Source organism: Lepidochelys olivacea (genome assembly GCF_965140295.1).
Source record: "Lepidochelys olivacea isolate rLepOli2 genome assembly, chromosome: 20".
Taxonomy (NCBI): domain Eukaryota; kingdom Metazoa; phylum Chordata; order Testudines; family Cheloniidae; genus Lepidochelys; species Lepidochelys olivacea.
Window position 1 is genome coordinate 8,775,150 of NC_140430.1, and position 138,831 is coordinate 8,913,980.

Genomic DNA, 138,831 nt, shown 5'->3' on the forward strand with positions numbered 1-138,831 from the left:
ATCACCGGATGACTATGAGCAGTCAATATGATGCAGCTGTGAAAAAGCTGCAGTCCTAGGATGCATCAGGCAAGGTATTTCCAGCAGAGACAGGGACATGTTGGTACCATTATACAAGGCATTGGTGAGGCCTCGTCTGGAGTATTGTGTGCAATTCTGGTCTCCCATGTTTAAGAAAGATGAATTCAAACTGGAACAGGTGCAGAGAAGGGCAACTAGGATGATCCAAGGAATGGAAAACCTACCTTATGAAAGGTTTCAGAGTAGCAGCCGTGTTAGTCTGTATTCGCAAAAAGGAAAGGAGAACTAGTGGCATCTTAGAGACTAACCAATTTATTTGAGCATAAGCTTTCATGAGCTACAGCTCACTTCATCGGATGCATTCAGTGGAAAATACAGTGAGGAGGATTTATATACACACAGAACATGAAAAAACGGGTGTTATCATACACACTGTAAGGAGAGTGATCACTTAAGATGAGCTATTACCAGCAGGAGAGCGGGGGGGAGAAAACCTTTTGTAGTGCCCCTCCACCCCCACGAACATGATACAGTTCTGTGGTGACCTGGAATCCTATTTTCGACGTCTCCGACTCAAGGAATATTTCCAACACACCTCTGAACAACATACTAATCCACAGAGACCTTCCTACCAACACTACAAAAAGGATTCTGGGTGGACTCCTCCTGAAGGTCGAAACCACAGACTGGACTTCTACATAGAGTGCTTCCGCCAACGTGCACGGGCTGAAATTGTGGAAAAGCAGCATCACTTGCCCCATAACCTCAGCCGTGCAGAACACAATGCCAGTCACAGCCTCAGAAACAACTCTGATATCATAATCAAAAAGGCTGACAAAGGAAGTGCTGTCATTGTCATGAATAGGTCGGAATATGAACAAGAGGCTGCTAGACAGCTCTCCAACACCACTTTCTACAAGCCATTACCCTCTGATTCCACTGAGGGTTACCAAAAGAAACTGCAGCATTTGCTCAAGAAACTCCCTGAAAAAGCACAAGAACAAATCTGCACAGACACACCCCTGGAACCCCAACCTGGGGCATTCTATCTGCTACCCAAGATCCATAAACCTGGAAATCCGGGACGCCCCATCATCTCAGGCATCTACACCCTGACAGCAGGATTGTTTGGCTATTTAGACTCCCTCCTCAGGCCCTACGCTACCAGCACTCGCAGCTATCTTCAAGACACCACTGACTTCCTGAGGAAACTACAATCCATTGGTGATCTTCCTGAAAACACCAGCCTGGCCACTATGGATGTAGAAGCCCTCTACACCAACATTCCACACAAAGATTGACTACAAGCCATCAGGAACAGTATCCCCGATAATGTCACGGCAAATCTGTTGGCTGAACTTTGTGACTTTGTCCTTACCCATAACTATTTCACATTTGGGGACAATATATACCTTCAAATCAGCGGCACTGCTATGGGTACCCGCATGGCCCCACACTATGTCAACATTTTTATGGCTGACTTAGAACAACGCTTCCTCAGCTCTCGTCCCCTAATGCCCCTACTCTACTTACGCTACATTGACGACATCTTCATCATCTGGACCCATGGAAAAGAAGCCCTTGAGGAATTCCACCATGATTTCAACAATTTCCATCCCACCATCAACCTCAGTCTGGACCAGTCCACACAAGAGATCCACTTCCTAGACACTACAGTGCTAATAAGCGATGGTCACATAAACACCACCCTATACTGGAAACCTACTGACCGCTATTCCTATCTACATGCCTCCAGCTTTCATCCAGACCACACCACACGATCCATCGTCTACAGCCAAGCTCTACGATACAACTGCATTTGCTCCAACCCCTCAGACAGAGACAAACACCTACAAGATCTCTATCAAGCATTCTTACAACTACAATACCCACCTGCTGAAGTGAAGAAACAAATTGACAGAGCCAGAAGAGTACCCAGAAGTCACCTACTACAGGACAGGCCCGACAAAGATAATAACAGAACGCCACTAGCCGTCACCTTCAGCCCCCAACTAAAACCTCTCCAACGCATCATCAAGGATCTACAACCTATCCTGAAGGACGACCCATCTCTCTCACAAATCTTGGGAGACAGGCCAGTCCTTGCCTACAGACAGCCCCCCAACCTGAAGCAAATACTCACCAGCAACCACACACCACACAACAGAACCACTAACCCAGGAACCTATCCTTGCAACAAAGCTCGTAGCCAACTGTGTTCACATATTTATTCAGGGGACACCATCACAGGGCCTAATCACATCAGCCACACTATCAGAGGCTCGTTCACCTGCACATCTACCAATGTGATATATGCCATTATGTGCCAGCAATGCCCCTCTGCCATGTACATTGGTCAAACTGGACAGTCTCTACGAAAAGAATAAATGGACACAAATCAGACGTCAAGAATTATAACATTCATAAACCAGTCGGAGAACACTTCAGTCTCTCTGGTCGCTCGATTTCAGACCTAAAGGTCGCAATATTAGAATAAAAAGACTTCAAAAACAGACTCCAATGAGAGACTGCTGAATTGGAATTAATTTGCAAACTGGATACAATTAATTTAGGCTTGAATAGAGACTGGGAGTGGATGGGTCATTACACAAAGTAAAACTATTTCCCCACATTTATTTTCCCCACTCCCCACTGTTCCTCGGACGTTCCTGTTAACTGCTGGAAATGGCCCACCTTGATTATCACTACAAAAGGTTTTCTCTCCCCCGCCCCCCCCCCCACAGCTCTCCCACTGGTAATAGCTCATCTTAAGTGATCACTTTCCTTACAGTGTGTATGGTAACACCCATTTTTTCATGTTCTGTGTGTATATAAATCTCCTCACTGTATTTTCCACTGAATGCATCCGATGAAGTGAGCTGTAGCTCACGAAAGCTTGTGCTCAAATAAATTAGTTAGTCTCTAAGGTGCCACTAGTACTCCTTTTCTTTTTACCTTATGAGAGGAGACTCAAAGAACTTGGCTTGTTCGGCCTAACCACACGAAGGCTGAGGGGAGATCCGATTGCTCTCTATAAATACATCAGAGGGATAAATACTGGGGAGGGGGAGGAGTTATTTAAGTTAAACGCCAATGTGGACCCAAGAACAAATGGCTATAAACTGCCCATCAACAAGTATAGGCTGGAAATTAGATGGTTTCTAACCATCAGAGGAGTGAATTTCTGGGACAGTCTCTCAAGTGGGGGCAAAAAAAGTGACTTCAAGACTGAGCTGGATAAATTTATGGAGGGGATGGTATGATGAGATGGCCTACAATGGCATGGAGCTGATCTGGGACTGCTAGCAGCAAATATCCCCCACAGCAGGTGATGGGGCACTGAGTGGGGAGGGCTCTGAGTTACTACAGAGAATTCCTTCCCGGTGTCTGGCTGGTGGGGCTTGCCCACATGCTCAGAGTCTAACTGATTGCCAGATTTGGGACTGGGAAGGAATTTTCCCCCGGGTCAGATTGGCTGAGGCCCTGGGAGGTTTTTAGCCTTCCTCTACCACATGGGGCCCTGGTCACTTGCAGGTTTAAACTAGTGTAAATGGTGAATTCTCTGTAACTTGAAGTCTTTAAACCAGGATTTGAGGACTTCAGTAACTCAGCCAGAGGTTAAGGGTCTATTCCAGGAGTGTGAGGTGAGGTTCTGTGGCCTGCAATGTGCAAGAGGTCAAACTAGATGGTTATGGTGGTCCCTTCTGACCTTAAAGTCTATGAATCTATGAGAGAAAGGTCTGACACCATTCAATGGCTGGAATTTGAAGCTAGACAAATTCAAACTGGAAATAATGTGTAAATTTTTGACAGTAACGGTAGTTAACCATTGGAACAATTTACCGAGGGTTGTGGTGGATTCTCCATCACTTACCATTTTAAAATCAAGATTGGAGGTTTTTCTAAAAGCTCTGCTCTAGGAATTATCTTGGGGCAGGTCTCTGGCCTGTATTATACAGGAGGTGAGACTAGTTGACCAAAATTGCCCCTTCTGGTCTCAGAATCGCTGAGTGTGTGTTTGTGTGTGCACGGATGTGCTGCAAATGTGCATGTGTGTGTGGATGGGGCTTGTGTGCTGTAGGTTCTCAGCTCCTTTCCCAACGGGACTGTCAGGGTTCCCTCCCCACTCTGAACTCTAGGGTACAGATGTGGGGACCCACATGAAAGACGCCCTAAGCTTATTTCTACCAGCCTAGGTTAAAAACTCCCTAGGCACAAATTCTCCCTTGTACCTTGGGTTTAAGTAACGCTGCCACCACCAAGTGATTTAACAAAGAACCAGGGAAAAGCATCACTTGGAGTTCCTCTTCCCCCAGCAATCCCCCCAAGCCCTTATACCCCCTTTTCTGGGGAGGCTTGAGAAAAATATCCCAACCAATTGGTTACAAAGTGATCAAAAACCCAAACCCCTGGGTCTTGGAACAATGGAAAAATCAGTCAGGTTCTTAAAAGAAGGATTTTATTTAAAGTAAAGGTAAAAGAATCACCTCTGTAAAATCAGGATGGTAAATAGTTTACAGGGTAATCAGATTCAAAACACAGAGGATTCCCATCTAGGTAAAACTTTAAAGTTACAAAAAAAAACAGGATAAACCTCCCTCTTAGCACAGGGAAAATTCAAGTTACAGAAAACAGGAATAAACCTCCCTCTTAGCACAGGGAAACATTCAAGCAAAACAAAAGAGAGTGCCCCAAGGGTCGGTCCTGGGGCTGGTTTTATTCAATATCTTCATAAATGATCTGGAGGATGGTGTGGATTGCACTCTCAGCAAATTTGTGGATGATACTAAACTGGGAGGAGTGGTAGATACGCTAGAGGGGAGGGATAGGATACAGAAGGACCTAGACCAATTGGAAGATTGGGCCAAAAGGAATCTGATGAGGTTCAATAAGGATAAGTGCAGGGTCCTGCACTTAGGACGGAAGAACCCAATGCACAGCTACAGACTAGGGACCGAATGGCTAGGCAGCAGTTCTGCGGAAAAGGACCTAGGGGTGACAGTGGACGAGAAGCTGGATATGAGTCAGCAGTGTGCCCTTGTTGCCAAGAAGGCCAATGGCATTTTGGGATGTATAAGTAGGGGCATAGCGAGCAGATCGAGGGACGTGATCGTTCCCCTCTATTCGACATTGGTGAGGCCTCATCTGGAGTACTGTGTCCAGTTTTGGGCCCCACACTTCAAGAAGGATGTGGATAAATTGGAGAGAGTCCAGCGAAGGGCAACAAAAATGATTAGGGGACTGGAACACATGAGTTATGAGGAGAGGCTGAGGGAGCTGGGATTGTTTAGCCTGCAGAAGAGAAGAATGAGGGGGGATTTGATAGCTGCTTTCAACTACCTGAAAGGGGGTTCCAAAGAGGATGGCTCTAGACTGTTCTCAATGGTAGCAGATGACAGAACGAGGAGTAATGGTCTCAAGTTGCAGTGGGGGAGGTTTAGATTGGATATTAGGAAAAACTTTTTCACTAAGAGGGTGGTGAAACACTGGAATGCGTTACTTAGGGAGGTGGTAGAATCTCCTTCGTTAGAGGTTTTTAAGGTCAGGCTTGACAAAGCCCTGGCTGGGATGATTTAACTGGGAATTGGTCCTGCTTCGAGCAGGGGGTTGGACTAGATGACCTTCTGGGGTCCCTTCCAACCCTGATATTCTATGATTCTATGATTCTATGATTCTATAAACTAATCCGCCTTGCCTGGCTTACCTATACTGGTTGCAATATTGGAGACTTGAATTAGGATGGGTTGGAGAAGATGGATTTCTGTCTGGCCCCTCTCAGTCCCAAGAGAGAACACACACAAACAAAGAGCACAAAAAAAAACCTCCCAGCAAGATTTGAAAGTATCTTCTTTCCCCATTGGTCCTGTTGGTCAGGTGCTAACCGGGTTATCTGAGCTTCTTAACCCCTTACAGGTAAGGAGGAATTCTAGGCTACCCTAAGCTGTATGTTTATGACAGGGACCATTGTCCTGTCTCAGAGCAGTCCTGTGCATGCACCCGCCACCTCTAGGGAGCTTGCAGGGGCAGATGTGGTCAGTGCTTGGGTAGGACCCTTCCCGAGTAAATGCAGCAGTGGGTGAGTGGGATGGCTGAGTCTGTAGGGGGTGCTGTGCTCCAGGGAGTGGGGCAGAGTTGCAGAGTTCCTCCAATGCATCTGTATTCGCAAAAAGAAAAGGAGGACTTGTGGCACCTTAGAGACTAATCAATTTATTTGAGCATAAGCCTTCGTGAGCTACAGCTCACTTCATCGATGAAGTGAGCTGTAGCTCATGAAAGCTCATGCTCAAATAAATTGGTTAGTCTCTAAGGTGCCACAAGTACTCCTTCTCTTTTTCCAATGCATCTGTTAGTCTATAAGGTGCCACAGGACTCTTTGCCTCCTCACAGGCTTCCCCTTGGCCTGCAGAGACTGAGAGGCATTGCCGAGAAGCTGCTGCTGTCTCTTGGGCCAGAGGTGCCTGCCTGTCATTGCTGGGTGCAGCCTGTCGGGGTGAACGAGGCCACGCAGGCTTGTAAATGTTCCCCACCCTGCTGTGACTCAGCCTTGCCACTCATGCTGGGCTGCGTATAATTAGCTGTTTGCAAAGAAGTGGGGGGTCATTTTACCAATGGGGAAACCGAGGCAGGAAGAGGGGAAGAGACTCACCCAAGGTCACCCAGTGAGTCAGCAGCAGAGCCAGAGCCAGAATCCAGGAATCCTACCTCCTTGGGCTAGAGCTCAGAGCCAGCTGCTCCCAAAGGCCAGGACCCTGGAGCTTAGAGAATCTCCCTTAACAGTGGAGGGGGTATGATCTACAGCTGAGCTGTTCCAATCTGCTGCCCCCACAGTGAGCAGTGGTCTCTCTCTCTCTCTCTCACACAGAGAGAGAGACAGAGAGAGAGCTAGCTCACTGCAGTCTGGACAAGCCCCTTAAGGGAAAGGGGGCAGGGACTGGCTGGCAGAGCTGGTGCGGGGCAGCGTCCAGGCCCCATTTCCCACCTCGAGAGGCAGATATGCCCCCGCCCCCCTCACACACTGTTCCCTTTGGTCCTGCCACCCTCGGGAGGTGTCTGGTCCCTGCACTGCAGGCAGAGGGTTAATAGGACGCGTCTGGGCCCATTAATCTTCTTACCCTCTTGGGCAGGGAGGCCACGATGGGGGAAGTGGGGCGGTGGGGGGTATGTGGCTGGTACTGAGCCTCTGTGGAATGCTAAACCCAGTGCCTGGGGATTAACCCTTTGCTGCAGGGCCTGGGAGGTGAGGAAGTGGCAGGGGCTGCTGGCCACGAGGAGGCCTCATCTCAGGCCAAGCAGCTGCCCCCTCCCTGGCTCCGGCCAGGGCCTGGCAGATGGGGTAGGAGCCTGGACGGGGCTGGGGCAGGTTGGGAGAGGGCATGGAGGTATTGTGGGTGACTTGTAAGGGGCTTCTCTGGACCCTGCTATGCTGGGGGACTCACCATGCCCAGCCCTCCCCCCACCCCCGAAACTCACTGATCAGCCCCATCCCTAAAACTCACCACCATGGCACCCCTCACCTGCCCCACAGCCACCCCCAAACTGACTCCCCACCCCCTCCACTAAAACTCACTCCCCACTCCTAAGCTTCCCCCAGCCTAACTTCCCCCCTCAGCCCCTACCTCCCCTTCCTTCCCTTGCATTGCCCCCCCCTCCCTGCCCCCACTGGCCTGTGGGTCCCTTGGGCACTGGTCCAGCCCCGACAGCCCTGTGGGTTGAGGGGTGTGAAGGGCACAGCCCTGCCGGGAAGGCTCCCTGCCCAAAACCCACATGCCGTGCACCCCTCGGTGTCCTGATGGGCTAGGGCTCCATTCCCGTGTACCCCAAGTGCATCCATTTCCCAGAGTCACACAGGGAGAGAGGGGCAGAGCTGGGATAGAACCCACAAGTCCTGACTTCCAGCCCCCCCAACCCCTGCTCTAATCACTAGACCCCACTCCCATCCCAGGAGTCCTGTGCCCTGACCCTAAACCTGTGCTCCTTTGTGATATCCCCTAGGGCCACCAGGTGTTGTCTCCACCCACATCCCAGGCCTCGACCTGTCCTCCTCCAGAGGTTGCCAGAGAGCAGGGGTGACAGCTCCCCCACAGCCAGGGGTAGGTGGGCCTGGCGTCCCCCCTGGGAGGGCACCAGCACGGGGTAAAGAGATGGGGAAGGAGTAGAGCCCAGCAGCCTCCTCTTGTGGGAGGGATAAGGAGGCCATGGTGGGACAGGCAGGGCTCGGCCCTCTGGCTGGGCAGGGGGCAGGCCGGGATAGCTGTAATCCCTTTGGTCAGGAGTCGGAGGCAGGGGGAATCTCATTCTGGATTTGCTGCTGAGGCCCTGTGGTAGGCCTGAGCCTATTCCCAACCGGGCACAGTTCGGCATGTGTTTGCCCCATCTCCTGTAGGGGGAAGATAAGGGAGAGGTCTCCCACCCCTCTGCAGACATTGGATGCCAGTGTCCTCTGCTTAGTGTCTCTAGGGAAGGATGGCACCTCCCAATTTCAATTCGTGTGCTGGCCTAGCCCTGGAGCAGCACCCCCTGTCCGCACACAGCTCCCAGCTGTGGAAGAACGGGTGGGAAGCAGCCTAGGTGGACTAAACATTGATCCGGCTGAGGTAGCGGGCTTTGACTCAGCATGCTCCTGCAGAGAGACTGCCAGTGCTCCAGGATTCAGAGGCCAGCCGGACTGTGGCTGCAACTGACCCCCAGCCACCCAATGCCAGAGATGGGGAAGAGACCCCACCTGGGCCTGGCTCCCTGGGCATTCCTTAGCTCAGGTCCAGCTGACCAGGCCCCAGAACCATCCCCTGATGCCAACTGTCATATTGGGGAGTTATCCAAAAGCCTCTTCTCCATGCACCGGGGCTGGGCACTATGGGCAGGCACTGCAGGGCTCCCAGAATGCACCAGGGCTGGGCACTATGGGCAGGCACCGCAGGGCTCCCAGAATGCACTGGCTTGGGGCACAATGGGGGGCTGCCTCAGGGCTCCCAGAATGCACTGGATCTGGGCACTATGGGAAAGCACTGCAAGGCTCCCAAATATACTGCTGCTGCCATGGCTGCGGTTTGTGGCTGCCCCAGAATGGCTCTGATGAAATGGAGCCCCCAGGGATGAGCCAGGGTCCCTGACATGGCCTGACCCTCTGCTGTGCTCCAGCACAAAGATGGGGCTGGCTTCCCTAAGCCAGGCCCTGCCTGTCTGCCTCAGCCACTTGGGGCAAGGTCTGGGCTGGGGAGTGGGGAGCAGAGGGGGACGCCCCATCCAGAAGCAAAACAAGGGAGTGATGTTGTGTGGGGAGGGGTGGGCGTTGGCTGCCTGGGCTCGCCTGCAAGGCGGCGGAATGCGGTCCATGTGCCGGGGGGCGGGCACACCGGCATGTGCTGCCAAACATGCCGACTGGGAAACATCATTGTCCCCGATTCTCCCAGCCCCACCCACCCTCTCCCCCGACCGGCCGTGCTCGCTCTGCCAGTGACATGCAGCCCCCTCTGGGGCAGGATGTGCCAGCAGCCTGGCCCGATGGGGGATGGGTTTGGGGGTGGCTGCTAATTACCTGACCTGGAACCTGGCCAGGGCTCCGGGAGTAATACCTCTCCCCTTGCAAAGGGGCCATGGCTGCAGTAACCCTTTGTTCCCTGGAGAATGTGCCCTTCCTGAAGCCAGCTCTATCTGGCCCCCTTTCTGGGGGTCACCCTGATCCCCCCAACCCCCAGACTCACCTGCTACCTCTCCCACACCCCTGGCTCCCACACTCCTTGAATCCAAAGACTTCTGCTATGCCCCATCCCTCTCTAGCCTTTCCTGCTATCCCTACCCCTCACACCTCTCCAGTGCAAAGGCTCCTGCTAACCCTTCCCTCCACCTGTGCAGATCCCCCCCACAATCCAAGCTACCTGGGTAACCCTCCCCAGTACCTGTCTCCCTTTGGAGCCCCTTCCCCAGTCCCAGCAGCTCTGGGGTTTGTCAGGCGCTCACCCTCTCTGTTCCCCACACTCCTCCTGCCCAGGGAGCTCTGGCCCATGCTGATGCCCCTTAGCCAACGCTCTGGCTCTCGACCCCCAGGGTATAGCATCCCTGCCCCTGAGAGTATATGATCGAGGAGGAATAAATTCTGAAATTATATCTTGGAGGCTCCTTCAGGCTCCCTGCACTGTCCCCGTTGTGCTGCTCCTTTCAGCTGAGTGCTTCCCTTCTCCCAGGGCTCTCTGCACCGACCCCACTGTGCTGCTCCTATCAGCCAAGTGCATCCCACCCCCAGGGCTCCCTGCACCCCCTGCGCTGACCCCACTGAGCTGCTCTTGTCCGCTGAGTGCATCCCCCACCCCCAGGGCTCCATGCACCCCCGTGCCATCCCAGCTGTGCTGCTCCTGCTGGCCTAGGGGGGTGCAGGAAGCCATGGTGGGGGGGGGGGTTGTCCTGACCTTGCTTGGGGATAGGGAGTAGCAGGAGGTTTGGAATTCAAGAGGGGTGGTGGCCAGGTGTAGGAGGGGTAGCAGAAGAGTCTGGGGGCTGGGGAGGAGGTGGGGGGCAGCAGCATGACCCCAGACTGGGGGCTAGACAGAGCTAGCTTGAGAAAGGGCTCATTCCCCAGGGAGCAAAGGGTTAACGTGCCCATGGCCCCTTTGCAAGAGGGGCGTTACACCCAGAGCCTGGGCTCCAGGGGCCAGCCCAAGTGTCTACACTGCAATTTTATAGCCCCGCAACCCGAGTCAGCTGACCAGGCCAGCCATGGTCAGGCCGCGGGTCTGTTATTGCAGTGTAGACGCACCCTGTAACTCTGAAGTGCCTAGGGCCTGGGCTGCGGCTGCTCACCCTAGAAACGCAGCACCGCAGCTTGCTCCGGCATGACCGAACCAGCGCAAGCTGCAGCGGTGCCGCATCGATGCCAGCCACCGACTTTGGGGCTCTGGGCCTAGGCAGGCTGTGTCCTCCCACAAGCCTTGGCTCGGCTCCTGGCTCTTTGCACTCACCGACGTGGGATATTTGGCTCGTCCCTTTGCCAGCTTGAATGGCTCTGCCCTGCTGTGTGTCAGCGGCAGGGGCTATGCCCTCAGTCCCTGGGACAGGACAGAATGGACGGCTCCTGGGGCTGATCAGCAGCACCCCCGCCCCCACACCCCAACCGATGAATGGATGGAGTCCTCTGCCCCCTCCGCTCCTCTTGGCTGGGGCTCTGCCAGGGGTCAGTCAGTGGCTGGTTTGGGGGGGAAAAGAGGATGCCTGGGAGGGGGAGGAGCTGGAGTTTCCTGCTTTCCTCCATGTCTTGCCCCATTTCACAGTTTCCTCCTGAAGCTGCACCAAGGGTTCCCTTGGCTCCTTCTAGGAAGTGATCTGGGCCCAGGCAGCCCTCTAGGCCCCTCCACGTAGGCTCCCCCATGTAGCACATCCCTCCAAAAGAGATGGGGGTAGGGGTGCTGACAAATGGCTTCACTTGGCATTGGGCAGCCTTGCCTTAACTACCCATTCTGCTTTCTCTCTGATCCCAGACAGGGAAGGGGGGAAAAACACCTGCTGCTGAGCCCTGTCCCCCCAAGAAAGACAGTTGACTTGTTCAGCAGGCACATGGGGGGGAGTCCTCAACCACTGATATCGTCCTTTGTGCTTTTCAGGGAATTCCCAAGGGCCAAGCCAATTCAATCCTCCATAAAACCTGGTTTCAGAGTAACAGCAGTGTTAGTCTGTATTCGCAAAAGAAAAGGAGGACTTGTGGCACCTTGGAGACTAACCAATTTATTTGAGCATGAGCTTTCGTGAGCTACAGCTCACTTCATCGGATGCATAAAACCTGGGTTTCAGCTCTTTGTTTTCTGCATGCTCAGCCTGTGTGTGTGTGTGTGTGTGTGTGTCTCTCTCGTCACGGCCTGGACTCTTGGGGTCAGTTCAGGTCAGGACATTTTTGTGATAGCTGGAAAGGTTGACCGGGATGCAAAGCCCGCTGCCCGCCCAGCTCTCGCTGCAGGGAAGGCCTCAGGGCAGCGATGCTGAGCTCGATGGTAGAACACGTGGGAGTCCTGTGGCACTGGTGCCTCAGCCCTGCCAACTCTGTCCTCCAGGTTCTCAGGAACGAGAAGCAGCCACCGCACCCGGCATGCCAGCCCCTGGCGCGGAGCTCAGCAGTGCTCCAGCAACAGGCTTGGAGTCTGCTTGGCCTAGAGGTGGCTGCATTTCAGTGTCAGTGCAAAGCAAGACCTGTGAGAAGGCAGCACATGGCTTTGGGTGCTACTGGAAGGCAGGTTATTAGCCAGCCTGTTTGGTGGCCTTCTGCACGAGGCCAGTTTAGTGGGTCTCCTCTCAGGCGTCCACTTGCCCAAAAACCCACATTCACTAGCTGAGCCCCAGTAGAGAGGCCAAGGGCTGAATGGGCTGGGGAGCCCAACCTTCCATTGCCCACTTGGGGATAACAGAGACCTCAGAACTTGTCACATGACTGAACTATTGTGCAGAGGGGTTCAGCTTGTCCAGGAAGCACAGGCTGGGAAAAAGGGAGGAGTTGCATTGTACATAACACTTGCTCTTGTAAACCGCACAAAATTCTGTTACTCGCACACTCTAGGGGCACCCACCCTTACCCTGTTCCTAGGGCTCAAGCACAACTCTGTTAATTTAGGCACCACACTTACACTCTGGGGGTTTGTAGGGTCTTTTACCAGTGAAAGAGCCTTACACAGTAATATACTACTTAACCTCTATTTATTAACAATCACCAAAACAGAACACACATGCTATGCATACAATGCTCACCACTCTCAATAAGGCAGATGACCTGATCCTGACTCGCCAGCAGGGAAAAGTTTATCTGGGGGCTCCAGCTTCTGTACAATGTGATTGGCAGCGTGTGAGGTCTGGCAGCTCTGATCTTGGGGCTTTGTCCGGTAGTTGGTTCCAAAGAATTTCCTTTTGGACCCCAGTTTATATAATGAAACTTGAGCCTTGCTTAGCTCTACCTTAACCAATCATTTTACTAACCAATTCTAACATATTGTAACAAAATTCTCTAACAAATTATAACCCACCACCTTAATGGATTTACACTTAGCAAAATTATGTAACAGACAGAAACAATCAAAGAACTAGACAGAGATCATACCAAACATTAGAGAAGTGGGGACCATAAAGAAATGAGAATTTCTGCAACTGCAGTCAGAAAAGGAGTACCTTAGAGACTAACCAATTTATTTGAGCATAAGCTTTCGTGAGTACACACGAAGTACTCCTTTTCTTTTTGCAAATACAGACTAACAGAGCTGTTACTCTGACAACTGCAACCGTTGATAAGTGATTTCTTGCCAGACAGGATGCTGTCAAACTACGTTTTCTTTAACCACCTTAGGATCTGTTTCTTTATCTGGTGATGGTGGGCACTATTAGGACAGAATTGCCTTCTTAACAGCTCAATATTACATTGTTTTAATGTAATGTAGATGGAATGTGAGGATGTGACTTTTTGCTTCTTAGCTCATTGCTGCTGCTTTTTCCAAAGCTGTCACTACTATTCCAGGAGTCCAATACTCAGACCAGCTGAACTTGGGCTTACCTCCTGGGTATAATTAACAGGGGCCTTATTTGACTGTGCAGGCCAGCTTCAAACGGTACTCTTCACCCAGCAAGCCAAAGCTACTATGCTCATTAAGAAAGTCAATTGGATTCCAGTGATCATCACAACAAGGTGAACCATGATATTTAGTGTACCAGTTGCAGAAGGTGACCACCCTAATAGTGTTTCCCACCAGGAACGATATCCTGCATCTGCAACAGTTTTCAGTACATGAGTGATGTCTCTATTAGGTTGTATTTCAATACATGTTCTCTGTTTGTGCAGTATATATTGTAAATGCAAATGTAACATAGGATGGATTAACAATTTTCTTATCATGGTCCTAGTTATGCCTCAGGTTACAGGTGTTACACATGTGGTTAAAGTTTCAAGTAGTTTACAGTCCATACAGTTACATAGTATTTAAAATCACAACTTTTAATCTTTGTAATATTGCAAAAACTACTAAATAAGTCATAAAATACAATCCCTTATCGTCTACCACCACCATTGGACAATGACGTCCAACAGAAACACATCCCCTTCCTGCATATACAACAGCTGACTTTTGTTTAGTGAATACATTAAACATATCTTTGGGTTCCTTGGTCTTGAACATAGAAATATTCACCTCTTTCTTGTAAATTTTGATCCTCATACACATCCCACATTCTCATAGGCTACACACTGAAACATGTCAATGGTTTTCTTTATATACCCAGCAATATGATCAGTGGAATACATAAGCAAATTTGTTAACTGGATTCCCACAGGTACCACTGGATATACCAGTGGTCAGACTGGGGTGTACGGTTACTGCATATGCTTCTAGAACAATTTGATCTTTATTTAGGGTAAAATTTACCCATTTCCACCATGCCATTAATGGTCTCTCCCCTTCCGTAACGTTTTCCCAACAACTTTGTATACAAAGGCAAATTTCCTTGCATGCCTTCCCGGATTATTTGAATAGCCAATTGCTGATTTGTTCCCTGGGCCTGTGTACAGGCTAATGCTAAGGACACATTTTCTTATATTGATTCCATCGTCCCTACTGAAAGTAACAAACACTTTTCACCTTGCAGTTGCCATACTGGCAGTATTTTAGAAAATAATTTTTGTCTCATTCCTAATTTTGACAAGGATGCACTGACGGGCTTTCCCAATTTTTCTATTTCATCTGTAACATAATTTAGTTTGCCATTACCTCTGTTAGTAGCATCCAGTACTCCAACTCCTAATCCAATTTCACCCAGAGCAGTTTTCAATACACTCAAGAGCCTTTTTTAGGCTACCCACCCCTCCTGGCTCCCAGGCAAATCCAATAACCTTCAGTAGTTCACAATAAGATAGTGTTAGAGCAGCTCTACCCTCACTGGGCCTTTACTTTACTGCCCCTTATACTAATCAGGGAAGGTGTTGTATAAAATTAAATGTAAGAAAAGGAAGGCCATTACAACACCCAGGTGCACTCAGCTGGCCATACATACTGGAAGTTGATTAAGACTTGCCAATTATTAGAGATTTTTTTTTCAGTAACCAATGTTTTCACATACCCTTCTTTCCCTTAGTAATGTCACTTTGTGCTTCAAATTTGTTTGTGTACATCCTTCCATTCCCACCAACAGATAAACCTTGTGTCCCATGCATATTCTGCCTTTACCACCTGTGCATGTTTCCCTGTTAACAGACTGGCATTCCTTGACCTCCGCCCTTCTGCAACATTGTTTTCTGTAACTACAATTAAAATACTTAATCCTTTTCTGCCTAATGCAGAATCCTTTAAAAATACACAACAATGCTAGCAACAAGACAAACACAAACCATAAAACACAATCTTTGTCGCAACAGTAGATGGCATTCTGGGTTGCTCTTCAGCTGGTACCAGCTTGTCCTGAAGTTCTGAAAGGCAAAAAATATTTTTCTACCCCCTGTGTGTGTGTGTGTGTGTGTGTGTGTGTGTGTGTGAGTGAGAGAGAGAGACACACACACAGATTATTGCTTAACATACTCCCTCCTTTTACAAATTTCATTTCTGATTGCAGGCAAAGTGTGGGACCCTTACTGAATGGAGGAGGCAGCCTAGTGACAGATAATGTGGAAACAGCTGAAGTACTCAATGCTTTTTTTTTGGCCTTGGTCTTCAGACAAGGTCAGCTCCCAGACTGCTGGACAGGGCAACAAAGTATGGGGAAGAGGTGAGCAGCCCTCAGTGGTGAAAGAACAGGTTAAGGACTATTTAGAAAAGCTGGACATGCACAAGTCCATGGGTCTCGATCGATGCATCCAAGGATGCTGAGGGAGTTGGCTGATGTGATTGCAGAGCCATTGGCCATGATCTTTGAAAACTCGTGGTGATCGGGGGAGGTCCCAAACGATTGGAAAAAGGCAAATATGGTGCCCATCTTTAAAAAAGGGAAGAAGGAGAATCTGGGGAACTACAGACTTGTCAGCCTCACCTCAGTCCCTGGAAAAATCATGGAGCAGGTCCTCCAGGAATCCATTTTGAAGCACTTGGAGGAGAAGAAAGTGGTCAGAAACAGTCAACATGGATTCACCAAGAGCAAGTCATGCCTGACCAACCTGATTGCCTTCTATGAAGAGATAACTGGCTCTATGGATGTGGGAAAGCAGTTGACATAATATATCTTGACTTTAGCAAAGCTTTTGACACGGTCTCCCACAGTATTCTTGCCAGCAAGGTAAAGTAGTATGGGCTGGATGAATGGAATATAAGGTGGATAGAAAGCTGGCTAGATTGGGCTCAACAGCTCGATGTCTAGCTGGCAGCCGGTATCAAGCAGAGTGCCCCAGGGGTTGGTCCTGGGGCTGGTTTTGTTCAATATCTTCATTAATGATCTGGATGATGGGATGGATTGCATCCTAAGCAAGTTCACAGATGACACTAAACTGAGGGGAGAGGTAGATATGCTGGAGGGTAGGGATAGGGTCCAGAGTGACCTAGAGAAATCAGAGGATTGGGCCAAAAGAAATCTGATGAGGTTCAACAAGGACAAGTGCAGAGTCCTGCACTTAGGATGGAAGAATCCCACACACCGCTACAGACTAGCGACTGAATGGCTCGACAGCAGTTCTGCAGAAAAGGACCTGGGGATTACAGTGGATGAGAAGCTAGATATGAGTCAGCAGTGTGCCCTTGTTGCCAAGAAGGCTAGTGGCATATTGGACTGCATCAGTAAGAGCAGATCGAGGGAAGTGATTATTCCCCTCTATTCGGCACAGGTAAGGCCAAATTTGGAGTATTGTGTCCTATTTGGGGGGCCCCCACTACAGAAAGTGTGTGGGCAAATTGGAAAGAGTCCAGTGGAGAGCAACGAAAATTATTAGGAGGCTAGGGCATGTGACTGAGGGAACTGGGGTTATTTAGTCTGCAGAAGAGAAGAATGAGGGGGGATTTGATAGCAGCCTTCAACTGAAAGGGGGTTCCAAAGAAGATGGAGCTCGGCTGTTCTCAGTGATGGCAGATGACAGAACAAGGAGGAATGGTCTCAAATTGCAGTGGGGGAGGTCTAGGTTGGATATTAGGAAAAACTATTTCACTAGGAGGGTGGTGAAGCACTGGAATGGGTAACCTAGGGAGGTGGTGGAATCTCCATCCTTAAAGGTTTTTAAGGTGCGGCTTGACAAAGCCTTGGCTGGGATGATTTAGTTGGGGTTGGTCCTGCTTTGAGCAGGGGGTTGGACTAGATTACCTCCTGCAGTCTCTTCTAACCCTAATCTTTAGGATTCTATGAAAACAAAGGAATTACCCCCATACTTTCCTGTGTTTTTGTTCTATAGACAGGCCAGATTTCAATGGCGTCTACCTTTTAAGGGTTTAGGGTGAATTATGCCACTGTTTGGTTATTAAATTCATTAGGTGGTGTACCTCAGTTTCCCTTCTTATACAGCAGATCAGGTTTGCAATGTTTTTTCTGCTGTGCCAAGCTTTAAAGTTTATTCACAGATAATAACTGAGAAGCATTATTACCAGATGCCTTTAAAGTTTTTTTCCAAAAATCATACACGATGCATTGTTACAGGATTACTCATTAACATTCAATTTATCCCAATGTTTAATATTCTCAACAACATTAGCACCAAAATCTATTACAAGTGGGTGTTTATAAGTATCCTTTTGTTCCATGCCTTTTATTTAGACAAGTTTATTCTCAGGCTTGACTCCCCCCCCCCCCCCACTTTCCTTTCCTGGAGTGTCATAATCGGATTCTTCTTGCTTACAAGTAGCTTATTTGCTGACCAGGTATGTCCATTATCAGCAGCTCCTTTGTGCTGCCATTTATAGGCAGTTCTCTCCTTCCTCTAGCAGCTAGGTAATTTGCATCCACACAGAGGCTTTTTGCCTTTCTTTTGGATCCAAAGCTACTAGCAGCTCAGAGACAGTCTTAAAAGGGACACAATCCACTTCCAGAGTTCTGATTACTTTTCACTTTCAACTCCTGCTTCCAAAACACACAGCGATGGGAGAAAGAAAATACAACCTATTGTGGCTCCTTTTTGGAGCACGTGGAGGATGTTAATTAAGTAGCATGTTTTGTTTGCATTTTTTTACCCCTTCTCCAATATACACTGCGTATGTCATAGGAGGTGCATTCCTTCCGTAGTTTAACATTATATTAGCCATAGCAATTTTTACATAAGATGTAACTGTTTCTTTTGTAGTCAGTTTTCATGTACCCTTATCAAAGTGTCAGTCTGATTACTCAGAGCCACCTTAAGACTCAGTGTTCCTAACATTGCTTCTTTGTGCACCTCACCCCTGCTGTTGCTCTAGAGGAGCATTGTCTTTTTCATTTCTTATTCTTTTACTGCAGCTCTTATCTGCTATTTTGTCCTCCCCCCCCCCCCCCCAACAAAAGGATCCAGAATCTCCCCCCATTCTCCTGGTTCTGGCTGCCCCTTATTACTGCATGACTGATCTTTATTTAAAACATTAAAACTTTATAAATCATCGAGGTACCTTAAGGGTTAAATGCTAAATACCAAAGCCGAACAGCACTAGTTACCTGTATCTGGCAAAAAGGTGTCTGTCAGTTTTGCACTTTGAATTAAAGATTCAAATGGATTTTTAGTGGTATTATTTAAAAAAAAAATCCAACCAATTCATCTTGAACCTACAAAACAAGAGTTTTACAAACCAGGTGTGTTTTTGTTTTTTTTAACATATTTACACAGTATATTTACACGTACACCAAAAAACGCTAACTCAGGAACCTATCCTTGCAACAAAGCCTGTTGCCAACTGTGTCCATATATCTATTCAGGGGACACCATCATAGGGCCTAATCACATCAGCCACACTATCAGAGGCTCGTTCACCTGCCCATCTACCAATGTGATGTATGCCATCATGTGCCAGCAATGCCCCTCTGCCATGTACATTGGCCAAACTGGACAGTCTCTATGTAAAAAACTAAATGGACAAATCAGACGTCAAGAATTAAAACATTCAAAAACCAGTCGGAGAACACTTCAATCTCTTTGGTCACTTGATTACAGACCTAAAAGTGGCAATTCTTCAACAAAAAAAACTTCAAAAACAGATTCCATCAAGAGATTGCTGAATTGGAATTAATTTGCAAACTGGATACAATTAACTTAGGCTTGAATAAAGACTGGGAGTGGATGGGTCATAACACAAAGTAAAACTATTTCCCCATGTTTATTCCCCCCACCCCCCAACTGTTCCTCACATGTTCTTGTGAACTGCTGGAAATAGCCCACCTTGATTATCACTACAAAAAGGTGTCCCCCCCCGCCCCCCACGCTCTCCTGCTAGTAATAGCTCACCTTCATAGAATATCAGGGTTGGAAGGGACCTCAGGAGGTCATCTAGTCCAACCCCTCAAAGCAGGGCCAATCCCCAATTTTTGCCCCAGATCCCTAAATGGCTCCCTCAAGGATTGAACTCACAACCCTGGGTTTAGCAGGCCAAAGCTCAAACCACTGAGCTATCCCTGATCACTCTTGTTACAGTGTGTATGGTAACACCCATTGTTTCATATTCTTTGTGTACATAAAGTCTCCCCACTGTATTTTCCACTGCATGCATCTGATGAAGTGAGCTGTAGCTCACAAAAGCTTATGCTCAAATAAATTTTTTAGTCTCTAAGGTGCCACAAGTACTCCTTTTCTTTCTGCGGATACAGACTAACACGACTGCTACTCTGAAACCTGACACACTTTTTCTTAACATCCCTTGCATTGCTTTAATTATTTTACACAGCTGTACACAGATTGCATCCATATGCATAAAAGGGAATGTAGTTAAGTTCCAGTGGAAAACCCTTATGTTCTTTTAGTGATTTTGACTAAATTGTCCATCGTCAAATGATTTAAATCAGATTGTTTCTCTGCCTTCTGCAGTTATTATTTACAGACCATTCCTTTGGAAAAGGGCCCATTTTCCTTCAGAATGGCTGCAAAGAAACCAAGAATTCTCTTCCTAAAATAGTTTCCCTCTAACATTTTTTCATCTTTCAATGGTTCAATTCCCGCTAGCCTCTGCAGAGTTAACCTCTCAATCTTTCCTTAAATCACTTGTTTACCTCCCAAAATGACCCCTTTATCAGCTCAGATATTCCCAGTATTGTCCCAGGGCTCTGAATTCCCATGCCTGTGCTTACTGCTTCCCTTACTCCTGCCACTATGCTCCTCAGGCCGAATTTCAATACCTGGACAGATGCTGGAACAAATGATTAAACAATCAGTTTCTAAGCACCTAGAGGATAGTAGGGTTAAGGGATAGCCAGAATAGATTTGTCAAGAGCAAGTCATGGCAAACCAAACTAATTTCCTTCTCTGACAGGGTTACTGGCCTAGTGGTAGGGGAGAAAAGAGTAGACCTGATATATCTTGATTTTAGTGAGGCTTTTGACAGTCCCACATGACATTCTCATACGCAAACTGGGGAAGTATAGTCTAGATTAAATTACTGTAAAGTGCATGCACAACTGGTTGAAAGACTGTACTCAGAGTAGTTATCAATAGTTCGCTGTCAAAGTCAGAGGACATTGTGACGGATGGGGTCCCAGAAACCCCCTTTGGGAGTGCCACCTGATGTGCCCAGACAACCTCTGAGCCTGTTTTCCCTGCCAGCTTGGGACTTCAGTACCTTGCCTTGTTAGAGCCAGACACGCTTGCCTGCTGCAAACACAGACCAAGACTGAACCACATCCCCCACAAGCTGCAGGCTTAACTGAAAACAGTTTAAGAAGTGCTCCTGTTTCTGATACCCAGCTCCCAATGGGGGCCAAACCCCAACTAAATCCATTTTACCCTGTATAAAGCATATACTCATATGGGTAAACTCATAAATTGTTTGCCCTCTATAACACTGATAGAGAGATATGCAGAGCAGTTTGCCCCCCAGGTATTAATACATACTCTGGGTTAAAATAGAAAAAGTAGGATTTAAGTGGTTCCAAGTAATAACAGACAGAACAAAGTGAATTACCAAGCAAAATAAAATAAAACACACAAGTCTAAGCCTAATACAGTAAAAAACTAAATGCAGGTAAATCTCACCCTCAGAGATGTTCCAATAAACCTCTTTTACAGACTAGACTTACTCCTAGTCTGGGTCCAGCAATCACTCACACCCCTGTAGTTACCATCCACTGTTCCAGTTTCTTTCAGGTATCCTTTGGGGTGGAGAGGCTATCTCTTGAACCAGCTGAAGACAAAATGGAGGGGTTTACCCAGGGGCTTATATAGTCTCTCTCTTGTGGGCGGAAACCCCTTCCCCTCTCCTATGCAGAATCCAGCTGCAAGATGGAGTTTTGGAGTCACATGGGCAAGTCACATGTCCATACATGACTCAGTTCTTTACAGGCCAATTCCACATTCCCAGGACAGTTCAGATGTGGATTGACATCTCTCAAAGTTCATTGTCAGCTTAAGTGTTTCTTGATTGGGCACTTACAGAGAATAGTCTTTTCTCAAGAAGCTGACCAAATGCTTCACTGAGGCTACTTAAAATCAAACAAGTACATAGCCAATATTCATAACTTCGAATACAAAAATGATATATGCATACAAATAGGATGGATATATCCAGTAGATCATAACCTTTGCAGAGATATGTTACATGGCATATCTAGCATAAAATCTATTCCAGTTATGTCATATTTACACTCATAAGCATATTTCTATAAAGCATTATGGGGTGCAACGTCACAGACATGTCTAGTGGAGTCCCACAAGGGTCAGTCCTTGGTCTGGTACTAGTCAATATTTTCATTAATGACTTGGATAATGGAGTATGCTTAAAATGTGTGGATGACACCAAGCTGGGAGGGATTGCAAGCACTTTGGAAGAGGGGATTAGAATTCAAAACAACCTTGACAAATTAGATAATTGGTTTGAAATCAACAAGATGAAATTCAATAAAGGCACATGCACAGTACTACACTTAGGAAGGAAAATTCAAATGCGTTACTACAGTGTGGGGAAACCTGGCTAGGTACCTTTGCGACTGAAAAGGATCTGGGGGTTACAGTGGCTCACCAACTGAATATGAATCGACAGCGTGATGCAGGCTAATACCATTCTGGGGTATATTAACAAGAGTGTCCTATGTAAGACACAAGAGGAAACTGTCCCACTCTACTCAGCACTGGGGAGGCCCCAGCGGGAGTCCTGTGTCCAGTTCCAGGTGCCCCACTTTTTGAATGACGTGGACAAATTGGAGACAGTCCTGAGGCGAGAAACAAAAATGACTAAAGGTCTAGAACACCTGATGTATGAGGAAAAGTTACAAAAACTGGGCAGGTTTAGTCTTAAGAAAAGAAGGCTGAGGGGGAACCTGACAGCAGCCTTCAAATATGTGAAGGGCTGTTCTAAAGGGGACAGCGGTCAATTGTTCTCCATGTCCACTGCAGGTAGGACAGATGTCATGGGCTTAATCTGCAACAAGAAAAAATTAGGTTCGATATTAGGAAAAGCTTTCTAACAATAAGAGTAATTAAGCTCTGGAACAGGGTTCAAAGGGAGATTGGGAATCCCCGTCACTGGAGGTTTTTAAGAACAGGCTGGATAAAAAAATCCACCCCCCTAAGAAATATAGTTACATCAATCTAACCCTCTATGTAGACAGCTCTATGTCAGGAAAGCTTCTACCGCCTCTCGGGGAATTGGATTGACTACGCTACGGGAGAGCTCTCTTCTGGTGGCACGGAGAGTCCTCATCAGGGCCGGCTCCAGGCACCAGCTTTCCAAGCAGGTACTTGGGGCGGCAGCCAGAATGGGGTGACCATCCGTGTCCCGTGGCAGCAATTCGGCGGCAGCTCCGCTGCTCTAGCACCAGTTGGCAATTTGGCGGCGACTGCTTGGGGCGGCAAAATTGGTAGAGCCGCCCCTGGTCCTCATTAAAGTGGCACAGCTGCGCCGATGCAGCATTTTAAGTATAGACAGGCCCTTAGAGTGGCTTAGCTGAAGTTGATTCAGACGGCTAGGTCAATCTGGATTAAGCGTGTCCACACAGGTGCTGGTGTAAGTGCTCCTGAAAGCAGATCAGGCCTTTCCCTGTTGGAGGCTGCCGTATATATTGTGATACAGCTGGGAGGCAGTGGCTCTGGGAGGTGCTTCATGGATGCGGACTGAGCCCTGGCCTGGGGAGCTCTCTCATTCCCAGTCACTTATTCAGGGCCCTGAGGGCTGCCCCACCCCAGTTCACAGATTTCATTTTATTTTCCACAGGGGAGCAAAGGGAGCATGTGACAGACCCAATCCTGCCAATGCCCACAAATGACCCAGGTTGAGCTGCTTGCCCAATGCAGACAACAAGGCTGTTCCCAGGGGAGGTGTATTTGCTAGATCAGGCCCCATGCACTTTGATGATGGATCCTCCACAGAGAACTTGCTCAGGCTCCCATTTGTTCAGGAGTGCAGGATCAGGCCCCTGGAAGGGAGTATAACTACACATGATTGGGAGGGGAGTGCAGTCTAGTGGTTAGTGTATGGGAGCTCGGAATCAGGACTCCTAGGATCTAGTCCCAGCTCTGGGAAGGGAGTGGGGTCTGGCATGTTAGAATGGGGTTAATGAGAGCCAGAATTCCTAGCTTCTATTCCCAGCTCTGGGAGTGGGATCTAGTGCATAGAGCAGAGAGGGCTGGGCAGCAGGACTCCTAGGTTCTATCCCTGGCTCTGGGACGGGAGTGGGGTCTAGTGGCTAGAGCAGGGACTTGGGACTCCTGGGTTCTATCCCATCTTTGTAAGGGGAGAGGGTCCAGTAGTTAGAGCAGAGAGAGGGCATTGGGATGCTTGAGTTCCTCTTGACTGTTTTGTCATCAGCCAACTAGAGAGTTCATTTGTTTGAACCCATGTGTTTGCTCTGCAGTACAGTGCCCAGCCATCAATTCACAGCCTGGGCACAGGGTGAAGGAATAAACATCTGAAGACACAAATAAAATAAATGCTGGGTGTGGCAGGTGGGGAGCCAAGCCTGATACCCAATTTCAGGCAAATAATGCTTCCATCTGCAAGCCCCTCTCCCCTGCTGCAGAGAAGATGTGGCAAAGGTCTGGCCCGGACTGCTGGAGAGCCAGGCTCAGTCCCCTGCACAGCCCTTGCTATGTAACTTACTCCTCTGAGCACTGGGGAAATAGCCCTGTCCCACGGGGTGCAGGTTACTATGGTCCTGTCCCATGGGGTGCTGGTTACTACAGCTCTGTCCCATGGGGTGCTGGTTACTATGGCCCTGCCCCACAGGGTGCTGGGTTACTATGGCCCTGCCCCATGGGGCATTTAAAGACCGCGCAGTTTTTCTTCTTGCTGTAGAATGTGGCAGTCAGGGGAGGGGCCCTGGCACTGATTTTGACCCCTGGTCCTGCACCCCAGGTGTATGTGTCGGGGTGTGTGGAACAGAGCTGGCATACAGCTCCCTGCTGGGCAGCTCAGCTCAGCTATTTTGCATGGGGTGTGTTTCCACACCAAATTCAGCAAGGCCCCAGCCCTGCAGTCATTGTCTGGGTGCTTCATGTAACACACAGGCCCTTGGGCTGGGCTGAGTGTGCACTAGTGTGACACAACCCCCCCCATGCACAGTGATGGAGAGAGTGTAGGGGTGTCTCACGCAGACACACACAGGGGAGCCTGGTGGTGGGGCAGTCATTCATACATGAGGGGGGTTACACACACACACACATTGGGAGTATATTGGGGTCACACACATGGAGAGTTTAGGGGGTCTCTCTCTCACGCACACATTGGGCGTGTAGGGGGAATCACAGAAACACACACAAACGTGGGGGCATAGGGGGATCTCACAAACACTGCATATGGAAGTGCATGGGATCTCTCATTCTCAGATACAAGGGGGAATATGGGAGATCTCTCTCTCCCACACACACATGGGGGGAGCTTAGGGGGATCTCTCTCTCTCTCACACACAGACACGGGGGAACGGAGGGGGATCGCTCTCTCACACACACGGGGGGGAGGGGAGCGTAGGGGGATCTCTCTCTCACACACACTGTGGGGGGAGCATAGGGGGATCTCTCTCTCTCACACACACACACACACACACACACGGGGGAGCATAGGGGGATCTCTCACTCTCTCACACACATGCACACACAAGGTGGGGCAGCTTAGGGGGATCTCTGTCACACACACACACACATGGGGGGAACTTAGGGGGATCTCTCTCTCTCTCACACACACACATGGGGGGAGCTTAGGGGGATCTCTCTCTCTCACACACACAGACACGGAAAAACACACACGGGGGGGGGATCTCTCTCTCTCTCTCGCACACACACACAGAGACAAGGGGGGAGCGTAGGGGGATCGCTCTCTCGCACACACACACGGGGGGGATCTCTCTCTCTCACACACACACACACATGGGGGGAGCTTAGGGGGATCTCTCTCTCACACACACACAGACACGGAAAAACACACACGGAGGGGGGATCTCTCTCTCTCTCTCGCACACACACACCGGGGGGGGGGGGGAAGGGGATCTCTCTCACACACCCTGAGACTAGGGCCCAGCCCGAGGCCGCAGCGCCTTGGAGCTGTTCCCCGCCCGCAGCCCCTTTGTGTCTCTTCCCCGCAGAGCGATGTGGCTTTTTTCCTCCCAACATGCGCGGCCCAGACAGCAGCAATGGGGGGCGGGGGCATCCGTCTCCCTGTATGTGCGGGGGAGCTGGGTGGATGGGTCTGCAGAGCCCCCCATTGCCGGGCGGATGGGTCTGTAGAGCCCCATTGCTGGGCGGGGGGGGGGGGGAATGAGCCTGCAGAGCCCCATTGCTGGGGGGGGCAGATGGGTCTGCAGAGCCCCATTGCTGGGCGGGGGGGGGGAATGAGCCTGCAGAGCCCCATTGCTGGGGGGGGGCAGATGGGTCTGCAGAGCCCCATTGCTGGGGGGGGCAGATGGGTCTGCAGAGCCCCATTGCTGGGCGGGGGGGGGAATGAGCCTGCAGAGCCCCATTGCTGGGGGGGGCAGATGGGTCTGCAGAGCCCCATTGCTGGGGGGGGGCAGATGGGTCTGCAGAGCCCCATTGCTGGGGGGGGGGCAGATGGGTCTGCAGAGCCCCATTGCTGGGGGGGGGGCAGATGGGTCTGCAGAGCCCCATTGCGGTGGGGAGGAGCAGATGGGTCTGCAGAGCCCCATTGCTGGGCGGGGGGGGGAATGAGCCTGCAGAGCCCCATTGCTGGGGGGGCAGATGGGTCTGCAGAGCCCCATTGCTGGGGGGGAGGAGCAGATGGGTCTGCAGAGCCCCATTGCTGGGCGGGGGGGGGGAATGAGCCTGCAGAGCCCCATTGCTGGGGGGGAGGAGCAGATGGGTCTGCAGAGCCCCATTGCTGAGCGGGGGGGGGGGGGGATGAGGCTGCAGAGTCCCCCGGCTGGCTCCCAGCCTTTCGCCCCCGTGCGGGCAGATGCGGGCGGCAAGCGCGGGGCGGCTGCACGGGCGGGACGACGCTCCGCCGAGCGAGCCCCCCTCGCTGCTGCCCCCACCCCGCCCAGGGCAAGTACCTGGCCGCGAGCCCCGCCCCCTGCGCTGAGTGACGGCCGCCGCGATCACATGGGGGGCGGGCGCTGCGCTCGCCACCTGGGAGCCGCCGCGGCCGGGGCTGGGGGAGGAGGAGACGGAGACGGAGACGCGCTGGGGATGCGTTCGCCGCCGGCCGCTTGGGCAGCACCAGCCGCGGGCGGGGCGCCGGCCCCCTTCCCCATGGAGCGGGGCTGCTGAGCCGCCGGGCCGGGCCGGGCCATGGTGGCCGCCGCCCCCGCGGCCGCCGCGGCGATGAGGAAAAGCTTCCTGGTGCCCGAGATCAAGCCCCTGGATCAGTATGACTTCCCCCGGGCGCGCAGCGCCGCCAGCCTGGCCTGGGCGCTGGCCAAGGGCTACGGGGGCGCAGGTACCGCGGGCCGGCTGGGGGGCAGGGGAGACGGCAGGCGCCGCGAGGAGGCGGGGAGGGGCGTGGACAGGGGGATCGGGATTATACCGGGCGGGGGGGGGGGGAGGTGGAGCTAGAAGGGCCTGGGGATCTGGCTGGGGGGGGTACGTGCTGGGGGGCCGGAGTGTTGGAGAGGGAGGGCAGCTACATGGGGGGGGGGTGCACCTGGGAAGAAGAGGGGGATCTGGATTATACGGGGCTGGGGGGTAGACGGAGGCAGGGATCGGGGGGGGGGTGTTCCTGGATTATAGGGGTTGCGGGGGCAGGTACTGAGGAAGGTTTGGAAAACTCCAAAGGCCCGGGAGGGGGAAGCCCAGGATATAAGGGGTAGGGAGAGAAGAGAGGGTTGGATTATGTGGAGGTAGGTGTGGGCCAGGAGATCCCTGATCACAGGGTGGAAGGAGGAAGAGGGAGTCTGGGCAATCCGGATTATGGGGGGAGAGATGAGCTGTAGTCTGAAGGGGGGGGGGGGAAGGGACGAGGATCCAGAGTACATGGGGAGGAGACTTGGTTTGTGGGGAATTTCCTCTTCCTTGTCCCCTTGCCTGCTCTCTGTCAAATGTAGGTGGCTGGTTTGGGGGTCCCTGAGGGGAGGGGCCTGATTTTCTCCCTGGCAGGAGTGGGGTGGTGGTGACCACCCCTCTGCCTGGGTTTGGCTTTGGGGGGATTTTGGGCTCTGCTGGTCACACCCCCCTGCTGTTGACAAAGGCCTCTATGCTGCTCCCTGGGGATGGGTCCCTTGTGGGGTGGGGGAGATATCCAGTACCCCCATTCCACACCTTATTGCGGTGGGAGAGCACTTAGCTGCTGCAGTGGGGTTGATGGGGTCTCTTTTTTTCTGGAGGGAGGGGGAAGGGAGGGAGTCCCCCAGCTCCACTCACCTGCCTGCTCAGAGCTGGGGGCAAAGAGGGGTCCCTCCCCTGTGCCATAACCCTGACATGCCTCTTCCTAGCAGGGCCCTTGTTTCCGGGAGCTCCTGCTGTATGGCCTGGCATCTGGCTGGCTCTGTAAACGCCCAGCCCGAACAATAGGCTAGAGTTTTTGCCCTCCATCTCAGTGCCCAGAGGGGCTTTCTCTGGCCCTGGTGGGTTGTGCTGCACCAGGGATAGGGCTGCGTGGTGTGTGTGTGTGTGGGGGGGCAGTGGCAAGTGTGGGTCTGTCACCTGCAGTGCAGACCCTCCCTCCCAGCAGCTGCGACATATGAAAGGGCTGTCTGAATATTCAGGAAGATGGGGAGTGGGTGTGAGGGGGTTGTGTGTGCTGGTCTATCCCCCCCAGCCCTGTCTGCAATCTGTCCCCAGGCCTGCTCTGTGATTGGAGAGTGTGGAGTGGGGGGATACAGAAGGGCTGGGATTTAATCTCCATGTATTTTTCTCTCCCTGGCTGGCTTTCCCTGAGGCCCTGGGTGGGCAGGTGTCTCTCCTGGCGGTGGCAGGGCGGAAAGGACCTGGCCGGCAAAGGGTTTTGACTGAAGGCCGTGTTTGTTCCTCTATTTGTGTCTTATCTTGGATGGGCAGAGGGGGCTGCTGTGCCTGACACCCCCAGCGCCTTACTCTCCAGCCCTTGGGCTGCTCTGTATTGTCTCCCAGAGTGCCGAGGCCCTTTTGTTGCAGTAGCAGGCCCTGGGTGGTGGGAGCCGTGGTGACGTGTGCATGGCGCTGCTTTAACCCTCTGCTTGCTGCTGCTGCGTGCCCAGGGCCGTGGGCGGCTGGCTGGTGCTGTGCCCCGCCCTGCCAGGCTGTGATACTGGCTGTGTCCAGTGGCCTTGGCAGGTGTCACTGTCAAACCTTTATCTCTCTATGATGACGCTGGAGCTGGAAAAGCCCAACTGGGGGAGGGAATTGTCTGCACTGCTCTGGGGTGCTGCCTCCAGCAATGGGGCTTCTGCTGGCCTGCCCTAGCTACTGATGTGACCTCATGGGGAGACAGCTGGCTTGCCAGCCTTCCAGGGTGTGTCCCTGTGCCCAGGGCACCTGGCTAGTGCTGGCACCTGCCCTGGGAATGCAGCTCAAGAAGCCTGGCTGGCCAGACTCTCTGAGTGAGGAGTGACTGCAGACATTGCCTGGGGGCCCAGAGACTGAATCTGAGATGAGGAGGGGTCCCCTCTGGGTGGGAGCTTCACGTGGAGCCCAAATTGTCCCATCTCATCAGTGGGGTTAGGCCTCATGTGCTGGCTCCTAGATCCAGGGTGTGTGGGCTTCCACTGCCCTTACCCAACACCACCCCCTCCCCCTGGGCCCCTTTGGCAGGGCAGCATGGGACTGGGATCAGTTGGCCAATAGGGTCTTCCCCCCCTTCCCCCTGTCTCTGTGGGGTCCTGCACCAAGCTCCGTCTGACCTGATGTTCCAGGAGGCCCGGGGATCAACTTTGGGTGATGGTAGTGAGGGGCAAGCGAACCTTCCCATTCAGGGCTCTCTGTTCCTTCAGCCCCCCAGAACCGTGTCTTCTACCCCATTCCCCTGAACTCCTGACATCCCTGGCTCCCAGCCAGCTGTGGGGCTCTCCTGCCTCTGCCTGGCCTCTGATCTGCCCCAGATGTCTGGCTGGGAGCAGCTCTCTTTCACACAGGCTGGGGATGGGGTGGGCCCCCCCCCCCCAAACCTCCTCCACACGCTGGCTGGTGGGGAAATTCCTTTTCCCTTCTAGTGTTGTGTGGCTGGGAATGGGAGGGGTGGCAGAAGGAGCTGGGAGGGGGCAGTGCATCCCCATTGGGGTGGGTGCTAAGAGCCCTGTGTCGCAGGCACATGGTGATGAGAGAGGGAAGCCCCACTTACTAAGCAGCCAGCCTGGGGGGAGGGGGGACGTTAAGCTGATACTGCTGACCTGGAAGTAATGTGGGAGGGCTTGAAGGCAGAGCTGCAGCCCAGGCGAATGCTTCTGGACTAGGGGCTGGCACTCTGTCGGGGTGAGCGCTGCCAAGGCCATGGGAGAACAAAGAGCTAGCGGCCTGTGGCCTGCTCTGTGTGGGAGTTACTCACTGGCTGCTAGAATGCAGCTGGCTCTGGGGTGAGGCTTGGCACTTCAGAGGAAGTGAAGGCAGGTCCTGCCCAGCTGGGTGTTACAGGGTGTGGGACAGGATGGAGTTGATGACAGCAGGGTCAGGGCAGGGTGCAGAGTTCACCAGCCTGGTGCTGTATGTGGAGCAAGGGAGGGGGCCCAGCTGAGAACAGGTTCCCCCTGTCCCTGCCCTTCTGTGTCACACATAAACAGCCCAAGCAGGGAGGCTGCGTCATCTGCTTTGGACCCAGGCCAGGGTGGCCCTGGTGGGGCAGCGTCAGGTTCAGAGTCTAGGGCCCTGCTGGGAAAGCATACTTATCTTCAGCCCTGGCAATGCCGACACCTGCCGGCAACCCTGCCGACCTGAGCTGGAAACACAAATGTTTGCATTCCAGCGCTGAGGCCCGGTTGGGTTTTGGGCTGGCTGTGGACTGAGTCAGGTCCCATCAGCGCTACAGACCCAGTGGAGCTGGGTGGTGGGTACGCAAGGCCCTGGTAGCTGCTGTTGGTGTCTGACAGGAGTGCCTGCAGGTTCTGCCTTCGGGGGGTGGGGAGAGCTGTTGTGCTGGCTACTGCATGGGCTCCCCCAGCTGAGATTAAGGGGCTCCATTGGGCCCAGGACTGCATGGATCCCTAATAAGAGACAGTCTGTGCCCCAAAGAGCTCCCAGTAAGTAAAGTGTGGTGGGGAAACTGAGGCACAGAGTGCAGCTGCACAGCAGGTCAGTAGCAGAGCTGGGAATTGAACCCTGCAATCCTGACTCCCAGTGTGGAGCTGGAGCCACTACACCCCACTGTGCCCCGAAGGCCAAAATTGCTCACCACTCTTTCAATTAAGCTTGGCTCAATGGGCCAAGGCTCCAGCGGTAGCCCCTACAAGGGTTCCTGCCTTTTGGAACTACAGAGATTCTCATCAGCACCTGCAAACTCTCCCGCCGCAGCCAGGCGGCTGTTCAGAGGTGTCACAGGCATTGCAGGACCCTGTCTCCATCCCAGAACGACCCTGTTGGGGCAGGGGTGCGACCTGTGGTAGCCCAGCGAGGCCTGTGGGGACCGGGCCTGGAACGCCAGTTCGTTGGCACGTTGGTGTCAACACAGGCAGCGGCACGAGCACCAGACGAGTCCTGACAGGATCCTGGCCCAGCTGCTCCAACGCCATGTTCAAACCTGGTGATTCAGGCAGGGGCGGGGACTCCTGGCTGCTGAAGTGCTGCAGTGGGAAGGCTGGGAAGGGAAGCAAGCCGGTCTCAGCTATGATCTGGGCAGGCTGGGATTGCCAGGGCGAGGTGCCTGGGTATGTGCTCAGGTCCCACCCCAGAGCCAGTCCACCCCGATCGCACTGACCCCAGCTGCATCCCCTGATGCCTGTTGTACCCTCCCCCTCCCCCCGGCACTGTTTCTAGGGGCGTTCCCGCTGAGTCTCTCTAGAGAGCTGTGCTGGGGGAGGCTCTTGCATCTGCTGGAGGGAGGTGGGTGATGGGGGGTGGGGCGCAGGGAGACTGTGGCGTGAGCCCCCAATGGAGGTGGGTATCTCTGTAACCCACATCCCCTTCCCTCACATTGTTTGGCTCCTTTGGGGATGGGAACGGGCTTCTGAGTATCTTCTCAGTGCAAAGGGACAGAGGCCAGTGGGGGAAAGCTCCCACCGCCCCTGTGGCTATCCCAGCATGGCTGGGGTCTGCTGAGCCTTTGCTGTCTCTGCCTTTCCTAACCTGGAGAAGGGCTGTGGTGTGGGAGAGGTAGCCCCTGACTCCCTCACCCCGGGGCAGCTGCTCCTCCTCAATGAAGACCGGTCACTGATTCAGAGCCATCTGGATCGCTTGGTAAACTGGGCGCATGCAAACAATCTGCCTTTTAATCTGGTTAAATGTGAACGTAGGCATCTAGGGACAAAGAGCGTAGGCCAGACTTACAGGATGGGGGCTCTGTCCTGGGAAGCAGTGACTGGGGATCATGGTGGATCATCTGCTGAACATAAGCCCCCAGTGTGATGCTGTGGCCAAAAAGGCTAATGCGATCCTGAGATGCATAAACGGGAATCTCAAGTAGGAGCTGAGAGATTTTTACCTTTGTTTGGCACTGGTGTAACTGCTGCTGGAATCCTGTGTCCAGCTCTGGTGCCCCATACATCACAAAGGATGTCGGTAAATTGGAGAGGGGTCAGAGAAGAGCCATGAGAATGATTAAAGGATTAGAAAGCTGACTTAGACTGAGCTCTGAGTCTATCACTACATTCAGCTTAACAAAGAGAAGGTTAAGGGGTGATTTGGTGAGTCTACAAGTACGTACATGGGCAAAACTATTTAATACTGGGCTCTTCAGCCTAGCAGACAAAGGTCTAACCCTATCCAAAGAGTGGAAGGTGAAGCTAGACATGTTGAGAGTGGAGGTAAGGTGTACGTTTTTAATGGCGGGAGTTACTATCTGTTGGCACAGTTTACCGAGGGTTGTGGTGGATTCTCCTTCACTGACTATTTTTAGATGAAGATGAGGTTTTTCTAAAACCTCTGCTCTAGGAATTAGCTTGGGGCAGGTCTCTGGCCTGTGCTGTACAGGAGATCCCAATGGTCCTTCATTCCCTTGTGATGTCCCGGTGCCCTGGCAATGGCAGCAACAGTGCATTCTGGGATCCCGGATCTCCGGTGAGGAGCAGGGCTTCAGGGTACTTCCCCAATGGGAGGCGCTGCCCTTCTCTACCAGGTAGGCTGTGGGCCCATGTCCTTCCCCACCTCCTCCAGGGCAGTTGCAGGGTCTGGCACTCCCCACAGTGGCCCAGACTCTGAGAGCGGCTCTTGTTACTGCCCAGCTCTGGCTTCTGGCCTGGCCAACAATGGGACCTCCGGGGGGACGAGGAGAAGCAGGGGGTGGGGCTGCATGGCAATGGGGGGCAAAAACCCACCTCAGGCCCTCCACCCCACCAGGAAGAGACTGGTGCTGCCCCCGAGCATCAGGCAGGTGCAGAGCGACTCCACAGGGAATCCGGGACAAAGGCTGTACAAGAGTCATTTAGCCTGGGGCCAGGAGTTGGACTGTCTCGCCCCATTAGGGATGGGCGATCCCCATATTTGGAGCTGGCGTGGGACCCCACTGGGGGCAGATGTGCAGGCACTGCAGGGAGTGGCTTGTTGCAGCTTCTCCTTGCCTAGTGTAGACAGGCCCTGTCAGCCCTGCCCCAGGCTGCCAGCTCTCAGGAGTCGGGGTCTCGAGGGTAACAGGGTGCCGGCCCCTTGGCAGTGACCTCGCTGTGGGTGGGTAGGGGAAGGGAGAGCCAGTCTACCTATATTTTTCTCTAATCCTGGCTGGTCAGCTATGTGCCACCGCTCTCAACTAGTCCTGGCGCTGCCTTAACCCCTGGGCCTCCACAGCCACCGTGTCCTCTGCCTCCGGTTGCCCACACCTCCTATTTGCTGGAGCCATCTCCAGTTCTCGGTGCCCAGCTGCTGCCCCTACTCCTAGCACAGCATGCTAGTCCCTGCAGCCTGGGCTCCCAGCTCTGAGCAGGTCCTGCTGTGGGGTGGGGGCAGGGGGTGCCTTCTCCCCCAGACCCATGTCTGGACTGTGCGAGCCCATCCCAGCTTGGGAGATTTCCTTCCTGATCCCCTCACTAAGGCTCAGCTGATGCCCTGATGCACTGGATTCAGGAGGGATGTGCCCCATCTTACCCCAGCTAACATAATTCCAGACGCTCATGTGCTGCATGGACTACAGGCCCCAGCAGGCCCTGCTGCACCTGGCCCCGAACCATCAGGTGGCACGGCTTGTTGGGGCCTGTTGTCTCCGGGGGCCGTGCCCCTGCCTTGGAGCTGGGTTTCAAGCCTGGCTCCTGCCAAGCGACTGGGTGTCTCACATCATGTGCACCCGTGCAGGCCCCCAAAGTCTTGTGCCATGGCTCCCTGGGCACCTGCACCTGCCTCCTGAGTGCTGGGGGGCCGGAGGGAGTGCTAGAGAGGGAGGGCAGGTTACACCGGGGTGTGTGTGCGCGCCCCAACAAGCACGCACACCTGGGAAGAAGAGGGGGATCTGGATTATATGGGGCTGGGGGTGGGCAGGTGGAGGCAAAGGGATCGGGGGGGCTGTGTTCTGGATTATAGGGGTTGGGGGCGGGGCAGGTACTGAGACAGGTTAGGAAAGCTCCAGGGGCCTGGGCAGGGGAAGCCCAGGATATAGGAGGTAGGGAGAGCAGAGGGGGTTGGATTATGTGGAGTGGAGGTAAGTATGGGCCAGGAGAACCCCGATCACAAGGTGGAAGGAGGAAGAGGGATGCTGGGCAATCCGGATTATGTGGGGAGAAATGAGCTGTAGTCTGAAGTGTGTGGGGCGGGGAAGGGACGAGAATCCCGAGTACATGGGGGAGGAGACTTGGTTTATGGGGAATTTCCTCTCCCTTGTCCCCTTGCCTGCTCTCTGTCAAATGTAGGTGGCTGGTTTGGGGGTCCCTGAGGGGAGGGGCCTGATTTTCTCCCTGGCAGGAGTGGGGTGGTGGTGACCACCCCTCTGCCTGGGTTTGGCTTTGGGGGGATTTGGGCTCTGCTGGTCACACCCCCTGCTGTTGAGAAAGGCCTCCATGTTGCTCCCTGGGGATGGGTCCCTTGTGGGGTGGGGGAGATGTCCAATACCCCCATTCTCCACCCTATTGCGGTGGGAGAGCACTTTAGCTGCTGCAGTTCGGGTGATGGATCTCTTGTTGCTGGAGGGAGCGGGGAAGGGAACAGAGGAAGTCCCTGTGGGGTAGAGAAGCTGGCATCTCATGGGGAAGCTGTGCTGGGAGACGTTTTGGCTGGTATGGTGGGGGCAGGGCATCGCCTTGTGGGTTAGTTGGGGGCTGGGAGTTGGGCATGTATCTAAACACCCCCTCTGTGCTTGTCTCCCAGTCGGTTACCATTATCCCTATTTCCCCACCCGAGGACTGGCATGATGGGGTGGGGAAATAGGGGCCTCTTGGGTGCTGGGGGGAATGGAAGGGGCTTCTGGGGTCCTGTGGGAGGCTGCTGCTTTCCAGGCTGGGGCATGCCCATTCCACTAGATACCACGTTTTTAGCCACGCCTGTCTGTGCCTTGCCTGATTGGTCGGGAAAGTCACACAACAGCATTCCCATTGGCTGATTGGATGGGAGCACAAGCCTTCCCACCGTGAAGCTGGTGGCATGTCCTGGGTGCAGGTGCTGTGTGGGCCTCCCTGCCACTGGCATGCCCTATGAGTGACCAGGCCAGCAGCTGGGCATGGGATGCAGTACAGTCTGCACCCTTCCCTGGGGCCTGGCTGTGGAGATGGGGGCAGCATGTAGGTCAGGAAGACCCCTTCGCAGCGATGCTCACAGCCCCAGGATCAGGGCCTTTCTCTGGGCCTGGCTACATGCGAGGCATTGGCATCTCCGGAGCAGGAACACCGGGCTGCCATCTCCAGGACGTGGCCAGGGGCTGGCCCCGAGTTGCTGGGAGGGTGCGTGCAGGGGCCTTCGTGTCCTGTGCAGCTCCGCCTGGTGGCGTGCACGCCGTGGGCTCTTATTTGGTGATGTAGATATGCTGCAGTGGTGGCTGCAGGTCCCAGTGCTTTGGCAGCTAGGGGTGAGCCAGGTTGGGGGAAGAGAGGCCTGTGGGTGTCTGCTTGTGCCAGCGCTTCCTGCCCCATGTTAGGGGAGTCTCAGGGGGGTGCCCAGGGGTGGTAGACTAGGAGTTCAATCTAGTTAAACAACGAGAAGGTTAAGGGGTGACTTGATCCCAGTCTGAGTTCCTAAATGGGGAACAGCTATTGGCTGAGGGGCTCGTCCATCTAGCAGAAAAAGCCCCCCCCCCCCCCCCGAGCCAGGCTGAAGCGGGACAAGTTCAGCCTAGGAATAAGGTGCATGTTTTTACCAGGGAGGGACCAGATCCCCCAGAGCGTGGGGATTCTCTGTCGCTGGCCGGCTGTTACAGCAAGGATAGCACTTTCTCTTTCCGCCCTCAGGGGCATGAACCGGGTGGTCCTGGGGCCTGGGCTATCCGGGAGGTTGGACTGGATGATCACAGTGGTCCCTTCTGGCCTTGGAGCCTATCCGCCTCCTCCAGCTGTGGGAGCCCAGTGGGGGCTCTGCAGGGATCCCTGACATCCAGCCTCAGGGGCTGGGCCCAGCTCCGGGCATATGCTGGGGGCTGTGTCCCTGCCTCATGGTCTCCAGGAGGCTGGGTGGCACCGTGCCCTGGTCCCAGCCCCCACTGCAGCCTGGCCCAGCCTGGGGACTCTGCAGATGAGGCTAGTGTGCCCTGGGTTGGTGCTTGAGATGCTGGGGCCTTGGAGACTGTTCCCTTCACCTCCCCGCTCCCCTCCCCTGGGATTCCCTCTTGGTGCTCAGAGCAGTTCTGCCCACCCCCTGCTCTCACAGCAGAGAGCGGGTGTTTGGGGTGCTCTGTGTGGGGTGTGCCCCTGGCTCCCACCTCTGGGCAGCTGAATGTGCGTGGCTCCCATCTGCATGCCTGACAGGCTGGGGGAGGGGCTGTCTCCCAGCTGTGCTTATCCAAGATAAAGCCGGGCTCCCCCGGGGGGGGGGAGGTCTGGCCCCGACCCAGCGCTGCCCTGTTCTCCTCACAGCCTTGCCCAGATAAGCGGCTCAGGAGCTGGCAACGGGGCTGGATTAGCTTGCTGGCTTGCATCGCCGGGGCTGGTAGCACTAGCATGGAGCTCCCGGTGCAGGGAGGCAGCCACCTCTGAGGTGGAATGTGGCAGCTGCCCAGCTGTTTAGGGCAGAGAGTGGAGGAAGGTCCCGGGGGCAGGGCTCCCAGGAGTCCTGACTTACTGGGTTTGGGCCCTTGTTTCTCTGCTGCTGTTGGCAGCTCCACACTGATTCTTTGGGGGCTGTTATCGGAGCCCTGCAGCCAGTGGGTTCCCGCTGAGGTCGGCATAGGGAACCTCCAGCCAGTCATCCCAAAGGGCAGGAGTGGGGCTGTGCACTCTAGCCCCCCAGCTCTGTCACGCAGGCCCTTTGTGTCGATTCCTGCCGCTCGCTCTCCCTTTCCACCCAGCCTCAGCGGGGTCTCGGGGGCCCTGTGCCAGGGCGTGTTGCTGTGGCTGTCACAGGCCTGTTCTCCCTCCCCTGAGGCTGCCCTGCCCTTGGACCTTCCCCACTCTGCCCCTCTGAGCCGGGCTCTGCGAATCTCAAACATCAGGAGCTGCTTGGGAAGCAGTGTCTGAGCCCTGCAGCCCCCCGCTATCGCAACCAGGGCCCCTTAATCCCAGTCTGCTCCTTCCTCCCCTCACTCCTGCACACAGCTCCTTTAATCCAGAGCAGAGATCCCGCTGTGGGGCGTGATGTGTAGCGGGGCTGAGCCCCGTTGCGCTAAACTGGGATTACGTAACTATGCCTTGGGGGCTGGGGTGTCTGCACCCACACTCACCCCCACCCCGTCCTGGGATCTGGCTGTTCCCAGCGTCGGCCGCTGGAGGGGCAGGCAGGTGTGGTGGGCACGGTGCCACAGGGGGGCGTGGTGTCTCCATGCTGGAGCTGCAAGTCCCGTGTGCAGCAGGGACTCTGCCATCAGGTGATGCTGACTCAGCTGTGTGGGCTGCCCCACCTGTTCCCTGGGGGTGGGGGGCACTCTCCCTGCTCAAGAATGTCGTTGTCCCCTGGGTGCGCATGCTCGTGGTGGTGGGGGAGCTGGTGCACAAATCTCATGTTTTATGTCCTTTCTGCGTAGAAAACAGCATCAGGAGGGCCCGTCTCTTCCTGCCTCTTTGTGTGGGAGGGCGAGGGGACTGTAAGGGGTATGTGCACCCTGCCCCCCTTATGTCACCTTGGACATAAATGTCGGAGTCATTGTCAGTGAGTGGGGCAGAGCCAGAGGGAGAACCCAGGAGTCTGGGCTCCCAGCTCCCCTGCTGTAACCCATTAGATCCCGCTCCCCTCCCGGAGTTGGCAATGGAACCCAGGAGTCCTGGCTCCCAGGCTGGCCTATTGAGAACAACCTGCTGAAGCTGGTGGGAGCTGTGGCGCTATCTGGGTTATTGATCAGCCCCTTTCCCCCTAATATAGGCCTGGTGTCTCTGTGCCCAGTGATCCCCCTGCCCCAGCAGCCATCTGTGGCAAGGGGCTGGCACAGTGACCTCTGCACCCATGTCCCAGGTTCCATTAATCCCAATGCATCTGGGCTGGCTGAATTCCCTCCGCACCTTGGTGAGCCTGGGGTTAGTGAGTGAGTCCCCTTCCCTGCTGCTCTCCAGCCAGCAGCCCTCCCGCCCCCGAAGGGATACTGCCTCCCTGGGAACTGCACCCCCAGGGAAGTTCTCCAGGATCTGTCCTGCGAGTTCCCAGTGTGGGGCTGTGGGGTGACTCCAACAAGTCTTCTGAGGCTGGGCCCAGGGCCAGGAGCAGCCGGCCTGGCTGGTTTCCCTTCCCCCCCTTAATGGCTCCTGCCTGAGGATTACATTGCAGGAGGTGTGTGAGCAACCTGGCATCCCAGCTGGGGGGGGGGGGGGACTCATGGTGTGGGGGAGCCAGGCTGTGCCTGCACTGGGGGTGCCCATGGCAGAGTGGGCAGGGGTTCCAGGCAGGAGCACCTGGAATGCATGTGCCATCAGAGCAAAGACTAACCCCTGAGTGCTGCATTGGGTGGCGGGGGGGCATTGCACCAGTTCCATGGCCAGCAAGGGGGGCACTCCAAAGTGCCCCAGATCAGGCTGGTGCAAAGGGGTTGTTCCTAGCAGCTGTGGGGCCTCCTAGGAAGGTGACTGGCTGCTGCTTCTGCCTGCCCTCTGGGCACTATGCTAGGAGGGGCTAGGGGTGCTGGCTCAGCCCTGCTGTTGGGGATGGGGTGGCACAAGGACTCTGGAATTGGTCATCTGCAGTGGCTGGGAGCTCTTGGCTCTCTCATGGCCCGTCATAGTGAGATCCAAGATGACAGCACATGGAAGTGTCAGAGTTGAACTCATGTCTGAGGGGTAGCAGTACAGAGCACTGCCTGCTCCATGCCCCCAGGAGCAGGGTGGGAGGTTGGGCCAGTGAGTCTCAGCCCCCCCGGGAGAGCTTGCTGCCTGTCACTGGGTCCCAGGTAAGCCTGTCTCAGTCTTGGTGGAGCCCCCCTTGTGATGACTGGGACAGCCCAGTGGTGTCATGGCCACTGCACTGCTAGTGGGGACTCTCCCACAGTTGGGCTGGGGCCCACTCTGGCAGGGTGGGGAGTGGGTTCCACCTCAGCCAGTCTGCAGCCGTCTCTCCTGGCTGCTGTTTGAGGGGAAGCCAAAGAACCAGGTTGTCCTGGGGCTCCTTGCTGCTGGACGGGCTGACTGGGCTGTGGGTGTGCTCTGGGGGGCTGCAAGGGTTGGGATCATCCCCCTGTGCTCTGTCTCATGCTGGCTGCTATGCCCATTCTGTCCCTGGGAGTGACCCCCCCCCTCCAATGCACCTGCCCGCCCCTCCCCATGCCTGGGAACCCTGTCGGCTCCATCCGCCTCTGCCTGACGCCCTGGCAGCTCTGGGCGAGGGAGGCAGCGGGGCCATGGCCCATGGGAAGACATGTCGGCCCCTGCTTCTCATATCCTGAGACATGTCTGTACAGGTGCCACGTGGGGGGCAGATCCTGTCTGGGAGCTGGGAATCAGGGCGGGGGCCAGGCTTGCTGCTGTTGGGCCCCACAGGGGCTGGGGGTCCCCTTCTCCAGCACTGACGGTTGGGGAAAACCTTCTCCTTCTCCAGTGTCCCCTATAGGGGGGAATGTAACAAGGGAGGAATTTGGGGGCTTGGTGAGTGGGGCTGTGGAGGGAAAGGGGGCCATGGGAATTGGCCTATGGGAGGCCATGGGGATTCAGGGGGCTGTGAATGGGGTGGACCGTTTGGGGCATGGGGGAGCTGTGAGAGGCTGTTGGGGGATAGTGAGCGAGGTGTTCTGGGTGAATGGGAGCCATGGAAGATCTGTGGGGATTCTGGGTGAGTAAGGGGCCCCCCCCAGCAGCTCCTCACCCCCTTCTCCTTGCAGAGAACGTGCCGGAGGAGCTGCGCGATCCCTTCTACACGGACCAGTACGAGCAGGAGCACATCAAGCCGCCCGTGACGCGCCTGTTGCTCTCCTCAGACATTTACTGCCGGGCCTGCCGCCACGTGCTGCCCCCCGACGATGTGGCTGCACTTGCCCCCAAGGACAATGCTGCCCTGCTGGCGCTGCTGGGGCGCCGTGGCCTGGCCCCCACCTACCAGGATAAGGCTGTCAAGGAGGCCGACCTGCGCCAGAAACCCATCAAGATGGTAAGGGCCAGATGGGGGGACCTTCTGGTGACTGCTTCAGGGGTGCATGTTCCAGTGCCGTAATGGGGGGGGAGGGGGTGTCTGTCTAGGGTCCTCCAAACAGCCGGGGGAGGCAGCTTCCAGACTGCCCCGTGTCTCCCTGTGTGTGGGTATGTCCTGTTCAGGGACCTTCCTATGCATTGTGTGGAGAGAGAGTCCCTGCTGTGGGGTGCCCTGTGGTTCCGGGTGCCTGGACACCCAGGGCAGTGCATGGTTGTGGGAGGTGCCCAGTGGGGCCTTGGCTGGCTGAGGATAGGAGGGTGCTTGGAGCCCAGGCCATGTGCTGGAAGGGGCAGATGCTGCCAGGGCAGGGAGTGGGAGCTGTGGTGCCCCTGGAATAGGCTTCTTAGGGGGAAGGGTCTGAGCGCAGCCCCGGGGAGGGAGCAGGCACCCTGGATTGGGCAGGTCTGTCCCCACTCTCTGCCCATCCTGGCTGCCGCCTCCGCCTGCAGGCACTGGGCACAGGCCTGGGAAGTGCATTGGCGTTGGGTGGGGCCTTTACGAGCTGGGATCCCGGCTGGCACCTGAACCACCCTCAGGCCTCTCCCGTCCCCCTCCCCCTATCTGCAGGCTTGGTGCTGACCTGGGGGCCCTGGCTGTTGTGTGTGCTGGGGGGGACTTTCAAACCCAGAGAGGGGGCCCCCTCCCCTCTTCAGGCTGGGCCAGGTTGCAGGGTGTCCAGGTGTAAAAAGCAGAGGGGGCTGGTGCCCTGTGTGGGGTTAATGCTGTCTGGAGGGGGGGGGGGTGCTATTTGTAGGCAATCCCTGGTGTGTGAGACTGGGGCTGTGAGCGCAGGGCTCCTGACTGGGGGGCCCCAAGGTGGCACTAGCCAGAGGCTCTGGGAAGTCAGGTCAGCTCTGCCGGGAGCAGCTGCTGTCTGGGCTGGATAAGCCCCAGAGGCTGCGGGGGGAGGGTCTTGCCAGCCTGCTTAAATCCAGGGGTGATCTGGGGGGAGGGAGGTCTGCTCCTGTAGCCTGGAGACTATAAAACCTGCCAGTGTGGGCTGGTTGGGGGCCCAGCTGTTGGTGTGGCTCTGCCAGCAGGGGCCGGATGAGATTGTGGCGTGCCGAGCTGTGCTCGGATTGCTATTAATGCTGCCCTGGTGATCTGGCCGTAGGGCTCTGGCTCAGCCTGGGAGTGCGGGGTGTGTGTGTGTGTGTGTGTGTTTTGTGCACGCACACGCACACGCGTGCCATATATAGATGGCCTGTTCAGAGCCGGGGAGGGGAGACATTCGTGCCGGGCACGGTGAGAGCACAACCCAGTTCTCTGGGCCACACACTGCTCTGGGAGGAGGCGCGGGGGAATCACAGCCCTGTGGCAGGCTCTCCTGCGTGCCCCCAGCAGGGTGCCCTGGTAGCTGGGCTGCCCTGGGAGGGTGTGGGTGGCGCTCAATGGCAGCAACGAGTCCTGGACTCCCAGTGCCTGGTCTCGAGGCCTGATGCCCCAGGGAGCTGGCTCTGGGACCTGCTGCCCCTGCAGGTGGGGGTGGGCACCCTGGGAGAGCTGGGGTATGGGCAGGGGGGACACTGGGCCCTTTTTGGCTTCTCCCCTGTGCTGAGGGGGAGCAGGCAATGGGGATTAGAGGCTGCTCCACAGAGCTGGGGGGGTGGGGAGCAGCTGGCTTGCTGCCAATGGGAGCTGTCGTGGCACGGGGTCGATAGCCGGGCTGGGACGACTGCTGGGATGGGACAGGAGAGGGCAGCCCTGCTGGGAGGGAGTGATGGTGGAGGATGGGCTGGAGGAGTCTTCCTCAGCTCTGACTCCCAGGAGTGGGCAGCTGTGGGCAGGGCTCCCTTGCCCTTTGGGCTGGGCTTCCTGGACAGGGACTGGCCGGGGTGGGGGGGCTGCAGGTCCCAGCCCCAGCTGTCTAGCCCAGCCCCTAGGGGCGCTATCAGGGCACAAACTTGCTAGAAGTGTCCCAGTCCTGCCTGGTTTAGGCTCTGTCAAGGTTCCTTCCCCACTCTGAACTCTAGGGTACAGATGTGGGGACCTGCATGAAAACCCCCCTAAGCTTATTTTTACCAGCTTAGGTTAAAACTTCCCCAAGGTACCAACTATTTTACCTTTTGCCCTTGGACTTTATTGTTGCCACCACCAAGCGTCTAACAAAAATAACCGGGAAAGAGCCTGCTTGGAAACTTCTTTCCCTCCAAAATCCCCCCAAGCCCTACACCCCCTTTCCTGGGGAAGGCTTGATAAAAATCCTCACCAATTTGCATAGATGAACACAGACCCAAACCCTTGGATCTTAAGAACAATGAAAAATCAATCAGGTTCTTAAAAGTAGAATTTTAATTAAAGAGAAAGTAAAAGAATCACATCTGTAAAATCAAAGAATCATAGAATATCAGGGTTGGAAGGGACCCCTGAAGGTCATCTAGTCCAACCCCCTGCTCAAAGCAGGACCAATTCCCAGTTAAATCATCCCAGCCAGGGCTTTGTCAAGCCTGACCTTAAAAACCTCTAAGGAAGGAGATTCTACCACCTCCCTAGGTAACGCATTCCAGTGTTTCACCACCCTCACAGTGAAAAAGTTTTTCCTAATATCCAATCTAAACCTCCCCCACTGCAACTTGAGACCATTACTCCTCGTTCTGTCATCTGCTACCATTGAGAACAGTCTAGAGCCATCCTCTTTGGAACCCCCTTTCAGGTAGTTGAAAGCAGCTATCAAATCCCCCCTCATTCTTCTCTTCTGCAGGCTAAACAATCCCAGCTCCCTCAGCCTCTCCTCATAACTCATGTGTTCCAGACTCCTCATCATTTTTGTTGCCCTTCGCTGGACTCTCTCCAATTTATCCACATCCTTCTTGTAGTGTGGGGCCCAAAACTGGACACAGTACTCCAGATGAGGCCTCACCAATGTCGAATAGAGGGGAACGATCACGTCCCTCGATCCGCTCGCTATTCCCCTACTTATACAGCCCAAAATGCCATTGGCCTTCTTGGATGGCCAATCCAAATCAGGATGGTAAATACCTTACAGGGTAATCAGCTTCAAAACATAGAGAATCCCTCTCGGCAAAACCTTAAGTTACAAAAAGACACAAAGCCAGGAATATACATTCCATCCAGCCCAGCTTATTTTATCAGCCATTTAAACAAAACAGAATCTCACACACATCTAACTAGGTTGCTTATTAACCCTTTACAGGAGTTCTGACCTGCATTCCTGCTCTGGTCCGGCAAAAGCATCATACGGACAGAGAGGACCCTTTGTCCTCCCCCCAGCTCTGAAAGTATCTTGTCTCCTCATTGGTCATTTTGGTCAGGTGCCAGCGAGGTTATCCTAGCTTCTTAACCCTTTACAGGTGAAAGGGTTTTTTTCTCTGGCCAGGAGGGATTTAAAGGTGTTTACCCTTCCCTTTATATTTATGACAGGCTCCATGGCTGTGGGGAAGGAGAATGACTCCCTCCAATCCCAGCTGCTGCCCTAGCTGGCCGGGCTGCCCCATGCCCTGTCAGAGCAGTGCCTGATCCCCGTCCTCGTGGGAGACTTGCCAGGCCCATGCTGCCATGGCGCTGTAATCCCCATCCCTAAATCCCACAGGGCTGGGAGAGCCAGTCTGCCTAGCAAGACTGCACTGGTCTGTCATCCTCTCCCACACTGCATAGCCTAGGCTAGAGGGGGCATTGGCCCAGTGGCCCTGGCTGTGAGGGCTTATAGAGTGTCTCTTCCTAGTGCAGACTCTCCACCTCTGCCATAGCAATCATGTGTCTGGGCTGGTCCCTCGTGGCTGATGCTGGCCAGTAACAGACCCCTCATGGGCAGGGGGCTCTTTACCTCTTGCATGGGAGGAAATTCTCTCCCTGTTGGGGACTCAGCTGGGGGTTGGGTCTGGGTCTGCCTTAAGTGGGTGTGAGGGTTTATGACCCTTGTGAGCATCTCTCCCAGCTAATGGAGCTGCCACTGTCCCACTGCTTACAGAAAACATCTGGCTCCTTCTCTGACCCTCTGAGATCCAGTGGCAGGCAGTTCCGCAGGCTATCTGGGGCTGATCTCTATTACCCAACTGGTGTTTCTTCTAGTCAGCCTCTCCAAATCCCTGTCACAAAAGCCCCTCTCTTTCTCTCCTCTTCCCCCACACGTCTGTCTGGACCAGGGAAGGCTGAGAGTCAGGTCAAGGGGTGTTAGCTGCCCTGTTTAACTTCGTGGCCTAGACAAAACAAACCCTTCTTGGGCTGCCTTCTTCAGGAAGGCGAGTGTTCCTTGTGTCCTGCACTGCCCACCCCCACCCATCCGTGGTTCTGCCCTTGGCAGCTTCTTAGGCGATACTGGCATAACACACCCCAATTTGCCCCTGCTCAGCCCAGGCCTGGCTAATTGGATTCTTCCCCACTCGCTGGGGGTTTCCGGGCAGGCTCCGTCTGACCCAGTTGTTCTCCAGGGAGCCTGAACTGAGCTGCCCCCTATGTCTGGGATCCAACCCCCCGGGATGGGAGATAGGAATAGGGGAGCCCAATGCACACTGGAGTCTCTAGACTTGGTGTGGGCACTGCCATTGGGGCCTCTGTTGCACCCACGCTGGTGCCTGTGCCCTGCCCTATGGGGGATGGGCTCATGTTAATGATTGACGAGCTGCTCTCTTAAGCAACAGCCGGCTGGATTCCTCACAGGCTGTGGCCGTGGGGGAGCTGGGAGCACCGGTACCAGGGTCGGAGCTGCGCTAATCGGGTTAAACATTAGCCACAATGGGATGCCAGGGGATCTGTCCAGGGATAATTGGCTTGTGTGAGGATCCTATTACCCCTGTCTGGCAGAGAAGTGGGGGCTGGCTCCTGGGGCACATGGGCTCCTCTGCCTGAGGTCTGTGGCACTGGTGTGAACCCTGGGACCCTGTCAGCCCAGCCCTGGCAGGGCCCTGCCCTCCCGCCCCCTCGCTCTCACGGGTTCATATTAGTGGCTCCAGCTGGCTAATCCAACAGCCCCGGGTGCTGGGGAGCCCTGTTGCTCTCCTGGTGGGGGGAGAAGAGTCACTAGCCCCATGTTGATGAGGGGGAAACGGAGGCACAGAGGCTGAAGGGGTTTGCCTGAGGGGACACAGCCAGTCAGGGGCATGTTAGGAGGGGCTGGTGTGTGTGTGGGGAATTTCTGGGTTGGACCCAGCTGTGGGCCTGGCAGAGAGGGATGCTCTCTGGAGTGGGTCATGAGGTTGGGATGCATAGCAGGCGAGGATGTGTCTGACAGTTCTGTCTCTCCATGGGGGGCTGGGGCAGGGTCTCTGGCCAGGATAGCATGCTGGGGTGGGGGCAGGGGCTGGTGATGGGGTCTCGGGGGCAGTGTCTGATGGTCCATTCTCCCTGCAGGGTGCACACCTGGCAGTGATTGACTCCTTGATGATAGCCTTTGCTGTGGAATCCACCCACTTGCTGAGCACCCCCCCGGGCACTGATCTGGGTACTGGTTCCTGGGAGCAGAAGCTCCTCTGCTGGGTGGACACGGTACGATATTGGGGGAACTGTGAGGGGAGCCATGGCCCCTGGTGCTCCCTAACTTTGGGATGCTTGTTCCCAGGACACTGCTTTGAGTGGGCACCCCCATCTGACACTGGGAGTGGTCTCCTTCCACCCTAGAGACTCTGGCCCTCGAGCCCCTGTCGAGCTACCCTCTTCCTGTAGTATTGGGGGGAGGGGCTCTCTCCAGGCTGGGGGGCTCTCCCTGCTCCAGCACAGACTAATCTGTCCCTACCCCCACAGGTGAACCGCAAGTTGCAGGAGAGCACAGAGCGTGAGGGCTCGCAGCAGCCAGCACCTGGCACAGAGGGCCAGGGCCAGGGCCAGGCCCAGCCCCCAACAAGCGGCCCCAAGGTGGGTCTGTCTAGCACTGTGCTGAGGTCTTCCTATGGGGGGAATGAGGGGGTTTGTGTGGGACCCTCTAACTCGAAGCAGGGTGAGTGGGCAGGGCCACTGCACCATGGTGGGTGGTGTGGTGGGGCCATGGGGTATTCCCGGGGCTTGGTGGCATTAACTCCTTCAGGGAGGGGCTGTGGCTGGTCTCTGGAGGCCATGGATGAACCTATCCCCAGGGGATACCTGCCCTCTCCTGCCCTGCTGGGAGAGGGGGGTCCCCCACTGTCCATCCTCAAGTCTGCTGCTGAATGTCCCCTTCTTGGCTGTGCTCTCTCTATCTGTGTGTGTGTTGGGGGTGCGGGGGGGATTCTGTGTGCTCTGACCTCCTGGGGGTGATGGATCCTAGTCTCTCTGCTCCCCTCTCACCCCATGCTTCCCCCTCTGGGTGGTGCTCCCTGTGCTGCCCTGGTGGCTGCTGGGTAAGCAAGGGGCAGCTTCGTGCTTGGGGATGAGCAGAGGTGGGGGGCATTTCCATGCCCCCCTCCTGCACTCAGGGGAGGGAGCTCCCCTCCCCCACTGCTGGGCATGCAGTCTGCCCTCCCTTGCTGTGGTGCTGCCCTGGGGCAGCTGGCGTGACCCCTGCGTGGCTGCCCGTGGGCCCATGCAGGTTCGCTGTGTGACTCTTCTCTTCTGCGTCTCTCTCTCCTCCTTCCTGTGGCCTTTCTCCTTCCTCTGCGTCAGTGTCCCACCAGGTGGTACTGGAAACTGGTTCCTGTAAGTGGGTGGTTTATTTACTCTCCCCTCCCCCGTGTCAACTCTGATGACCGGGGCTGTGTCCTGCCAGCGCTGCTGGATGTGGGTCTGCATGCCAGGAGACCCCCCCCCACCCTGAGCAAAGGATGCTGGGGCCCCCCAGCACTGTGGGAAGGATGTCCCCTGTGGGGGGAAGGGAGAGGAGGGTGGCAAGCCCAAGGACACTGGGAAGGATGGCCCCTGTGTGGGGAGTTGTGGTGGTGGGGAGGCGGCAGGCCCCAGAGCACTGTGAGAAGGATGGCCCCTGTGTGGGTGGTGGTGGAGAGGTGGCAGGCCCAAGGGCACTGTGTGGGGGACAGCCCCAGTGAGGGGTGATGAGGAGAGGCCCCAGCATTGAGGGAAGTTCCTACTCTGGAAGGGGTGGTGGCCCAGAGCATTGTGGGAGGGTGCCTGGGCGTGGCCCATGGGGGGGGGGGGGAGTGCTGGGTCTCCTGGATGCCATCCTGTCCCTTGGGGGTGTGGGGCAGCAGCCTCAATGGTCTGGGTGGGGATCTCTTGGGTGGTGAGTCTGCTGGGCTCAGAGCAGAAGATGCCCCGTAGACCCCATTGTGGGGGATTTCTGCTCGGGGGTGGTGCCTGTCTCTTGAGGCCAGCAGATGGTGGTGAATGCATCCCAGCATCCTTTGCTCACCCCCCCCCCCCCATGCATCCCCTTCTTTGGTCTCTTAGCTTCTTACACACAGGTCTGTGGCATCTGCCCTGCTGAGAAAAGCCGGAGGGCAGGGGTGGGAAATCCCCACCTGGTGGCTGGGAAGGGAGGAGCATTGCCTGGTTCTTGCCAGGTTCAGGATCCATGGGCGGGGAGGGTCAGGTAAGGGTATATAGGACTGTCCAGCCTGTGACCCTAAAATGTACCCTATGGCTTCACTGGGGAGAGTTGGGTTCAGTAATGGGCTAAGAGACCCAGGAGTGGGGGAGTCAGACAGCCAATCAAAAGCAGCATGCTGGTCACATGACATCCCCCCCTTCTCTTTTCTTGCTCTTATCCCCCCCTAGGGGTTAGGGTCCCCAGCGCTCTGGGGTCCTGGCTATGAGCAGGAGGGTGCCCACCCCACAGGGTTAGGTTAGAACTGGGTTTGAGGGGTGCCCCACAGTCTAGTTGGGCTATAGGGAGGCATCTGTGCATGTTAGGAGAGGGCCACCCTGGGGTGGTGCCCCAGAAGGTAGGGCTGTAGAGTGGCGCCCCCCACAGGCCTGGCCAGGCAGCAGCTCCCTCCCTGTGGCGCTCTCTCTGGCAGCCGCTGGGCCCCCGCATTGACAAGGCTTTCTCTTTCCTTTGCTGTTGCATCCAGCATGCCATCGCTTTTTGTTTGAAGGAGTCGGGGAGTAAACCTCCTGTGGTAACGTATCACTCAATGCCTGTGCCCGCTGCTGCGTCTGCCACACCCACGGAGCTTAGTTTTGTTCTGTTCCATCCCCTGCCCAGGGGGCTGGTTATTCCTCCTGCAATGCCTCTGCCCCCAGCCCATCTCCCCGCAGCAGCAGGCATTGCCCATGCTGGCAGGTTTGGAAGTGCAGTGGCCTCCGGGCCTGATGGGGTGGCATGAGTGACAGGGGCATCACTTGCTATAGGGCAATGGGGGCAGCTCCCCCAGACCTTGGTTTGCCCCCACCAACTTTTCATAGGTCTGTGCTCTGCTACGTCACTCCCCGCCAACTTTGCAGGGTACAATAGAGTCACATGTAACAGGTCTATGCTAAGGCAGCTTTGCCCCCCAAAGGCTGCCCCTGGCGAGCGATAGGGGTTTTTGGACAGGCCTAGCGACATGGTGCCATCTAGTGGCTGCAGCCCACCCCGTGGCCAAGAGCATGTATCTCGCCATGGGGGTCCCTCCTAGTGCAGAAGGTCCCAGGTTTTCATTCCCTGTGCTGGCATACGCACCACTGTGCCCCCACCCCTCTTGGGTTAGATATGGGGTGGCCCAGGTGTTGAACAGCCCCAGAGGAGCTGCCTGAAGCTGTGGATAGGAAGCCCTGCGTCTGACTGGAGTGTCCATCGCCACCTCTGCTAGGGAACTGTGAGCCCCATGGACTCTGCTTTCCACCAACAGGCCTGCCATTGCAAGGGAGCAGCACAGGATGGATTGCACCCCCAGCCTATGTCAGGCAGGTGGGGGAGTCTGGTTCACAGGCCCGTGGGGCCACTGGGCTGTAATGGAGCAGCTGGTGGCTCCTGGACCAGACAGCACCTGCATTCCGATAGGGTCGCCTGACCCCCGCCTCTGTTGGGGTCCTGCAGCATCTGGGCCCTGGTGTGTTGCTGGGGGCAGGGATTCCCCATGCAATGTTGTTGGGGGTGGGGGGACTCTCCCTCCCCAGTCCCTGCCAGGGGTTCATTGCAGCAGGAATAACAGGGCATCCCACAACTCCCCCCTCCCCCCCTCCTTTTTCATGCCTTCCCGAGGCTGGCTGTCTGGCCCGCTGGCCGTTTGTCTCTGTTGGATGTGCCCCTTCCCTGCTGTGGTTGCACGCTCGTGTGTGCCCGTCCCTGTGCCAGGCTGTTGGCTGTTGTCTCGTCTCCTGTGCTCGAGTGGCAAGTGTTGCCGTGACCTCAGGGCAAGATGGGAAGGGGCATCCTGTTCACCCAGCTGGGGCCTCTCGGTGCAGGGGTCCTGGCCCAGAGCGGGGGCCCTCAGCTAGTCTTTCCTGTTTTCCTCCCTCCATGCCAGGCCTGTGGGGTAGTAGGGCAGCCCTAGACTGAGGGGCAGGGGCAGGGCTATTACTTTGAGCTGCCCCCAAACTCCTTCCTCCCCATGGTGAGCAGGGGGTGCTCTATCCTGTATGTGTGGGGGTGGCATTCCCAGGTCACAGCTCATCCTGGTTGCTCTGCCCCATGGGATCCCAGCCACAGCCCCCCTGCCCTGAGGGAGCCTGGTCCCTCCCAGCATGAAGTTTGTTCCTGATGCCCATATTGGAGAGGGGGCAGTGTTGGGATGAGTGGACCTTTCTCAGTGGGGTGCTGGGGGCATGGGGAAGAAGATCCCTGGAAAGGGGAACCCAAGGCTGGGTGTGAATGGGGGCATTAGTGGTCTGCTGAGCCAGAGACCCCCATGGGGAGCGGGGGCTGGGAGAACAGGGAGTCTGTAGCCAGCATGCTGGGGACAGCTGGAGTGATGGGAGGGGGTAGGGTTACTAGGCAGTGAGGTCCCCTGACCTGTGAGGGTGGCGGGTAGAGCAGAGGGGTCTGCAATGCCACTGTCTTTTAATTCCCCCCCTCCCCCAAAGCTGTTCACCCCCCTCTCTCTGCTCTGGGCAGATCCGGTACCGGAAGGACAAGGTGCTGCCCAAACAGACTCCCTGCTTCACATCTGTCATGGGCATGAAGGACTTGGCCAATGGGGGTGCCATCGCCGCCACCATCCACTATTACTGCCCTGATGTGGTGCGTCTGGAGGGTGAGTTCAAATCCAGGGCTGGACGAAGGATGGGGTGCCAGGCAGTGATGGGTTGGCAGCCTGGGGGCTGTGCTGGGGGGGCAGTCCCTGGGGCCAGGAGGGGCAGGGTGGGGAGCCTGGCTGGGGAGGGGTACGTCTGGCAGGGGTGGACCCTGGGGCAGGGGTGGGGTGCCTGGCTGGGGAGGGGTAGGTTTGGGGAGGTGCAGTCCCTCGGAGAGGTAGGAGATAGGTCGGGAGGCAGTCTTTGGGGAGGGGCAGGGGTGAGGAGCCTCGCCGGGGGGGCAGTCCCCGGGGCAGCACTCATGCCCCACTCCCTGCAGACGTGTGCTTGAAGGAGACCATGTCAGTGGCCGACAGCCTCTACAACCTGCAGCTCATCCAGGAATTCTGCACCAAGTACCTGGGCAGCTGCTGCCCCCTGGCATTGGAGGACCTGCTCTATGTGCCCCCAGTGCTGAGGGTGAGTGGGATGGGGGGGCCTGAGCCAAGGTGTCCCCAGCATGTGGGCAATGCCCTGTGCAAGGGAGACTTGCCTGGGTGGTGGTGTGGTGGGAAAGGTTCATCATGCCCCAGGTGGTGTGGGAGCTTGGGGCGGGGGGGGGTCATGCCATTGGGGTCGGGGAATTTGTTGAGGGGAGCCATGGGTGCTTGCGTGCAGTGGGGTGCCTGGCTCACACTCACCCTGGGAGGACACCCCTCCTGTCCTGGTGCAAACTTTGGGGCCAGGTTAAACATAACCATAAAGCTCTTGGCTCCGGAGTCCTGGGGAACTCTGCCCATCTCTCTCTGACTGCAGCCCCATCAGCTTGCGCCCCTTGCTCTCCACTGAGGCGGAAGGGTGCAGATTAGCCAGCCTGGCGGAACAGCCCGGCTTGGTCCTAATGAGGCCTTGGCCGTCACCTCCAGCTGCTCTAATTGGTGCTGTGAAGCCTGGCACAAAGGGCCGTCTCTGGGCTGCGCACAGGACTGGTGCCCCCAGCCAGGGGGACTGTGTGCCCTGGAGTCCCTTGATCTGGGAGGGGGGCACCCTGCTCCTCCTGATGGTCTGCACACACCCTGGGAGGGGTATGCGGAGTCCATCCTCTCTCTCCTGGCTAGGGGGTGCCTTGGGGTGGGAGGTCTCATTGCTTTGGCCCCTTCGGAGCATGTGAGCATCTGTTCTACACCCCTGCAGATCAACATTGGGGTGTTCCTGGCTGAGCTCTTCCTGTGCTTCGAGGTGCTCAAGCCAGACTTTGTGCGCCCCAAGGAGCTGGGGGGACTCAAAGGTACCAAGGGGCTGACCTAAGTTTGGGAGGGAGGGGTTCTCTTCTCCCCCAGCCATCACCCTGGGGCAAAGCTGCCTCTAATCCCTCCCCTCTGGCTGGCACTAGACACCTGCCCCCGATCACAGTTGGGTGCAGGGGGGGCTGGAGTGCCCTGTTTGAAAGGGGCAGATAATCTCCTGCCTGGGGTCCAGCACAGGAAGTCATGCTGACTGACCGCTTCTGGGACGTGGGGGGGTGGGGGGGTTCATTGTATTCCCCAGCCATGGGGGACTTCCCCTTCCAGCCGCCTTGCCCCGGCTGTAGCTGCTGTTCCCTGGCCAAGGTTGGGGTGGGGGAGGAGTGGGAGTGGAGCATGCTGGGAGCTGGCTCAGCCCAGCCCCAGAACAAAGGCCCTTGTGTCGGCAAAGCCCTTTGAAGGACCTTGGCTGCCATTCAGGTCGGGGCTGGGGGGCTGGCAGCATGGCCAGGGCGGACGCCGCCTATGCCCGTCCCTGAGGAGTGGCTGGGGGCAGAGACTCACGCTCTGTGTCTGCCTTCCAGATCCGCCTGCTGTGAGCAACTCCCTGGCGCCCAGCAGTGGGAACAGCAACAGGTGAGTCTTGCGCCCCTGTGGCCTGGCCTGGCAGGCAGGTCCTGCTGGGGTACCCTAGGAGCTGGTGAGTGAGGGGCCAGGTCTGCTCTGTGCTGGCCCCATCGCCCCAGTGTGGGGCTAGGGGGTGCTGTGCTGCAGGGGCTCTGCAGGGGGCGCTCTCACCTGCCAGTCAGTGCTGGCCCCAGTGTGGCACTAGAGGGTGCTCTCGCCAGGTCACTCCTGTCTGACCAGACTGGTAGCACTGGGTCATTCCCTCCCGCTGAGCTCTTGATGACTCTTCCATATCTGGTGGGTCTTGGACCAGCCTCCCCTTCATGGTCCCTTGGGGGCCCGCAGCTGGGTCAGCAGAGGTATTGTGGAGCCTGACCCCTCTTCACCCCCTTGGTGCGGGGGAGGTTCCTCCGGGCTGTGCTGGGGGGCTGGAGTCTCTGCAGCACCTACCTGCTGGGATGCCAGTTTCCAGGCCCTGGCTGGGCTCGTGCGGATGCCCTGACTCACCTGCCAGCTTAAATAGCACCTGGGCGGGATCAGCTCTGACCCACCAGGTGGACCCCTGCAGCCACTGGTTTGTCCCCCCTCCAGGGGCAGCAAGTGTATCATGATTGGGGAGGAGAGCGGTAAGGGGGCAATTTCCTCCTCCGCCCAGGAAGAGAAACATTCAGTGGGGATGAGAGACTGGGCTGCCCCTCCCCCAAAAGAAAAACCAACACCCCCACCCCCAACAATTGGATTTTTTTTAAATTAAGTGGGTTCCCCCCCCAACCTGTGTCTCTGCAGAGAAGGATATTGGCTCAAAACAGCTGTGGGGGTCCCTGGCAGAGCCCTCCCAGAGCTGGGTATTGAATCCAGGGGTCCTGGCTCCCCGCTCCTACTCTAACTACTAGCCCCCACTCCATTCCAGAAGCTGGGGATAGGACCCAGGAGTCCTGACTCATGAATCACAGCTGACTGGAGCTTCAGTTCCTGAACTCCTGCCAGGGCAGAACTTGAATGAAATTAATTTTGTAAAATTCAGTCTGAGTCTGACTGGCTTCTGCCCCAGATCACTGCCCCTACCAGTCTTTGACCTAGGCAGAGCTCCCCCTGGTGGACACCTCAGTGTGACACACCATGTGCCCCATACCCAAAGCCAGGAGTCCACTGGTGGGCTGGCACAGGGTGCCTGTGGGTTGCTGCTCAGCCATCTCCTCTGGGGCCAGGTGATGCTGAGCTGGCACCTGTGGGCTCAGGTGTGGGAGGAAATGAGGGGCATATGTGATCTCGTGTGCGGTCTCTCTCACAGTGGTTCCCCGGTGTTCAGCTTCCTACACCCGCTCCTGCCAGGCGGGCAGCCGCAGTCGCCGCTCAGAGGCTCGCTAGGTGAGATGCCCTGCCCTCTACGGGGGATGGGGTCAGGGAAGGCTCCAGCTATTGCTGGGGCTGTGTGGGGTTCAGGCCTGGTCTGACCTCAGACTGGTGCACACTCTCCTGAACGAAGCCTGCTGTCTGCGAAGGCCCCCAGCTAGGGGGTATGTGTGTGTGGGGGGTGGGGGGGACAGACCTCCAGGCCCACCCTGCTTCATCTGGACCTGAACCCCTTGAGTTGGCATTCAGGGCCCTGCACTGCCCCTGGACACAGAAGGGTATAGAGAGGGGCATCGTAACCCCCCAGCCCAGGTCCCTATAGACCCAGTCCCTGCCCCAATCCATCGTGGAGGGGGCTGGGGAAAGCTCTGGCTCCCTCTGGGAGGGGGGCAGAGGGTGGAGCTGTGGGGTTCCTTGGGGGGTGGGGGTGGATGGTTCTGAGCTGCCTGGGGTGGGGGCTGGATCTGAGCCATCCTGGAGGGCTGGCAGGGTGGGGTCCCAGGATGTATAAGTAGGGGCATAGCGAGCAGATCGAGGGACGTGATCGTTCCCCTCTATTCGACATTGGTGAGGCCTCATCTGGAGTACTGTGTCCAGTTTTGGGCCCCACACTTCAAGAAGGATGTGGATAAATTGGAGAGAGTCCAGCGAAGGGCAACAAAAATGATTAGGGGACTGGAACACATGAGTTATGAGGAGAGGCTGAGGGAGCTGGGATTGTTTAGCCTGCAGAAGAGAAGAATGAGGGGGGATTTGATAGCTGCTTTCAACTACCTGAAAGGGGGTTCCAAAGAGGATGGCTCTAGACTGTTCTCAATGGTAGCAGATGACAGAATGAGGAGTAATGGTCTCCAGTTGCAGTGGGGGAGGTTTAGATTGGATATTAGGAAGAACTTTTTCACTAAGAGGGTGGTGAAACACTGGAATGCGTTACCTAGGGAGGTGGTAGAATCTCCTTCCTTAGAGGTTTTTAAGGTCAGGCTTGACAAAGCCCTGGCTGGGATGATTTAACTGGGAATTGGTCCTGCTTTGAGCAGGGGGTTGGACTAGATGACCTTCTGGGGTCCCTTCCAACCCTGATATTCTATGATTCTATGATTCTATGATGTTTGGGTGGAACTGAGCTGTTCTGTGAGGTCCCTAAATGGTTTTGCATCACGAGCTATGGGCCATCTGAGAGGGCAGGGTCCTGAGGGTTGGGGTGCTCTGGGCTGTCACAGCAGGGGGTTGGTGTGAGGTCCCAGGGCCTTGGGGGGGCTCCAGGCTGTCTGGGGGGGTTCTGTGTGACTGTATCATTGCGCCCCAGGTTCCATGCACCACTCTACCTCAATGTCCCATGTGGAGGGCGGATTTGGCAAATCCTGGAGCAAGAAACAGCTGAGGTGAGGCAGGAGGGGGCAGTGCGAGTGGGTGGGGAGCACTGCAGGTGTGGGGGCTGGGCCATGGTTCCTTGGGATCTCTGTGGTGAGGGGCCTGTACCCACTGAGTATGGGGATTTGGTTGTTGAGCCCTAACCCTCTCCCCACAGCCTCCCTCCCCCCTGCTTTCCATGCAAGGGGTTGGAGTGGGGATGGGGATATGGGAGGCGGGGCCTTCCCCCAGCTCAGCCCTTCTCACCCCCAGGTCTGTGCAGGGGCCAGGGCTGGCACATGTGGGGGGGGGGGGTACTGTCCCTTTCTGCGGGCATGGCTTGTTTCTGCACAGCCAGACTCTGGCCCCCTGCTGTCCTTGCAGCCATCTGTGCTCTGTGCAGGGGGCGGGGCCTGTTCCCCTCTGAGGTGGGCATGGTGGGGCAGGGCCTGTCCCTGCCCAGCCCCTCACCCCTCCTTTCCCTGCAGCCACCCACTGTCACAGGCCGTGTCGTTCAGCATCCCCTTTGGGCTGGACAGCGACGTGGACATAGTGATGGGGAACCCCGTGGGCATGCTGCGCTCCATCAGCTCAGACAGCCTGGCACCTGTGCCCACCTGCCTGGCCAGCTCCTCTGGCCCGCCCCCTGAGGACGCCGCCCAGAGGCTGGCCAAGGACGAGGCCCCCAATGGGCTGGTGGCGCCGCACCGGACGGTGCATAAGGTGGCGCTGTCTGCCAAGGGGGTTGCGGAGCGCGAGGGCCCCCCAGTGGAGAACGGGCTGGCAGACGGGTACCCTGACCTGCCCACCATTGAGGAGGCCCTGCAGATCATCCACAGCAGTGAGCGCCTGCACCCTGAGGGGGCGGCCGACGGCTTCTACCTGCATTCGCCAGAGCCCCCCAAGCCCCCCCGGGCACCAGAGCCCACGCCAGCACTGGCTGTCTACCGCTTCCACAGCGGGCCTCCCAATGGGCGTGCTGAGGGCCCCACCCCACCTGGAGACGGCAGCCTGGACTCGGACGCCGAGGACCCCGCCCACCCGCCTGGCACCAAGGACGACACCTCCTCGGGCCTGAGCTCGCTGAGCTCCCAGCCCGACAGCGCGGGCTCCTCGGGCGCCGGCGTGCGCATGACCAGCTTTGCCGAGCGCAAGAAGAAGCTGACAGCCCCCGAGGGCAAGGCCTTGCAGAAGAGCACTGGTGAGAGCTCGGAGGTGGGTGCTGTGCCCCCCGAGGACAGCCCTGGCCGCAGCCCTGCCCTGAGCTCCGAGATGAACCAGTTGGGCGCTCGGCTGGAGGAGAAGCGGCGCGCCATTGAGGCGCAGAAGAAGCGCATCGAGGCCATATTTGCCAAGCACCGCCAGCGGCTGGGCAAGAGCGCCTTCCTGCAGCTCAAGCGCAGGGATGGGGGGGGAGAGGAGGAGGAGGAGGAGGACAGGGAGGAGGGGGAGGCCAAGCTGTCGCTGGAGGAGCGGCTGGCCCGGCTGGAGGCAGAGGACGCGGGGGGCGGCCCGCAGGCGCAGGCCGAGGAGGAGGGCCCAGGCCAGGGCCACCTGGAGAAGCAGGTGACGTTCTCGCCAGAGATCAAGGGGGCCCCCCTGGACGAGAACCTGGGCGATTACAACCGGGCTGTGGCCAAGCTGAACACGGCGCTGAGCTCCCTGCAGCTGGACATGCAGCGCCTGAGCCAGCAGCAGCAGCGCCTGCTCCAGGAGAAGAAGCCCAGCCAGGCCTGGGTCATCCCGGCCCCCAAGGGCCCCGCCCCGCGGGCCAGCCGGGAATTCGTGCCACCCCGCTCCATGGAGCTCTCGTCCTCCTCGCCTTCGCCCTCCCGTAAGCCCCCTGTCCCTGCCGCGCCCTGCTCGCCCCAACCAGCCCCCAAGAAGGCTGCCCCCACACCCCCCAAGAGTCCCAAGCATGCCCGGCCCGTGGAGCTGAAGCTGCCCCCGCTGACCCGGGTGCTGACGCCCCCCCACAATGTGGACACCCTGCCCCATCTGCGCAAGTTCTCGCCCAGCCAGGTGCCCGTGCAGACCCGTTCCTCCATCTACTTCTCGGAGGAGGCACCTGGGCCGGAGCAGCTGCTTGACTCCCCTGAGCTGGAGACCCAGGGCAACCTGCGCCCTGTGGCCTCCGTGGTGCCACAGAGCGGGGTGGGCAGTGCCCGGGTGTCCGGGGACGGCACCAGCGATGTGTCCTCACCGGGTGAGCGGCGGAGCAGCCTCATTGAGATCCCGCTGTCCAGCCTCCAGGCTGAGGAGGGCGACAGGGATGACTCGCTGGAGGAGTCGCTGACCGAGGTGCTGGACATGGAGCCACGGGCCGGCCTGGGCTTCTTCTTCAAGGTGAGAGCCAGGCCACATGGGACAGAGCCATGCACCCCGCTGCCCCAGGGTACCCCTCCCACGGCCCATCGCTGTACTGCCTGCCAGAGCCTGTCTTGGCCACAACCTGCCATCCTGTCACAGGAGCCCCTGGATTGGGAGTGTTCTGCTTTGGGGAGGGGGGTGCAGGGAATGGGACATGGGGCCTTTCCCCTCTAGGGGTGCTGTCATCTGAACCAGCCAGTTTCCCAGTGCTGGGTTCTGTGGGGTTCCCTCCCTCCCAGGCTCCCTTGGGTCACAGCCAACTTCTTCCTGTAGGGAAATCCTAGGGCTGCTGTTTTTGGGTCCCTGCCTCCCCCAGGTGCCCTCTCTGAGCAGGCTCCTCCCCCAGGATCTGCAGCAGGGGGCTGGCTGGGATGCAGTCCTGCCCGTCTGGTGCCATGGCATCGACCGGTGTCTTGGCAGGGTGCGGCTGTGGGTCGCTCCTGCCCCAGTGGGCCATATGGGGGCAGTGCTATGGGATGTCGGCTCAGCTGTACAGTTAACCCTTTGGAGTCTCCCACGATGAGTCTATTGTCTAGAACACATGACATTATGGAGGGATGGGGGTGTAGGGTCCATGGGAGTTGGGCACCTCAGAATCTTTATGGCTCTGGGTCTAGCTATTGTCTTTTTTTTTTATTAACTCCCACATGCTGGGGCTGCATGGGGGACGCTGCAGGGGGTTAACTGACCTGAGAGCAGCAAGGGGACCTGGGTCTCACGCTGCCATCCGGGTCTCACAAGCCATAGCTGTAGGACTGCCTAGGAAATGACTCGTTCCCCTGGGGAACTCCTTGCCTCAGGATAGTGCCCAGGGCAGGAGCTTAGCTGGCTCTGAGGATTAGATATTGGTCTGGGTAACACCACTGCTGTTACAGGCCTGGATGGTCAGTATTTGCCCCTGAGCAGGGTGGCTTCCTGCCCCTCCCTCTGAAGCAGCAGGTTAGTGGCCCAGCTTGGCTGTGGGCTGGGATAGCTGGGCCCTGCCCTCAGCTGCGTGGCTTGCTGAGGCCAGTGGAGCTGGTGAGGGGCTGGGGGGTGCTGGGATACCCAGGGTGCACTAAGGCTTGTTCTGGCTTCATGGGGATGTGCCCTCGCTCCCTGCCCTTGCTGGAGCTGTGCCAGTGCTCCACGTGCCTGGGCCTGCTGTGTGCCCACATGCCGCCCATCGCTGCTGCCGGCGGACCCTGGCCCTCCCGCTCACTAGCTCCGTCCCTGCCCAGGACGACGAGAAGCCGGAGGACGAGATGGCCCAGAAGCGGGCCAGCCTGCTGGAGCGCCAGGCGCGGCGCAATGAGGAGGCGCGGCAGCGGAAGCAGTGGCTGGAGGCTGAGAAGGAGCAGAAGGAGGAGGCAGCCAGGTGGGGGGTAGGGGCCCATGTTGGGTGGCACCCAGGGGGGTGGAAGCTGGTGCCAGGGTGGTGCTTAGGAGGAGGGCATGACTGGGCAGCATCAGGGTGGAGCCCAGGTCTGCAGGTACCCAGGGGTGGGGGGCTGGTCTGAACAGCATGGGCTGGTGCCAGGTGGGGGTGGTGCAGGGAGCCCTGCCGCAGGGCTGGCTGGGCGGCTTTGGGGCAGAGCCCAGTGCCTAAGGGCCATGCTCCCCATGCCAGGCTGCAGGCAGAGGAACGCCCGCGGCCGGAGGAGGAAGCAAGCCCACGGCGCGGCGACTTCACGCGCCAGGAGTACCTGCGGCGTCACCAGCTGAAGCTCATGGAGGACCTGGACAAGGTGCTGCGGCAGAAGCCAACCACGGTGCGCGCCCTCAAGAAGGGGCGGCCCAAGACGGTATTCTGCGACGACTCGGCCCTGGCCCGCAGCCCGGTCAAGGGGCTCCTCGGTACGGTTGGGGGGAGGGTGGTTCATGGACAGTGGGTGTGGGGGGGAGATGGGTTCATGGGGCCACCCCTTGCCCAGCTGTCCCGCACAGCTGAACCCCATACTCCAGGACCTGGAGGGCTCAGAAGCCAAGTCTGACTTAACTTGGGGGGGGTGCTTTTTTGGGGGGCTGGGGAATGTTTTGGGTGCTGTCTGACAGAGATCTCTGCCCCCCAGGCTCCAGGCTCAGCAAGGTGTACTCCCAGTCGACCCTATCCCTCTCCACTGTGGCCAACGAGCCTGGGAACTCGCTGATGGTCAAGAGACCCTCCAGGTGAGAGTGTTGGGGAGTGGGCTGGGCAAGTAATCCTGTGTGCTTCTCCATTGCCTGGCCTCCCTCTGCCCCCAGATTCTGCCACTTTAGATACTGGGGTCGGGGGCAGCATTCATTCTGGCTCCTCCCAGGGGCCTGGAGCAAGGGGAGAAAGCAGCATAGCTCCCATTGGCAGGGGAAACCCGAGGCTGGGGGGCTGGCCTGGGGATCCCTTGAGTCCTTCCTCCCTTCTTGGGGGAGTGGGGGGTGGAGTCTCCTGTGGGGGCAGTGATGGAGATGGAAGGTTTTGGGGGTGGTGACTCCCAGGGGGCTGGAGGGTGAGGGGGGGTTTGACTGGCTCCTGCATTGGAACTCCTGCCCTGTCTCTAACTGCCCCCCTGCCCCACAGAGCTGCGTCCCCCTCGGGCCTGATGTCCCCCAGCCGTCTGCTGGGCAGCCAGAGCCGTGAGCGGGACTGGGAGAACGCATCAACTGCCTCGTCACCTGCCTCTGTGCCAGAGTACACAGGTGAGACAGACACCCAGACACCACCTTTCCCCCCCGCCCCACTGCCCCTCCTCCGGCCCAGAGTACATGGGTAAGACCCCCCCCACCCTGCCCTCCCCCAACTCTGTGCCTGAGTACATGAATGAGACCCCCCCCCTCCTCCCACACTGCCCCTACTCAGGCCCAGAGTACATGGGTGAGTCACCCCTGCCCTGCCACCCCTTCATCCCCCACCTCTGACCCTGGTAAGACCCCCCCCACCCCCAGCTGCCCTTCCTCCAGCCCAGAGCACATGGAAGAGACCCCTCCCCCTGCTTTGTGCCTGAGTACAAGGGTGAGACCCCCCTGCCCTGCCTCCCCACACCTCTACTGCTCCTCCAGATCCCCTCCTGCCCTGCCTTCCCCTACCACCCTGTCTCCATCCAGAGTATGTGGGTAAGATCCCTGCCCATTGCCCCATTTTCCCCCCTCGCCTTGCCTTTATCCCACTGCTTCCTCCCAGCCTCCATCCCCAAGTAAACAGGTGAGACCCCTTCCTTCTCCTGCTCTGCCTCCACCGCCCCTACTTCCATCCCTGAGTACCCAGGTGCCAGGCCCCAAGCTGGGGAAGTCTCGGGGAGGAAGCCCTTCGCTTCACTCTTCCTCCAGGACAGGCCACACAGCCTCCCCGCTTCCTGCCCAGCGAATCCAGCTGAGACAGACCCTGGTAGAGACCTGTCCACGCCGCAGGGCCCGACGCCCCTCAGCCCAGGTGACGGGGCCACTCACCCAGCGTTGTCAGAACAGTCGGGTTTTTTAGCCACCTGGACCCCAGCCTGGGAAGATCTTAGGCCAGCCCAGAGCAATGATGGGTGCCATGAGCCTGGCCAAGCCCCTACATTCAGGCTCTGTCTGACCTCCTTGGCTAGATCCCAGGTGGGAGCCCTGACTCCTTCCAGCAGCTAATGCTCCCCCACCCCCCTCCCTTGTCTTCGAGCTGGGGTCTGTGCTCTGGGGCAAGGCTGGGAAATCCCTCTCCTGTGGGTGCTGGGGCAAGGTGCCAGTGTCCTGTACCATTGTTTTCTCACATTTTCGGTTAAGGACTGGCTGAGGCCAACCCCTGTTTAAAGGCCCATGCTGGCTCAGTGCCATTTAGACCTCTGTCTCTTAGCCTGCCCTGAGAGCAAACAGTCCTCCCACATGCAGAATATAGGGGAAACTGAGGCACAGAGGATTCATTAAAAAGTTCCCACTTTGTGATAATGGCTGAGACCCCTCCCCTTTTCCCACCAGGCTCTCACCTGCCTCCACCTCCTGCTGCCTTCCCCAGTCCTGAGTACACAGCTGAAGACCCCTCCCTCCCCCCCAAAAAACCTCTAGCTGCCACCACCATCCCCCTGGACATTGATTAGAACTACCTGGGCTGGTCTGTTGGCTGGCTGGGGCCCAGTGGGAGGTCCCCTGTGGGTGGGGGCAGGGCCTGGTGGGGCAGTTCCTAGATCACTGGATCTAGCTCTAACCCACTCTCCCTGGCAGGGCCCAAACTGTACAAAGAGCTGAGTGCCAAGTCCAACAAGCACATCATCCACAACGCACTGTCACACTGCTGTCTGGCTGGCCGTGTCAACGAGCCCCACAAGAACAAGATCCTGGAGGTGAGGGGAAGGGGGGGGGGGGAGCAGCTCTTACTTTCCCCCATCCCGGAGCAGGCAGTGATTGGGGTGTGGCTGGGGGGGGTGAATGGGTTAGGGGGCCCTTGTATTGTGGGGTTGAGGGCTTGCCTGGTCTCTTAACCTCCCCTCTGCCCCCCAGGAGATGGAGAAGAGCAAAGCCCACCACTTCCTGATCCTGTTCAGAGACTCCAGCTGCCAGTTCCGGGCACTCTACACGCCAGCAGGGGAGACGGAGGAGCTGATGCGCTTGACGGGCTACGGTCCCCGCACCATCAGCCTGGCCATGATTGAGGGTATCTACAAGTACAGTTCAGACCGCAAGCGCTTCACCCAGATCCCCACTAAGACCATGTCCATGAACGTTGACGCCATCACCATCCAGGGCCACCTCTGGCAGACCAAGAAGCCAGGCACCCCCAAGAAGCTGGGCACCCCTAAATAACCTCTCTGGCCTCTCTGGGTTGAAAGCCCTTCACACAGCTGCTGCTGCAGGACCCCTGTGCCCTGGCTGTGTGCCTAGGCAGGGCCCAGCAAAGGGGGAAGGGCTTATCCTGGGAACTGCCAAATACACTAAAACTATGGGGTCAAAGGGCATGGGGGGAGAACTGCCTTGGTAAGGCCTGGCCCTACCCCCACCCTAGGCTGAGGGGAGGGGCTAGGTGGCCCTAGACTGGCTACTCTGCTCTCTGCCCCCTTCCCAACCATCTGAATGTCAGACTGCACCCCAGGGGCATGTCTCTCCCCCTCCCTCCATGAGGTGTGGATCAGGGCCTGGCCCCTGGGCTGTGTATATTATACATAACTATACAGAAATTGAGCTATTTAAATGATTTTGCAATGATTTGTATATAGTGAATTGCATTTGATAAGCAGGTTGGGATGGGCCTGGTGTGGGGGACAAGGGGTGGGTGGGTGTCTGTCTGTCTCCATGTCTTGTCTATTTTGTATCTTCTAAGCTTCTGTCACCATGGAATTATGTGTTTGAACTCCCCCCTCCTTGCAGGAGGGGTGCTGGGCACAGGACTAGGTACCAGGGCCACTGCCTCAGGCCTTGGGTGGGAGGGGACCTGGCCTCTGGGAAATGAGACAGCCTGGCCTGAGCCCACCTACAGCTGCCCCAGGGAGCAGGACTCCCTCTGCCCATAGCTCCCCCCACCCCTCCTAGCCCAGGTGGCTGCTGCCTGTGCCCCTGTTTGGGGCTGGAATGCTATCCTACCAGCCCTGTCCCTTCCTGCGTGGCTGTGTCCAGCTGGGAGGGGCCTGCTCCCCTCTAAGGGGCTGGCTGGAGCTGGGCCTGGTCAGGTGATCCCCTGGGCCCCCCAAGCACTGACCCCTAGGTGAAAGGGGGGCAGGGCCTGCTGGCTCCCTGTGGCAGAGGGGGTGCTGGGCAATGCTGTAATGAGCTGGCAGGGACCTCACCCTGTCACTTAATAAAGTAACTTAAAGGTGCTTCTGTCTCTGCCTAGTTCCTCCTCAGAAGAGCAGCCTCACCCTGCTGCCCCAGCACACCAGGGAATTGGGCTCCATGTGTCAGGGAGCCTGGGTTCTAGCCCCAACTTAGGGAAGGGTGAGTCAAGAGGGGGGCCTGGGCACAGGACTCCCAGGGGAGGCTTCTGGTTTCAGTTGAATCCCACATGGAAAATTTTTCCTTGTGGTTTTATGGTGGAAAAACAAACTTCTCAGTGCTCTGGCCCAGTCCTTGCTGGTGCTCAGAGCCTGAGCCAAGGGCTGCATGTGGAAAATGGAGACCTAGTCTCCTGGCCTGCAGTGACTGTGCCCCCCTGCTTGGCAGCAGGAACTGCCCATGCAGACTCTGATGTTGCTCCACCCCTGTACTAGCTGGTCCAGGGGGTCAGAACTGGTGCTGACCAGCATATTTAACCCTAATACTGCCCCCTCCTGCAGGGACCTTTAATGCTCAAAGCTGCCTGGGCTGCAGTCCAGCTCCAGCCCCCCACCTCACATCATCCCTCTTGCTCTGACAGCTTGGCTGGACCTGGCCAGAACCAAGGGTCCCTCTCCCCCAGCCCTGACCTAGACTGGCATGGTGCAGTTGTGGGGAGGGCCTCCCCTAGGGCAAGCCCAGGCTCTAGCCCTGCAGGAGCCTATGGTGAGGAGCCTGGGGTGAACAGCCTCTTCCAGGCCCCTGCTGCACTGTCACTACATCCCTGCCCAGCACAAGGTGGGGGAGGGCATAGTGCAGGGGGGAGGTACTGCTTGGAGCTGTTCCCCTACCCCCCTCCCTGAGCAATGAGAGCCCAGTTAAGGTTAGAAAAAAACATTTATAGTCAAACACAGCAGCCAGGGGGGGGGCAGCACTCCCCCTCTCCCTGCACAAGAGCCAGGGCATGGCTACCCAGCCTCCAGCACCCCATGGGCCAGGACACAAGCCCGCACTCAGCCATGGCAGCAGTAGGGGGAAGAGCACCATGTGTATGGCTTACCCCACACACTAGCCTGTGGAGCCCAGCTGGAGGGGGCAGATAAACCCCAGCTCCTGGGATGGCCCCCAGGGGCTCTGCCTGCTCCTTCCCCACTTAACAAACCTGGCTCCCAAAGTGCTTCATGAGGAAGCGGGCGGGTGACAGGGCAAGGGGCCAGTAGCTCAAGGACAGGCTGGCTCCACCCACTCCTGCCAATGGCCCGGAGCAGGGTCCTCCCCTCCCTGCCCTGGGCAGCAGCCAGCTACTTAGAGCTACAGCACTCCTGCCCTGCTAGGAGCCAGGGCCACCCAGCTCCAGAGCCCACGGGGGAGGGATAGGGCCAGAACTCAAGGAGCCTGCTTGGCTTACAGGGACAGGAAAACTAAGGCAGCTGGGTGCCCTGGGTGAGGGGCACACGGCTCCAGCCCAGCAGCTCCAGGCTGGCCCAGGAATCAAAGTCCAGATCCCTCTGCCCACAGTCCAGGAGTAGAGCAGGATCCATGGTGCCCGCTGGCTGCCCCAGCTCAGTCGGCCTTCAGCCCCCCGAACACAGCTGAGGGGACGCTCTGCTGCTCCAGCTGCACCTCTGCAGGGAGAAGGGGAGGGTGGGTCAGTGGTGAGCCAGCACCTGCCTCCAGCCAGGAGACAGACTCAACTATGCCACACCCAGTGCCCAGCTCCTACCCATCTCCCATCCTCCGCTTAAGAGGGCAGGACATATCCAGCTACACTAGGCTCCTCCCCCAGCCAGCCCCCCAGTCGCAGCTGTACACCCCACTCCTTACCATCAGGCTCATTCTCCTCGCTCTCATCCCCCTCCTCCTCGTCCTCATCAATGTCAATCTCGTCAGGGTTCACCTGCCTGGAGAGTGCGGCCAGCTCACTGCGTGACGCATCGCTCCTACCAACATACCAGGGGGGAGGGAGTGAGCCAGGGGCTGGGCACCAGGGAGCCAGCTGCTCCAAAGGCAGTCCTGGGCCCCCACTGTCCCCACCCCCATCGATCCACAGCTCCCCACATGGCTCTAGGCCTAAGATAGGCTCCCCACAATGTGCGGGGGCTATGGCTGGCTGTGCCCTGGGTGCCAGCCCCAGCCAGCAGGGAAGGGGTGAGGGCAGCACCCAACAGGGAGGGTGGTTGGGGGTTATGGGCTCAGCTGGTGAGAAGTCAGCCCAGGGCTGTACTGGCTCTGGGCAAGGGGCATATCAGAGCCATTGCTGGCTATAGGGCAGGGGAGCCAAGCCCCAGCATGCAGTAGGGCCAGGTGCCCAGATGCATGCTGGAATATGTAGTCTCCACAAGCTGCCCTATCCCCACAGACCTGACAAAGAGGATCTTCTCCTTGGACCGGGGCTTGTCCCGCTCTGCCTCAGCCGCCAGCTGCTCTGCCCGCTGCTCCAGCAGCTTCATGTCGTCCATGCCACTCTGCCCCGGCGCCAGGTCTGACACTGGAACCAGAGAGCAGGGTGAATGCCAGGGACACCTCTGTGTGGGGTATAGGTGCCCCCAAGGCTCCCACCATGCAGGGGGCAGGTTGCTTACCGGTGCCTGTGGCATTGCTGGAGACTTTGAGCATCTGCGAGGCCATGAAGTTGACCTGGGTGTTGTAGGTGGCTTGGACGCTGCGTTTGATGCGCAGCATCTCCCGGATCGTGTCTTCGTTCCCGTGCCGGATCTCAAAGTCCTTCCATGTCTGCCAGAAGGAGCCTGTGGTCTGGGGGTGGGGGGTGAGCCCAAAGGGGGTGAGCCTTGCAGTCCCCAGCCCCATGGCCTGTCCTACCCATCTCCCAGCCTTCTCTAGGGCAACTGATCCCTCTAGCAGGGCCCAACACCCACCTGGCTGGGAAAGGAAGCCTAGGGACGGTAGTGCCAGGGACCAGACTGTAGGGGACAATCCCGGCCCCAGCTCACTCTGCCACCCAAAGTTGCCCCTGGGGCCCTTACCCGGGGGTCACAGATCTGTGAGCAGTAGGAGTAGATGGCCCGGGCCCGGTCGATCTCACCCAGCTTGCACTCCATGTCGGCAAAGCGCTGGCACATCTCGCGGGCGTGCTCGTCTGACAGCACCTGCGGGGGAGACCGGAGAGAGTGCCCCTGAATCCCACCAGCCCCCATCCCCACTCCTCCTCGCCCACCACCAGCCCTGACCCCAGAGCGCATCCTGGGCGGATGGACCTGACAGCATGCTCCCCTGAATGCCCTGCCCCTGACCCCACCTGTGGGTGGGGGAATCCGGATGCCATGCAGTGTGCTCCCTGCAGGCTGGGGCTCAGGACAGGCTCCCCACTCCGAAGATCCCAGGTTCATGGCTTCACAGCCTTGGGTGCAGAGTACCAGGGATGAGGGGAGTGTTTGGGGTTTGGCCCGGTGCTCTCTGTGCCCATCTCTGCCGCCCTGAGCGTCCCTGTTACAAGAAGGCAGCGCTGCCCTTTAGTGCTGGGACAGGGGGTGCAGACCTCAGCCAGCCCACGACTCTCTGCCTGCTGGATGGGTCTAGGGCTTCTCAGCACCAGCCCATGGGATTTGGGTGCAGGAGGATGGGAGGGGTTTCTGCTACTGAATGGCAGGAAGGGGCCTAGGACAGCCCAATGTACTGGCACACAGGGTTGGGGGCAGTGCTCTAGGCCCATGGGTGAGGGGGAAAGGGGAAACCTCTGCCAGCCCTACCCCCCACCTCACCTCAATGGCCTTCTCATAGATGCTGCGGGTGTGCGTGACCCCATAGATCTCGGCTGCCCGCTTGATGTAGATGTTGTACATCTCATACTGCTCTGAGGGCTGCACGGCCCGCGTGGCCCGCTCGTACACCGCCATGGCATGCCGCGCCAGCCCGAACTCCTCCTCCAGCTTGGCATACAACAGGTAGATGGCTGCAGGGACAGGGTGCGTCAGGGGCTGGCTGGCATGGGGTATGACTGAGGGCCTTGGTACAGGGTCACCAGGCCACAGGGTGACTCGGAATCACTTCAGAAACCTGCAGCATCCCTGGGGCAGAGGCAAAGCTGGCTGACGGGGGCCAGGGGGAGGGCCCTGCAGAGGGTCATGTGTGTGAGGGGGAAGCAAAGGTAAAGCCAGCTGGTGGGGGGCTGCGTACGGGGGCGCTGGCCCTGCCACAGCCCAGGATCTCAGGCCCTCTTTGGCACACAGCAGTCTGTGCTCGAGTCCACATGGAGCCGCAGGGCCCGTGGGGCTGGGCTCCCCCCGTTCAGCATCCCATCCACCAGGGCTCCCCTCAGCTTGGTGACAGGACTGGCCACCAGTGTGGGTGGAATTCTGGCCAGAAAGAGCCACTCGGCAGCTGATGCCAGGATGCCCTCATACCGGGGAGCCAGGAACCCCTGCCCCCACGTACTCTTGGCGTATTTCTGGGGGCAGCCGTCCAGTGCCTGCTCGAAGAGGTCGCGGGCACGCTCCAGCTTCTTGCCACCATAGCGGTCGATGAACTTGGTCAGGTAGGTGTTCCAAATGTCGTACACATTGGGCCAGCGGAACAGGGAGATGCCCCTCTCGTAGGCCTGCCGAGGGAGGAGTGTGAGCATGGCTGCCCGGGTCCCCCTGGAGCCCTCACATCTGGCAGAAGTTCCATGACCCCCCCAGGAGCAATCGCAGCCTCTCCCCCCACCCGCACATTAACCCTATAATCCCCATGGAGCCACCTCAGAGACCCTCTGACCCAGCCAGCTCTGCACCCCTCCCTCGCCAGGCAAACGCCTGCCAATCAGGGGCTCTCTGCCAGACCTACCCACCAGTTCCCCCTCACCCATACCCCAGCTCTGCTTCTTGGAGCCCAGCTAAATCCCACCCTCCCTTGTCCTTAACAGTGGAACTCCCCTGCACCTTGAAGCTCTCCTCGAAGTAGGTGTGCTCCTCCAGGAAGAGGGCGTAGTTGATGATGATCTGGGGTGTGGCGATGCGCAGGTCCAGGATGCGGTCATACACCGCCTTGGTGGACTAGGAGAGAAGACCAGGCGGGCAGCAGTATTAGGTGGATTACGGTAGGGGCTGGCATGCTGCAGGGATCCAGTGGGCCCAGCAGGATGGACAGGGGCGGCTGAAGGCTGAGCCTGGCGCCATCCCCAGTGGAGTCCACCCCCCGCAGTTCCTCTGCCGGAGAACAGCTAGGGCCCGGCTCCTTGGCCTGCCGCCAGGGACCTGACCCCTGAGAAGGGTGGGTATCCTCACCTTGAAGGTGCCCAGGCTCTCTTCCAGATCGGCCAGCATGGACCAGACCTTGAGGGACTTGTACACGCGGTTCTGGACGGGCTCTGAGGCGTCAAAGTATTCTGCTTTCCTGGCTGGGATGGCCGTGGCTTTCTGTGGGGCAAGAGGGGAGCACGCTCAGTGGGGCAGCAAACCCTGTGCCCAGGATTTCACGGCCAGCAGCACACAGGGCAGGGAGGGCCATTCAGGGACCCATGACATCCCCTGGCAGGCGCTACGTAGACAGCTTCTCACCATCACTCACTGAGTCCACAGCAAAGCATGGCCCACACTCAAACCACTAGACCACCTGCCCCTCCCACAGCTGGAAGTGGAACCCAGGAGTCCTGGTTCCTGCCCCACCCCACCCCTCCCAGAGCTGGGAGCGGAACCCTGGAGTCTGGGCCTTAACCTCAAGATGTTCCTCTCTCCTCTACCCACCCAGGGCTCTCCAGCAGCCTAAGGGATGGTTGCCTGGCACTTGCCCTCGTACCCCACATTGCCACTCCCATCAGCCCCCCTATACCCAGCAGGGCTGGGCTCACCCGGAGGATGCGCAGGGCTTGGTCATAATTCTCATGGCGCAGCTCCATCTCCCCATACTCGCACCAAACGCAGGCTAGGTCGTCCACCTGCTTGAAGTTCACCTTGGTGGCTTTCTCAAAGATGGTCCTGGCCTGGGCAAGGGGACGGAGGCAGAATCAGAGGGAGCACAAGTTGCTCCCCCCAGGCCCCGACCAGCCCACTCCCCTGTGCTCTGGCAGGAACCCAGCCCCTGCTCCCCGCCTGGCCCCAGGCCAGCCTGCTCTCCTCCAGCCAACCTGCTCCCCTGAGCTGTGGCATGAGCCCGCCCCACTCCGTCTCCCAGGCTTCGGCAGGGGTCCAGACACAGTGCACCCAGCCAAGCAGAAATCCCTCCCTCACAGACCCCTCTGCCCTGGCTTTCCAGGGTTGGCATTAATGGGGATTCTGCGCAGACTCTCTCTCCAGGTGCTTGGGCAATGCTCCTGCCCAGTTTAACCCCCACTAGCAGCCACTGCTGGGATCATGAGTCCTGCTTGTGTGATGCCCCAGGAGGAGGGTCCTACCACCCCGCACCCCACCCTCCCGATGGGTCCCCTGGGCCAGGGCAGGGAGAGGAGGCAGCTTCTTTTGGCTGTTCTCATTCCATGCCCCCAGCAACACTCACATCCTCGATCTGCCCATTGTCTTCATAGAACTTGGCAAAGGAGACCCAGAGTGTGTGTGTCTTGCCGGTGGCCTTGAAGGGGTCCACGGTCTGCACGGCCTCCGTGTAGGTGTTGATGATCTGTGAGGGCAGGCGGGCACCAGCGTTAGATCCAGCAGGAGGAGAAGGGCACGCTCTGCTGAAGGCCTTTGACAACAGAGCTGCTACAGCAGGGCCCACACAGCCCCTCCCCGTGCCCCAGAGGGGTGCCTTCTAGGGGTGAGGGTGGAGTTCAGTCTCCCTTGAGACTTGACTTGAGACTCCCTGGGGCAAGTTAGTCTTCCTGGTGATCTCACAGAACCCAGTGATGAGGAAATGGACCGAGACCTGCCCACACTGCACAGGCATGCAATGGGAGCAGCTGTCAGTCATTCCCATCCTGGACTGGAACCTGGGCCCTATGCCCTGGGCTTGAGCCTGGATCAGCACCAGTGACACAGCGCCTCGCCCTCGTCCCCTGCCCCAGCCTCCGCAGCCAGATCAGAACTGGTGCCTGTAGCCCATTCCCTGTGCCCCAGCTGTTCTAATGCTCTGGAAAGAGCCCCAAAGATGAGCTAAGTCCTTGCTACCCCACTCCTTGCACAACCACCTACACCCACTGCCAGATGGGTCGAAGTGGGAATAGTTTAAGAGTCCTGCTCCTGCATCAGTTTCCCAGCGAGTGGAAGGGGCCTGGTTGCTCTCAGGGCAGGCTAGGAGATGGATGCGAGGGCCTTATTCCCCACGGTAGTGGAGCATCTGAGACTCCAATGGGGACCCCAAATTCCAGGCCATTGACACCTAGCACCCAAGGACCTAGAGATGGATTTCCCCGTCTCTCCTTAGGGAAGCTGAGCAGCAGCCCCCGCAGCTGGAGATCAAAGGGCTGCTGAAGTCTGAGGTGGAGGGACCAGGGCTGGCTGCTGGAAGGAGTCAGGGACTCTCGCTTGGGGTTGACCAAGGAGGCCAGATGGAGGGTCAGATAGAGCCTGAACAAAGGGGCTTGGTCCAGCTCGGCTGGGCTCTGGGCTAAGCAGGAGGGTCTGTGCTTTAACCTCAGTGCTCTGGGCTGACTACGGACTCCCCATGCTGCCTTTGGGGTTACTGTTCTGACAACGCTGTGCGAGCATCGCTGCCAATGCTGGGTGAGGTCATGAATTCCCCATGGGGGTCTGTCCCCGTGGGACTCGCTGAATGGAGCTCGCGGGGTGACGCATGGGTGCGGAAGACCCAGAGGCCCAGGCTCCGGAGGCGGTGAAGCCATGGGGCTTACCCTGGAGGAAGCACGACAGCCTGAGGGGGTCTGGCACATGGGAAGGCTCCTCCGAGAGACTGTTCCAAAGGTGGGGCTGTAGCACTGATCCAGTGAATACACTGGGCTCAGGTCGGGGTGAAGCCGGTGCAGTGAGGGAGCCGTGCACAGCTGGGAAACGCACTGACCCTGCCTGGGCCAGTAGGGCCCAGGGCAGCGCCAGCTGCCCAGCCTACCTCTGCATAGCACACCAGCCCCACACCCCCACTACAGCACCCCCTAGGGCGGCCCAACACGCTACATAGCCAGCAACTCTTACCCCCTTGGCTTCCCAAGGACGCAGCTACCACCCCCATCTTAGAGACAGGTACAGAACAATGGTGCCACTTGCCAGAGAGAACAGTGAGTGTGTGGCAGTACAGGGAACCCAGGTGTCCTGACTCACCCGAACCACTCGCCAGCCTCTGCCTGGGGCTATTTCCCAAGCAAATCCCACCAGAGGGCTCAGCCATGCCAGGCTGGGCTTTTCAGAGCTCTGCAGACAACAAACCTGGTGTCTCAGCCTCCCCCGAGCCACGAACCCCATACTGAGCCACGCTGCACGAACTTGTGCCCCAAGCCCATCACACTACACCGTGCATCAGCCTCGTGCAGAGCAGATTAGAGGGGGAGATCAGTCCCACACCAGAGATGGCTGCATCTCAGCACCAGGCACAGGATCCCTGTAAAACCAGGCCCCATGTGCCCCACACCCCAGAGGCAGCTGTACCTCTGCCCATCTCCCCATTCCCCTGGGATGCCAAGGGGGGGGAAGGGGCACATCAGGATGAGAAGGCAGAGCCTCAGGGCGAGTGTGTGGCCCCCGGCATGCTCCCCCGGGGGATGGGCTGGCCCTACCTCTCGGGGCTTCCCCTCATAGAGCTTCACACGCTTGTGCCACTCGTGGACATTATGGGGGTTCTGGCGCAGCAATACACTGTTGAGCAGCAGGGGGCGCCGTGTGATCAGCTGCTCAAAGCGAGCCAGGCGCAGCTCCAGGTCCACATCATCTGTAGGGGGAGAGGCACAGGCATATTAGCCACTGCCCTAATGTCCCTGCCAGGCCCTGGCCCTGGCCCTCCAAGAGTCCCGAGTCCCAGCCCCCCATTCCCCTCCCAGAGCTGGGACTCGAACCCAGGAGTCCCGACTCCCAGCTCTCCCATTGGGCCTAGCAGGGTCTTACTATCCTCCTCCCCTTCTGAGCAGTCATTTGTGCCTCCCATAAAGAGCAATCACCTGCCAGAGCCTGGAGGCCAAACGCAGCCCTGGTGTAAGTGGTGTAACTGCAGAAGTCAGTATTACCTCCTTGCCCCCCAGCGCCACACTTGGGGCTCTGCCTCCCCAGGCTGGCCAATCCCTGCTTAGGAGTGCTGCATGGTACCTGCAGGCAGGGCCCAGTCCCCCACTCACCCTCCTCCTCCTGCCCCAGCTCAGAGGTGGTCTCCATCTTGGCTGCGATCATGCTCTCCTCGAACTGGGCGTAGCTGTCAAACACTTGGGTGAAATCCCGCACTGTCATCACCGTCTGGATGGCCTCCTCGTACACATCCCGGGCCTGAGACACATGGCACCGTGAGCAAGGCCCCAGGCTCCCTGCCCCACAAAGGAGCTCCCCAAGCTAGCTCCCAGGAGAGAAATGGGAGCTCCGGCCCCTCCACCCTGATAAGCCTCCAAAGGGCCCTTGCCCAGATGCAGCAATCTATGGGGTGGAGGAGTGGATACAGGGATCCCTTGCCTGGGGCTGTTTGGTCCCTTGCCCGGTATTGAGATGTGGCTGCTCCTGGGATGGGGTGCAGCAACTGTTGTAGTAGAGAAAGAGAGCCTGGAGCACTGGGCCTGGTGCAAAATTTAAGGCCTGAACCCAAGGCTGTGAACCAAAGTCAGGCCATGTATTAAAGTAAATGCTCACAAGGTGGCTGTTCACTATATGAACTTGGCAAAGCTGTTGCTAGTGGAGGCCCTAGATATTTACAAAAATGTATCTTAGAAAGCAAGTACAAATACACAAAAAAATAGTACAAAATCAAATGGCTTGACAAATCAATCAATAAGAGTATTTTGTTCAAAATACAAGGAAAAAGCAGAGGTAACAAACAGGTGTCATAAAACACGACAGGTGCTGTGTAAGTTGTTTGTCTCAGTCTATAGATGTCAGGGGACCTTGCCTTAACCCTTTGTGCGGCCAATCATAGAATATCAGGGTTGGAAGAGAACTCAGGAGGTCATCTAGTCCAACCCCCGGCTCAAAGCAGGACCAACACCAACTAAATCATCCCAGCCAGGGCTTTGTTAAGCTGGGCCTTAAAAACCTCGAAGGATGGAGATTCCATCACCTCCCTAGGTAACCCATTCCATTGCTTCACCACCATCCTAGTGAAATAGCGTTTCCTAATATCCAACCTAGACGTCCCCCACTGCAACTTGAGACCATTGCTCCTTGTTCTGTCACCTGTCATCACTGAGAACAGCCGAGTTCCATCCTCTTTGGAACCCCCCTTCAGGAAACTGAAGGCTGCTATCAAATCCCCCCCTCACTCTTCTCTTCTGCAGACTGAATAAGTCCAGTTCCCTCAGCTTCTCCTCGTAAGTCACATGCCCCAGCCCCCTAATAATTTTCACTGCCCTCTACTGGAGACACTCCAATTTGTCCACATCCTTTCTGTAGTGGGGGGACAAAAACTGGACGCAGTACTCCAGGTCTGACCTCACCAGTGCTGAATAGAGGGAATAATCACTTCCCTCAATCTGCTGGCAGTGCTCCTATTAATACTGTCCAATATGCCATTGGCCTTCTTGGCAACAAGGGCACACTGCTGACTCATATCCAGCATCTCGTCCGCTGTAATCCCCAGGTCCTTTTCTGCAGAACTGCGGCTTAGCCAATCAGCCCCCAGTCTGTAGCAGTGCATGGGATTCTTCCTTCCTAAGTGCAGGACTCTGCACTTGTCCTTGTTGAACCTCATCAGATTCCTTTTGGCCCAATCCTCCAATTTATCTAAGTAACTCTGGACCCTATCCCTACCCTCCAGCATATCTACCTCCCACAGTATTCTTGCCAGCAAGTTAAAGTAGTATGGGCTGGATGAATGGACTATAAGGTGGATAGAAAGCTGGCTAGATTGTCGGGCTCAACGGGTAGTGATCAATGGCTCCATGTCTAGTTGGCAGCCGGTATCAATTGGAGTGCCCCACGGGTCAGTCCTGGGGTCGGTTTTGTTCAATATCTTCATTAATGATCTGGAGGATGGCGTGGATTGCACCCTCAGCAAGTTTGCAGATGACACTAAACTGGAAGGAGAGGTAGATACGCTGGAGGGTAGGGATAGGATACAGAGGGCCCTAGACAAATTGGAGGATTGGGCCAAAAGAAATCTGATGAGGTTCAACAAGGAAAAGTGCAGAGTCCTGCACTTAGGATGAAGAATCCCATGCACCGCTACAGACTAGGGACTGAATGGCTCAGCAGCAGTTCTGCAGAAAAGGACTGAGGGGTTACAGTGGACAAGAATCTGGATATGACTCAACGGTGTGCCCTTGTTGCCAAGAAGGCCAATGGCATTTTGGGATGTATAAGTAGGGGCATTGCCAGCAGATCAAGGGACGTGATCGTTCCCCTCTATTTGGCATTGGTGAGGCCTCATCTGGAGTACTGGGTCCAGTTTTGGGCCCCACACTACAAGAAGGATGTGAAAAAATTGGAAAGCATCCAGCGGAGGGCAACAAAAATGATTAGGGGACTGGAACACAAGACTTATGAGGAGAGGCTGAGGGAACTGGGATTGCTTAGTCTGTGGAAGAGAAGAATGAGGGGGCATCTGATAGCTACTTTCAACTATCTGAAAGGGGGTTCCAAAGAGGATGGATCTAGACTGTTCTCAGTGGTGGTAGACGACAGAACGAGGAGTAATGGTCTCAAGTTGCAGTGGGGGAGGTTTAGGTTAGATATTAGGAAAAACTTTTTCACTAGGAGGGTGGTGAAGCACTGGAATGCGTTACCTAGGGAGATGGTGGAATTTTCTTCCTTAGAGGTTTTTAAGGTCAGGCTTGACAAAGCCCTGACTGGGATGATTTAGTTGGAGATTGGTCCTGCTTTGAGCAGGGGGTTGGACTAGATGACCTCCTGAGGTCCCTTCCAACCCTGATATTCTATGATTCTGTACCTCTCCCCCCAGTTTAGTGTCATCTGTGAACTTGCTGAGGGTGCAATTCATCCCATCATCCAGATCATTAATAAAGATGTTGAACAAAAGCAGCCCCAGGACCGACCCTTGGGGCACTCCACTTGATACCGGCTGCCAACTAGACATACCATTGAGCCCAATGTGGCCAGCTTTCTATCCACCTTATAGTCCATTCATCCAGCCGATACTTCTTTAACTTGCTGGCAAGAATACTGTGGGAGATCATGTCAAAAGCTTTGCTAAAGTCAAGGAATAAGACGTCCATTGCTTTCCCCTCATCCACAGAGCCAGTTATCTCATCACAGAAGGCAATTAGATTAGTCAGGCATGACTTGCCCTTGGTGAATCCATGCTGACCGTTCTAAGGGAGAGCTGAAATTCCTGCTGCAGACTGAGCCGCTCCTTGCCTCGGGCACTCACGGGTTAGTGTGCTTGTAGCTCTTATGGGACGCTAGGACTTTGCCTTAAGAGCAATAAACCTGGCCGAGCACCTTTGTCACCAAACCATGCCTGTGGTCTTTCTTTAGAAGTAAGATCGGGGGCTGCTGAATCCGCAGCTGCGCTATCTGCTAGTGCTGATAACACCTGATCTCCAAGAACAAAAGCACTGAGCAACTGTAACAGCTCAGCAGCAACATTCCTCTCTTCCACACTGTTTAATAGTCACATGGCAACACCACACAAAGGGAGATGATTCAACACTATGGCGCTAGGAACCTTAGAAGTCCTCAAAGAATCAATCCTGAAGCACTTGCATGAGAGGAAAGTGATCAGGAACAGTCAGCATGGATTCACCAAGGGAAGGTCATGCCTGACTAATCTAATCGCCTTTTATGATGAGATTACTGGTTCTGTGGATGAAGGGAAAGCAGTGGATGTATTGTATCTTGACTTTAGCAAAGCTTTTGACACGGTCTCCCACAGTATTCTTGTCAGCAAGTTAAGGAAGTATGGGCTGGATGAATGCACTATAAGGTGGGTAGAAAGCTGGCTAGATTGTCGGGCTCAACGGGTAGTGACCAATGACTCCATGTCTAGTTGGCAGCCGGTGTCAAGTGGAGCGCCCCAGGGGTCGGTCCTGGGGCCGGTTTTGTTCAATATCTTCATAAATGATCTGGAGGATGGTGTGGATTGCACTCTCAGCAAATTTGCGGATGATACTAAACTGGGAGGAGTGGTAGATACGCTGGAGGGGAGGGATAGGATACAGAGGGACCTAGACAAATTGGAGGATTGGGCCAAAAGAAATCTGACGAGGTTCAATAAGGATAAGTGCAGGGTCCTGCACTTAGGACGGAAGAACTCAATGCACAGCTACAGACTAGGGGCCGAATGGCTAGGCAGCAGTTCTGCGGAAAAGGACCTAGGGGTGACAGTGGATGAGAAGCTGGATATGAGTCAGCAGTGTGCCCTTGTTGCCAAGAAGGCCAATGGCATTTTGGGATGTATAAGTAGGGGCATAGCGAGCAGATCGAGGGACTGATCGTTCCCCTCTATTCGACATTGGTGAGGCCTCATCTGGAGTACTGTGTCCAGTTTTGGGCCCCACACTACAAGGATGTGGATAAATTGGAGAGAGTCCAGCGAAGGGCAACAAAAATGATTAGGGGTCTAGAACACATGACTTATGAGGAGAGGCTGAGGGAGCTGGGATTGTTTAGTCTGCAGAAGAGAAGAATGAGGGGGGATTTGATAGCTGCTTTCAACTACCTGAAAGGGGGTAGTTCCAACTAGATGACCTTCTGGGGTCCCTTCCAACCCTGATATTCTATGATTGGTTAGAGGAGACAGAACAACTAGAGACACTAACTTTGGGGGAATGCAGAGGGTCAGCTGGAGCATGCTGGATTGGGCCTGGACACTGAGGTTAATATCCTCACTGCTGAGAAACACGTCATGGGCTCATCAGTGACTAGGTAGCGTTCTGTGAGTTGTTTAATCCCTGCTATATTCCACCCCAGAGGCAGGCACACTCCAGAACCAGGACAGTGATCCCTCCAAAGATGTGCTTTGGGCTCCTTCCAGATGACACTGGCTAGGCAAACAGGAGCTACCCCAGTGCCTGAGTGAGCAGGGAAGCCCAGCTGCTTTCCATATTGGGGTGATGAACTCAGACTCCCTGCATCCCTGCTGGGCTGGAAAATTCCCCCGCATCCCTCTGCAGCCAGGGAAGCTCTGTGGGAGCCAGGAGGGGGGGCTGTGAGGAGCTCCCCCAACCTGCTTCCCTTCCCCATCCCCCCAGACTGCCCTGGTCTTTGCATTACCCTCCCAGTCCTCCCCAGGCACTTCCCTCCCAGGTCCCCACGCTTCCCCCGCCCCGCCCCCACCCATTTCAGGATCCAGTTCAAATGTCACCCACCCTGCTTCAAAACTCCTCTGAGATTCAGCTCAACCATCCCAGACTCCCATAACCTCCCCACAACGAATCACCCAGTACCAGCTTCCTTATGGCCCTTACGGCTGTTGCTAGCGAGAGAGCCTTCTCCCATGCAGCTCCTGGATCCAACCCTCAGGTGGAGACTTCCTTATCCTCTCTCGCACTCCACCACACCTGGTTTCTCTGTCCTCTCAGCTCATGATTCACTAACCCTTTGGGGGCCCACGCTGCATGCAGCCATGCAACCTCCTGGGTTGTTGCTTCCCCAGGACCTTTAACCCCTGTGCCCACCAAATTAAACACCAGCTTCCCCTTGCAATGGGAAAGCCTTTGCCAGCAGTTAGTACCACTCACAGAGCAGCCTGCATGGAACAGCGCCCATCCCTAAAAGCTCCCAGTGCTGGCCTTGCCCACCCCTCAAGGTACCTTCTCAAAGTGCCCGCTGCGGATGTAGTAGTCGGCCAGGGAGCACCAGAGCTTGCCCAGCTGGTCGGTGAAGCGGGTGAGGCCTCCGCGAATGATGGCCCCAACATTGAGGGACTTCACCTTGTCAGGATTCTGGGAGATGAGGTCACAAAGCTCATGCCACAGCTGGAGGGAAGACGAGACATCAGGCAGCAGGGCAAGGCTACACAGGCCACTCAGCACCCACAGGGAGCTCCCAGGCCCTGAGCCCATCTAACCCATCCCCCAGGACTACTGTGCCCACGTGGGAGCACACAGCATGACAGCTATTCCAGATCCTGCCCTGGGCAGGGTTTGCACATCTGAGCCCATCCCCTCCACTTCCTAACACGCTGGGGCCTGGGCTCCACGCTGAGGTCTGGTACCCAGCCCCCCTGCATTCACACCTGCTGCCCCACCTGGCACATTCCAGGGTGTGAGACCCCCTGCATAAGGGAAGTGTTCTGAGGGACCAGCAAGGAGGCTGGGGCACAAGCCGTCCTTAAGGGGAGGGAGCAAGAGGAGCTATTAGCAATGGGGTGGATGACTGGCACAGCTGCCCCCTCAGGAAGGAAGCCTCGCTCTGGCAGCATGGGCACCTCACCTGGTAGTTGGATTTCCCCTCCTTGGAGACGAACCTCTCGTCATTGACCACAGTGGCAAGGCGGAGGGCAGCCTCATCCAGCCGGTCAATGGAGCGCAGATATTCGATGTACTCCTCAGCGTTCTCAGGGCTCAGCTGCATCACACACAGCGGGGATGAGCATGCCTGGCAACCTAGCACTGCCCATGCTTTTGCAGGTTAGCACTGCCTCCCTCTGTGCCACCCCCAATCTCCAAGCACTTCACAGTTCACTAGCCCCACTCTGTGAAGGGAAACTGAGGCACAGAGAGGGAAGTGATTTGCTTGAGGTCCCACAGCTAGCTGGGGCAGGGACAAGCAGAAGGCCAGTGCAGAACTTTGGGTGTGAACCCGGGATTGGGAGAGACAGGTTCAATTCCCTGCTCTGGCTCAGCCTCCCTGCATAACCCTAGGCAGGTCACTGAGCCAGTCCCTCCAATCCGTTTGCCTCCACTGCAACATACCCTGCAGCTGTGGGCGGGGTTAGGGCTGGATCTTGACCCTTTGAGGAGCAGAAGCTCCAAGGCCTTTGTTCCATTGTTGTGGATCCACTGTGCAGAGACACGCAAACCCAAAGGAGACTGTTCAAAAGGGGGCAGCTCAACAAAGAGTAAAGATCAGAGAGTCTGGTGCCCTTACCTTCAGGTACCTGCGGTAGACTCGCACAGCCGTCTCGGGCAGGGGGTACAAGCGCACAAACTTCAGGTAGAGGGGCCAGATTCGATGGTGCTGCGTGATGGGCAGTGCCCGGAGTGCCCGGTCAAAGGTCCTGCGTGTGCGGGTGATCCGGCACTGGTCCATGAGGAACTGGCAGTAATCTAGCCAGATCCGAGGCATCTGACAGTTTAAGAGGCAGGACTGCTTACCAGGGCAGGACCACAGTGCGGACCCGACTCCTCCTATCATGGTTATACTGCCATGCTGTTGCACAGCTGTCCTTAAGGACAAAACCCCTTCTCCCTAAGGAGGGAAGCCCTGTCCCCAACATTGTGGGTACCTCACCTAGTATTTAGATTTCCCCTCCTCCCTGTTTGTTTCATTCTGGCCGGTGCAATGGGCAGACAAGGCCCTGGGGGTGGATCCTCAAGAGAACCCTACAGAGCCTTGTGCCTCAAAGTTGCTGGTTCCAACCCACCCCAAGGCCAGAAGTGACTGACAGCCACCCATGGCGTTACACAAAATAAGCTTGCTGGCCCCAAGGCAGCTTCCTGCTGGCCCCCACCAGCCAGCTCATTAGCAAGCTGAGCACAATGAGGCCTGGTCAGTGCCAATGCACGCTGGCTAGTGATGGCACAGGGGAACTGGCCCCATGGCTGCCCAGGCTATGACCATTCTGGAGACACACATGGGATTCAGAGCAGGCAGGCAGAGGTCTAAGGTGTGGGGGGAGTTCATGGTTGGTGATGAGGCCCAGGACACAAGGGGCCCGTGATTGGGTGATCTACAGCCTGGGGCAGGGGCTGTCCATGGTTGGGGACAGGGCCATGCAGAAAGCCTCAAACAACCCTGCCCTCATCAGATAGCCTTCATCTACCACCGTCAAGCCCAGCAGCTTTGCTGCTCATCTGTCCCAGGCCTCCCCATACCTTGTGCATGAAGACGAGGGCACGTTCATGGCAGTTGTTCACCTCCTCATAGCCAGGGTCAGTCACACACCTGTTCTTCACCTGCTTCCGGCGCTGCTTAAGGTAGTTGTACCACAGCTTGTAACTGCAAACACCATGGAGTTGTCACTATCAGAGGTTTCTTTAGCCTGCACTCCTGTCCTGGCCCTCACAGAGCCTCCTGCTGGGAGAGGCTAGGCATGTGGTAGCCGGGAACTGCCCATATCCGGTGCACCTGCACTTCTCTGCAGTGCTTCCCCCATGAGATCACAGCAGTTGTGAGCTTCTAAAGGGTATGTCTACACTGCGATCAGCGGTGTGACTGCAGAATGCATCAACAGAGATGAGCTGCCTTCGATCTAGCGAACCTGAATAACAGCACAGGCTTTACAAGCGAGCCCACAAGCCTGGGTATGTACTCGAGCGGCTAGCTTCATTGCCATTGTTATTGAGCTCGCTAGCTCAGGAGTGTATACACACGCTCCTGTCACACCTCTTACTGCAATGTAGACATGCCCAAAGAGTTCTCCATGCCTTTGCTCCCAGCCACATACCTGCCTGGCAGCTCCTTGAGGGCTCTCTCGTAGATCAGGTTCAGCACATGCCGAGGGGCGTTCTGCTTGAACTCAATGTAGCGGATCCAGCACTTGACAGAGAAGGGGTTGCGCAGGATTTCTTCCTCGTACTGCAGATCCTCCTCCTCCTGCATGTGGGAGGAAGGGATTAGAGGCAGAGCCCAGGCCTCTCCTTTATGCCCAGGAACCTCTGGGCACTAGCAGCACCGCTTCCAAGACTCAGAGTCCGTTTAGTAGCGAAACCACCAAGGGAATCCAAACTTTTAAAGAACTCATTTTCCTCTATTTATTGCAACCTGTTTCCTTGTTCAGTGTTTGCTCCCCCCATGGTGGCAGCCTGTTTTGTTAATATGGGGCTGGGGATGCAAACGTACTGGTTTATTATTGTAGGGTTGCCTAGAAGGGCCACGGCTTTGCAAATGTTGTTTTGTCACTACAGGGTAAGGTTAAGGTTACTACAGGGTTGCTCAGGAAAGCTAGTACACTGGTTGTAACCTGTACACTGGTTGTTATTACAGAGCTGCACACACAGTAGCTTGGTATTGGAGGGTACAATGAAAACCAGACAGAGAGACAAACTGAGATGTCGAAGGCTGACCCTTGCACCGCAGCTCCAGGGCTAAGGTCTGGGGAAGGAATCATGGCACAAGAGTTGCTCCAGCAATGACAGGCATGTACACTTGAGGGTTCCTGAGTTTTCCAGGGTCCAACTTTGGAAACCCAGAGCTCTGCCTGGATGTGGCCGATCAAACCCTTCCTCGCACAGTGGGGAGGCGGACATGGGGACCCCAGGCTGGTAGGGGGCAGGTCTGAGTCTATGGGAGGCAGCGTGAGGTCCATGGAAGGTTAGGGAGCAAAGCTAGGTCCATTGTGGCAGTAATGGCAAGGGCTCTGGGTCCATGGAGAGTTAGGGGACAGGGCTGAGTCTATGGGGGCAGCACGGGGGGGGGGGGGCTCTGGGTCCATGGAGAGTTAGGGGACAGGGCTAAATCTATGGGGGCAGCACGTGGGGGGGGGCTCTGGGTCCATGGAGAGTTAGGGGACAGGGCTGAATCTATGGGGGTAGCACGGGAGGGGGGCTCTGGGTCCATGGAGAGTTAGGGGACAGGGCTGAATCTATGGGGGCGGCACGGGAGGGGGGCTCTGGGTCCATGGAGAGTTAGGGGACAGGGCTGAGTCTATGGGGGCGGCACGGGAGGGGGGCTCTGGGTCCATGGAGAGTTAGGGGACAGGGCTGAGTCTATGGGGGCGGCACGGGAGGGGGGCTCTGGGTCCATGGAGAGTTAGGGGACAGGGCTGAGTCTATGGGGGCAGCACAGGGGGGTGGGGGGGCTCTGGGTCCATGGTGAGTTAGGGGACAGGGCTGAGTCTATGGGGGCAGCACGGGGGGGGGGGGGCTCTGGGTCCATGGAGAGTTGGGGGACAGGGCTGAATCTATGGGGGTAGCACAGGGGAGGGGCTCTGGGTCCACGGAGAGTTAGGGGACAGGGCTGAATCTATGGGGGCAGCACAGGGGGGCGGGGGGCTCTGGGTCCATGGAGAGTTAGGGGACAGGGCTGAATCTATGGGGGTAGCACAGGGGAGGGGCTCTGGGTATATGGTGAGTTAGGGGACAGGGCTGAATCTATGGGGGCGGCACGGGAGGGGGGCTCTGGGTCCATGGAGAGTTGGGGGACAGGGCTGAATCTATGGGGGTAGCACAGGGGAGGGGCTCTGGGTCCACGGAGAGTTAGGGGACAGGGCTGAATCTATGGGGGCAGCACAGGGGGGCGGGGGGCTCTGGGTCCATGGAGAGTTAGGGGACAGGGCTGAATCTATGGGGGTAGCACAGGGGAGGGGCTCTGGGTATATGGTGAGTTAGGGGACAGGGCTGAGTCTATGGGGGCGGCACGGGAGGGGGGCTCTGGGTCCATGGAGAGTTAGGGGACAGGGCTGAGTCTATGGGGGCGGCACGGGAGGGGGGCTCTGGGTCCATGGAGAGTTAGGGGACAGGGCTGAATCTATGGGGGCAGCACGGGGGGGGCTCTGGGTCCACGGGGAGGGAGGGGGCGGGGCTGGGTGTGAGAGGCGGGGCTCCGTGGCCACGGGAGCCTGGGGGCAGCGAGGGGTGGAGTCAGAGGGACCCCAAGGGCGGGGCGAGCCCAGGCCGAGGGGCGCTGTAGGGTACGGTGGCCTGAGCGGACATGACGCGGCCGGGCACTCACGAAGAAGAGGTCCGGCTTCCCCCCGCCAGCGGCCACCGGCGTCTCCTCCAGCTCCGGCATCGCGGCTACACCAGACCCTGGTCCCCGCACGCAGACCCCGACAGGCCCCAGCGCGCGCCGGTGACGCAGGCGCCGCGCTCTCCTAGCGTCAGGGGGCTGCCATCTCGCGGGGACACCGCTTATTGGCTAAGAGGGCCGCACTTCCGGTGAAGCGCCACCTTCAGGGACCACTTCCGCCCAGGCGCCATCTTTACTCCGGCAATCGGGGAGCGGGGCCCTCCTTGCCGAGTCCTTAACCAATGACCGAAGCTGATGCTGCTCCTTGACCATTAAGCATCACGTTTGTTGCGGTGTGGCGGCGCGGAAGCTGGCGGCTCCTGGGGCCCTGAGAGGGGGCGGGCGGAAGTAGGAGCTGAGGCGTAGCAGACAGGATGGGGGTGAAGCTGGAGGTGTTTCGGGTCAGTGGCAGAAGGGGGCGCAGAGGGGCGTGGGGGGCTGCTACAGTCGGAGTAGGGATAGAGAGGCCCTGTAGGGTACATGATGGGGCTGGGGCAAGCGGTGGGGGGTGTCTGTGGTTGGGGGCGGGTCCTGGGGCAAGTGGGGGTTTGTGGTTGGGGGAGGGCCTGCTGTGTTCCCCACAGGGGCTGGCTCCCTAGTAGGTGTCTGCCCCGTGGTGGCTGCTGTTGCCACCTCTGCCCATTTGTCCTGTCAGACCCATCTCATTGATGCTACCCATGGGTGCCCCCCCCCACCCCACCCCCTGGCCTGGTAGCCCAGCGCGAGCTCTGCCCATGACCCCCTCCCACTTGGGGGCCCAGCCTCTGCCCATTGGTGCTGGGCTGGGCTGTCCTGGTACCAGGGTGATGGGTGTGATAGAAAGACTTGACTAGCTGGAGCTGAGGGGCCAGCATTGAGCGCCTCTGAAGGGAAGGGGTGCCCAGGGCTGCCTGCTTGCTGTGGGGCAGGGGACAGAGGAGATTAAAAAATTAAAATGGAAAACGCTCATTAGAGGGCATCCCAGAGAAGCAGCAGACAGGCCTGCGGGTCAAAGCAAATACCCCAGGTTGCCAGCCTCAATCTCTGGCAGCTCAGCGGCAGCCTTGAAGATGAGGCAGCCCATTAGTAGAGTGGCAGGATCCAGCATGGCCTGAGACAATGGGCAGCTCAACAGGAGGGTGGAGAAAGTCTCCCTGCCCTTTTACCCTAGGAATGGTGTGCCTTTGTGGTAGGAGAGGGCTGGGACTCCACCATCATGGGCCTGAGAATGGGGTGGCCTTGCAGTGGGTTAGCTTGGTGGCAGCAGGTTTACGGGGATTCCCCCATGCGCTCACAATTTGTTAAATTTTTAGCTCATAAAATTTTAAGGCACTGTTAGCAAGTGTATAAAATGTCTCTGTAAAAAACATACAGCCAGGTCCTTCCTCATAAGGGGAAAATGCTTTGGCAATAGCCTTGCAAAATGCTGTTGGTCCAGACACATGAGAGGATCATCTAAGCAGATGTCTAAGCTATCATTAGTTATTGCATGGACCCAGAAGAAAGGAAGAGACTTTAAAAGAAAAGACACATGCACACAAAGTTCCTGGACCAATACATTTTAATGTGGCTTGATCAAAGCTAAGGTCTGGTCTACACTGACAATTAACACTGGCTTAGCTATGTCAGTCAGGGATGTGAAAAAAACCCATAGCCCCTAGTGACAGAGCTATGCCCACAAAGCCCCCAGTGTAGAGGCAGCTATGTCGATGGAAGAGAGCTTCTGTAAGCAGAGCAAATGTTGTCTCAGGAGTTGGTGTTCCAACACCAGCAGAAAAAGTCCTGTCACTGTACGTTCCGTCTGTGCTTGGAGCTATGCTGGCCTAGGGTCTGTAGTGTGGATGTAGCTGAAGTGAAGCTACACTGAGTTCATCAATGCCATGTGCTTTGCAGGGGCTTTGCTTAATTGGGCTGTGTAGTACCTGGGATTTCACTCAAGGCCATCCTTGTTTAAGATGTTTAAATGACGCAGCTCAATTCAGTGTTCCACTTAATTTGGGCCACATGTTCCCCCTTTCCTCTCTTCCTTGGCAGATGGTTCTGTATTTGTCCTTCCCCGTTGCCATGTTCTGGATCTCCAACCAAGCGGAGTACTTCGAAGAATATGTCATCAAAAGGAAGGTGAGCATGGTGTTCTGCTCTGGGAGGAGAGTGCAAGCTAGTGATTCATGCAGGTACTGTGATTCAAACGATCAATAAACCCTTCTGTTTTACGCTGGCTGCGTATCACTCCAGTCCACAGAACAGGGTTGCATTATTCCCTTTGGGAGTTGAGACCCCTGGGGTCCAGAGCAAGTGGACTCCCTGAAGGGGCCCTCGGCGAGAAACAGGTGTGCTAAGGCTCAGAGAGGTGCGGCTCCAGGAGGTGGAGGGGCTTAACCCCCGAGAGAGAGTGGACCCCCGAGAGGAGCTGTCTCACTGAAGGGGGTTCCCCCCATGGACCGCACAGGGCCAAGAGTGGGCACGACCTGTGAGTCCGTGACAGGTACTGTGGGGGAGGACTCCAGGGTTGTTTCCAGCTCTAGGAGGGTAGTGTGGGCTAGTGGTTAGAACAACGGTGGGATTCAGTCAGAGCTCATGGCGGCGGGGGGGGGGGGGGGGGAGAGTTTGGGGTGATGTCTGGAGAGGGCGTTTCCTAGAGCTGACCAGACAGCTGCACGGGCTTTGTTTGCCATGACCTGCTTCTTCCCCACCTCTGATAGGAGAGAGACCTGCCTAGGAGCTATTGCTAAGGGGGATTGGGATGGCAGACATCCCAGCAGGCTCTGTTGGATCCATTTCTCCTTGTCATCTGTGCTCTAGCTCCCCTGCTGGGTAAGACTGGCCCTGGCACCCCCCAGCTGGTAATCCTCACAGGTGCCTACATTTCTGTTTCCACAGAGGGAGATCTACCCACCCGATGATGACCGCCAGGTGAGTGTGCTGCCCCCCCATGACTCAGCTGGGGTTTGAAGAACAGCTTGCCCAGCCCCTAGAGGTATGGGACGAACATAAGGGGCTCTGTGTGTCCTTCCTTCCCCACCAGTAAGAGATTAATGCTAACCTGGTGAGTTACAGGCTCCATTAGCTGCAGCAGCATCAGGGCTGGTTTCTTGAGTCACTCTCTAGTGGTTAGAGGGTAGCAGGATCTCTCACGCCTCCATCAGCTGTGCATCTGGCTCTAAGGAGACCCAGGAGGGAGATGGAACCCGTGGAGTTGTGGTATGGGGGCAGGAAGCAGGTGAACAGTAATGGTTACTGACCCTGAACCGTCCCCTCTGTTTGTACCTCAGAGGAAGGAGCTGGAAGATTTCAAGGAGCGGATGCGGAAGAAGCATGAAGAACAGCTCCTGCGCGCGGCCCAACAGTGATCGCACTTCATGCCCCCTGAGCTGGAATGAGGAAGAGGGGAGCATGGCCTGGAGGGGGGGAAGTACACCCCCCCCCAACACACTGCTTTACACACCTCCAGGGGAGGGAGGATGCAAGTCAGCACCAAGGGGCTGTTGGGGATGCTGACCCCCTGGCACTGGCATGGCTGCAGTCAGCTGTCCTCCATGGAGAACTCCAGGCCTGTGGGGTGAAGGGAGCTCAGATATGATGGCAGGGGGTTAATTGTAAATAGAGTAATCTGCTGTCTGCTCTCTTGGGGTGGGTTGTGGGGCTTCGCACATGCTCGTTAATTAATCCTCACAGCCCTTCTGGTCGAGAGGGGAAGAGGCTCAAAGGGAAAACGGCTTGAGCAAGTCCCTTCTCTTTGCTGTACCTCAGTTTCTCCACCTGTAAGAGAGGGCGGTGAGGCTGAGTTAAGAGTAAAGTGCTTTGAGCTGCTTGGCTAGGAGGTGCCAGGGAAAGGCGCAGTGTTGCATGAGCAGTGCAGGGGTTTGGGACCAGTGTCAGGCATGCAAGCTTGATACTGAGAAGATGGGTTTCACCTTGTGGTGTTTTGAATTGGTAGCGAGGGAGGCGGGAAGATGGAGCGCTTGCACTGGCTGGCAGCACTCAAGGAGAGGATGGTGGGGCCTGGGCCAGCAGGATTATGGAGCCTCTGGAGAGAGGGATGGGCCGACCCTTTGGAGAGCACAGTGTGTTCCCGCTCCAGGAATGAGCCCCTGGGATTGCCCTGGTGCTGTCTGACTCCATGGTCCCCTCCCACTTGGACCTGGCTGGACTATGTGGCTTTTCCGATCTCTGCTGTGTGTTGTCACATGTCCTGCTCAGACCCAGCATTCGTGAGTAGGTGAAACCCTGCTCCACTGTGATTCTGCTAAGTCTGGCTGGCTCCCTTGACTCTGTCTGGGTGGGGCACAATGTGTGGAAAAATCTTGCAGTAAATGCATCCCCCCATCCCCTGGAGGCACTTCCTCTGCATGTCTGTGTCCTGGCCTAGCCAAGCTCTTGCTTGAACTGACTAATAAAATCCTCTACCATGAGGTCATGTGCTGACCCCCTTTGCCTCTGGGCTGGTCTCTTTTGGTCTCATCTCAGGGTTGGAGGCATGTCCCCTGGTGCAGCATCTTCCCCCTCACCTCCCTATCTTCTATGGCCTGAAGTCTCTTACTCTTGTAGCCTGTCTCCAGTATTAGATGCCCAAAGGTCCCATAGGGCTGTGTCTAGCACGCTGTGCCCTGGGGCCTGCGCCAGGGTTATCTCCGATGCGATGCACTCCAGGGCTTTGGCCTGACTGGTTGTAAATGTGCTGAACAGTGGGGCTTATAGGAACCTTCCTGTGTGTGTGCTCCTGCCAGTCGTTGGGGTCTTGAGACATGACGCAGTGTTAGCCCCTCTGCACTACAGTTAGCGACTGACCAGCTGTTTGGATGTGGACAAGTCACTTGACTTTGGGCTCCAGCAACAGCAGCTGCCCTCCCCCTCCCCATGGGAACAGAGCAGATCCAAGGCAGCACTGTCTGCCTGAGTCTGCAGGCAGCTCTGCATAATTCCAGTGTTTGTGGCAGGCCTTTGAAATGTGGTTGGGAAAAAAGTTAGGCCCCACAGGTTAGGGGGTTGTCTTTGCTTTGTCCAAGGAAACCCCATTCTGGTCTGGCTGAGCTATAAATGTCACTTCCCTTTTCTCGCTCACATTCCCTAGCAGCCTGCCAAATTAGTCACTGAATGTGAATGTTTCAAAGAGCTGGGCTCACGCTGCACTGCCCTGGGACTACCTCGGTGTAGCTGTAGCAATGTGCAGTGAGGGGAATATTGGGGATGGGCTACCACCTGCCAAACTTGGCACATGGACCCAGTATCCCACCTCAGGGGGCACCACAGAGAGCAGGAGCTCTCCCAACTCTTGGGTGGGGGCAGAAAGAGGTAGGGGTTCTCCCAGGAAAGCCATGACCCAGCACGTGGCACCAGATGCCCATCTCCCCCCTAACTGGGGCACTCCAAGGAGAAGGAGCCGCCCCCCCTCACCCTCCTGAGAAGACAGCTGGGATGGGCTCAGCTCCCAGTACCAACCCATGGTGCCCGTGGCCTATCACCTCTGTGGGCTAACAACCTTCAACTGCTGCCAGCTAATGCTGTTAGACCTGTAACTCCACCAGCGGCAGTCTGCTGCAATGCTGAAGGTTCAGCTCTAAAACCCTGCTGATGACACAGAAGGGGGCTGGGGTGGCAGTTCTGGTTGCACAGAATAGAATTTGTGTGATACCCTGATTTTCCTTTTAAAAAACCCTAGGAAGTTATACACCAAAAATGATGGTAAATGACCCTTATTAAGGTTGCAAAGTCAAGCAGTTGAAAGTTAGGAGATGCCAGATTTACAGTTGCTTGCTCCTGTCATTTGGCTCTGTTGGGGGTGTGCATGTTAGTACAGTCTTTAATTTCGTGATCACATAGTGGGTTTTCCACAGGACCCCCTGCCTTATTCAGGGCACAGGCTGGACCCGCAAAGGCACAGAATTAAGGCTGCACAGGCAACCTGCCGTTTCCTAATGAACATGTGCTTGACATTATAATCTACATAATGTTTGTTAACAGCTTTCTTGTATGTAATAATAATTAGCTCTGAGACATGTGAACTGCCCCATCCACACCCTTGCATTGTTGACTCTGAAACCTAATGACACCGGAAGTGTCAATAGCATTAACTATTTCAGTGGCTGCTGATCACCTTGGCAGAACCTTCCAGCTATCCTGGGGGTTATGGGTGGAATGGCGGGGTTGTGGGTGGAGCCATGCCATCCCTCCCCCACACATGAGGGGCCAGTGGGGAAGGTGTCAGGGGGTTTAAGAAACAGAGCAGGTTGGAGAGCTACAGCCTGTGGAAACTCCAGGTCCCAGAATGCAGTGCTCCACCTGCATCCACATGGCCAACCTGCATTGCCAGCTGGGATGTGTAGTTTGTGGGGGCAGCACTTTTGTATTGAGGCAGTTGCACTGTCTCCCCACTTCCCCCATCCAGCTGCACACTGGCAGTGGTGCCAGTTCCAAGCATGGCTTAAAAATTCTGCACTATAAGCATGGGCAGTGGGTGGAGCCCCCGGCTCCGCCCCTTCTGCCCCCCCCCACGGCCCGAGCCCCCTTCCCCCCACATGGCTGGAGCCCCGAGACCCTCTCCCCCTTGTGGTCAGAGCCCTGAGACCGCCTTCTCCATAAGTGAGTCCAGCTTGGTTCTCACTCGCTCTCTCCTTTAGGTTGCGCTGACATAACCTTTTCAAGCTTTGTACCTGGGGACCCCCCAACCCCATCCTGACCAAGCACCCAGGAACCTCCCCACTCCAGAGCTACCACCTACCAATCTCCCTCCCCAAACCCACACAGGCTTAGCCCCTGCAAACCTCCCCCCAACCGCACCCAGACCTAGCACCTGGGACACCCCCAAGTGCCCCCCAGACCTAGCACCCATCAACCTCCCCCCAACCCCACCGATACGTAGAACCTGAAACGTCCCCAGTGCCCCCACAAGAGCTAAAAAATGTCTTGCTTAAAGTGACAGCTGCAATTTGCCCATAATCCTAGGACTCCGGGAACTGGGGCTGTGGGCAGAACCCACCCACTCCCCCTCCCCCTGCCACTTCCCGCTCGTGGGAGTCCCCAGCTCTGCTCTGGCCACCCCCGCCCATGCACCGCGGTGCCCCCCAATGAGTACCTGGCACACTCCTGCTCTCACGAAAGCTCCTTTTATTGCAGTCGCATGCCGGGAGGTGAGATCACACACAAGGAACAAAGGGGGAGGTTCTGTCATCTGCCACAACTGAGAACAGTCTAGAGTCCACCCTCTTTGGAACTCCCCTTCAGGTAGTTGAAAGCAGCTATCAAATCCCCCCTCATTCTTCTCTTCTGCAGACTAAATAATCCCAGTTTCCTCAGCCTCTCCTCATAAATCATGTTCTCCAGCCCCCTAATCATTTTTGTTGCCCTCCACTGGACTCTTTCCAATTTTTCCACATCCTTCTTGTAGTGTGGGGCCCAAAACTGGACACAGTACTCCAGATGAGGCCTCACCAATGTCAAATAGAGGGGAACGATCACGTCCCTTGATCTGCTGGCAATGCCCCGACTTATACACCCCAGAATGCCATTGGCCTTCTTGGCAACAAGGGCACACTGTTGACTCATATCCAGCTTCTCATCCACTGTAACCCCTAGGTCCTTTTCTGCAGAACTGCTGCCGAGCCATTTGGTCCCTAGTCTGTAGCAGTGCATGGGATTGCATAGGAGTGCATGTAGTGGGGGGAGGGATAGCTCAGTGGTTTGAGCATTGGCCTGCTAAACCCAGGGTTGTGAGTTCAATCCTTGAGGGGGCCATTTAGGGATCTGGGGAAAAAATTGAGGATTGGTCCTGCTTTGAGCAGGGGGTTGGACAAGATAATCTCCTGAGGTCCCTTCCAACTCTGATATTCTATGATTCTTCCATCCTAAGTGAAGCACTCTGTACTTGTCCTTGTTGAACCTCATCAGATTTCTTTTGGCCCAATCCTCTCATTTGTCTAGGTCCCCCTGTATCCTATCCCTACCCTCCAGCATATCTACCACTCCTCCCATTTTAGTGTCATCTGCAAACATGCTGAGGGTGCAATCCACGCCATCCTCCAGATCATTAATGAGCCGTCAAGAATCATGACAGTACAAAGTATTGGTTAATGGCCCTATCACACCTGGGAAATGCTACCTTTGGGCTTGGAAGCTGAGGCCATGTCTACACTACACAATTAAGTTGACCTATGTTAGATCGATGTACAGCCACCACAGTAATTACTGTGGTTTTTCATGTCCACGCTACCTTCCTTCTGCTGGTCGTGTGTGTCCTCCCCAGGAGCATCGACTTATATGGGTGTGGGGGGGTGGGGGAGGCAGCTGTGAGCTCCACATGGAACTGACAGGTGATGTAAGTAACACCGTGTCTACACAGACACTGCGTCCCCCCATAACTACACCGACCTAAGTGCAATGCCTCTCGTGGAGATGGAGTTATTAGGTCTGCAGTGGGTGACTTACAATGGCAGGAGCAATGCTGTAATGTGGACACTTACGGAGTTTGGTCTAGGGGAGCTGCCTTTGTCGACCTAACTCTGAAGTGTTGACCTGACCTGAATGAAGGAAATAAAACAGCGGTTCTCAAATGTTTTGTATTGTGACTCCTTTCACACAGCAAGCCTCTGAGTGCCATCCCCTATAAATCAAGCCCTCTAATGCTGTCGTAGTCCCAGGGCTGGCCTTCGGGAAAATGGTGCCCTGGGTGAACTTCTAGTTTGGTGCCCTTTCTTTGGAGGTGGAGTGGGGCTGGAGGTTGAGTGGGGTTGGAGGTGGAGCTGTGCTAGTGGGGCTCAGGCTGTTAGCCCTGACATATGTGGGGCTGACAGCTCAGGACCCCCATGTAATAATCTTGCCACCCCCAATTTGAGAACTCCTGAAATAAAACAAAGGCACAGGAAAATTGTCCATCTTTGTGGCTGTTTGAACTCTGAAGGGCCAGAGACTTGAAACTGAAGCCAGAGATCCCCAGAGGTTGCCCCCTGGGGTGCCCTGAAAGATGCTTTGAATTGACAGATCCCAACAACTCTGTCCCTCTCAGGAGTTAGATGGTAATTCATTGATTGTACATGTTCACTTGCTTTAACCTGTAAATGGTGCTCTTATTGCTTTTCCCTAGTTAATAACCCTTTAGACAGTTTATTACAGGATTGGCTACAGGTGCCGTCTTTGGTGCAGGATCAAGGGTACCAACTGATCTGGGGTAGGTGACAGATCTCTTGGGACTGGAAGTAACCTGAATGTTGTGTCATTTGTGGTGTAAGTGACCATTTATCACTAAGGCCAGTTTGTCTGGGTGGCAGGATAGACTGGAGAGTCTAAGGGGACTGGCTGTGACTCCATGGTAAGGCTGGTATAGTGATCCAGGAGTTCACAGTTGTTACTGACTTGGTGAAATCTAATTATAGAACATACCACCAGCTTGTAGGAGCTGGAGGACTGCCCTGTTTTTGACAGTCTGCCGTGGGTTTGGCACTTCCGGTCATGGGCTGCTCCAGACAGTGTGACACCCCCCACCACCATCCCCTCCCGGCATGCCTCCCCCCCATCTCTACTCACAGGACTACCTCTCACAATCCATCCCCTCCCCGGCTGGCCTTCCCCCCCATCCCTGCCCTGCAGGTCTATATCCACCACCATCCTTGCCCAGCAGGCCTAACCCCCCCCACCACCACTATCCCCGCCCCAGCAAACCTAATCCCTGCCCACTGGCCTACCCCACTGCACACCACCCACTGCATGGAAGCCCTACCCGCCACAGGCCTTCCCCCTCCCACCATCCCTGCCCTGCAGGCCTATACCCCCATCCTCCTCGCCTGGCAACCCCCACCCCCACCCCTTTCCCACCCAGCAGGTCTGCCACCCACACCTCCCAATACGCCTCACCAGCTTCCAGGGCCAGCATCAGCTTTAGTTCATGGACCCTCTCTGTGTCGGGCCTTGACCCACCCTGGGCTCTGTGCTGGCAGCTAGGAGGGGTTTACTGCCAGTCAGGCCCCTGGGGCTACCCAGCTCTCCCAGAGCTGCTGCCACTCAAAAAATCACAGGAACACCAGCAGCACTGCTCAGATCCCACTGCCTGAAAACCCAGGCCCCTGGCACTTGAGCTTGGAGAATCTCCATTGGGCGTTAGCAGAATAGGGACTATGACAGTGAGGCAGTTCTGTCTGCATCCTGTAGAGGGCCATGCAAACACCTGCTGACATGCACACCATTCATTCATGCCTATGGGGAGGTGCTGTTTAAACCCAATGGCCTGCTACACCTTGGTGTGGCTATGACTGGCCACTGGTTTCTATGAGGGGCGTCCCAAGAAACTGAGGAGCAGGTGATCACTCTTTTCAGCTGATGTTTTCTGGAGTGGTCACTGATTGCAGCTGCCTCAGTTTCTGGGGCCCAAGTAGAGATCCCTCGATTCTCAGAGAGTGCTGAGCATCCACAGCTCCCCCGCACTTGGAATCCCTGTAAACCAGGGTCTGGGTCCCAGCTCACTGAGCCAATGTCCCCTTCATTGGCTGCGATTGTCTGGTTGGCCCAGAGTCATGGGTTCCAGACGTGCCACATAGCCTGGGCCAGAGACTGGCCCCCAGAGATCGCGGCTGTGAACTCAATAGCTTCTGGTTGAACGGGAGTGGCTTTGCCAAGAGACATCCAATCTGGATCCCAGTGATGGAGATGACATGGTAACCCTGGCCCTGGCACCCGCTGCAGCTGTGGTGGAAGAGACAGCTGGACTGGAAAGGGCTGTGTGCAAGGAGCCCAGTCGCGAGGGGCATCGAGCGTCTGACTGGGGAGGGTGATGGTTGGGGCGCTGACAGAGGGATGCAGCTCGGGCTCCTAGGGAACAGGTGTGGCACCTGGGCGAGTGGCTGCCATTCATGGGTGGAGATTGATCAATGCAGCAGGGAAGCCAAGGAGCATTGCAAGCCAGAGACAGACACAAGCAGGACAGCAGGGGTGCAGCTGGATGTGGCAGCCTGGTCCAGTCCACACAAGAGATCCACTTCCTGGACACTACAGTGCTAATAAACAATGGTCACATAAACACCACCCTATACCGGAAACCTACTGACCGCTATTCCTACCTGCATGCCTCCAGCTTTCACCCTGACCACACCACACGATCCATCGTCTACAGCCAAGCTCTGCGATACAACCGCATTTGCTCCAACCCCTCAGACAGAGACAAACACCTACAAGATCTCTGTCAAGCTTTCTTACAACTACAATACCCACCTGCAGAAGTAAAGAAACAGATTGATAGAGCCAGAAGAGTTCCCAGAAGTTACCTACTACAGGACAGGCCTAACAAAGAAAATAACAGAACGCCACTAGCCGTCACCTTCAGCCCCCAACTAAAACCCCTCCAACGCATTATTAAGGATCTACAACCTATCCTAAAGGATGACCCAACACTCTCACAAATCTTGGGAGACAGGCCAGTCCTTGCCTACAGACAGCCCCGCAACCTGAAGCAAATACTCACCAACAACCACATACCACACAACAGAACCACTAACCCAGGAACCTATCCTTGCAACAAAGCCCGTTGCCAATTGTGCCCACATATCTATTCAGGGGACACCATCACAGGGCCTAATAACATCAGCCACACTATCAGAGGCTCGTTCACCTGCACATCCACCAATGTGATATATGCCATCATGTGCCAGCAATGCCCCTCTGCCATGTACATTGGTCAAACTGGACAGTCTCTACGTAAAAGAATAAATGGACACAAATCAGATGTCAAGAATTATAACATTCATAAACCAGTCGGAGAACACTTCAATCTCTCTGGTCACGCAATCACAGACATGAAGGTCGCTATCTTAAAACAAAAAAACTTCAAATCCAGACTCCAGCGAGAAACTGCTGAATTGGAATTCATTTGCAAATTGGATACTATTAATTTAGGCTTAAATAGAGACTGGGAGTGGCTAAGTCATTATGCAAGGTAGCCTATTTCCTCTTGTTTTTTCATAACCCCCCTCCCCCCCCTGATGTTCTGGTTTAACTTGGATTTAAACTTGGAGAGTGGTCAGTTTGGATGAGCTATTACCAGCAGGAGAGTGAGTTTGTGTGTGTATGGGGGTGGGGGGGGATGTGAGAAAACCTGGATTTGAGCAGGAAATAGCCCAACTTGATTATCATGCACATTGTGTAAAGAGTTGTCACTTTGGATGGGCTATCACCAGCAGGAGAGTGAATTTGTGTGGGGGGGTGGAGGGTGAGAAAACCTGGATTTGTGCTGGAAATGGCCCAACTTGATGATCACTTTAGATAAGCTATTACCAGCAGGACAGTGGGGTGGGAGGAGGTATTGTTTCATATTCTCTGTGTATATATAAAGTCTGCTGCAGTTTCCACGGTATGCATCCGATGAAGTGAGCTGTAGCTCACGAAAGCTCATGCTCAAATAAATTGGTTAGTCTCTAAGGTGCCACAAGTACTCCTTTTCTTTTTGCGAATACAGACTAACACGGCTGTTACTCTGAAACTTCTCAAAGAAAGAGATTCATAATTTTATTACCACCTCTTGAATACAACAATTGAAACAACTGTCGAAAAATCGACAATTACTTTCTATCATTTAGCTTACTTACTTTGTGCAGTTCACCAAGCTTGGAACCGATCATTTAAGTTTAGGAAAGATCCTAACAGTCCTTTCTTATCTTAATCCCCTGTTAATCACTCTGTTCATAAACAAAATTCTGACTCCCTGCCTCAGGGACACAAACGGGGAGCAGCACATTTCCTGTCTCCTCTTCAGAACTCATTGCATTGCACACTCAGACTGTCTGCCTGAGGCTTGCAGTTTCGGGGGGCAATGCCACCATGTCCCCGCAAACTCCACCTATGGAGGGGGTGATGGTTCCCTCTTGGGATGACACAGTGAGAAAACGGCTTTTATTGTGCTGGTAATTTACAGTTTACTATTTTCCTGTTTGATGTTACTTTCTGTTCTCTGCTTTCTAGTCTATTATTGTTCCTGCCAAATGTCTGAGTTTTTCCTTTAGAAAGTTTAAGGTGACCTCCATTGTCTTAGTTTGCCTCTGCTTCTCCTCACAGTAAGTATAGCCTAGCCGAGGCCTGGATCATGGCAATTCCACGCTCTTGCCAGCATCTGAGCCAGGCCCAAAACATCACGAAAATCATAAAGTTCAGGAGCACCCCCTAACTCTCTCTCCCTTCTTGTTTCTGGGCCTGAGATTGCACTCGGCTCCCGTTTCCCAGCTCCTCTCCGCAGCCACGAGGGGTGGAAACTTCCTCTTTTCGAATGAAAGCTGACAATCTCCCCTCATCCCCACAGAGGACAGGGAGACTAATATGAGGGGGAAAGGAGTCCAGGAGAGCTGGCTGTATTTTAAAGAAGCCTTATTGAGGGCGCAGGAACAAACCATCCCAATGTGCAGAAAGAATAGTAAATATGGCATGCGACCAGCTTGGCTTAACAGAGCAATCTTCGGTGAGCTTAAACACAAAAAAGGAAGAGTACAAGAAGTGGAAACTTGGACAGATGACCAGGGAGGAGTATAAAAATATTGCTCGAGCATCCAGGGGTGTAATCAGGAAGGCCAAGGCACAATTGAAGTTGCAGCTAGCAAGGGATGTGAATGGTAACAAGAAGGGTTTCTACAGGTATGTTAGCAACAAGAAGAAGGTCAGGGGTGTGGGACCCTTACTGAATGGGGGAGGCAACCTAGTGACAGATGATGTGGGATAAGCTGAAGTACTCAATGCTTTTTTTGCTTCGATCTTCACAGACAAGGTCAGCTCCCAGACTACTGCACTGGGCAGCACAGCATGGGGAGGAGGTGAGCAGCCCTCAGTGGTGAAAGAACAGGTTAAGGACTATTTAGAAAACTGGACATGCACAAGTCCATGGGGCCAGATGCAATGCACCTGAGGGTGCTGAGGGAGTTGGCTGATGTGATTGCAGAGCCATTGGCCATTATCTTTGAAAACTTGTGGTAATCGGGGGAGGTCCCAGACGATTGGAAAAGCCAAATATAGTGCCCATCTTTAAAAAACGGAAGAAGGAGAATCTAGGGAATTACAGACCTGTCAGCCTCACCTCAGTCCCTGGAAAAATCATGGAGCAGGTCCTCCAGGAATCCATTTTGAAGCACTTGGAGGAGAGGAAGGTGATCAGGAACAGTCAACATGGATTTACCAAGGGCAAGTCATGCCTGACGAACATGATTGCCTTCTATAATGAGATAACTGGCTCTGTGGATATGGGGAAAACGGTGGAAATGATATACCTTGACTTTAGCAAAGCTTTCGATATGGTCTCCCACAGTATTCTTGCCAGCAAGTTTAAAAAGTATGGATTGGATGAACAAACTATAAGATGGCTAAAAATCTGGCTCGATTGTTGGGCTCAACAGGTAGTGATCAATGGCTCGATGTCTAGTTGGAAGCCGGTATCAAGCAGAGTGCGTCAGGAGTCTGTCCGGGAGCCGGGTTTGTTCAACATCTACATTAATGATCTGGATGATGGGATGAATTGCACCCTCAGCAAGTTCACAGATGACAGTAAAATGGAGGGAGAGGTAGATATGCTGGAGGGTAGGGATAGGCTTCAGAGTGACCTAGACCAATTGTAGGATTGGGCCAAAAGAAATCTGATGAGGTTCAACAAGGACAAGTGCAGAGTCCTGAACTTAGGAAGGAAGGAAGGAAGGAAATCCCATGCACTGCTACAGGCTGGGGACTGACTGGCTAAGTGGCAGTTCTGCAGAAAAGGACCTGGGGATTACAGTGGACGAGAAGTGGATATGAGTCAGCAGTGTGCCCTTGTTGCTAAGAATATTGGGCTGCATTATTAGGAACATTGCCAGCAGATCAAGAGAAGTGATTATTCCCCTCTGGTTAGGCCACACATGGAATATTGTGTCCACTTTTGGTCCCCCGACTACAGAAAGGATGTGGACAAATTGGATAGAGTCCAGTGGAGGGCTACAAAAATGATCAGGGGGCTGGGGCACATGACTTATGAGGAGAGGGTGAGGGAACTGGGCTTGTTTAGTCTACAGAAGAGAAGAGTGAGGTGGGATTTGATAGCAGCCTTCTACCTGAAAGGGGGTTCCAAAGAGGATGGAATTTGGCTGTTCTCAGTGGTGGCAGATGACAGAACGAGGAGTAATGGTCTCAAGTTGCAGTGGGGGAGGTTTAGGTTGGATATTAGGAAACACTATTTCAGTAGGAGGGTGGTGAAGCACTGGAATGGGTTAGGGAGGTGGTGGAATCTTCTTCCTTAGAGGTTTTTAAGGTCAGGCTTGACAAAGCCCTGGCTGGGATGATTTAGTTGGGGATTGGTCCTGCTTTGAGCAGGGGCGTTGGACTAGATGACCTCCTGAGGTCCCTTCCAACCCTGATATTCTATGATTCTATGACACCTGAGGGCAGCAGCAGGGCTCCCGAGAGGGGAATTTTCTCTACTTGGGGGGTTAGGTTGGCTCCCACTAGGAGCCCTGCATGTGGGGAAAAGGAGAAGGGAAAGGCCTTGGGCTTGCACTGGGCACTTGCTTCCTGCTTGAGGATGGTGCTCAGGGGGTGGCTGTAAGCTTCTCAGGTGCTAAGGTGGGAATAGGACACCCCCCAATAAGGACCCCCGGCACAGGGGGCTGTGGCTTGCCCTGAACTCTGTTAGTTATTCTGGGATCTCCTTTACCTGGGAAGGTTTGCAGGGGGAGTTTGGGATTAGCCATAGGGCTGAACCCTCCAGCCAGGGTGGGGAAACTGAGGCAAGGGTTGCAGCCAGCTGGCAATGCAATCAGGAAGATAATACACTGTGGGATAAAATAAGATAAGAGGTAGCATGGCCTGGTGGTGGGACTTTGGATCTCCCTCTGCGCCCTGGGGATAGCAGCCCTGCCCAGTCCCACAGGCTGGGTTCGGAGGATAAATACGATAATGACTGTGCGGTGTCCAGATGCTCTGGTGATTGGGGTCCGACAGACGGCACAGATGGCTTGGTAAAACCCTGTCATGGAAGGCAAAGCTGGGAAAGGGCCCCTGCCTGCTGGTCCCCATGTCTGCTCTCCTGCTCCAGGCCTTGGAAGGATTCGCTCCCTTGTTGGAGGACACTGGCGCGAGCTGCATGCTGTGATCTGGCCAGCAGGTGCCCAGCTGACCCCTGTGTGCATGAGGGGACCCTGGACCCTGTCTAGTTCAGAGGCAGTGTTGTCTAGTGGTCAGAGGACTGAGACTTGGGAGACCTGGGCTCTATTCCTAGCCCTGCTGCATGTGACCCTGGCAAATTCCTTCCCTTCTTTGGTTGTCAGCCTGTGAAGTCCTTGGGGCAGGGCCTGTCTCTCACTGCAAGTCTGTGCAGTGCTGGCACCATGGGGTCCTGGGCAGGCGGCACCATAGCACTGGTAGGGCAGGAGTCACCAGGTAGTGCTGTTACGCACAGCCTTACAAGTTCTTACTTACCATGTGGTCAGTGGGCAGTGTTGGCAGACACGCTGCATTGTTGGTAGGTGTGTGAAATAATTATGCACCTTCTTTGCAGGGAGACAGCTGCGGAGTGTGCACCTAGCTTGGTTCTCCCCAAATAGCCTCAGTGCTTGGGACCAAGCTCCTCCCTAGGCGCTGGTGTCTGGGCTGAGATCCTGGATTAGCCTGCATGCTATTTGTGACCACCCCTGCTCCGGGACTGGGTTGAGCGAGTAGTAATCAAGAGTGTAAATAACCCCCTAGCTAAACAGGTTACACTAAGAAATCCCCTAGACTCCATTTCACTTCTTTCGTCCCCAGTGGGAAATTGCACAATGAGGCCCAGATCCCTGCTCCTAGTTGGCAGAGGGTGACATACACAGAACAGACACTGATCCTAGGCGGAATGGCCCCTTGTCCAGTACTTAAACACCCAGAATGCCAGCAAGCCAGGCCTGATCTTCAACTGGCATTGATTATGACTGCTCCTTTGACTCTGGTGTCATGAGATCGACACCAGCTGGCATGGGTGGTGGTGGTGGGGGGCCTCCACGCAGGGGGAAGGTCTGGAAGGAGCCCCTCATCAGCTGCTACACTTTGGGTTTGATGGCTCCCTGCTCCTTCAGGCTGTACCTGCCCTGAGCCCCGAGAAAAGCCGAGCAATGCAAGCCCATAGGGCTAGCTTAGCCTTTATTATACCCTGCTGTAACGCAAGGAGCCTGGCTGTATTTCAAGGAATCCCTGTTGAGGTTACAGGGACAAACCATCCCAATGAGTCGAAAGAATAGTAAATATGGCAGGCGACCAGCTTGGCTTAATGGTGAAATCCTAGCGGATCTTAAACATAAAAAAGAAGCTTACAAGAAGTGGAAGGTTGGACATATGACCAGGGAAGAGTATAAAAATATTGCTTGGGCATGTAGGAATGATATCGGGAGGGCCAAATCGCACCTGGAGCTGCAGCTAGCAAGAGATGTCAAGAGTAACAAGAAGGGTTTCTTCAGGTATGTTGGCAACAAGAAGAAAGCCAAGGAAAGTGTGGGCCCCTTAATGAATGAGGGAGGCAACCTAGTGACAGAGGATGTGGAAAAAGCTAATGTACTCAATGCTTTTTTTGCCTCTGTTTTCACTAACAAGGTCAGCTCCCAGACTGCTGCGCTGGGCATCACAACATGGGGAATAGATGGCCAGCCCTCTGTGGAGAAAGAGGTGGTTAGGGACTATTTAGAAAAGCTGGACATGCACAAGTCCATGGGGCCGGACGAGTTGCATCCAAGAGTGCTGAAGGAATTGGCGGCTGTGATTGCAGAGCCATTGGCCATTATCTTTGAAAACTCGTGGCGAATGGGGGAAGTCCCGGATGACTGGAAAAAGGCTAATGTAGTGCCAATCTTTAAAAAAGGGAAGAAGGAGGATCCTGGGAACTACAGGCCAGTCAGCCTCACCTCAGTCCCTGGAAAAATCATGGAGCAGGTCCTCAAAGAATCAATCCTGAAGCACTTGCATGAGAGGAAAGTGATCAGGAACAGTCAGCATGGATTCACCAAGGGAAGGTCATGCCTGACTAATCTAATCGCCTTTTATGATGAGATTACTGGTTCTGTGGATGAAGGGAAAGCAGTGGATGTATTGTTTCTTGACTTTAGCAAAGCTTTTGACACGGTCTCCCACAGTATTCTTGTCAGCAAGTTAAGGAAGTATGGGCTGGATGAATGCACTATAAGGTGGGTAGAAAGCTGGCTAGATTGTCGGGCTCAACGGGTAGTGATCAATGGCTCCATGTCTAGTTGGCAGCCGGTATCAAGTGGAGTGCCCCAAGGGTCGGTCCTGAGGCCGGTTTTGTTCAATATCTTCATAAATGATCTGGAGGATGGTGTGGATTGCACTCTCAGCAAATTTGCGGATGATACTAAACTGGGAAGAGTGGTAGATACGCTGGAGGGGAGGGATAGGATACAGAAGGACCTAGACAAATTGGAGGATTGGGCCAAAAGAAATCTGATGAGGTTCAATAAGGATAAGTGCAGGGTCCTGCACTTAGGATGGAAGAATCCAATGCACCGCTACAGACTAGAGACCGAATGGCTAGGCAGCAGTTCTGCGGAAAAGGACCTAGGGGTGACAGTGGACGAGAAGCTGGATATGAGTCAGCAGTGTGCCCTTGTTGCCAAGAAGGCCAATGGCATTTTGGGATGTATAAGTAGGGGCATAGCGAGCAGATCGAGGGACGTGATCGTTCCCCTCTATTCGACATTGGTGAGGCCTCATCTGGAGTACTGTGTCCAGTTTTGGGCCCCACACTACAAGAAGGATGTGGATAAATTGGAGAGAGTCCAGCGAAGGGCAACAAAAATGATTAGGGGTCTAGAACACATGACTTATGAGGAGAGGCTGAGGGAGCTGGGATTGTTTAGCCTGCAGAAGAGAAGAATGAGGGGGGATTTGATAGCTGCTTTCAACTACCTGAAAGGGGGTTCCAAAGAGGATGGCTCTAGACTGTTCTCAATGGTAGCAGATGACAGAACGAGGAGTAATGGTCTCAAGTTGCAGTGGGGGAGGTTTAGATTGGATATTAGGAGAAACTTTTTCACTAAGAGGGTGGTGAAACACTGGAATGCGTTACCTAGGGAGGTGGTAGAATCTCCTTCCTTAGAGGTTTTTAAGGTCAGGCTTGACAAAGCCCTGGCTGGGATGATTTAACTGGGAATTGGTCCTGTTTCGAGCAGGGGGTTGGACTAGATGACCTTCTGGGGTCCCTTCCAACCCTGATATTCTATGATTCTATGATTCTATGATACAGATCTGTATCCTGTCAGGCATTAGCTTCAGCAAGTTAGGCTAAGTATAGTCAAGTATAGTCAGTGTGCGACCTTTGGCCTAGCCTGATGTCTGACAGTTGCCCTTGCATTTGGGGGCCCTAGGAGCAGCTTGCTCAAGGGCAGGAGCGGAAACCTAACAGCAAACGGCTGCTGCAGAGACATGGACATGATAACCGTAAATCGGCTTGAGCACAGTGCTGGGTATGATAATGAGCTAAATGGCATTCTTAGGTGTGAAGGTGTTAGCCTAGAGGAGCAGTGCACCCCGGGATCGTGTGTGTGGGGGAGCAGTTAGCTTTGGAGGCTGAGCATTAGCATGAATATTCAGGCTCAGGCTATACAGGGCAAAGCACCATGAGGAGGGGAGCCTTGAACCCTTCAGCTCTATTGTTATCTCCCGTCTATCCTGGGCATTGAGGAGCTGGCCAGTCAGACTCATTGGGCATGCCAGAGACGGGCTGGTCCTTTGTCTTTCACCAGGAGGTCCTCAAAGAAGGGCATAAGTATCAAATGGCAGAGCTCATGCAAAGAATGCACCGCAGCTCTCCGCAGCGCTGGGTTACTCCGTTTGTTCCTGTGGCTTGGAGCTTTCCTGGCTTTCGCACGGATTTTAATAAAAGCTCTAAGGCGTTGTCCTCTGGGGGAGTGTCCCTGCTGTGCACCCCGGGGTCCCCTACAAAATATTAAACTCCTTGGGCTTAGTTCTGGATAGCGTGATTCTGGGACCCGATCAAGGGGCAATCAATACAAGTGTTATTAACCATTAAAAAGGATCAGGGAAAGCCCTGAGGCCTAGGGGGCAGCCAGCTGGGGTAGGGGGTGGTACATGGTAGAGAACCAACCTGGTGCCAAGAGTTGCCCCCGTCTGCACCCTGCAAACTCCCTAGCGTGCAGCATTGTTATATGGTTCTGGGGGCGGGTGGGGGGTGGGCATGGGGACCCCACTCTGCACAGGGGAGCCAGGGGCCCTGTTCTCACTCTGAATGAATCAGTCCCTGCCTGGGCCCCAGCAGAGCCTAGCGCATGGGGGTGTTACAGGCCTCTGCAGGTGCTGTCGAGAGCACACACCTGGCAGCTTGCCCTGCTGCACATCCCCATGGGCTGACTGGCACGGCTGGCATTGCCAGGGAGCTCCGCAGGTGCTTCCACCTCAGGCTGCTGTCCTGCCTGCTCTGCTCCTGATGGGGCAGCCCCCTCCCATCATAGTCTCACGGGGAGTGGCACAGCCTGGGCAGTGCCACTCAGAGCAGGAGCAGACTCCAAAGCCATCAGGCACGGTAAGCAGGGTGCCCAGCCTCCTCCTCTTGGCATGGGAGGGTGCAGCCCAGGCCTGGCCCAGCGAGGGGATCTGACCCTATGAGATGCCCCCAGCACAGTCAGAGGCTGGAAGGGAGACCAGGCCATTCCAGGGCAGAACAGGCCAGGGGCACATTGTATGTGTGTGTGTGTAATTCTCTGCTCTTATATCCCCATATGTGTGTGTGTTTTCTCTGCTCTGATACCCCTGTGAGTGTGTGTATGTGTTGTGATGAAGTGGGGTTTTATCCATCTTGTTATGTTGTGTGTGAGTCTCACTGTCCTATACTAATACTGTGCATGCCTCAGTTTCCCTGTGTACTGCACCAATGCTTAGGTGCTGGGAATTGGGTGTGTGATTTTTGCTGAGGCCTTCGGGGCAGGAGGCTGATGCCCTTTGTAACCTGAGACCCAGGAGGGGGATGCCACCGGTGACACCTTTTGCCCAGGAAGCAGGACAAAGACCGGAGGAGGAGCAACATGGGTGTGGGAAGTCGGGTAGCTGGAATCTGGGCAGTCTGCTATGGGGGACTCGGAGAGGGGGGGTGTCAAGGGTGTCTGGCCCGGGATTCCCCCAAGATGAACTTGGCTGAAAGTCACTGATTTCTGTGCTAACAAGTTCTGTTCTACGCTGTGTTCCTGTCAACTAATAAGCTTTCCATTTTACGCTAGCTGAGAGTCATGTCCAGTCTTCCCTCTAATTTTTTATGTCCATGTGCGGAATTAATTTTGTTATGTGCACCAATACGGAGGTGATGTGTGGATTCATGTGGTGGGGGTGGGGCCGAGGGGTTTGGAGTGTGGGAGGGGGCTCAGGGCTGGGCCAGAGGGTTGGAGTGCAGGGGGATGTGGGCTCTGGGGTGGGGCCAGGGATGAGGGCTTTGGAGTGCGGGCTGCCACGGGACTGTGGTGGGGAGAGATGACTCCCCTCAACCTTCTCTCGCCACAGCGGCTCAGGGCTGGGGGAGAGGTGCCTCTCCTCGGCCATGGCAGTTCCAGTGGGACTGGGCCAGGCTGAGGGAGGGGCTCCTCTCTGCTGGCCGCTGCAGGTCCACGCTGGGGCTGGCAGGGGAGGGGGGGCACCTCTCCCCACCACAGCCCTGAGTCCCTGCTGAGGGCTTAATAGGCAGCTGCGCGGCTGTGCAGCCACGCAGCTTAGAGGGAACTTAGGTCCCGTCTGACTGTGGAGTTGGGGTGCAGGACCCTCTGGCTTCCCCAGGAGCCCCGCCTGGGTGGAGTCACTGCGGGAAGTGCATGGCGTGGAAAGGGGTGCTGAATGTTCCCAGGTCAGCCCCAGGAAGGTGGAAGCTGTGTAAGCTTCTTGCCCCAGTGACAGTGAGCTCAGAGAGAGGAGGCTCCCCACAAGTCCTGGCTGACCTCATACGGAGTAGTTCCAGAGGGGACACTGGGACAACTGGTGGGATAAACTGCACCCCATGGACAGAGCATCCTGCAGTAAGTGACTGGGGATTAGTGAAAGACAGGTGTGCTGAAGGCTCCGAGAGGTGCAGTTCCAGGAGGTGGAGAAGCCTATGACTTAACCCCAAGAGAAAGTGGACCCCCAAGAAGGGCTGTTGCACTGAAGGGGTTCCTCCCAGAGATCATAGGGAGCTGAGAGAGCAGAGGCCTGTGAGTTTGTGACCACTTGGAAACAGCATGGAGACGGTCTATAACCATCTCCTTAAGAAGGACATTGTAGAGCTGTGCCGAGAGAGACGGCTGCGCGTTGGAAAGTTATCTAAGGCACAGCTGATTGCTCAGCTGGAAGAGGAGGATCGCTCTAAGGAGCCAGTTCCTGGCCCAGCTGGGGCCGCGAGAGAGGCTGGGAGCATCCGGGTGTCCCGGAGACCCATGTCCCTGACCGGCAGGTCTCCACTGGGTTCCCTGTCAGCGAATCTGAGACAGATGGAATTGGAGCTGAGACTGAAGGAGTCAGAGGACCGTGAGAGACAGGGACAGCACGAAGCAGACCAGCAGGAGAGACAGCGGCAGCATGAACTGGCGATGGCTGAGCTGAGAGGCAGAGGGACCCATCCAATTCCACAGGGAATCTTGACACTAAATTGCTGCCCCGGGTTAAGGAGGGGGGAGATATAGATGCCTGTCTCACAGCCTTTGGGAATGCTTCAATTGGAACTAGGCTGGCGCTGCGGAAAGGCTCTGGTATCTAGCCCCCTTTCTGGGTCCCAAGGCCATAGAGCTATTTAGCCAGATGGGTGGGGGCAGACTGGCTCTCACTCCTGGCCCCAGCATATATGTCTGAGTGGACTCCCCTGGGCTCAGGCCCCTTGGACCCCCAGTGGGATCGGAAGGTGATAGTCAATGGGGAGACATTCCTGGGGTGGTGAGATCCTGGGACAGAGAGAACTGTTGTCAGGCCCCGGGTGATGCAGACTAACCACATGCTGAGGGGCTGTGTGAGCTGGGTGAGGGTCCCAGGGATGAAGCCCCTCGCCCTGCCTATGGCCTAGATCTCTGTGCAGACACAGGCGGAGTCGGGCAGGCTTGTAGTTGGAGTTCTCCAAGATATCAGCTGTGATGTCCTGTTGGGGGGTGACTGTGTCTATTTGGGGCAGGATCCAGGCCCTGCTCCTGTAACAGCTGACGATTTGAATTTGAATCCAGGGAACCAATTGGCTGAGATTGAAGGGGTCAATGTAAATGCAAATGACCTGGCTGGCAGTGAGGAGGAGCTGCTAAGCTCAAGATACCTGCCTGTCTGTAACCAGAGCCCTGGAGCTGAGTAGGACAGAGAGATGCTCCCCGCCCCTCTGCACACGGGGAAGGTGGCTCACACTGGCTCTGATGCTGTGAGCAAAGCAATGGGCTCACTGCCTGCCCTCACTGGGAAAGCAGGGGCGAAACTGAGCCCAGGGAGATTGGAGACCCCAGCTGACTGTGGGGAACCAGAGCCAGGGCAGGACAGCTGCCAACCAGGGCTGCCTTGTCCAGCGGTGCAAGAGGCCCCAGAGAAGGGAGAAGCAGCTAAATGGGCACTGCTGGTGACGGAGACGCCTGGTCAGAGGGTGGCCAAGTTCAAGATGGGGGCTCTTCACCAAGAGAGCCTGAATCCCAGCGCTCCAGATTTCACTCCCCTCTCCAGCCACTGAATTCCAGGCCGAACTGCGGAAGGATCCCTCCTTAGAGAAGCTGAGGGAACTTGCTGGTCACAGTGCGGTGAAATCCCTGGGAGAAGGCTGCCGGGTAAGATTCCTGTGGAAGAAGGGATTCCTGTACCGGGAATGGGCTCCCCCAGGGGAACCGGAACTGTGGGAGATCCGGAGGTAGCTGGTGGTCCCCCAGAAGTACTGCTGACCTCTCTTGGGACACCAGGGGATCCAGCTCACCAGGCAGAGGCTGTTACAGAACTTTTACTGGCCCGGGGTCTTTGATGCCGTCCAGCAGTACTGCAGGTCCTGCGACCCCTGCAGGAGAGTGGGGAAGGCCTGGGGCAAGGGGAAAGCAGCCTTGACACACCTGCCTGTCATAAAGGAGCCTTTTCAGAAGGTGGCCGTGGACATAGTGGGGCCCCTCAGCAAGGCAACCCGGGCAGGGAAGAAATACATTCTGGTGGGGGTAGATTTCGCTACCCAGAGGTAGTGGCTCTATCCTCTATGGAGGCAGACACTGTGGCAGACGCGCGGCTGACTGTTTTTAGCAGAGTGGGGTTCCCCAAGGAGGTCCTTACAGACCAGGGCTCCAATTTCATGTCAACTCTGCTCTGGTGCTTGTGGGAGAAGTGTGGGGTCTGACACACCTGGGCCTCGGTGTGTCACCCTCAGTCCAACAGGCTGGGGGAGAGATTCAATGGGTCCCTAAAGGTGATGCTGAAAACCTTCATGAACCAGCTGGGACAAGTATTTACCCCATCTGCTGTTCACATACAGGGAAGTGCCCTAGAGTTGCTGTACGGGAGGAGAGTGAGGGGACTCCTAGACTTGATGAGGGACGAATGGGAGGGGAAGGCCTCCCCCGATGGAGAATCAGTGGTGGAGTATGTACTGACTTTCCAGGAAAAGCTCGCTGAGTTCATGGGCTTGGCCAGGGAGAATCTAGACAGGGCCCAAAGGAAGCAGAAGGTCTGGTACGACTGCACATTGTGTGCCCGCTCCTATGCCACTGGGGACCAGGTGATGGTTCTCATTCCCATGAGAAAGCACAAACTACAAGCTTCCTGGGATGGACCCTTTAAGGTCATCAAGCAGCTGAAGGAGCTGAACTATGTAGTGGAACTGTCTAACCGGGCTCACAGCCACCAGGTGCACCATGTCAACATGATGAAGCCATACTGGGCCAGGGAGAATTTGGTACTGGCAGTGTGTGGTCAGTGAGAGGAGCAGGGAGATGATCCCCTGGTGGATCTATTCCCTCAGACGGGGCTGGCTCCTCTCTGGAATCACTTCCCCTCTCTGACCAGCTAACCCCTGCCCAGCAGGCAGAGATCTGAGGGGTGCTGCGATCCTACCAGCATCTGTTCTCCAACCGGCCTGAGCTCACTAACCTGGCTGCCCACTGGGTGGAGACAGGAGCCCACTCTCCTGTAAGATGCTCCCCGTTCTGGGTCACTGGGAAAACTGCCCAGGACCTGGAGAAAGAGGTCAAGGACATGCTGGCTTTGGGGGTGATCCAGCCGTCCTCCAGCCCTTGGTTCTCTCTCCTGGTGCTGGTTCCCAAGAAGGATGGGTCAATCCGGTTTTGTGTGGATTACCAGAAGCTTAATGCCATCACAGTATTCGATGCCTACCCCATGCCTAGGCCTGATGAGCTCCTAGACAAGCTGTGGGGAGCTTGTTACCTCAGTACTAAGGAGCTTACCAAGGGCTACTGGCAAGTTCCGTTGGATCCAGATGCCTGGCTGAAATCGGCTTTTATCACCCCTCTGGGGCTGTATGAGTTCCTGGTCCTACCTTTTGGCCTCAAGGGGGCACCTGCCACTTTCCAGCGCCTGGTGGACCAGTTACTCAAGGGGATGGGGGACTTTGCCCTGGCATACATTGATGATACCTGTGTTTTTAGCCAGACCCGGGAGGAACATGTGTCCCAAGTTAAACAGGTGCTGGACCGGCTCCAGAATGCAGGGCTGACTGTAAAAGCTGGCAAGTGCAAGGTGGGGATGGCAGAGGTGTCATCCCTGGGCCACAAGGTGGGGAGCAGCTGCCTAAAGCCAGAGCCTGCCAAGGTGGAGGCAATCAGGGATTGGCCCGCACCCCAGACTAAGAAACAGGTCTAGGTCTTTATTGGGATGGCAGGACACTACTAGAGGTTCGTGCCCCACTTTAGTGCCATAGACACCCCCATCACTGAGCTATGTAGGAAGGGTAAGCCAGACAGGGTGGTCTGGACCGAGCAGTGTCAGAGCGCTCTGTGTGTGTTGAAGGAGGCTCTCGTCAAGGGCCCGGCGCTGGTAAACCCAGACTTTGTTTGACAAGCCCTTTATGGTGTTCACTGACACCTCAGACTCAGGGCCGGGTGCGGTGCTGATACAGGTTGACGAAAAGGGGGAGAGACATCCCATCACGTACCTGAGCAAGAAGCTGCTTTCCCAGGAGCAGAACTATGCACCCATAGAGAAGGAGTGCCTGGCCATGGTGTGGGCCCTTAAAAAGCTGCAGCCGTATCTATTTGGGTGGCAGGTCACCGTGTACACTGACCACTCACCCCGACATGACTGCGCCAGATGAAAGAGGCCAATGCCAAGCTCCTGAGGTGGAGTCTGCTCCTTCAGGATTATGACATGGAGGTGGTCCATGTTAAGGGGAGTGCCAACATTATAGCAGATCCTTTGTCCCAGAGAGGGGGGCCTGAACTTACCCAGGCCACTGGCTAAAGTTCGGTCTCAGAGGCGGGAGAGATGTGACAAAGTGGGGTTTTATTCATCTTGTTATGTTGTATGTGAGTCTCACTCTCTTATACTAATACTGTGCATGCCTCAGTTTCCCAGTGTACTGCACCAATGCTTAGGTGATGGGAATTGGGTGTGTGACTTTTGCTGAGGCCCTCAGGGCATGTGAGACTGTTCAGAGGTCTGCACATAGGTGATGGCTGGTGCCCTTTGTAACCTGAGACCCAGGAGGGGGTGTGACCAGGTGACACGCCTTGACAAAGAGAAGGAGGAGGAGCAATGGGAGAGTTGCTGGAAGCTGGCAGTCTGCTTGGGGAGACCAGAAGAGGGAGGAGTCCAGGGCATCTGGCCCAGGGTCCCCCCAAGATGGACTTAGAATCATAGAATCATAGAATATCAGGGTTGGAAGGGACCCCAGAAGGTCATCTAGTCCAACCCCCTGCTCGAAGCAGGACCAATTCCCAGTTAAATCATCCCAGCAGGGCTTTGTCAAGCCTGACCTTAAAAACCTCTAAGGAAGGAGATTCTACCACCTCCCTAGGTAACGCATTCCAGTGTTTCACCACCCTCTTAGTGAAAAAGTTCTTCCTAATATCCAATCTAAACCCTCCCCCACTGCAACTTGAGACCATTACTCCTCGTTCTGTCATCTGCTACCATTGAGAACAGTCTAGAGCCATCCTCTTTGGAACCCCCTTTCAGGTAGTTGAAAGCAGCTATCAAATCCCCCCTCATTCTTCTCTTCTGCAGGCTAAACAATCCCAGCTCCCTCAGCCTCTTCTCATAAGTCATGTGTTCTAGACCCCTAATCATTTTTGTTGCCCTTCGCTGGACTCTCTCCAATTTATCCACATCCTTCTTGTAGTGTGGGGCCCAAAACTGTACACAGTACTCCAGATGAGGCCTCACCAATGTCGAATAGAGGAGGACGATCACGTCCCTCAATCTGCTCGCTATGACCCTACTTATACATCCCAAAATGCCATTGGCCTGAACTGAAAGTCCCTGATTTCTGTGCTAACAAGCTCTGTTCTACGCCGTGTTTCTGTCGACTAACAAACCTTCCGTTTTATGCTGGCTGAGAGTCACGTCTGACTGTGGAGTTGGGGTGCAGGACCCTCTGGCTTCCCCAGGAGCTCCACCTGAGTGGACTCGCTGCGGGAAGCGCATGGCGTGGAAGGGGATGCTGAATGCTCCGAGGTCAGCCCCAGGAAGGTGGAAGCTGTGTGAGTTTCTTTCTCTGGCGACAGCATGCTCAGAGAGAAGAGGCTCCCCCAGGGTCCTGGCTGGCTTCTCGCCCCAGTGACTCCATGACATGTGTGCGTGCGTGTGTATATGTGTGTGTGTGAGAGAGAGAGAGCGTCCTCTGCGCTTACATCCCTTTGTGTGTGTGAGAGAGAAGGATCCCTCTGCTCTTATTCCCGTGTGTGTGAGAGATAGCCCTCTCTCACTCGTAAACCCATGAGTGCGCATGAGAGATCCCTCTGCACTTATCCCTCTGTAAGTGTGTGTGACAGAGGAGGTGGGGGGAGGGAGAGATCCCTCTGCTCTGATACCCCCTTGTGTGAGATCTCCCTGCACTTATATCTCTGTGTGTGTGTGATATCCCCCTGTGCTAACACCCTGTCCTGTGTGTCATCCCGCTGCTCTGATCCTCGCCTCTCTGTGCGTTTGATCCCCTTGTGCTTATCCTCCCATGTGTGTCTGTGTGTGGCTCCCATATGTTAATACCCGTGAAGGTGTGAGTGATAGGCAGAGAGATGCCTCTGGGCTTAGACCCCTGTGTGTAAGTGTGATCCTCCTGCGTAATAGCGGTGCATGTGTGCGAGAGCTTCCTGTGATTATATTTTGTGGGTTTTTGATCCCGTGCACTAGTATCCCTGTGCGCGTGTGTCCGTGTCAGCCACCTGCACTAGTACCCCCATGCATGTGTGATCTTCCTCCACTTGCTCCCCCATTTGTGTATGTATGTGTGATCCCCCTGCACCTTTACACTCCGTGTGTGTGTGATCTTCCGTGCGTGATCCCCATGTCCTTATACCCACTCTCTGTGTTCGTGTGTTCCCCTGCCTTTATATCCTGTGTGAGTATGTGATCTCTCTGCACTTATATCCCTGTGTAGAAGTGTGATCCTCCTGCACCAGTACCCCCCCCAACATGTGTGATTCCCCTGTGCTTACATCCCCAGGTGTATCTGTGTGGAGGTTTGTGTGTGGTCCCCATGTGCTAATACCCCATTGTGTTTGTGCAGGTGTGATCCTCTCCACTAATACCCTCTGTGTGTGTGATTCCCCCTGCTTATATCCCTCTGTGTCTCTGTGTGATACTCATACGTGAATACCATGTGTGTGTGTGTTGGATTCCCAACACTAATGCCTCTGTGTGTTTGTGTGTAGGAGATCCCCCTGTGCTAATGCTCCCTTGTATGTGTGAGAAAGAGAGCGGGAGAGAGACCACCAAGGTTTCCCTCCTGTGTGTGTGTGTGAGTTCCCCCTGTGCTAATACACCACTTCGTGTATATCCCCCTGTGTGATTCCCCCTCTACTTATACACTCACTCCCACAAAGAGAGGAGTGTGTGTGCGTACGGGTGATGGTTATATTTCCCTCTGTGCATGTGATCTCCCTGCACTTATATCTCCCAGGGGTGTGTGTGTGTGTGTTCCACCTCTGCTTACATCCCTGGGGGTGTGTTTGAGACAGCTATGCCCTTGTACTTATTCCCCACCATTTGTATGTGTGTGATCCCATTGGGTTTCACTTCCGTGTGTGTGTGTGTGTGTGTGCGTTTGTGATCTCCCTGTGTTTATACCTAGGGTCCTACCAAATTCAGGGTCTAATATGGTCAATTTCACGGTCACAGGATTTATATAATCGTAAATTTCATGATTTCAGCTATTTAAATCTGAAATGTCATGGTGCTGTAATTGTAGGGATCCTGACCCAAAAGGGAGTTGTGGGGGGAGGGCCTCGAAGCCAATGGGCAGAGGGCACAGGGGTAGACAGGGTACAGTGATCCCCCGGATCTGCCAAAGAATGTCCTGGGTGGGCTCTGTGTCACACTGGTCATCACAACACTTGTCAGATGTGGTGATGGGCAGTATGTGAGGGGCTCTGTCCATCTACTGAGCAGTCGGGTCTCTCGCTCAGTCAAGCAAGGCAGGTCGCTGAGAGGAGAACCACAGCCCCACCAGGCAGCAGGGAGAGACACTTGTCTCACGCTGGCTGGTCATGTGCAGACTGACTATTGTCTGGTGCACAATGGTGTCCGTTGACAGTCTGAGCAAAATGCTAATCAATAGATTGCAGGGCCGCAGGACAGAACAAACCCAGCCGGGTTCTCCCGCTCAGGAGTCAGACAATGAACTTTTGAAACTAGATCTGGGGCACCGAGGAACCCTGGGGAGCCCTTCAGTCTTTGAGGAAAAGCTGGGCTTGATCTCACGAGAAACTGGTGGAAAACGCCAGGAGAGGACCCCTGAGCAGACTGGGGGCTGCCTTGTCAGTTCTCTTGTGGTGCTAGCAGGCCTGTTATTTTATCCCTTTGTTTCCAACAGTCTCACTGTCGGTCCCTCCAATCCCTGTTCTCAGGTGAGCCAGTCGTTGTTTGCCCTGTATCTGTCTCAGGGCTGTGTGCTCAGCCTGTGCTGAGCCTTGCCAGCCAGTGTGTGCTTGGCCTTGGGAGCAGCGGATCTGCGCGCTCTGGGAGCATTCTGGGGATCGGGGCTGGGATTGGCACACGGATGCTGCACCTGCTGCTACCTAGACAGGGGGAGTGAGGCCTGGGGTGGCCTGGAAGGCCGTGCATGGGGTGCCAGAGGCTGATGGAGTCAGAGAGCCGAGCAGGCCCAGCCAGGCTCCCTCATGGTGAGGACAGGTGGGTGCGAGGTGCCTCAGAACCCTGGGTACCCCGGGGAATGCGTCACTGAGTGTGTGCGACCCCTTTGCCCTTATAGCTGGCGTGCGTGTGTGTGATCTGCCTGTGCTTATGTCACAAGCGTGTGATCTCAGCGCATTCATACCCCCTTGTGTGTATGATCCCCCTGTGCTAATACCCACACTTGTGTGTAGACCCTCTGTGTGTGTGTGTGTGTGAGAGAGAGAAAGGAGACCCCCGCCGATACCCCCAGGTGCGTGTCTGTGTGTAATCTCTCTGATCTTATCCCCCGTATGCATGTATTTGTATTTGATCTCCTTGCGCTAATACCCCATCATCCCATATGTGTTATTCTCAGTGCACTGATACGTTGTGTGAGATCCTACTACATCAGTCCCTCCGGGGCACCTGGCGTTGGCCACTGTTGGCAGACTGGATACTGGGCTGGATGGACCATTGGTCTGACCCAATGTGGCCGTTCTTATGTTCTTAATACCCATGTGTGTGTGGGGTCCCCATGCGCGACTACCCCTGTTTGTGTGGCTGTGTATTATTCCCCCTCACCACGTGTGATACCCCGTGACTGAGATCCCCCTGCATTAACACCCTGTCCATGTACCACAGGTGTGTGTGGGTGCGTGTGGGAGAGCTCCCTGCACTGATACCCCCCGCGTGTGTGGCCCCTTGTCCATGTACCTCAGGTGTGTGTGGGTGCGTGTGAGAGAGCCCATCGCACTGATACCCCCCCATGTGTGTGCCCCCCAGTCCTTTCCCAAGTTGCCTTGTGTGCCCTCTGCCCTGTGTGTCCATCTCCCTGCTGTCCTGCGGGTTCCTGCAGTTCCATCCCTGTACATCCGATGCCAGTCCAGGATCCCCATGCCCCTGGCTCGCCGGGCACATCCAGCACTGTCCGTCTCCTCCTGGGCACAGGCCCCATTTACTGCCTGTGCCACGACCCACCCGCACGTCCCTGGTGAGAGTCCCCTTCCTCTCCCCCCCGCCCCCCTACTTCCTCCCCCATCCCCCACTGCAGTGCACAACGGGTCCCTGGGGCACCCCGAAATGGACACAGACCACCAGGAAACCAGCCAGGCCTTTATTGGGGTGCTGGGGTTGTACAGAGCGGGCAGGGCAGGTGCTGCAGGGCACAGGTGCTATCACAGCCGTCAGGCATGTCGGCTCCTCCCCCCGCCACGGGGGCGCTCACTTCTGCAAAGAGGAAGAGATGGCATTGGGTGCGGGGAGCGAGGACGGACCCTGGTCAGCCCCCCCCCCCCACCTCGCCCAAGCTCTCCTGCACACACGCGCATGAAGCTTCTTCCCAGAGGCAGGGGTTGGATTGGCACTCGGCCCCTTCCCCCACTGTGTGTATTCCCCCTCTGCTATCTGCCCCCACTGGAGTGTGCGCACATGTGTGATGTGGGCCCCCCCATGTACAGGGCACCCTGCCCCCCAGGTATAATTCATAGATTCTAAGGCCAGAAGGAACACTGTGATCCTGTAGCTTGACCCCAATATTGCACAGGTCCTGGGACTTCCCTGCATTAATTTCTGTTTGAAAAACTTCTCATCTTGATTTTAAAATGGCCAGTGCTGGGGAATCCTGGGAAATTAATCCAGTGGTTCCTTCCTCGCCCTGTTACAAATGTATGCCTTATTTCTAGTCTGACTTTCTCCCCCCCAGGAGTGGGGCGCAGCCTGGCTCTAGCTGCCAGGCTTTCCTGTCAATTTCATGGCAGCATGGAGCTGTGAAACTGACAAGACAGCCAACAGCCCTAAGTAGGGCAGTGTCTGCATGGAGGTAAGCCCTACCCCTCTCAAGGAGGTGGAGTTGTTATGTCAGTGTAGTAGGGTACTTACAGTGGTGGGACAAGGCTGTAGGTGGACACTGAGTTAGGCTGACGTACGCTACCTTACATGACCTGTGTAATGTAGACCAGGCCTTACAGACAGTGACCAAGTCACCCCTTAACCTTCTCTTTGTGAAGCTAAATGAAGCTCCTTGAGTCTATCACTAAAAGGCAGGTTTCTGATCCATTCAGCATTCTGCTGGCTCTTCTCTGCCCCCTCTCCAGTTTATCAACATCCTTCCGTTGTGGGCACCAGAGCTGGACACAGGATTCCAGCAGCGGTCGACCAGTGCCAAAGACAGAGATAAAACAACCTCTCTGCTCCTACTCGAGATTCCCCTGTTGATGCATCCCATTAGCTCTTTAGGCCACAGCATCCCATAGGGGGCTCATATTCAGCTGATGATCCAACCCCCCCACCCCCCCAAATCTTTTTCAGAGTCACTGCTTCCCAGGATAGAGCCCACTCTTGTAAATAAGGCCTAGGTGCTTTGTTCCTACATACAGTGATGTGTGTACTCCCCCCATCCCTTCCCTGTCCCCTGTCCTCCTGGGTCTGTGCGCTGCTGCCCCCTGCTGGATGCATGCCCACCTACACTCATGTTTGTGCCACCTTCTGCTGCCCTGCAGAGCACGAGGGTGCCCAGGGTCCAGTGCATGTGGGTCAGGCCTTTTGGGGGCAGCCCCAGTCCATCGTCCCCTCTGGCACCGGGACTGGAGCGGGTGTGCCCTGGATGCTCTATTGCTGTCGCTGGGGACATCACAGCCGCTGGGCCTTCCCCCCACTTGCTGACTCGCTAGGCGAGAGCTCCCCTCGGTTTCTGCTGCTCCAGGCCAGCTCCCACTCCCCCTCAGCCCCTGCCACAGGGACTGGAGCTGCTCCTGCTGGAGGAGAAGAGCTGAAGCCTCCCTGCTTTGGTCCATCTCGCTGGGCTGCTCCCCGTACAGCCCTTCCTTCCTGCACCCCAAGCTGTTCCCCAGCCCCCAGGAGGTGTTCTTGGCCCTCCTGAGTATGTGAGCATCACCCCCCCAGCAGGGCCAGAGAGCTTGGCTAGCACCCCTACTTCCACTGTGTGCGTTGCCCACCAGTGACCCCAGTTCCTGGTGGCCTCATGGCCTAAGCCTGGACACGGCGCCAGCTCGTGCATCCCAGAGAAGCCTCATGTGGATACATGGCACAGACAGGCACAGTCAGCAACCCCCTGCCCCCCCAAGGCACAGCCAGTGAGGCCCCCCAAACACACTCAGACGAAACTCCAGCCGGGCACATCAGAGAGAGAGAGAGTTAGTTATGTTAATTCACATCCAGACGAGGACAAGTGATGTTTGGCATGGGGGAAGACACAGATATTAGTCACAAGCCAGACACAGGGCCGGTAGAGAAGCCATAGCAAGACAGAGACCGGGAGGGATGGCAGAGGACCCCAGGGGGGATCCCAGCCACAGATACCGCTCTGCTGTGTGCTTAGGGGAATTGCCAGCTGGCCAAGGGGGTGTATCCCTGATTGGGGTTCCATGCCCCACTGATGCCATGTTTGGATTGCCAGACTCACCCTGGGCTGCTACAGCCTGGGCCCCTCACTCAGCTCTGACCAGGCAAGTGAAACTGGTGCAGAGGGTTTAGGAGTGGAAAGTGTGTGGTACTGAGGAGCAGGACTCCTGGGTTCTATCCTCAGCCCTGGGAAGAGAGTGGGGTCCAGTGGAAGCAACGGGGAGCTAGGGCTCCTGGGTTCTATCCCCGGTTCTGCAAGGGAATGTCTGTCCCCCCAGGGATCTTGATGGCCTGCGGCTGCTGAGGCATTTCATTGCAGCCAGACACCACCAGAGGGTGCCAGGGCTGGACTGAAATTCCCAATCCCCCAGGCGAAGGGCCCTGTGCGCCCTATGCTGGCTCTAGGTGTTATGTCTGGGGCAGCACCAACCTTCCTTGTCCCCCCGGCCCTAGACCAGCCCTGGGCTGCCGGCTCCCTCTGACTGAGCCAGCTGGGACGCCACACAGACGCTTTCGGTGGTCTGTGCTAGTGGCTGCCTAGGTCACCTGGGTTGGGTTCTGATAGGGTGAGTGAAGGTGGGGGGGGGCATGGGGCAGCCCACGTGGGGGGGCACCGACATGGCTGAAGGGGGAGCGAGTTGGCATGGGGTGGTGGTGGCCACCAGCCACTTTCCCCTGGCGCTGGGGCCCTGAGCCCGACACCCAGTGGAGCCGATGGGCACTGCGCACTGGCTTCCCTCTGGGCGGGCTTTGGATCAGGACTCAGCGCCAGGTGCTGTCAGCCACTGCGTTGCTGAATCGGGGCGGAGGAGAGCCCCCTACCAGGGCGAGGAGCCCTGGTGCTGGGGGCGGCGCAGGTGGGAGGGGGCCAGGACAGGTGACGGGCGCTCAGTGTGGGGGATTTGGGCTCTGCTCACCCCTCTAGCTCCCTCAGCTCGGGAGGGCTCCCGGCACGGGAGGGCTCCCGGCACTGGCGGGCAGTGGAGCCTGGTTCTCTTGCTTGTCTGGGCCACACCTGGCACATCCTTACTCCACGTGGCCTGGCCCAGGGGCTAGCCCCCCGGGGCGCAGGGGGGATGGGAGGGCCTTAGCCGTGAGTGGTGAAGGCACAGTTCAGTTCTGTGGGGCCTCCCACAAGGGGCTGCTCCCACCTTGCCCTGCACTCCGTCACTGCCCTCTTTCGTCACACGATGTTCTGATGCAAACACTGCCCCCTCCTGGATGCCCTCAGGACTACACGTGCGATACGTCACCCCCTAGGGGCGTTCCCAGCTCTGCCACATCCAATGGCTTTGCTCCCTTTGCCTAGGCAATGCCCTGATTCCTCCCTCCATGCTGCCCTGCCCATGGTGCCCCCCATCCCCACGCGGCCGCCCTGCTCTCACCTTGGTGGGCCCGGAGGCTGGCTTGCTGGGGGCGTTGCGGTCAGTGTTCTGGAAGCCTGGGAGGTAGTTGAAGCTGACGCGCTGGTCGTCCATCCGCCGGCTCTGTGTGTGCGCCAGCATATCCAGGAAACTGTCCATCTCCGGCGGGGGGCTCGGGCTGTCCTCTGTGGAGGGGCAGACACAGGTGTGAGGGAAAGGCCAGGCAGCTCCCAGAGGGGGCCATGATGCTGGGCCTATTTCCCTCCCCTTCAGGATATGGCCATGGGGCCCTCCAACACTGCATCCCACCTCCCACCACAACAGCTCTGGCCATGCCTCTCCAGTCCCCCAGTCCCACCCCTACACTTACAGAGGGAGCTGTAAACCTCACAGAATGCACCTGACCACTTGTGTGATGGTGCCCACGGGCCTGGCAGTTCCTGCAGCGGGTGGCATGCCCAGCCCCAGCTTGGCAGAACCACACAGGGCTGTCATTGGGGCTAAAGTTCCCAAGCCCCATTTTCAACCCAGCCCCAGTGCTGGACTCCTCAGTTTCCTGGAGCAGAGAGTTCCACAGGCCGCCCCCTGCCCCTTCAGGGACCCATGTTGTCCTAGAGATGAGCAGTCCTTGCTGAGCCCATTCCCACCCCCATGCCCTGGGGCAGGACTGTGGCCAGCCAAGTCTGCTGCTGGGCGAGTGGGCAGGCATAGGGACGGATGCTGTGACCTCTGGTTCTAAACCCAAGAGCCGCCCGACCCCCCTGCCTCCCCCCCCACACCAGGACTCACGCTTCTCCGGGTCAGCACCGCTCTTGCCATGTACGATCTGGATGTTGCAGCGCTGCTTGTCCATGCGCCCACCCTGCACGTGGGTCAGCAGGTTGAAGAAGCCTTCCTGCTCTGGGGAGCCCGACTGTGAGGGGAGAGGAGGGGGCGGGTGAGATGGGGTGTGGGGGAGAGATGCCCCCCAGTGACACACTGCCCCCAACCTTCCTGCTGTGAGACCCTCCCCCCGGACACAGGCAGCCCCCCGAATGTCTCCTGTACAGCACTCCCTGGAGCCCCAGGCCCCAACATTCAGCCCGTCTGCAGAGCTCAGGCACCGTCACCACCACTAGGGGGCGTTCACAGGCCCACAAGGGACTCCAGCAGGGACCTACCCCACAGCCTGAGATGGAGGCTCAGCCCCATCCCAGCAGCAGCTCCCCCACCCCAGCAAGGATACAACCCCTGTAAGGCTTCAGACCCTCCCCAGGCCACCCCCCACCAGGGCCTCATCCTCCACCCTCCAACCTCCCCCCCTTGCCTGGACCAAGGCCCCTCCAAACAACAGTCTGAACCTAAAGCCATCAGAGCAATCTGTGCCACAACCCAGCCGAGAGACCCCCAGCCTGCCCAGTGTTGGGGGGCCACAGCCTTCCAGACCCCATCTAAGAGGCCGGACAGTGGCTGTAGGTAGGGCATACCACATCCCACCCCAGAGCACCGCCTCTGCCCAGCACACCCACACCCCTGTCTCCCGGGGCAAAGCAAACAGGTTCTGTTCCCTTCCCCTGGGCACAGAGCGAAGGCCCCAGCCGGGCACAGCCCCTCCTACCCCCCCCCCCCCACACACAACATTTTAGCTAATTTTAGTTAGTTTCTAGGCACTTGGTGGTGTGAATGGGCTGCTAATCCAACCTCTGCCCAGCCAGCCCCCCTGCCCTATGGCACTGTTCACCCTCGGCTGGTGATAAGGGACAAGGCTTCGCACTGAACCGTGGCTTGGGCCCAGCAGGTTACACAGAGCCAGGCGTCTATGGCCGTGCCCACGGGCTATTCAAGGGGCTTTGCCCAGGTCCCCGCCTGCTGGGATCAGGGCCCTGCCCCATGCTGGGATTTCTAGGGGACCCTCACTGCAGTGGACCAACAGAGCATTGAGGCCAGAGCAGGAGAGCTCTGTAAAGGGGGTTCCGCCCCCAAATGAAGGGGAAGAGCTTGACTCCAAGTGGGTAGCGCTGGCTGAGGGGACTCTGGGGTGCAAGCAATGGGCACCCAGGATTGGGCAAGGCAGGGAGCAGCTGCCAGGCTCGGTGAGGTGAGGGCAGCCTCCTCCTGCCTGCTTGAATCTTGGCCTCCTTGCCCCCCCAAGGCCAGCTAGTGCGGCTGTTGCTGCCAATGGCCTCCCCCTGGTCCTGCTGCCCACCTCACCCCCTGGCACTGCAGCCTTTGGCCCACGTCCTCTCTCCACAGCCAGCCCTGCCACCCCTTGTGCTGCCCATTGCAACATCACTCACTCCAACTGTGCCACCCACCCTCCCCAGCAATCCTGAGTGGCGCTGCAATCCCTTGTTCGCCCCCCCAGGGCTCCCCGCTGTGCTACCCCAACACAAGCCTCTGTCATGTGGGTCTGAGGATGGGGTTACGATCTCCACTAGCTGGTTGGTGCCCAATTCTCCTTGGTCTTCCCTCCCAGGCTCTTCCTCTTTGCTCTGATCACGTCTCGTCAGCCCTGCCTTTGCTCTGCCAATGGCCGCCCCCATTGCATGCCCCTCTGCTGCTTGCTCCCATGCTGCCCCTTGGGCACAGAACCCTCCAGTCATTTACAAAGCCCCCCCCCCCCCAAATCCCTCCATGGGTCTGGGCCGCCTCCCAGCCGGCATCAGCCTGCCCAGCCCCATGGAGCCCCTCTGCTAAGGAGCAGGCCCATTCACTGCCTCTCTGCTGGAGAAGCTTCCCAGGGTAAGTTTGCACCCCAGCTGGGGGAGGATAAAATGCCATAGAGGGCCTGCTGCTGCTGCCAGCCTAATGGAGTTGCTCCTTTTGCTCACATGCTTGGAGGGTTTGTGCAGTGGTGTTCACAGGTGTGAGTTCAGAGCTTGCCGGGGAGGGGGAGCTGGTGCTATGATACTTTCAGTGTGCTGCTGAAACAATCGCAAGGCATGTGCTCCTAAAGCTAATGGGCGTGTGTGTGTGTCTCTGAACCTTTAGGGGACTTGTCCTCCAGCTTCTCTCTCATCATCCGTTGCAGGGGACCCAGGCATTGGTGGCACCCTGGCCCCTCCTGTTCTCTGCCTGGGGCACACAGCCACTTAGTCTCCTGAGGGCTGAAACGCTTTAGTTGAACTGGAGAGGTTGGGCTCAGGGGGCTGGTGGCCTGTTGTATCCAGGAGGCCAGAGTAGCTGATCTGATCATCCCTTCTGGCCTCAAACTCTGTGAAAGTATCTGCTGCTTTGGCTTGTTATTGTTCTTGAGCATACACTCTAGGGGGCTATTGGTGTGTAGATGCTACAATGAAATGTTGCATTTGTGTTTGGTGCTCTGCATTTCCCAACACCATCATTCTCTTTGGCAACATAGTCACGGAGCTGGAGACCCCTCAGGGTTTGGTTTGGGTGTTGTTAAGTAGGTGTGCGTTGTAATGCTGGGATTTTAGTTGTCCGGCTGTCCTCACCCACCGCTACAGACTGACGCAGTCCTGGCCAGCCACAGGCACGCCGAACCAGCAGGGAGTTGAAGCGAGACAAATTGAGACACGGAACAAGGCACCATTTGTTAACAGTTTGAGTGAGATTCTCCCAGCACCTGCTCTAGTTCACACAGGAATTAATGCAGGCGAGTCCTAGGGCCTGTGCTATACGGGGGATCAGACGAGATGGTCACAATGGTTCCTTCTGGCCTTGGAATCTAGGGCAATTGGGAGTCACAAGGTTTCTCAGAGGACTCACTGGTGGGTTCTGGTTTCTTTCACAGAATCACAGAATATCAGGATTGGAAGGGACCTCAGGAGATCATCTAGTCCAACCCCCTGCTCAAAGCAGGACCAATCCCCATTTTTTGCCCCACATCAACTTAACAGCCCCATCAAGGATTGAACTCACAACCCTGGATTTAGCAGGCCAATGCTCAAACCACTGAGCTATCCCACCCTCCCAGGTTTTGAGCTTTTAGGCTAATTTGCAAGCACTGACAGCTCGAAACTGCCTGTACAATTTTTTGAATGAAAGCGGAGCCTTTGATGGACTCATGGGCCTCCTGGAGCTGGGGATTTCAGAGAAGCACCAAATATCCCGAGACTCGTGACAAAGCCAGGTGAACTGGCGACAGCTGATGGAGGAAAGGACCAAGCAGCATTTGCGGAGGTTTTGCTTTCTTCGTCTCCCTATCTAGCTGGGCCAGAAGGGACCGTATTCATCTTCCTTCTGCGTCCCACAGGCCAGAGAGCCTTGCCCAGTGGTCGCTGCACCATGCCCAGAGCTTCCTCTTGAGCTGGAGCCAATTTTTGCAAATGATACCCAGTCTCCTCCGAGGGAAGGAGAATCTGCCACATCCCTGGGCCAGTTGCTTCCCTGGTTGTTTCCTGGCACCATGGCCAGTTAGTCCTGAATTTGTCTTGCTTCAGCTTCCAGCCATTGAATCCTGTTCTGCCCTTTTCTGCTGGATTGAAGGGCCCTGGGCTGCCGGAAAGCGCCTCTCCCTGGAGGTGTGTATAGCCCGGGGTCTGGTCACCTCCGAGCCATCTCTTGGAGAAATGGAATGGACTGAGCTCCGTTAGTCCCCCGCGCCAGGGCAGGCTTCCCAGACCTTGAATTTCTAGTCTGAGCCCGTGCCAATTCGTTACCCTCCTTCAGGCCAGGTCTACCTTGCAGACCTATATCGGGATAGCTGCGTCACTCAGGGGTGTAAAAATCACCGAGCTAAGTCCTGTGTAGCCGCTGCTATGTCGGTGGGAGGGCTTCTCCTGGCCACTCGGGGAGGTGGATTAACTTTGCCGGCGGGAGAGCTCTCTCCAGGTCAGCGTCTTCATTAAAGCAGTGCCTCAGCGCAGCTGCAGCAGCCTTGCCCTCAGTATCCAGTGATGGTCCCAGTGCTATATACAGAGGTAACCCCCCTACCCCCGCTGCTACTGAGATTCCCCAGATCCTCCACAGCAGGACGGCATCAGCCCTCTTAGCCACAGCTCCTAGTCAGCTGGTTCTCACCAGGACCCCTAAGTCCCTGTCTGCACATCCCTAGCCTTTAATTGTGACTGCATTCCCTGCTCCTAGATGCATGACCTTGCATTTGGCTGTATTAAACGCGCGTCGTTCACAAGCCAAGCTTACCAAGCGACCCAGCGCACTCAGTATAACTGACTTGCCCTTAGCAGTATCCCCGCTCCGCAGCATGTGGGTCAGCGACAAACGGTACTAGCCAGGATCTTACATTTTCTTCCAGCTCCCAGAGAGAGACATTGACTATCACGGGACTGAGATCACAGCCCCACCACTAGAAACACCAGGCCCCATTTGCAATTACTTGTTGAGAATGATCAGGGATTTTTTAACCCATTTAATAAGGGCTGAACTGATTTTGTACATTACAAATGCAAATAATCCTGCTGTGCTGGCTTGCAGGGGAGAGGTGGTTGTGTAGCCTAGCTGATGGATCTGATCTACAGTAATATGACTGAGCTCTTGTCAGCCATAGCTCTGAAAGCACTTTACAAAGGAGGGCAGCAGCATTATCCCTATTTTACAGATGGGGAAACCGAAGCACAGAGCAGTGGCATGTCTTGCCCAGGGTTACTCAGGAGGCTAGTGGTCAAGTCACTGAGTCCCAGTAAACTGCTCTATCCACTGGACCAAACTGCTCTATCCCAGATTCCCAGATGGACACTGGCCCACCACATGACGACAGAGTTTGCCATCGGTGGGAAATCTCCAGCCCAGTGATCTATTTGCATATTTCTCAAAACACAAAAACCACAAGGGCCCAGCTCCTTAACGGGACTTAGGCACCTAACCCCCATTGATTTCAATTAGGCACCTAAATCCCTTTGATTTGAATGAAGCATCTAAGTCCCTTTGAGGATCGGGGCCCAGGCGCCTCCTACTGCACCCAGGCAAAGTCAGCGCTCTGTTACACGCCGTGCCAGCGGTGAAGCTGTCTGTGCCCGCCTCACCCTGTCCGTGCTGCTGCTTCTGCCACAACCTCCCCCCCACCCACCTTGGTGCAAAGTGCCCTGGGAAGTCTCCAGCGCCCCACGGGGGTTGGCGCATGAGCCAGTGACACCCACCACCCTGCTCTAGGGCGAGTGTATGGCACCTGCCCTGGGCTGCGCTGCGGAGTGGGGCTGTGCAGTGGCTGGAGGGTCCCCCGGCTGCACCAGGTGTCTGTGTCGTGGCATTAGATGGCACCAGGGTCTGACCCCCTGCTCCACACCAGCGAGGATTTACCCTGCGAGATTTTCTTGGCCTTGCTCTCTGGGTCTCAGGAACAGAACGGGCCAAGCAACAGGCTGCAAGCGGGGAAGGGACAGGGGTCAGGAGAGGTCATCTCTGCCCAACCCCCCCAGTCTATTGGGATTGGGAGAGGGGCTTCGCTGTGGACTAGCTCCTTTCTCCTCCAGGGAGTTTGGGGATGAGGGATGGTGCGACCGGATGGATGGGGGCAAACAATACACAGTCTCTGCCCTGGGTCTAGTCAGAAACAGGAGCTCCTGGAAATCTTAGAAGAGAGCCCCAACCCCATGGGGGCAGCCCCAGCTCCACTAGGGGGAGCCTCAGTCCCATTGGGACCTCAAGGCTCTGGCCTTTCAGGGAAGCACCCCAAATCTGGGGAAATTCCCCATCCTTGATCTCTGAGCCTTCCAGGGACCCCGGGTGTGGGGAAGGAGGGGGCAGGGCAGAGATAGATGGTGTCTCTGCCCACACTGACCAGCAGCCCAGAGGTGAGGGGGAGGGAGGTGGGAGCAGGGATGTCCTGGGCAGGCGGGAGACAGTAAAGCCAGGTCAGGCTGGGGCTCCCCAGAAGGCCCAGCCCCCCGGCCATGCTCAGGCTGGGCACCAGGTGTTCAAGGCCCAGCCAAGGCGTGAGGGGGCCCGGGGCCTGTGGGCCAGAGGGGAGGTGACCTGTGGGGAGCAGTGAATGGCCAGAGCAGTCATCAGGTGGCACAGGAAGCAAGGCAGGACGCGGCGGGATGAACTGCGGGGACAGAGCCACCGGGAGGGATCCGCCCCGGGGCCTGGGAGGTGCCGTGCTGCACAGGCCAGGGAATTGAGGGATTATGGCTCCATGCCGGTCCAGCGGCTGGAGTGTGAAAGGCGTTAAGGAGTGAGCACGGGAAGCCCTGCCCTGTGTTATGCAGTGATGTTTGCACCAGGCACCTGAGCTTGGACTCCCTCTAAAGACAATGGGGCCAAAATCCACAACTGATGTAAATTGGCATCGCTCCATCTGTGTCAATCTCCCCTGAAGAAATCAACGGAATGAAACCGATTTATACCAACTGTGGATCTGGCTCCACTGACTCCAGTGCAGCGAGGCTGGTTTACACCAGCGGGGGCCCGGGCCGAGATATTTGTCTCACACTGGGCAGGTCGGAGCAGGATGAGGGTGGTGAAACACTGGAATGCGTTACCTAGGGAGGTGGTAGAATCTCCTTCCTTAGAGGTTTTTAAGGTCAGGCTTGACAAAGCCCTGGCTGGGATGATTTAACTGGGAATTGGTCCTGCTTCGAGTAGGGGGTTGGACTAGATGACCTTCAGGGGTCCCTTCCAACCCTGAGATTCTATGATTCTATGATTTCTCTGCAGTTTGAAGTGACTCAGACAAAGGGCTCCTGAATTCAGATGCCCTATGGAACGTGCCAACACAGCTCCCCCCATCCACCCATCCCCTGCCAGGAGGGGTACCAGTCCCTGCTGAGCCTGGCCACTGGGGTCACAGCTGATTCACCCTGACTTCTGAGCTTATCTGCATTACACTTGGTGGTGTTGCCAGGGGAATGCCAGTCCCGCGGGCTCAGGGCAGGAGCACAGGAGCCGGGGAGCCCAGCCAGATGGGGCCAGATCTCCCTGTAGTGGGAGAGATCCCCATGTGATCCAGGCCCTGGTGACCTTGGCAGCAGGCTGGGCAGTGCCAGCTTGCCTGGTGTTTCATAATGTCCTTGGGGTGACGTGCTCCCACGTCCCTGCCACAGGCGGGCAGCTTCACTCCCACCATGGAGGAGTGTCCCAGTGGGGCTAGAACCGGGACCCCACCTGGAGCGAGACTCAGCAGTGGGCTGCCAGGTGACTGTGAGCTCCCCCTCTTTGATCACTAGGGATTTGCCTCCTGCCACAACCCATGGCTGATCTGTGCCCCTGGGGGGCTGAGAGCTGGGTGGCGTGCCCTGAGGAGCTGGCACGGAGCCACGCCAGCAGCTACACATGTCTCCCAGCCGCTCACTCCCCCACCCCACCATCAGCCGTGGTGCTCAGCTCCCCCGAGCTCTGATGCTGGAGCACTCACACGGTGACTGCGTGACACTGAGGGACCCATGGGCACTGCTCCGTAGGAAAGTGAACGACAGACACAGGCTGGAGACAGAGAGCGCAGAGTGCCAGGGCAGATCAGTTGAGAGGTAGGAAGGAGAGAAATGGGGGAATTGGGCAGCCTGGGAGCAAAACCCTGCCCCATGCTTGCTCCCCCCGGTCCCACCATGCCTGATGCTGGCTACTAAACAATATGCCAATACACATGGCACTGCCCTGAGCACAGTGCCACCCTCCGCCCTGCATCATCCTTTCCCTCATGTTGGAATGGCTTGGCCCCAGACAGGAGTCGAGTGCCACATCTCCAGGAATCCTTGGCAGCCAGGTCAGTGCACTGACCATTAGACACTTCTGCCCCTCTAGGGCCTGCCCTGAGTCCTTGGGCTGCCCTGTCAGCCCCATGGACCCCTGGCCTCAGGCCTTTTACCCCACAGGGGTCAGTGCCCTACATCATCCTGTCCCTTGTGCTCTCAGCCCTGCGAGGTGGTGGGGCCTGTATGCAAATTGCCCTGTGTGCCCCAACAGCCCCTGGGGACCCCCCTGTTGTGCTCCATCCCCTGTGACACTTGTATTATAACCTACCAGGCATCAGCTGCAGCCCCTACCGGGATCTGACAGGAGGGCAGGTCAGATATCCTGGATGAGCTGAGATGCCCAACAAGGCCAATGTGCTGATCGTAACAGACCAGCTCATAACAACAGACAATCCAGGAAGTTTTTGGAGAGTGCTGGGGACAACTTCCTGGTGCAAGTGCTGGAGGAACCAACTAGGGGCCGTGCTTCTCTTGACCTGCTGCTCACATACAGAGAAGAATTGGTAGGGAAAGTAGAAGTGGGTAGCAACCTGGGCATCAGTGACCATGAGATGGTCGAGTTCAGGATCCTGATAAAAGGAAGAAAGGAGACCAGCAGAATACAGACCCTGGACTTCAGAAAAGCAGACTTGACTCTCTCAGGGAACTGATGGGCAGGATCCCCTGGGAGGCTAATATGAGGGGGAAAGGAGTCCAGCCTATTTTAAAGAAGCCTCACTGGGGGCGCAGGAACAAACCATCCCAATGTTCAGAAAGAAAAGCAAATATGGCAGACAACCAGCTTGTCTTAACAGAAAAATCTTCAGTGAGCTTAAATACAAAAAGGAAGTTTACAAGAAGTGGAAACTTGGACAGATGACCAGGGAGGAATATAAAAATATTGCTCGAGCATGCAGGGGTGTAATCAGGAAGGACAAAGCACAATTGGAGTTGCAGCTAGCAAGGGATGAGAAGGGTAACAAGAAGGGTTTCTACAGGTATGTTAGCAACAAGAAGAAGGTCAGGGAAAGTGTGGGACCCTTACTGAATGGGGGAGGCAACCTAGTGACAGATGAGTGGGATAACCTGAGGAACTCAATGCTTTTTTTGCCTCGGTCTTCACAGACAAGGTCAGCTCCCAGACTGCTGCACTGGGCAGCACAGTATGGGGAGGAGGTGAGCAGCCCTTAGTGGCGAAAGAACAGGTTAAGGACTATTTAGAAAAGCTGGACATGCACAAGTCCATGGGGCCAGATGCAATGCATCCGAGGGTGCTGAGGGAGTTGGCTGATGTGATTGCAGAGCCATTGGCCATTATCTTTGAAAACTCGTGGCGATCGGGGGAGGTCCCGGATGATTGGAAAAAGGCAAATATAGTGCCCATCTATAAAAAAGGGAAGAAGGAGAATCTGGGGAACTATAGACCAGTCAGCCTCACCTCAGTCCCTGGAAAAATCATGGAGCAGGTCCTCAAGGAATCCATTTTGAAGCACTTGGAGGAGAGGAAGGTGATCAGGAACAGTCAACATGGATTCACCAAGGACAAGTCATGCTTGACCAACCTGATTGCCTTTTATGGTGAGATAACTGGCTCTGTGGATATGGGGAAAGTGGTGGATGTGATATACCTTTACTTCAACAAAGTTTTTGATATGGTCTCCACAGTATTCTTGCCAGCAAGTTAAAAAAGTATGGATTGGATGAACGGACTATGAGGTGGATAGAAAGCTGGCTAGATCGTTGGGCTTAACGGGTAGTGATCAACGGCTCGATGTCTAGGGACATGTCAAGTGGAGTGCCCCAGGGGTTGGTCCTTGGGCCGGTTTTGTTCAACACCTTCATTAATGATCTGGAGGATGGGATGGATTGCACCCTCAGCAAGTTTGTGGATGACACTAAGCTGGGGGGAGAGGGTCCAGAGTGACCTAGAGCAATTGTAGGATTGGGACAAAAGAAATCTGATGAGGTTCAACAAGGACAAGTGCAGAGTCCTGCACTTAGGACCGGAGAATCCCATGCACCACTACAGACTAGGGACCGAATGGCTCGGCAGCAGTTCTGCAGAAAAGGACCTGGGGATTCCAGTGGACGAGAAGCTGGATATGAGTCAACAGCGTGCCCTTGTTGCCAAGAAGGCCAATGGCATATTGGACTGTATTAGTAGGGGCATTGCCAGCAGATAGAGGGATGTGATTATTCCTCTCTGTTCGGCACTGGTGAGGCCACATCTGGAGTACTGTGTCCAGTTTTGGGCCCCCCACTACAGAAAGGATGTGGACAAATTGGAGAGAGTCAGAGAGAGGGCAACAAAAATGATTAGGGGACTGGGTCACATGACTTATGAGGAGAGGCAGAGGGAACTGGGGTCATTTAGTCTGCAGAAGAGAAGAGTGAGGAGGGATTTGATATCAGCCTTCAACTACCTGAAGGGGGGTTCCAAAGAGGATGGAGCTCAGCTGTTCAAAGTGGTGGCAGATGACAGACCAAGAAGCAATGGTCTCAAGTTGCAGTGAGGGAGGTCTAGATTGGATATTAGGAAACACTATTTCACTAGGTGGGTGGTGAAGCCGTGGAATGGGTTCCCTAGGGACGTGGTGGAATCTCCATCCTTAGAGGTTTTTAAGGCCCAGCTTGACAAAGCCCTGGCTGGGATGATTTAATTGGTGTTTGTCCTGCTTTGAGCAGGGGCTTGGACTAGATGACCTCCTGAGGTCTCTTCCAAGCCTAATCTTCTGTGATTCTATGAACTGCCATGGAGCAACTGCACCTCAATCCACTACGCTGGTCTCTGCGCCTCACGGCAGACCAGTGGCCCTTCTATCCCAGTATCCTGCCCCAGACCAGACCAATGGGCCCATCTCGCCTGGTATCTGTGACCCAAGAACCTCATAATGCCAACTGACAAGGGGGTTACAGAAGTCTCATGAGCCTGGCATGTATATTCCATGCGGGGGTGGTTGGGGGCAGTCCTTGTAAGCAGGTAGCCCACTGGTCAGTAATGTCGGGAGATGTGGGTACAGTTGCCAGGTAAGGAGTTAGGTGTAGACACTGAAAATATGAGTTAAAGCCGTAGCAAGCAGTCAGTCACCAGCAAAGGTGAAAGGAAGATTTTCTCCAGACAAGAAGGGAGAAATGTGGATTGTTGTTGGAATGTGAATTAAGCAGGGGAAGCTAACTGGATGGCTGCCCATTTACATAGGAAGTCACATGTTAACGAAGAGAGGAAAGTCACCAGCACAGAGGAAAACACAAGAGGGGTGGTGGTGGGGAGGAGTACCTTGTCTATATGCAAAGACAATGAACTCTGAGGCAGATGTAGGAGGCAGTAAGTGGACAGTGTGTTTACATTCAGAAAGACGGGATCTCAGTCAATCTGGATTGGAAACAGTGTGGAGGACTTTGGGCGCTGCACATAGGTTAGCCTGTGAGTTCAGTGCCTAGAAAGCGCGTTCTATTCTGTGTAAGTGTTTGATCCCAGTACCCTCACTCACTCTCTCTTGAATCTTTGATGATCAGTGTTGGGATGGTGTCAAATTATTATTATGAATTGTTGTGACTGCCCGAAGGGTCGGTCCTCTGGCCGCTTTTGTTCAATATCTTCATAAATGATCTGGAGGATGGCGTGGATTGCACCCTCAGCAGGTTTGCAGATGACACTAAATTGGGAGGAGAGGTAGCTACGCTGGAGGGTAGGGATAGAATACAGGGGGACCTAGACAAATTAGAGGATTGGGCCAAAAGAAATCTGATGAGGTTCAACAAGGACAAGTGCAGAGTCCTGCACTTAGGATGGAAGAATCCACGCACCGCTACAGACTAGCAACTGAATGGCTCGGCAGCAGTTCTGCAGAAAAGGACCTAGGGGTTACAGTGGACGAGAAGCTGGATATGAGTCAACAGTGTGCCGTTGTTGCCAAGAAGGTCAATGGCATTTTGGGATGTAGGGGCATTGCCAGCAGATCAAGGGACATGATCATTCCCCTCTATTTGACACTGGTGAGGCTTCATCTGGAGTTTTGGGCCCCACACTACAAGAAGGATGTGGAAAAATTGGGAAGAGTCCAGCGAAGGGCAACAAAAATGATTAGGGGACTGGAACACATGAGTTATGAGGAGAGGCTGAGGGAGCTGGGATTGTTTAGCCTGCAGAAGAGAAGAATGAGGGGGGATTTGATAGCTGCTTTCAACTACCTGAAAGGGGGTTCCAAAGAGGATGGTTCTAGACTATTCTCAGTGGTAGAAGATGACAGGACAAGGAGTAATGGTCTCAAGTTGCAGTGGGGGAGGTTTAGGTTGGATATTAGGAAGAACTTTTTCACTAGGAGGGTGGTGAAACACTGGAATGCGTTACCTAGGGAGGTGGTGGAATCTCCTTCCTTAGATATTTTTAAGGTCAGGCTTGACAAAGCCCTGGCTGGGATGATTTAGTTGGGGATTGGTCCTGCTTTGAGCAGGGGGTTGGACTAGATGACCTCCTGAGGTCCCTTCCAACCCTGATATTCTATGAAGACCCTGCTATAAAGGACTTTTGAACCAGAGGGCCTTGGGGTAACCAAGACCCTGATTCAGGGGCCATTTGACAGACCAAGCAGGGCTGGTGCAAGGATGTTTCGTGTCTTAAACGAAACTTCCACGTTGCACCCTCCCCCGCTGCCCGGGAGCCCTGCGGCAGCTGTCTGCCCTGAGGCACCCCCCCTGCAGCAGCTCCTCGGCTCCGGGAGCTGCCGCTCCACTTCTCCTGCCTCCCAGGCTTGCGGCGCCAATCAGCTGTTTGGCGCTGCAAGCCTGGGAGGGAGAGAAGCAGAGCCGGGCGGCGTGCCCAGAGGAGGAGGTGGAGCAGAGGTGAGCTGGGGTGGGGAGCGGCTCCCCTGCATTCCGCCCCTGCCCAACCCCCCAGTTACTTGCTGCAGGCAGCCCTCCCCGCGCCCCCCTGTCCCAGCTCACCTCTGCTTCACCGCCTCCCTGGAGCATGCTTTTGGCCACCCCCAACCACTTGACGCCCTAGGCGGCTGCCTAGTTTGCCTAGTGGTTGCACCAGGCCTGAGACCAAGAACTTGAGAGGGGAAGAGAAGAGAGGAAAAGAAGTCTCCATCTAGGACTGGTAGCTATACCTGCTTTGTTTGCCAATCAGGATACTTTTCAGAGTAACAGCCGTGTTAGTCTGTATTCGCAATAAGAAAAGGAGGACTTGTGGCACCTTAGAGACTAACCAATTTATTTGAGCGTGAGCTTTCGTGAGCTACAGCTCACTTCATCGGATGAAAGCTTGAAAGCTCATGCTCAAATAAATTGGTTAGTCTCTAAGGTGCCACAAGTCCTCCTTTTCTTTTTGCGAATCAGGATACTGTGTAAGGCCAACATAATTACTGAAGGTTTATGCTTGGGGAATTGAGGCTTATCAGGGAGACATATTATATAACCGTTCACTGCTTCTATGATTCTTCCTCAAAAAAATTGCTGTGCATTGAGCAAATTTAATCTGAATTTTCATGGTACCGGTAACAATCTGCCCAGCTGTGGGCCATTAAAGATCCATTTCAACAATCAGCTGACTCTGGTTTTCAGGATCAGTACATCCCAGTGCTGTGGTGTGATGCCAAGTGCGGACCCTGAGCTGAACCGGACAGGCTGGCGTGTGCTGCTCCTTTGGTAGAAGCAGAGCTGGGAGTAGCCAGTGTCTGCGGCTGGTGCCACAGGGGGATGCTTCCAAGGGACTTGGACTGCTGTTAACTTGCCAGGCCAGGGCACGGCTTGCACAGCTCAAGTGGCTAATGGGCTGGTGGTGTCAGGGAGATGCCACCCAGCTAAGCACAAGCAAGCCTCCCTCATGCTGGAGGCTGGGTGGGGGACTCATGTCCTGGGTACACCAAAAATCGTCACAGTGTCTCACCTTTCCCCGCTGCCCACAACTGCTTTGGTAGAAAACCTGAAACTGCCAGAATACTCTCAAACGGACAGATTGTCAAAAGAGCTCAGCACCCAGATACTCCATTGGTCGTAAGGGCTGGGGGGGGGGGGCTGATCTCGTCTGGGGTCTGGGCAGCGCCCGGCAGAATGGGGGCGTGATCTTGGCCGGGGTCTGGGCAGCGCCCGGCAGAAAGGGGGTCTGATCTCGGCTGGGGTCTGGGCAGCACCTGGCACAACGGGGGCCTGATCTCGACTGGGGTCTGGGCAGTGCACGGCACAACGAGGGCTTGATCTCAGTCAGCATCCTCCAGTGGAAAATGGACAAGGTGCCTTGACCTTGGCCAATGGGATCCTGGCTTTAGGGCCCTGGCAGGAGGGGCTGGATGCTGAGTGGTTGGTGAGGAGTCACATTATTTAAGATAGTGTTGGGTTCCGGGCACCCACTAGAAGGGAAAGGTCCCGTGTCCCATTCCCCGCCCTCAAACCAGCCAAAAATCAGGTGTGGGGTTGTGGGCATAATGGGCTGCCGTAGTGCATCATGGAGCAGCTTGGACATGGTAAGGGTGGAGGTGGGCATGCGGCCGGAATAGCTGGGCCTGGAGTGTTTGGAGGTGGGCAAAGAGCCAGCACTGTAAGGTCTCAGGCCTTTTTTCTGCAGCCATATTAGGACAGCTGCAGCCAGGAGCCAAGAAGCAGAAAGTCCCATCCTCACATTCCAGCTAAATTATATCAAAACAGTGTAGTACTGGGCTGTTAAGAAGGCGATTCTGTCCTACTAGATTCATAGATATTAAGGTCAGAAGGGACCATTATGATCATCTAGTCTGACTCCTGCACAATGCAGGCCACAGAATCTCACCCACCCACTAGTGCCCACCATCACCAGGCAAAAGAAACTGATCTTGAGGGGGTTAAAGAAAACTTTGTTTGATAGCACCCTGTCTGGCAAGGAATCACTTATCAGCAGTGTGGGTGCGAAATCTCTACTTTATTGTTTTGCCTTGCTGGTCCCCACTTCTCTAGTCTGGTTTCTGTCCCATTCTTTGCTTGTTTCTGTCAGTTACATAACTAATTTCACAAGGTGTACATCAAATAAGGTGGTGGGGTTCAAGTGGGTAAAGAATTGTTTCACACTATGTTCGGCTTGGTCAGAGAATTATTTTGTAATACTTCAGTAAAGTGATTGGCTCAAGTAGGGCTAAACAGGACTCAAGTTTCACTATATAAACTAGGGTCCAAACGGAAGTTCTTGGGAACCAGCTCCAGCCCAAGACCAGGGCTGCCAGACCTCAACACTCTGCCAACCACACCAGGCAGAAGCTGGAGTCCCAGGATGATCTGATCCCGACTGGCCAGCAGGGAAAGTTCATCTGCCTTAGTGGGAGTGATGGGCATTGTATGCACAGTGTGTGTATTCTGTTCTGGTGACTGTTAATACCTAGAGGGTAAGGAGGATATTACTGTGTAAGGCCCCACAAACCTGCAGAAGATTATGCTCTGAGCCCTAGGAACAGGGTAAGGGTAGGTGCCTTTCGCTGGAGCTCTAGGAATGGGGAAAGGATGGGGGTGCCTAAATGAACTGGGTTATACCTTGAGCCCACAGAATGGTAAAGGTGGGGGGCCCTGGAGTGTGAGGGTAACAGCACAGATGGGCATAGCGCAGGCAGAGATGGGCATGGGGTCACCATAGCTGGGCATGGCGCAGCAATATGCCCCATACAGTACAAACATTTTCTCCTTGTTAATCTCTCAGATGCTCTCCAACAATCCTCCTCTCCAACCCCTTCCGCTCATCTCCAGCCAGGTCCTTCTCCTGGACCTCAACCGCCCCCATGGCTCCCCTCTGAGCCTGCCTGGTCAGACCCGAAACGTGGGAGCCCCCTCTGCTGACCAATCTAGTCCCTGGACCCCCAGGCCAAGGGGGTGCTTGAGCCCCCTGGAGCCCCCCAGAGGGACGGGGTGCTGGACTGCCCAGAACCCCCCACTGGGAGGGGGGTTTGGGTGCCCCCTAAAGCTCCCAGGGAGGCTAGCGTCCATGCCATGATCCCCTGGGGAGTAGGGATGGTCCCTCACTCACCCCGCTGGATGAATTGGAGGCCGGTGATGGCTCCTTTTTCTCCTCCTCCTCAGCTTTGGCTTCTAACGTGGTCATCCTGAGCCTAGCGCTGCTGCCAACCAGTGCCCCAGACTCTGCACTGACAGCTTCTTGCCCCACGGCCGCTTCTCTCCTGCAAGGTGAGTGTCCAGAAAGCCCTCCTCGGTGCCGTGCCCTGCCCCTGCCTGTGCCCGCCACAACAGTCCCAGGTGCCCATCGGCATTAGCGATTTATAGAGCACTCCTGCTCCCCTCCCCCGGACGGCCCAGTGCCACCCCCCAGCCTTCCCTCCCCCGCTGCCTTGATCTGCCCACCCAGATCCAAATCCATATTTTAATAAACAGGCATCCAATCTGCTTGTCCATCAGATCCCCATAATCTGCATAAAGATTATCCCGGATAATTGTCTCAAAAAAGCCACCCGCGTGCTTCGTTAGCATGCGTGAGTGCGCGTGGGGGGTGGGGCGGGAGCAGTGTGTGCGCACGTGCGAGCCAGCTGCTGGGGCAGCTGGCCAGGGTCTGCAACCCCAGACCACAGGGGCACCAAACCCCCCGCCCCATCCAGAACTGGCACCAGCCTCCCACTTTGTGCAGAACCAGCACGAAGTCCCTCCCACTCTGACCCAGCCCCACAACCAGCCCCACACCCTGACCCAGTACAGACCCCAGCCCCACACTCTGACCCAGCCCCACACCCTGACCCAGTACAGACCCCAGCCCCACACTCTGACCCAGCCCCACACCCTGACCCACACCCTGACCCAGTACAGACCCCAGCCCCACACTCTGACCCAGCCCCACAACCAGCCCCACACCCTGACCCAGTACAGACCCCAGCCCCACACTCTGACCCAGCCCCACACCCTGACCCAGTACAGACCCCAACCCCACACTCTGACCCAGCCCCACACCCTGACCCAGTACAGACCCCAACCCCACACTCTGACCCAGCCCCACAACCAGCCCCACACCCTGACCCAGTACAGACCCCAGCCCCACACTCTGACCCAGCCCCACAACCAGCCCCACACCCTGACCCAGTACAGACCCCAGCCCCACACTCTGACCCAGCCCCACACCCTGACCCAGTACAGACCCCAGCCCCACACTCTGACCCAGCCCCACACCCTGACCCAGTACAGACCCCAACCCCACACTCTGACCCAGCCCCACAACCAGCCCCACACCCTGACCCAGTACAGACCCCAGCCCCACACTCTGACCCAGCCCCACACCCTGACCCAGTACAGACCCCAGCCCCACACTCTGACCCAGCCCCACACCCTGACCCAGTACAGACCCCAACCCCACACTCTGACCCAGCCCCACAACCAGCCCCACACCCTGACCCAGTACAGACCCCAGCCCCACACTCTGACCCAGCCCCACAACCAGCCCCACACCCTGACCCAGTACAGACCCCAGCCCCACACTCTGACCCAGCCCCACAACCAGCCCCACACCCTGACCCAGTACAGACCCCAGCCCCACACTCTGACCCAGCCCCACAACCAGTCCCAGCCCTCCCACCCCTCCAGAAGACTAGCCTCTCCAGTCAGAACCAGTGCCACCCCCCATGCTAGTGCCAGGTCCCACCCTCAGAACCAGCACCCCCAGCTCTGCCCCAGCGCCAGGCCCATCTCTTGGATCTGGCACCGCAGGGGCTTCTTGGGAGAGTGAGGCAACATCAGGCCCCTGCTGAGAACTAGCCCTGGATTCCCCGCTCGGTTCCAGCACCGGGTCCAAGAGCTGAGGGGACCATGGTGGCACCAGGCCCCCATTACTCGGAGCCAGCTGCTTCCAGCCCCTGGCCTGGCTCCAGATGAGCAGGGAAGACTCTCTCCTCCCGTGGCACTCAGGGCACCCCCCCAGCACCATGGCAGCCCCCGGCCCACCCCTGCCTCCCCCTCAGCTGGGGAGAACTGTCCATGCCCTGGGGAGAGAGGCTGTGGGAGCTGCGGCCCTGGGGGGCGAGGGGAGCAACAGGGGAGGAGGGAAGAGGAGAGGAGTAGCCCATGACAGGGCAGGGCAGCAGCCAGCAGAATCAGGACCGAAACGCTGCCCTACTCCCTGTCTGAAGGGGCAGGGGCTGATGGCTGGTACCCCCAAAGGCCAGCCTGAGGCTACAAACAGCACCACTGAGAACAGCTGGGCCTCCACCCCTGCCCATGCATGCTCCATGCCACCCCAGCCATGGCAGAGTGACATTGTCCTGTGAGGAGGGCAGTGGGGTCTATAGGGGTGGGCCTGGAAGCCAGGACTCCTGGTTCTGGAAGCTCTGGAAGGGGAGTGGGGGGAGGGGGAGAGGGGTGTCCAGTGGTAAGGGCTGGGTGTCAGGACTCCTGGGTTCTATTCCCAGCTTTGCTTCTTCAGACAAATCACTGCCTTTTGTCCCGGGAGTGTGAAAGGGGGAAGAGCTGCAGACTGGCATTGCGGGGGTGGTGGTGGATGGGGGTGGCATTGTGGAGGGGAGAATGGGGGGCATTGCAGTGGGGCGTGGGGGTGAAGGTCACAGGAGCGACTCTCCCAGGTGTTGGAGGACAGCGAGGGTGGGTGGGGTCAGGAATGTGTGGGTGTTTCTCCTTCCTCCACCAGCCTGGCTGGGAATTGGGTCCCACCTAGTTTGTTCTGGCTGTGGGGTTAGCTGGCAGCCAGGGTAGCAGCTGGAAATGAATCCCTCTGAGGCCCTGGGATGTCAGGAGATTAACGCGGCTCAGAGTGGGGCCCTGGCACTATTTCCCAGCACGACGGGGGGTGGGGGTGGGGGCTGGGAATCCTGGCCCCAGAGAACAGGCCAGGGGCTTGGGAATGCTGGCTGTCTACAAGGGAAATCCCCATATGGTGGGTGGGAGTGGGGAGGATGCCAGGGAGGCAGAGAGCTCTGTGGGGCAGAGGGATGGCTGCCCCAGCATGGTGCCCAGGAGCCTTGCGGGGGCACACATCTGGGAGAGTTCTGAGCAGACTCACAACATGGGAGGTGCCCAGGGTGGGGTCACACCTTGAGGGAGCCTGGAGAGGGTCATACACCTGGGGAGGTGCCCGGATGGCGCTGGCTTTGGCCAGCTCCTCTTCAGCAGCTGGGGAGAGACACAGAGAACAGTGGGGTCAGGGGAGCAAGGCTGGGGGGTGGAGGGGTGGGCTCCTGGGCATCAGGGCTGGGGAACACAGTTCACTCCCCACCCTGCCCCTCAGCCCCTGTCCTGTTCTCCCTCCCCACCCTGCCCCCAGCCCTGTGACCCTGCCCCTCAGCCCCTGTGACCCTGTCCTGTGCTCCCTCCCCACCCTGCGACCCTTCCTCCCCGCCCTGTGGTCCCTGCCCCTCCAGCCACAATGACCTGCCCCAGCCCCCACCCCACTCTGACACTGCACTCCACTGTCCACCTAACCCCCTCTCCCATGACTCTACCTCCTGTTGCCTCCACCTAACCCAGTACCTCCATATCCCACTGCCCCCATTCCCATCCCCACCCTGTGCCCTCACACCCTGGTGCCCTACCCAGGATTTCTGCCCACCCTGGTTTCCCCCAGCATCTTGACCCTGTGCTTCTCCTACCTGGGCAGACATGGCCCTGCGGTGCCATGAGAGGGGGATGGTGCCACGGACAGCTGGTCCCACCTGGGGAATACAGCGAGGTATTGCCTGATCCTGCTGAGAATCTCCCCTGGTTCTCACCCCACTGTTATCCACCCCTCCCAGCACCGGTGCCCCTGGCAGACATGTGGTCCCCTCCAAAGGGGTCACCTGCCTAGGGTGGCTGCAAGAGAGAGGGCAGGCCAGTGGTTCACAAGCTGGGTGGGGACTCAGGATACCTGGATTCTAGTCCAGGCTCTGCCACTGACTCCCTGGATGATCTTAGGCAAGTCACTGCCTTGCTCTGTGCCTCAGTTTCCGTTCTGTACAATGAGGATAACAATTCTGTCTTGGCTATTTGTGCTGTGAGCTCTCGGGGCCAGAGGCTGTCTCTCACTGGGACCGGGGAGAGGGCTGTGTAGGGCCTGGCACAATGGGGCCCTGAATGATCTGCTGCCAACACCAGGGCCCTGCAGCACCTCCTGGGGCAGAGTGGAAGCTAGAACCAGGTTCTCTGGCACTGGGTGTTCCCTTGGTAATGCTCCCCCAGGGGGAGGTGCCTAGTGCCAGCAGATCTGCCCTCCAGCAGGGAGAGCCTGGGCAGACCCCCAGGGTCAGGGGTGGGTCTGGGGGGAAGGGAGTCTGGGCTGGCAGAGACAGATTAGAAAGGGGGGTTGGTGGGCTCTGGGGCTGGCATCTTGAGGGAGGCTCCACGGGACAAAGAACAACATGACTAGTACCCCCTGCTGGCTGAGCTCAGCGCACACAGGCTAAATGGGGTCAAAGATTGTAAGGCCAGAAGGGACCATTTGCATGTTTCAGGCCACAAGTGACCTGGGCCCCCCGCTGCAGAGGAAGGCGAAGCCCCCCAGGGTCTCTGCCAGTCTGACCCGGGGGGAAATTGCTTTGCAACCTCAAATCTGGCAAGTTAGACTCTGGGCACGGGGGTAAGACCCAGCAGCCAGACCCCTGGGAAAGAATTCTCAGTAGTACTGGAGGAGGAGACCCACCATGAGGGCTGTAGTGGGGAACCCAGGGATGTTAGCCCAACTGCTAGTGGGCAGGATCTCCGAAGGGAGACCCACCACTAAACAGGTTCAGCTCAGCAAAGATGAGGGAGAAACTGTCTCCCACGGTTTGTCTCCTGGGAGTGGTAATT

At 56.1% G+C, this 138,831-nt stretch overlaps 4 protein-coding genes across 8 annotated transcripts; 2 read left to right on the plus strand and 2 right to left on the minus strand.

Annotated features, from left to right (window-relative positions):
• The first annotated feature begins 26,586 nt into the window (after positions 1-26,586).
• CAMSAP3 (calmodulin regulated spectrin associated protein family member 3) lies at positions 26,587-62,870 on the plus strand. Of its 4 annotated transcripts, XM_084610488.1 has the most exons (19): positions 26,587-26,927; positions 39,906-40,171; positions 45,521-45,655; positions 45,911-46,021; positions 46,745-46,777; positions 48,109-48,156; positions 50,073-50,211; positions 50,532-50,671; positions 51,386-51,479; positions 52,020-52,071; positions 53,354-53,430; positions 54,722-54,797; positions 55,254-57,111; positions 58,356-58,492; positions 58,745-58,971; positions 59,187-59,283; positions 59,672-59,790; positions 61,285-61,403; positions 61,561-62,870. In XM_084610488.1, the coding sequence occupies exons 1-19, from the start codon at positions 26,780-26,782 to the stop codon at positions 61,861-61,863; spliced, it is 4,179 nt and encodes a 1,392-aa protein (XP_084466614.1). In that variant the 5' UTR covers positions 26,587-26,779; the 3' UTR covers positions 61,864-62,870. The 4 variants fall into 4 exon arrangements, with proteins under 4 accessions (XP_084466614.1, XP_084466616.1, XP_084466615.1 ...); XM_084610490.1 differs by lacking the exon at positions 48,109-48,156; XM_084610489.1 differs by lacking the exon at positions 46,745-46,777.
• Positions 62,871-63,683: 813 nt separating this feature from the next.
• Positions 63,684-82,748, minus strand: XAB2 (XPA binding protein 2). 2 transcript variants are annotated; one of them, XM_084610492.1, is made up of 19 exons: positions 82,551-82,748; positions 80,326-80,474; positions 79,754-79,877; positions 78,807-79,004; positions 78,150-78,284; positions 77,528-77,692; positions 71,954-72,098; positions 71,402-71,553; positions 69,235-69,354; positions 68,591-68,722; positions 68,028-68,159; positions 67,683-67,796; positions 67,198-67,360; positions 66,525-66,715; positions 65,790-65,912; positions 65,388-65,559; positions 65,167-65,293; positions 64,630-64,745; positions 63,684-64,430 (listed from the first exon to the last, which is right to left on the minus strand). In XM_084610492.1, exons 1-19 carry the CDS (start codon positions 82,608-82,610, stop codon positions 64,369-64,371), a joined length of 2,580 nt encoding a protein of 859 aa, XP_084466618.1. In that variant the 5' UTR covers positions 82,611-82,748; the 3' UTR covers positions 63,684-64,368. The 2 variants fall into 2 exon arrangements, with proteins under 2 accessions (XP_084466618.1, XP_084466619.1); XM_084610493.1 differs by lacking the exon at positions 68,591-68,722.
• A 119-nt stretch (positions 82,749-82,867) lies between these two features.
• On the plus strand, positions 82,868-87,012 carry PET100 (PET100 cytochrome c oxidase chaperone). The gene is made up of 4 exons (XM_084610494.1): positions 82,868-83,008; positions 84,621-84,707; positions 85,467-85,499; positions 85,859-87,012. Exons 1-4 carry the CDS (start codon positions 82,982-82,984, stop codon positions 85,934-85,936), a joined length of 225 nt encoding a protein of 74 aa, XP_084466620.1. The 5' UTR covers positions 82,868-82,981; the 3' UTR covers positions 85,937-87,012.
• A 26,900-nt stretch (positions 87,013-113,912) lies between these two features.
• On the minus strand, positions 113,913-126,507 carry PCP2 (Purkinje cell protein 2). Its single transcript, XM_084609919.1, has 4 exons — positions 126,389-126,507; positions 118,319-118,442; positions 117,551-117,714; positions 113,913-114,032 (listed from the first exon to the last, which is right to left on the minus strand). The coding sequence occupies exons 2-4, from the start codon at positions 118,380-118,382 to the stop codon at positions 114,027-114,029; spliced, it is 234 nt and encodes a 77-aa protein (XP_084466045.1). The 5' UTR covers positions 118,383-118,442; positions 126,389-126,507; the 3' UTR covers positions 113,913-114,026.
• Positions 126,508-138,831: the final 12,324 nt, after the last annotated feature.

What these genes read in the sequence shown, in the direction of transcription:
- CAMSAP3 (XM_084610488.1), top strand. Translation starts at nt 26,780, where the DNA reads ATGGTGGCCGCCGCCCCCGCGGCCGCCGCGGCGATGAGGAAAAGCTTC. An exon ending in TCCTCTGCTGGGTGGACACG is followed by an intron (nt 45,656 to 45,910) that starts GTACGATATTGG and finishes CTACCCCCACAG; the next exon opens with GTGAACCGCAAGTTGCAGGA. An exon ending in CAGAAGGAGGAGGCAGCCAG is followed by an intron (nt 58,493 to 58,744) that starts GTGGGGGGTAGG and finishes TCCCCATGCCAG; the next exon opens with GCTGCAGGCAGAGGAACGCC.
- XAB2 (XM_084610492.1), bottom strand. Translation starts at nt 82,610, where the DNA reads ATGCCGGAGCTGGAGGAGACGCCGGTGGCCGCTGGCGGGGGGAAGCCG. An exon ending in ATGAGGGGAAGCCCCGAGAG is followed by an intron (nt 69,355 to 71,401) that starts GTAGGGCCAGCC and finishes CTGCCCTCACAG; the next exon opens with ATCATCAACACCTACACGGA. An exon ending in ACAATGGGCAGATCGAGGAT is followed by an intron (nt 68,723 to 69,234) that starts GTGAGTGTTGCT and finishes CCCCTTGCCCAG; the next exon opens with GCCAGGACCATCTTTGAGAA.
- PET100 (XM_084610494.1), top strand. Translation starts at nt 82,982, where the DNA reads ATGGGGGTGAAGCTGGAGGTGTTTCGG. An exon ending in TGAAGCTGGAGGTGTTTCGG is followed by an intron (nt 83,009 to 84,620) that starts GTCAGTGGCAGA and finishes CTTCCTTGGCAG; the next exon opens with ATGGTTCTGTATTTGTCCTT. An exon ending in AATATGTCATCAAAAGGAAG is followed by an intron (nt 84,708 to 85,466) that starts GTGAGCATGGTG and finishes CTGTTTCCACAG; the next exon opens with AGGGAGATCTACCCACCCGA.
- PCP2 (XM_084609919.1), bottom strand. Translation starts at nt 118,382, where the DNA reads ATGGACAAGCAGCGCTGCAACATCCAGATCGTACATGGCAAGAGCGGT. An exon ending in CGGTGCTGACCCGGAGAAGC is followed by an intron (nt 117,715 to 118,318) that starts GTGAGTCCTGGT and finishes GCCCCTCCACAG; the next exon opens with AGGACAGCCCGAGCCCCCCG.